General features: G+C 50.7%; 3 protein-coding genes across 5 annotated transcripts; 2 read left to right on the forward strand and 1 right to left on the reverse strand.

Moving 5' to 3' along the window:
• Window positions 1-2280: 2280 nt before the first annotated feature.
• LOC134343072 (tripartite motif-containing protein 46-like) lies at window positions 2281-83404 on the forward strand. Of its 3 annotated transcripts, none has more exons than XM_063041931.1 (11): window positions 2281-2411; window positions 23231-23486; window positions 44584-44927; window positions 49558-49704; window positions 52965-53060; window positions 55510-55763; window positions 63016-63137; window positions 67714-68016; window positions 68880-69177; window positions 71250-71629; window positions 73604-83404. In XM_063041931.1, exons 1-11 carry the CDS (start codon window positions 2343-2345, stop codon window positions 73696-73698), a joined length of 2364 nt encoding a protein of 787 aa, XP_062898001.1. In that variant the 5' UTR covers window positions 2281-2342; the 3' UTR covers window positions 73699-83404. The 3 variants fall into 3 exon arrangements, with proteins under 3 accessions (XP_062898001.1, XP_062898003.1, XP_062898002.1); XM_063041932.1 differs by lacking the exon at window positions 2281-2411 and adding an exon at window positions 3051-3140; XM_063041933.1 differs by lacking the exons at window positions 68880-69177; window positions 73604-83404 and having other exon boundaries at window positions 71250-71449.
• A 170-nt stretch (window positions 83405-83574) lies between these two features.
• Window positions 83575-94383, reverse strand: lix1l (limb and CNS expressed 1 like). Its single transcript, XM_063041935.1, has 6 exons — window positions 94122-94383; window positions 91573-91736; window positions 90140-90280; window positions 89286-89381; window positions 88728-88805; window positions 83575-86690 (listed from the first exon to the last, which is right to left on the reverse strand). The coding sequence occupies exons 1-6, from the start codon at window positions 94342-94344 to the stop codon at window positions 86448-86450; spliced, it is 945 nt and encodes a 314-aa protein (XP_062898005.1). The 5' UTR covers window positions 94345-94383; the 3' UTR covers window positions 83575-86447.
• Window positions 94384-94490: 107 nt separating this feature from the next.
• Window positions 94491-118104, forward strand: LOC134343075 (DNA-directed RNA polymerase III subunit RPC7-like). The gene is given in 9 exon segments (XM_063041936.1): window positions 94491-94872; window positions 94875-94996; window positions 100932-101069; window positions 102841-102970; window positions 105937-106005; window positions 108494-108550; window positions 109149-109222; window positions 114641-114751; window positions 117150-118104. Coding segments are annotated over 9 exon segments (891 nt in total). The 5' UTR covers window positions 94491-94769; the 3' UTR covers window positions 117237-118104.
• Window positions 118105-143745: the final 25641 nt, after the last annotated feature.

Raw genomic sequence — 143745 nt, forward strand, 5'->3', positions numbered from 1 at the left:
GTACTGAGGTGGTGATTAACGGAACAGTTGAAGGGAAGTCGCTGTTCCTGAACCTGGTGGTGTGGGACTTCAGGTGTCTGTACCTCCTGCCCGATGAGAGCTGTCAGAAGATGGTCTGGCCTGGATGGTGGACGTTGTTTCCTCGAGGCAGCCCCTCCTGTACTACCGCGGGCCGGGAGGACGCTGCCTGTGATGCGGAATTTCTTTAGCCAGAGTGTGGTGAGTCTGTGGGATCGTTGCCGCAGTCATCTGCAGAGGACAGGTCACTGGGTATACTTAAAGTGGAGGTTAGTAGGTTCTTGATCAGTCAGGACGTCAAAGATACAGGGAGAAGGTTGGAGAATGGGATTGAGAGGAATAATGAGTTAGCCACAGTGGAATGCTGGAGCAGACTTGATAGGCCGATTGGCCTAATTCTTCTTCTGTAAGCCCTTCCATTGTTGTGGATATTGCTTCCCAGCTGTCTACGTGATACACGTGCCAGGGCAGCATGATATGGAGAGTGAGCCAGTCTCCTCCCTCCATGCAACTGATGAGACCAATTTTGGCACCAGTGGCATTGCAAGAGTTGCCATTCCGCCTTGATCCCAATGTGGGACTGCTTTAGGGACTCCAGCTCTGAATTTTTCCTGAGTCCCTATGGGTGGGTACAGCCGCAAGGCAGTGGAGGTTTGAGATCAGTTTTCTTTCTCCTAGGTGAGATGCCAACCACAGCTGACAAGCCACATCTGCCCAAAGCACCAACAGGAGGAATTCTGCAGATGCTGGAAATTCAAGCAACACACATCAAAGTTGCTGGTGAACGCAGCGGGTCAGGCAGCATCTCTGGGAAGAGGTACAGTCGACGTTTCAGGCCGAGACCCCTAGACCTGACGAAAGGTCTCGGCCCGAAACTTCAACTGTACCTCTTCCTAGAGATGCTGCCTGGCCTGCTGCGTTCACCAGCAACTTTGATGTGTGTTCCTTTTATTCCTACTCTTTGCCTCCTGCCAATTAGCCAATGCTCTATCCATGCTAGTATCTTTCCTGTAATACTATGGGCTCTTAACTTGGGACACATACCCCCACTGTGTACGTCCCTGCAGTTCCTCACCTCCCTCTGGGTCCCTCTGCCTGGCATGGGGCCCTCAGAACAGCCCAGTGACCCTGGTCCTTCCTTGGGGGTGTCTCCAGGCTCCCAATCTGGATCAATATTCTCCGACAGCCCGGGAACGTCGTCAGATCGTCCTCCTGGCCTCTGGGTGCTCCTTGTCCGATACAGGATCCCATCGATCACCTTGTAATGCCTCTCTGGGTGCTGCGGGGGGTGGGGGAGATGGACATACCCTTTGTCATTGTCATGTATCGCTCCACCCTCTCCCCCAATCCAAAGCAATCCCAATCCCCCTCTGAGAGCCAGCTTCACCTTTCCCGCTCTCCCCAACACTCCCAGACAAGGAAGAGAATCCGTTACACACATCCGGCCCAACCCATCCAGGCCAACCAAGATCCAGTCCCATTTGCCGAGGTGTGGCCCATATTCTTCTAAACTTTTCCTATCCGACCACTTCTGGGTGAAGAAGTTTCCCCTCTGGTCCCTGTTAAGTTCATCCTTCTTCATTTTTACACACACTAAGTGCTGGAGGAACTCAGCAGGTCAGGAATTGAATTGACACACATCAAAGTCGCTGGTGAACGAGCAGGCCAGGCAGCATGTCTAGGAAGAGGTACAGTCAATGTTTCAGACCGAGACCTTTCGTCAGGATATCCTGAAGAAGGGTCTCGGCCTGAAACGTCGACTGTACCTCTTCCTGGAGATGCTGCCTGGCCTGCTGTGTTCACCAGCAACTTTTATCTGTCTGCCCAAAGCGACTGGTTTTAAGGAGCCAGTGACCCATCTTTGCCCCTCCTGATATCAACAGAAACGGTTCCGCCTGATTCAGTAGCTAAGCCACACGAAGGCCAGGAGCTGGACTTGGCTTGTCAGAGGCTGGTTGAGACGTACGCCATTTGGAGAACTCAATAGGTAATGGGAGCTCATCCCCACTACCTCCCCAGCTTCGACAACCTTTTCTTCGATGTCTAATGACTTTGCACGCCCAGACTGCCTCTGACCCCATTGCATCTTGCGATCCACCCAGCCCGTCTCTCGCACCCCACCCCCTAGCATCTTGCAGCAGCTCCGGGCGGGCCAGCGCGCAGGCGCGGCGACGGGGGATCCCGCCCCGCCTGCGCCTGCGCCGGACTTGCAGCTACCCACACCGAGCGCTCGTTCCCCAGCCGCAGCCTCCTCGCCGTGAGCGCGCACAGGTAGCCCATGTAGCATCTCAGTAGGGAGAGAGCATCGCACGTATCATTTTAGCATGGCAGAGCCGGCCTCCGGCGAAATATACCATTTAAACTCAATCATGGACACCCTATCCCGAATAAGTGTAAGTATCAGCATTTGCAGATTCTCTAACCCAGAAAGTAAAATATTGGGACAGTCCTTCCTGATTTATGTGCATTGCAACGTTTTGGCGATTAAAATAGGCACGTTAGAAGTTTAAATGCGACACAAGGCCATCTATTGCAGGTAAATATTGTTTTACTGGTACAGAGAGAGAGAGGGAGAGATTGCAGCATGTTTTTGGCGACTGGTTTGCATTGCAATACAGCGTTCTGGTTGCAATTTTTTACACGGAAGATGATGTATTTAAGACAAAATGGGGATTGAGAGAGGGTGAACACGAGTGTGCAAAGGGGGGGTGAGGAATGGCAATTAACGCGCACACACACACACACACACACTTGTAAGTGTTAATTTGGGGAATCTTGCAAAACGATTTCCTCATCGTCTCGTCTGGTCGCAGTTTCTATAGAAACTACAGATCCCTCTCCCCCCCCCCCGCTCTCTCTCTCCCTCCTGTTTTTTTAACAGTGCTTTTCAAGCCCTCCCCTTCCTTATTTTGACACCGGTAAGACTGCAGAGGCCACCGTGCGAGGGGAGTGTGAGTGTGTGCATGAGAGAGGGGGAAGCAGCGAATCGCTACAATCGGCGGAAATTTACACCACCCCCCCCAGTTTATTTGAAAAAAAAATCGCAGTTCCCCCCCCCCCGCCCTTCTGCTTTATGAAACATTTGCAATTCGGAGACAATGACATCAAAGAAGATTTTGAGAGTGAGTATATGACGGGAAGGAGGGACATTGCGGAGAATTTAAACCTGCTGCCTTCAAGTAAATTAGCAATAATTGCAAGGTCGCGGGCGCATTTTTAATTTTTGCATTTCGCATCGTGCATAATTAATTCGCCTGCTCACCCGGGATATTATTTTTCTCCTCTCTTGCCCCCCTCCCCTGTGAGAGTGCTCGCACGGAACGAGCTCTGCGGGTCGTTCGTCCTGGACAGATACATCTCTGCTATTAGTCTTTTGTTACTCGGCCCAGCGGATGTGATGGGAGGGCGGGCGGGCGGATCGGGGGAACTGCGCTGGTCTGAAATCTGCCTCGGAGGGTAGGGTGGCGTCAGAACGGGGCGACCCCCTCCCCAACCACTCCACCGCACCGGCCCTGCCTGTTGTGCTCGGAGTTTAGACCTCGTTCTGGGGCACCCAGACAGGTGAGAGCCATGTTTCACCACCGCGCTGATGATCTTTCGGCCCTCTCTGCTCATCCTATCCCAAGCCCCCCACTTTCCTGTTGTGTCTTTCATGACCTCACAAGGACCTTCGCAGCTAATGGAATTTCATTGTTTAGTGAAGGGTTTTAACGCGGGGAATCTCGACGGCAACTCCGTGCACAGCAGGATCCCAGAAACAGCAGACTGCTAATGGGTAGGTTCCCTGTAACATTGACCGAGAAACCACAGGGAGACCCCTCCTCGTCTTTCCAATGGAGGCTTTGGGACGGAGGGGTAGTTTTCCCTTCTGGTATTGGTTGTGGTGAGGGGGGAAATCTTTTATTTTTAAGAACAGATGGGACCTAAGATGGCTTTCCCCTTGGCGCTCCACCCGGGGACTGTCCTGGGACTTGCTCCAATGTGGTGGTTGTGGGACTTGAACCCTTGGCCCTCAGGTGAGAGAATGTGGGGCCCAGCTTGGGAAGGGTAGAGGCTGCCTCTTGAGACCTCCAAATCCTGGAGCTCAACCTGTTGCCAAAGTATGAGGCACAGAACACAGATAGAGGCCCTTCGGCCCAACCAGGCTGTACTAACCACTGCGCCCATCCCAGTTTTCTGAGTTTGGCCCGTATTCTTCCAAGCCCCACCCCCGTGCTTCTGTACCTGCCTCAACCACTCCCTGTGGCAGCTTGTTCCATACACTCACCACCCTCTGGATGGTAAAAGTTGCCCCTCGGGTCCCTTTTAAATCCCCCCCCAATCTAAAACATGTGCCACCTAGTATTGATCTCCCCAACCTGGGGAAAAGACTAAACACAGGAAATTCTGTAGATGCTGGAAATCCAGAGCAACACACGTACAAAAATGCAGGAGGTCAGGAGGCATCTGTGGAGGAGACGTTTTAACCTGAAACGTTGACTGTTCATTCCTCTCCATAGATGCTGCCTCACCTGCTGAGTTCCTCTGGCATATTGTGTGTGTTGCTGGGAAAAAGACTACTCTCTACCTTATCTATGCCTCTCGTAACTTTAAGCATTTGAGCTATGAGAATTTTGGCTTATTGTCCTATCGTTAACCAGAACAGCCCCCCCAACCAATTTCTTTCTCACACACCCTCCCCAGTTGCAAGGCTCTCCATCTCCCTAATAGGTTGGAGAAACTATTTCAATACTCAGCTTTAATGTCCTGATCCCCAACAACAGGACGAGCATTATCACCCTAGGCATCACCATCCCAAGGTCTCCATCTCCTTCCCATCCAGGCCCACTGAAGCCAACAGTTGCACCCCACCCTGTCAGTTGAGAAACCTCCTACCCCTCAACCCCAAAGTTCTTTATCCAATTCTCCAAACTCCCGGTGTCTTCACTAGCCAATAAGTCTCCAGATGGGCACCTGAATCACCAAGGCACAAAGGTGCTGGTAAATGGGACATGGGTGGATGGGACAGCAGCAGCACGATGGGCCTCAGGGCCTGCTTCTGCGGCACAGGAGTCTACAGAGAGTATTGTCAATCATAAGGGCAGGGCCAGCGGCGTCTGCAGTGAGAGAAGGTGTTAATGTTCCATGAGTAGGAGTGGCTGGAGACCATTCGGCCCCTCGTTCTACTCTTCCATTCAGTAAGAGCAGCAGCTCTTTCCTGAGCTGATTTCCATGTCTCCCTGTTTCCTTAGATATTGATAGATGTCTGTCTTCTGTCACTTGGCATCTTGCTTTGTTATGTTTTGAGATTTTTTTGTTTTTCTGTTTTGGGATTTTTGAGGATTTTTAAACAGTAAATTGTTCTATCTTAATGTAAGCTTGCCCTGGCTTTGGATTGTGTGATGGGACAATGTAGAGGGAGCTTCACTCTGTGTCTGACCCCAGGAGTGTGTGATGGGACAGTGTAGAGGGAGCTTCACTCTGTGTCTGACCCCGGGAGTGTGTGATGGGACAATGTAGAGGGAGCTTCACTCTGTGCCTGACCCCAGGAGTGTGTGATGGGACAGTGTAGAGGGAGTTTCACTCTGTGTCTGACCCCGGGAGTGTGTGATGGGACGGTGTAGAGGGAGTTTCACTCTGTGTCTGACCCCGGGAATGTGTGATGGGACAGTGTAGAGGGAGCTTCACTCTGCGTCTGACCCTGGGAGTGTGTGATGGGACGGTGTAGAAGGAGCTTCACTCTGTGTCTGACCCCGGGAGTGTGTGATGGGACAGTGTAGAGGGAGCTTCACTCTGTGTCTGACCCCGGGAGTGTGTGATGGGACGGTGTAGGGGAGCTTCACTCTGTGTCTGACCCCGGGTGTGTGTGATGGGACAGTGTTGAGGGAGTTTCACTCTGTGTCTGACCCCGGGAGTGTGTGATGGGATGGTGTGGAGGGAGTTTCACTCTGTGTCTGACCCCAGGGGTGTGTGATGGGATGGTGTAGGGGGAGCTTCACTCTGTGTCTGACCCTGGGAGTGTGTGATGGGACAGTGTAGAGGGAGTTTCACTCTGTGTCTGACCCTGGGAGTGTGTGATGGGATGGTGTAGGGGGAGCTTCACTCTGTGTCTGACCCCGGGAGTGTGTGATGGGACAGTGTAGAGGGAGCTTCACTCTGTGTCTGACCCCGGGAGTGTGTGATGGGATGGTGTAGGGGGAGCTTCACTCTGTGTCTGACCCTGGGAGATGGTATGGTGGGACAGTGTAGAACAGGGTTTCTCAGCTTGAGGTCCATGGACCTGTTGGTTAGTTGTAGGAGTCCATGGCATGAAAAATGTTGGGAACCCTGGAGCAAAAGAACCTCACTCTCAGTTTAAACCTGGCCGTGATCTGGGTGTGAAGCCCCACACCAACATCCTGAGGTTTGGTGGGATGCCAGTGTTTGGATCTGAAACCCTGTTTGGAGGTTTATACTGTGTCATGGTTGATGCCTAGCTGTGAAACAAATCCTCTACTGATGGCGCTCATCGGTGACTGGAGGGATTCAGCTGTGGAAAACTCTGAGATGATCTCATTAGGAATGCAGCGGAGTCACTGGAGTTAGAAACAGACCCTTCAGCCTATCGACTCTCTGCCAGCCATCAAGCAACAATTAACTGTAATCCTTTGTTAATCCCATTCAGTTTTGCTCATGTCACCATCCACTCCGTTGTGTGCGTGGACACACGTCATTGGGATGTGAGAGAAAATGGGATACCAGGGGGGAAACTGTGTCGATGTCTTGTAGTCATAGTCATACTTTATTGATCCGGGGGAAATTGGTTTTCGTTACAATTGCACCATAAATAATAAATAGTAATAGAACCATAAATAATTAAATAGTAATATGTAAATTATGCCAGGAAATTATGAAATAAGTCCAGGACCAGCCTATTGGCTCAGGGTGTCTGACCCTCCAAGGGAGGAGTTGTAAAGTTTGATGGCCACAGGCAGGAATGACTTCCTATGACGCTCTGTGTTGCATCTCGGTGGAATGAGTCTCTGGCTGAATGTACTCCTGTGCCCACCCAGTACATTATGTAGTGGATGGGAGACATTGTCCAAGATGGCATGCAACTTGGACAGCATCCTCTTTTCAGACACTACCGTCAGAGAGTCCAGTTCCATCCCCACAACATCACTGGCCTTACGAATGAGTTTGTTGATTCTTTTGGTGTCTGCTACCCTCAGCCTGCTGCCCCAGCACACAACAGCAAACATGATCGCACTGGCCACCACAGACTCGTAGAACATCCTGTGGGTGTCTCTCCTCTGGGTTGACCAGCTCCCCGTTGGGTTAATTGGTAATTAATTTATTATTGTCATTATGTACCGGGATATAGTGAAAAGCTTTTGTTTGCGTGTCATTCTACACATCAGTACACTGTGGCAGTACAAAGGGAAAGAGAATTCAGTGTAGAGTATCACAGTCACAGAGGAAGTTCAGCACAAGGGCCACAATGAGGGAGATTGGGGGATCAGGAACTCATCTTTATCGTCTGTTCAAGAGTCCAATAACAGCAGGGTGGAAGCTGTCCTTCTGCCTGGGGTTATGTACTTTTAGGCTTCTGTGTCTTCTGCCTAATGGGAGGGGGGGAGAGAAGAGAATGTCTGGGATGGGAGGGGTTCTTGATTATATTGGCTGCTTTCCTGAGGCATGTCTAGAGAGAGTCAGTGGAGGGGAGGCTGGTGGGTTGTGGGGGGGGGGAGGGGGAGGAGGGATAGATTTAAGGGGCAAATCCTTCAGGGTGATTGAGAGGCAATGGACAAGTGGGGGGAAAATGACCTGCCAGTAAGTTAGTGGAGGGGAAGCTAGCTGTGTCCACAACTCTCTGCTGTATTTTTGCGATCTCAGGCAGGGCATTTGCCACTCCGAGCCTGATGCATCCAGATAGGATGTTTCTTGTGGTGCGTCGGTAAAAGTTGGTGAGGGTCGTCGTGGACAGGCCAGTGCTATTCCTTTAAGAGATTTTCCCTGCGCTGTTGCTGTGCCAGCTTGTGTGACAGCAGTTACTGACAGTCAAGGTCCGTCTGAGAACAGATGGCACCCAGCCTCACGCTGCCCTCCGCTCGTTCCCTGGCGGAGTGTCGTGACTGTCCGCTGCCTTGGGTGTTTTTGTGCGGATGAGTTTGACTTCTGTGTGGATCCTATGATTGCCGCTGTCATCACTACTCCCATTGGCCTGCACCCGGACCATATCCCTCCATACCCCTACCATCCAAACTTCTCCTAGAAGTGTTGCAGTCGACCCCGCGTCCACCACTTCTGCTGGCAGCTCGTTCCACTCTCACCACCCTCTGAGTGAAGAAGTTCACTCTCAGGTTTCCCTTAAATATTTCACCCTTCACCCATGACCTCTAGTTGTAGTCTCACCCAAACTCAGTGCTTGCATACACCTTATCAATCCCCCTCACAGTTTTGTATACGTACCTCTATCAAATCTCCTGTCACTCTCACAAGCTCCAGGGATAAATTCCGAACCTATTCGACCTTTCCCTGTGACTCGGGTCCTGGCAACATTCTTGTAAATTTTCTCTGCACTCTTTCAATCCTGTAGGCAGGTGACCAGAACTGTACACGATACTCCAAATTAGGCCTCACCAGCTACAACATAACATCCCAACTCCTGTCCTCAGTACTTCGATTTATTAAGGCCAATATGGCAAAAGCTCTCTTTATGACCCTATCTACCTGGGATGCCATTAGACGGGCTGAAGGGCTCGTTTCTGTACTGTAGCACTCTGATTTGCTGTCACTGGGAGAAGGGGTGAGCTGCTCGGAAATAGGCTGAGATTTAGAGTGCGGCAAGCCCTTCAGCCCATTGGGTTTTGTGCTGTATCATCGAGACTAACCTCCTGGGCCAGCTTGCGCTGGTTTCATGATTCTGTTTGATCCAAAATGAGAGCGTGGGTTTTGGTTGAGAGGGAGGAGGGTTAAGGAGAGGGTGGTCTGAGTGGGTAGGATTTTTTCTAATGGCTGATACCTGGATGCAGAAAGATTGTTAAACTGGTTTGTACAGATGGCATGCAAAACGTTTCACCACGTTGAGATGGAGCAAGGGAAATCAATAACCAGAAAGCACAATAGAGTGTCACAGTTACAGAGAAAGTGCAGCACAGGCAGACAATAAGGTGCAAGGGCCATAATGAGGTGGATTTTGAGGCCAGGAATCCACGTTAGTGGATGAGGGAGCCATTTTGTGGTCTATAACAGCAGTGCACGCTTCCAGGCTTTTATATCTGTGCCTGATGGGAGGGGGGAGGGAGAAGGGAGAATGGCCTCGTGTGACAAGGAAAGATGGTGTAATCAGATGCGATCATTGTATTTAAGAGGCAAGAGACAGGTACTTAGTTGGCCGGTGGTGTAGTGCCATCTGCACCGGGCTTCGTAAGTGGTCTCGGGTTCGAATCTGGCCGGCTGCTTGCATGTTCTCCATCCGTGCTGAGCTGAGCCTGGAGCTGGCAACTCCACCTCGGTTTTAGAAAAAAACAGACAAAAAAATGTTTGCGCCTGATGCACCTCAAGATTCAAGATTCAAAGATTCAAAAAACTTTATTGTCATTCTAACCGTACATCAGCTCTGCAGGGCAGAATGAGACAGCGTTTCCCAGGAGCAGCGCAATCATAACATAACAAACGCAACACTAAATAATAAACATAACAATAAATAGTAAAACACAACAGCCACATGTCAGTTAAAATCAAGTTGTAAGTGCCCAGTGCGAGTTAAAAGTGTCCAAAGCAGAGTCAGGTGGAGCAGCTATTTAGCAGTCTGACTGCCTGTGTGAGGAAGCTTTTTAGTAGCCTTGTGGTTTTAGTTTTGATGCTCCTGTAACGTTTGCCTGATGGCAGAAGAACAAACAGTTCATGGAGAGGGTGTGAGGGGTCTCTAATGATGTACCGTGTCTTCTGGAGGCATCGACTCTGAAAGAGGTCTTGGACAGAAGGTAGGGAGACCCCAGTAACCTTCTCTGCTCCCCTAACCACCCTCTGCAAGGTGGAAAGGAACAATAAGAAGACAGGTACTTCGACAAGGAATGGAAGGATACAGTTATGATGCTGCCAGTGAGATTTATCATAGTCATACGGCGTGTAGATGTGGCTTGGTGCTTAGTGTAGCGCTATTTCTGGGCCAGTGACTTGGGTTCAGTCTTCGGTAAGGTGGCAATGTGCTCGGATGCAGCAGCTCCTACAGGGCCAACCGAAGGTATTATTGTCTCTTCTTAAACGTGTTCTTTTTACGATCGCAAGAGCCTGCTGGACATTAAGAACTGAAAGTACTGCAGGGCTACCCCACCAGCGAGGTTGTGGTGGAGCTGGACTTGGTGCGGGTCGTGCTGCTGCCTGCCTCGGAGAGTCTGAGTCAGTGCACGGAGGAGGCGTGCAGTCCAACGGCAAGTGATCGTCTTGGTCACTTTTCTTGTGATCGCAAGACCCCGTTGGTCGTTGTCAGTGTGGAATGCTGCAAGTCCGATTCACTGATTTATTGGCGGACGGCGTGGGAGCTGTGTGGCGTCAGTCGTGGCGGGGACTCGGCCTCAAGCCGCGGTGTTGCCTGTTTGCAGCCGCCCAGGAGGGGAAGCGTTGAAGTCACCGGAGCTCCGGAGGCGGTGTACAGTTTGGAGTTGGTGCTGCTCTCCAGTCTTTGATCAGCAGAAGAATTTTGGATCTCCCCCTCCCCCTCCAACTTTCAAATCCCTTACTCACTCTTCCTTCAGTTAGTCCTGACGAAGGGTCTCGGCCTGAAACGTCGACTGCGCCTCTTCCTACAGATGCTGCCTGGCCTGCTGCGTTCACCAGCAACTTTGATGTGTGTTGCTGAGCAGAAAAGGTGTGTTGCATTCGACTGCAGACTGCTGCAACGATCATGAACTTGGGGACTGGCACTATATTTTTTGCGTGATTATATTTTGTGGGCACGTGTCCAAGTGGTTAAGGCATTGGACTAGCGACCTGAAGGTCGTGAGTTCGAGCCCCAGCCGAGGCAACATGTTGTGTCCTTGAGCAAGGCACTCAACCACACATTGCTCTGCGATGACACCGGTGCCAGGCTGTATCGGCCCTAGTGCCCTTCCCTTGGACAACATCGATGTCGTGGAGAGGGGAGACTTGCAGCATGGACAACCGGTCTTCCATATAACCTTGCCCAGGCCTGTGCCCTGGAGAGTGAAGACTTTCCAGGCGCAGATCCATGGTCTCGCAAGACTAACGGATTATATTTTACTGCTGTCTTGTGTGTACTGTGTGTACCTTGTGCTGTGTACGACTGTTGGTACTGTGTTTTGCACCCTGGCCCTGGAGTAATGCTGTTTCATTTGGCTGTACTCACCTCGAGCTGAATGACAACTAAACGTGATCTTGAATTCCTGCCACTGCCTCGTTTATATGTTCTCCTCGTGACCATGTGGGTGTCCCCCTGCTAATCCAGTTTCCTCCCACATTCCAAAGGGGTACTAGTTAGTAGGTTAATTACTTACATGGGTGTAATTGGGCAGGGGGGAGCAGTTTTGAGCTTGTTGGAGCTGAAGGACCTGTTACCGTCCTATATCCCTAAATAAAAAAACACAGAAGCCAACCAAGATTCCCATCCGAGCCAGCCCCATTAGCTTGTATTTGGAATAGCTGCAATAGGATCTCTTAGATAGATAGACATACTTTATTGATCCTGAGGGAAATTGGGTTTCGTTACAGTTGCACCAACCAAGAATAGAGTATAAATATAGCAATATAAACCATAAATAATTAAATAATAATATGTAAATTATGCCAGATGGGAGTAAGTCCAGGACCAGCCTATTGGCTCAGGGTGTCTGACCCTCCAAGAGAGGAATTGTAAAGTTTGATGGCCACAGGCAGGAATGACTTCCTATGATGCTCTGTGCTGCATCTCGGGGGAATGAGTCTCTCATTCTCATAGGTACATAGTGCTTAGAAAAACAGAGGGCTATGCGGTGGGGAAATTCTAGGCAGCCTCTGCAGTAGGTTACATGGTCAGCACAATATTGTGGGCCGAAGGGCCTGTAATGTGCTGTAGATTTTCTGTGCTCTATGTACAAGGCAGTGGAGGTTTGAGATCAGAGTTTTCCTTCTGGATGAACTGCCAACCACGGCTGATGAGCCTCATCTGTCCAAAGCGACTGGTTTTAAGGCACCAATGGGCCGCCTTTTCCCTTTCGCCCATCAGTAGAATCGGTCCCACCAGGCTAAGCCACACGTGAAGGGCAGGGGCTGCAGTTGGCAGAGGGTATTTGAGACGTGTGCTATTTGGAGGATTTAATAAATAGTGGGAGCTTGTCCTCATTACCACCCCGACGACTACAACATGGAGGAGTCATCCCCCTCTATCTTCATGCCGAATGCCACATGCCTTTGACCGCACTGCTGAGGGGAAGATTCTCTCTGTAGCAGCCCTCCTTTCACTGGTTGTCATTGTCAGAGTCACACAACAGAGAATCGGGTCCTTTATGCCGTCCCCGGGATACAGGGTGCTGGTGAGGCCACCCGCACAGTTTCCGATTCGGATTTAATTATCCATGTACATCAAAACATCGTTTGCGTTAACAACCAACACTTCCAGTGATGTGCTGGGGGCAGCCCGCAAATGTTGCTGCACATTCCAGTGCCAACGCAGCAGATAACACAGAGCGCGGTAAAACAGATCACAGAGCCCGGTAAAACAGATCACAGAGCCCGGTAAAACAGATCACAGAGCCCGGTAAAGCAGATCACAGAGCGCGGTAAAGCAGATCACAGAGCCCGGTAAAGCAGATCACAGAGCCCGGTAAAACAGATCACAGAGCCCGGTAAAACAGATCACAGAGCCCGGTAAAACAGATCACAGAGCCCGGTAAAGCAGATCACAGAGCCCGGTAAAACAGATCACAGAGCCCGGTAAAGCAGATCACAGAGCCCGGTAAAGCAGATCACAGAGCCCGGTAAAGCAGATCACAGAGCGCGGTAAAGCAGATCACAGAGCCCGGTAAAGCAGATCACAGAGCGCGGTAAAGCAGATCACAGAGCGCGGTAAAGCAGATCACAGAGCCCGGTAAAACAGATCACAGAGCCCGGTAAAACAGATCACAGAGCCCGGTAAAGCAGATCACAGAGCCCGGTAAAGCAGATCACAGAGCCCGGTAAAGCAGATCACAGAGCGCGGTAAAACAGATCACAGAGCGCGGTAAAGCAGATCACAGAGCGCGGTAAAGCAGATCACAGAGCGCGGTAAAACAGATCACAGAGCGCGGTAAAGCAGATCACAGAGCGCAGTAAAGCAGATCACAGAGCGCGGTAAAGCAGATCACAGAGCGCGGTAAAACAGATCACAGAGCGCGGTAAAGCAGATCACAGAGCCCGGTAAAACAGATCACAGAGCGCGGTAAAACAGATCACAGAGCCCGGTAAAGCAGATCACAGAGCCCGGTAAAACAGATCACAGAGCGCGGTAAAGCAGATCACAGAGCGCGGTAAAGCAGATCACAGAACGCGGTAAAACAGATCACAGTCAACAACAGCGAGACGAGCTCCATTCCTCCCTCTGCCCCAAGACAGATTTTCCACTCTACCTCCATACACGTGGCAGCAATAAACCAATGTACCCCCTCACCCCCACATACAGTCCGTACCTCTCTGCACACTCAGGCCTGAGGCCTGAGTGAGTTCCTCCACCGTCCTGTAACTGTCAGTCCATCTTCGAAACTGGCTTTAGCGACTGGAGACTTGCTGCTGAGGGCATAGGAGAGCGTGAAAACAGCGAACCCCACAGGAAAACGATACTGACCTACGTTACACTAGCGTCTGACAGCGGAAGAATAGATACAGAACTGCAAAAACAGTTCGAGTCAGAGTGTGTCTACCGGCCCGACGTATTGAGAAGAGTGGTGGTGGTTGCGAGGTTTTTGGTCAAGAGGGGTCTGGCTATCCGAGGCTCCAGTGACATATCTGGCAGGCCTGATAATGGCAATGACAGGGGCATTCTAGAGGTAATAAGTGAGTTTGACCTGTTTTTGAAGGTGCACATACAGAAATTTGGAAATGCAGGATCAGGCACTCCTACATATATTTCACCTAAAACATGCGAGGAGTTTATTGAGCTCATGAACGATCGTGTTGTCAGAGATTGTCAGTGAAGTCAAAATGGCCAAATATCCTTAGAACCATAGAGCATTACAGCACAGAAACAGGCCTTTTGGCCCTTCTTGGTTGTGCCGAACCATTTTCCTGCCTAGTCCCACTGACCTGCACACGGACCATATCCCTCCATACACCTCCCATCCATGTATCTGTCCAAGTTTTTCTTAAATGTTAAAAGTGAGCCCACATTTACCACTTCATCTGGCAGCTCGTTCCACACTCCCACCACTCTCTGTGTGAAGAAGCCCCCCCCATTGTTCCCTTTAAACTTTTCCCCCTTTACCCTTAACCTATGTCCCCTGTTTTTTTCTCCCCTTGCCTCAGTGGAAAAAGCCTGCTTGCATTCACTCTATCTATACCCATCATAATTTTATATACCTCTATCAAATCTCCCCTCATTCTTCTACGCTCCAGTCCTAACCTATTCAACCTTTCTCTGTAACTGAGTTTCTCAAGTCCCGGCAACATCCTTGTAAACCTTCTCTGCACTCTTTCAACCTTATTAATATCCTTCCTGTAATTTGGTGGCCGAAACTGGACACAATACTCCAAATTCGGCCTCACCAATGCCTTATACAACCTCATCATAATATTCCAACTCTTATACTCAATACTTTGATTTACTAAAAGCTCTCTTTATGGCCCTATCTACCTGTGGCACCACTTTTTAGGGAATTTTGTATCTGTATTCCCAGATCCCTCTGTTCTACTGCGCTCCTCAGTGCCCTACCATTTACCTTGTATGTTCTACCTTGGTTTGTCCTTCCAAAGTGCAATACCTCACACTTGTCTATATTAATCTCCATCTGCCATTTTTCAGCCCATTTTTCCAACTGGTCCAAGTCCCTCTGCAGGCTCTGAAAACCTTCCTCACTGTCTACTACACCTCCAATCTTTGTATCATCAGCAAATTTGCTGATCCAACTTACCACATTATCATCCAGATCATTGATATAGATGACAAATAACAATGGACCCAGCACTGATTCCTGTGACCCACCACTAGTCACAGGCCTCCACTCAGAGAAGCAATCCTCCACTACCACTCTCTGGCTTCTTCCATTGAGCCAATGTTTAATCCAATTTACCACCTCTCCAAGTACACCTAGCAACTGAATCTTCCTAACTAACCTCCCATGTGGGACCTTGTCAAAGGCCTTACTGAAGTCCATGTAGACAACATCCACTGCCTTCGATTTCTATTAGCTTCGATTCAAGCACAGATGTTGCACATGTAGATCAGCTCACATTCATTTTATGTAATGTGTCAACTGATGGAAACATTTAGGAGCGATTCTTACGATTTCTACCCATTGAGAGCCACACAGGGGAGGCTTTATGTGAGTCCGTGCTCAGTGTTTTAAGAGAGATGAATATTGACTTAAGCAACTGCAGGGGGCCGTGCTATGACAATGCTGCAAATATATCCGGTGCATACAAAGACTTACAATCCCACATCAAGGAAGTCAGCGCACATATTGACTCTCGTTGGAATCAACAGTGTCAACTGTTGTGTTGAAACAGCTGATTTTTTTCAGCTTCGTGCAGAATGTGTTCAACTTCTGCTCCAAGTCAACTTCTAGGTGGAAGTTGGTGACTGCAGGACTTCAGCCTAATGTGAACAAGCACATTGAAACTCTGAGGTCTCTATCTAATACTAGATGGGCTGTGCACGCAGAAACCACACAGGCATTGTGTGGAAATTATGCCAATATTCAAGATTCGTTAAGGAGCATTGCACAGAATGTGGCAACTAGAAATGAAGCAAGGTCACTATACAAAAAAATGGACAAGCTTGAGATAGCTTTTCTGAGCAAATTGTGGCATTGCCTTTTTCAGCGCTTTGAAAGTGCAAGTGTTGCATTGCAAGCTGTAAATCTCGACCTGTGTGATGCTGTGGATTTGGTGAGATCACTACGGGGATACACAGCAAGCTTGCATGATCAATTTGATACTTTTGAGACCCAAGCTAAAGCTATGTCTCCAACAGTCTCAGAAATGTACAAAGAAGACACCCAATGACAAAGAAAACATAAAGCCTTTCTGGGTGAATCCACAACACCTGATGTTGGCTTGTCAGCCAGAGAAAAATTCTCAGCTACTGTGAAAATACTCAGAGATGGATAGATTATTTGCAGAAATTGATTGCAGATTTGCATCATATAATGACCTTAACACACATTTGGTATCCTAAACAATATCCCTTCTCTCTCTGTACAAGTTCGGTGCAAGAGAGCATCTGATCTTCAAAGCAGATACTCAGCTGACCTGGAGTTAGACTTTGTGGAGGAGATTGTCCATTTCAGGGAATTTGTAAGTGGCAAAGATATTTCATCCGTAACAGAGCTTTTATGCTTCCTCAGAGAAAAAAAAAACTTGCAGGTCATCTTCCCAAATGTAAGCATTGCTTTGAGGCTTTACCTGATTCTCCGTCACAAATGCAAGTGGTGAGCGATCTTTCTCCAAGCTCAAGCTAGTGAAGAGTAGGTTCAGATCCACAAAGGGACAGGACGGGCCAGGCCATATCATCTTACTCTGATGTCACTTGAAAGTGATCTTGTTCGGAAACTGGATTAAGGACTTTGGTGCGAAGGAATCCATGAGAACTAGGCTTTAATTTTGATAAAACAAGCATCTGACTTTGTAAATATCTAGGCTTGTGTGTCAGTGCTGTTCCTGTTTTTGTGGCAACAGGCTAATATTGACTGTTTACAAACGTAGTACGTAATAAGTGGTCTTTACTCTGCAAGCCACACAATACAGCAATAGGTTAGTATGCACTGGATCTCATTTTTCAAAAGGATTGATGGAGTATTGTCAAGTTTCCTAGTTTGCCAGAGTGCCGTCTCTCTTGGCCTTTTTGTCTCTCATTTCTATTTTATTTTCTCAGAACACACGGTTGAGAAAAATACCGAGATAAAAATGCTTTGGCACTGTTTGAGAAATATGTGCAGCAATAGCTAAACAAAGATTTAAGATTGGGTATATCATACTTCATCTCCCTCAGAACTTTACTAAGCCAACTAAGCCTAGGTCAATTTTTGACTACTCAAGATGCTGTCCTTCAAACTAAGAATTTGCATTACTTTCTGTCCTCCGTCTTAAGGCCTGTAAGTTTATAGCCTACGTATTGTACTAAACCAATGTCTTGGTCCACAGCTTTGATATTTAGACCAGTACGACTTTTGCTCTTGTTCTTGCCTTTTTTTTGCTTGATACAGCAGCATTTTACGATGTCAACGGGGGCCCTGGCCCCACTAAATCCGGCCCTGCCAACTACAGTCGTGTCATCTGTGAACTTCAGGATTTTAATAGATTTGTCTGTGGAAGTACATACTGTCATAATCAAACTTAAATGTAAACTAATGAGGAGATTTTTTTGAGAAGGACCACGATCAGAACAAAGAAATCCACTGTAGTATAAAGTGGTCATAGTGTCGGTAAACGGGTTTACTGTTGTCACGTGGACCAAGATACAGTGAAAGGCTTGTCTTGCACACTGTTCATACCGATCACACAGCACCGAGGTGGAGCAAGGTAAAACAGTTACAATGCAGAACGAAGGGTAACAGCTGGAGAGACAGTGCAGGCAGGCAATAAGGTGCATGGTCATAACAAGGTTGAGGTCAAGTGTCCACCTTATTGAAAAAGAGAACTAACCAATGGTCTTGAAATCATTGTGATGAAGGGTCTCGGCCCGAAATGTTCCTTTCCGTAGATGCTGCCTGGCCTGCTTGAGTTGCTCCAGCATTTGTGTGTGTTGCTCAATAGTGTTATATAGCCTGAAGAGACTGAGGTCCTTTAACATCTGCCGGATGATGCTGAGGATGTTCTACGAGTCTGTGGTGGCCAGTGCGATCATGTTTGCTGTTGTGTGCTGGGGCAGCAGGCTGAGGGTAGCAGACACCAACAGAATCAACAAACTCATTCGTAAGGCCAGTGATGTTGTGGGGATGGAACTGGACTCTCTCACGGTGGTGTCTGAAAAGAGGATGCTGTCCAAGTTGCATGCCATCTTGGACAATGTCTCCCATCCACTACATAATGTACTGGTTGGGCACAGGAGTACATTCAGCCAGAGACTCATTCCACCGAGATGCAACACAGAGCGTCATAGGAAGTCATTCCTGTCTGTGGCCATCAAACTTTACAACTCCTCCCTTGGAGGGTCAGACACCCTGAGCCAACAGGCTGGTCCTGGACTTATTTCCTGGCATAATTTACATATTACTATTTAACTATTTATGGTTTTATTATTACTATTTATTTATGGTGCAACTGTAACGCAAACCAATTTCCCCTGGGATCAATAAGGTATCACTATGACTATGGCTATTGGGTAGAGGCTATCCTTGAGCCTGATGGAATGAGTTTTCAGGCTTTTGCATCTTCTCGGGTGGTGGGGCGGGGTGGGGAAGAGAGGATGGCTTTGTTGGGTGGGCTCTTGGACTATGACAGTGAGGAGTGAGGCAGAGTCCACGGAGGGGAAGCTGGTTTCCATGATGTGTCCACAACTCTCTGCGGTTTCCTGTGGTCACGGACTGGTGTTGTCTCTTGGAAACCATAATGACCTTATGGGGTCGTTCCTTGACTTCTTATAAAAGTCAGGGTCATTTGATTTGAATGCCACAGTCCTGGACTTGAGTAGGAGTGGATCTCCCGGTTCATCCATGGACTCTGGTGTGTGAACACAGATTGAACACCTTTGGTACACAGTCCTCAACGCGCCTGTCGATGAACCGAGAACCTGTCTCCACCCCCCACCGAACAGCTGGGGGTTGATGTGTGCAGAGGAGCCAGTGACCGGGGTTCAGGTACATTCTCCCCGTGATCCGGTGGGTTTTGTCCGCCGCTGGTTTCTCCCCCGTTCCAGAGACGCAGGGATTAGTATGGAAATTGGTCACGTGGCTGGAATTGGGCTCGTTGGACTGGGAGGGCTGTTTACCATGCTGTGTTTGTAAATCAATAATAAAATCCCCCGGGGTGGGGGTTATGTCACCAAGGGCTGAATCCCTGGTGGGGGGGGGTGGGTGGTTTATGTTATTGAGGGCAGAATCCCTGGGGGGGGGTATGTTGCTGAGGGCAGAATCCCCTGGGGGTGGGCGGTGGTTATGTTACTGAGGGCAGAATCCCCGGGGGGGGGGGTTTATGTTACTGAGGGCAGAATCTCCAGGGGTGGGGGGCATATGTTACTGAGGGCAGAATCCCCTGGGGTGGGGGTTATGTTACTGAGGGCTGAATCCCCTGGGGGGGGGTTATGTTACTGAGGGCAGAATCCCCTGGGGTGGGGTTATGTTACTGAGGGCTGTAGGCAGTGAGTCCCTGGGACAAGGGGACTGCAGTGAAAGAGAGGTGGGGCAGGGCAGGCACTGTTTTCCCGAGGGGCTTGAGGGTCTGAATCTATAAAATGTCTTGATAGTGGTGGCAGTCTATGTCGGCAGAGGATGGGATGGTGGGTAGGGCATTTTGGGAGTGATCGTAGGAGGAAGTTGTGGTTGGAATCTGGAACACTCTCTGTGGGGTCAGGACTCAGGGCCCTTCGAGAGGGTGTTGGGGAAATGTACAGTGGGGTAAATGGTCTAGGGGTTGGAACTACTGGTACAGAGATAGTACAGACTGACTAGACCAATTGGCCTCTGTACTCCCCGAACCAAACTATTCCAATTAGTTAACCTTCCTTCACCAGAACCTTGTTGGAGGAAGTTAATTAATTGGAATAATTACTTGAGATTTACTGGTTCCGAATTTCACTAGTACACACAGATTACAGGGCACAGCAAGAGGCCATTCAGCCTCTAGCCTCTGCTAGCTATTTGAATAGGACCTTCAGTCAATACACCCCCCACCTCACCACCCCCCCCCGCCCCTCAGAACATACGGTCCAGAAACAGACCGTCCAGCCCAACTGGTCCACGCTGACCCAGGTTCCCATTCAGCCAGTTCCATTTGTTCAAGTTTGGCCCCTAGCCCTCTAAACCTTTCCTATCCCTGTACCTGTCCGTATCCCTCTAAACCTTTCCTATCCGTGTACCTGTCCGTATCCCTCTAAACCTTTCCTATCCGTGTACCTGTCCGTATCCCTCTAAACCTTTCCTGTCCGTGTACCTGTCCGTATCCCTCTAAACCTTTCCTATCAGTGTACCTGTCCGTATCCCTCTAAACCTTTCCTATCAGTGTACCTGTCCGTATCCCTCTAAACCTTTCCTATCCGTGTACCTCTCCAAGTATATTTAAATATTGTTAACATATCTGCCTCAACCACTTCCTCTGGCAGCTTGTTCCATAGACTGACCACCCTCTGGGTAGAATGTTGCCCCTCGGATTCGGATTAGATGGCTTCCCTCTCACCCAAACCCCGTTCAATATTCCAACCATTCTGCATCTTTATCTCTCCCCGCATTTCCTCCCTCCATCTTCCATGAGTCCAGGGTGGAATGTCCCAGATCCCAGTCACACCCAAGGGAGGAATGTTCTGTGCCAACTTCCCCCTCTGTGTCTCTCTGCTCACTTGCATCCTGTCCGTGGAATCAGCTTTTCTACGTTTATATTTGGATCTGAATTTTGATTTACTGGAATGACGAATGATTCCAGGAATGAGGATGCGGTGGTGGTTGAGGGGGAGGGGATGCCTGCTTCCCGGGAATTCTGGAGAAGCTGGGACTGTACTTCCCGGAGCTATGAAGCTTATGAGCAGATCCGTACAGTGAGCCGGCCACGGCTACATTACATGTGGCATTGTGTCCAAGATCAGATTTCCAAGTGAGAATGTCTCCCAACCCCCTTCTCTCCCCACTGTCCCCCTCCCGCCAGCTGTGCCTGCAATCCAGGACTGCCATTGCAAACAACTGGGGTTAATGAGACATTTTTTAGGATAAATATTCATCCATCAACCAGTATCAAAAAGTCACAGTAAATTCATGATCAGAGTACGTGTATGTTACGGTGTACTCCCCTCGCATCCTGTGTACTGCCCTCATACTCCTTGTGCAGGCATTCACAGGAAAATAAAGAAATGCAATAGAATTTATTGAAGACTGTACAGAATGGCTGTGCAACAGCCAGTGAGCAAAAGCAGACACATTGTGCAAATAAATAACGCTGAGGATCTTTCGGGCTCGTCAGGGCATCGATCGCAAGATGGCTACTGCATTTAGACAGGTCAAGTTCAACCCTTAAAGGGAAATTACAGGCTGCAGCGATGATGGGTCAGAAGTTGGATCTGAATAGTTTTTGTAAGTCAGCGCCATCTTGTCAATTGCTCATCCCATTAGATCATTCTGTGTACATTTCCTGCATCTGGGGCTCAGGGGGATGATCTCCGAGTCAGTAAGTTATTTCCATTGACCAGTGCATCTGCAGTCACCCCCAAGTATTTGCCCCTTAGATCTGATCTATTCCCCCATACCTACCCCTTCCTGCCTCCTCCCCGATGCCTCAGGAAAGCAGCTGGCACCACCCCGGACATTCTCTCTCCTCACCCTTCCATCGGGCAGAAGGTTGTGTTCATCCATCGTCAATGTCGACAAGGACCTTGACACCATTATGATGGTGTCGAGACTAGCGCGTGATTGGGATTTAAGTGAGGGAGAGTTGCGCAGCGTCAGCCTCACTCTCTCTTCCCAATTCCCATCTGGATCCAGTGGCAAGACAGAGTCTAGACGGCTGGAGATGGGACTAGGCGCAGTGGATGACCAGGACGTCTTCTGTGTCTTGTCCTGCTCTACACGTTCCACGACGCTTGCAGAGACCGCCTCCTTGACCGTTGGACCTTCCAGTGGTCTCGTCCGCTCAATCCGCCGGAGTCTGTCTTCACATGCTGGGATAGACAACTCCCTTTCGCACCGAGGGTTTGAGACCCGTCGGCTACCCTCACCTGGTTTAGCCGGCTTGTCGAAGCCGTTGCCCGGGGTGTGGCCGCTGTCGCATGCAAACAGCTACGGGGAGCCACAGGTGAGAGCTGAGTGCCAGGTGGGGACCAAAGGTGGACAAACTGCCCTGAAAAGGACGCGACATGTTCTCCCACCAGAGGTGCTACCCCTCCCTGACACCCCATACACCCCACAGGTAGAAGGTACAACAGTCTGAAATCACGTACCACCAGGCTCAAAGTTAGCTTCCACCCCGCCGTCATGACATGCTTGAGTGAATGTCTCCTACGCTAAGAAATGAATTCTTGATCTCCCAATCTACCTGGTCGTGGCCCTCGCACTTTGCCTGCCTGCACTGCACTCTCTGTAACTGTGGCACTCTATTCTGCATTCTGTTTTCCTGCCTCAGTGCACTTGTCAAATGATCTGTCTGGATGGCATGCAAGACAGGTTTTCCATTGTATCTCAGTACGTCTGATAATAATAAGCCAGTCTTTGGAGTTACAATTATTATTTGTTGCCGTCTTGCGGCAGTACTTTAATGCATGTCTCTGTTATATAACTTGTAAATTTATGATCTCTCTAATGTAACATTCCCATTGAACCCCATTACACAAAGACCAGACTAAAGCTTCTTTCTGGCATGGATGTGATTGGTCAATAGTTTCTCTTTAGACACATCCACCTGCATATATTATACACTGAATGTTACCGTTTGCAGGGCTGTTCGGAGATGGAGGTATCTGAAGGGATTTCTGGGGCCACGGAGTTGGGAAAAGTGTAGGGGTCTGAGACGGGGAGGCATGTAGGGGCCGGCAGGTTGGAGGGGGGTCACAAAGACGAGGGGGTAACAGAGGCCAGGATGGGGTGCAGGGGATCGCAGGGGTGGTGGAGTCACCCAGGGGCAGGAAGGACTTCATGGAGATGGGGAGGGCCGCAAGGACAGGAGTGGGGGGGTGGGGGACACAGATGGGAAGAGGTGAACAGACGGGGTGTGATACCATGGTGGGGTGGTCACAGTCAGGGTAGTTTTGATCGTTGAGCTGAGGAGGGGAAGGCTAAAGGGGATCATGGAGATGGGGATGGGTGCGGTGGGCCGGAGGGGTTTCAGAGCCGAGGGAGGGGCACAGGGGGCCAGAGGGAGAAGCGGGGACACATGGAGGAGATCACTCCCAGCAGGGTGCACCCCCTCTGACTCTCCTTCCTGTCTGCAGGCCGCCATGAAGAACATGGAGCGGGAGCTGATGTGCCCGGTGTGCAAAGAGATGTTCAAGCAGCCTGTCATCCTGCCCTGCGCGCACAACGTCTGCCTGATGTGCGCCACCGAGCTGCTGGTGCAGCAGGGCATCCTCTGTGCCGAGCCGACCTCCGAGCCCTCCTCGCCTGCCTCCACCCCCGTGATGCGCAGCCCCCGCCTCGGCCGCCGAGCTGGGGCCAAGGCTGACAGGTTGGACAGACTAATCCGGGCAGGTGAGACCACCCTCTCCCCACAGTCCCTGAGCAGATTATTGAGTGACAGCACAAGACATTTGCACGTTGTTCAGGTCTGGCTGTCCCTACTGGAGTAAAGCTGCCACTAAACTGGTGTGGAAGTTGCAGTAAGGCAAGGGTAGACAACGTCCAGGCAAGGATAGCCTGGGGCAGTAGTCGTCAACCCAGCTCTTCGAACTGAGATAGGCCGGGGTGACTGCAGTGGTGTGTAATGCGGCGAAGTGAACTGGCCTCTAAAGTGAGACCTTTGCTGGAAAGATCTTTGAGAATGTGGCTTCCCTTACACTGTAGGCGGTGCTGGAGACAAGCAAGATAGGAATAACGGAAGGATGTGAAATGCACTCAGCAACTCCTTTACTAACTTCAAAATGTCATCGGTTGTCAGCTTGTAATTTCTATCGATTTTTAATACCCGAATTGTGAATAGTGACTGATCTTGCAAGAAAGGAACACAAGCATACACAGTGGTCAATATCTGTAACTGCTAGTCAGTTCTGTATAAAAATGGCATTTCTCTGTTCAGACTTCAGAACAATGTGGTGACGGGGGCCACTTTGTTCTTCTTGTGCACAAGTAAAATGAAGAATGTTTGAAGAGTAAACGTCTGTGTGTTCTGAGTCCAGTTAGTGGCAATGACATTGGAAAGAGCACAGGGGACGTTTACAAGAACTTTGGCTTTGTGGTAACAGTGGGGGGTTGCTTCTGTGGTCTAATTAATATTACAGAACATAGCACAGTATAGCGAGTAGTGCCCTCACTCGAGTCGACTCCATTGGTGCTGCAGAGGTCGATCTGGTGCAGTGTGGACCAGAGTAGGTGGCGGCCGTGGTCAGCGGCTGGGGCTTTTCGTTGTTCAGTCTCTCCTTTCAGAGTGGCCGCTTGTTCTCCGCGGCACAGTGGAGGCCGCTCTCCCGTCACGCAGCTCACGTGAACAGATCTCCTCCAGGCGTATCTCTGAGTGCAGTGTCTTCCCGGTTTTTAGATGTAATGGTGGATTTCTTCAGGCATGGTACAGGATCTTCTGCCCGCGACGTTGTGCTGATTCCATGAGAGATCTACCCCTTCCTTCCTGCGTAACCCTCCATTTCTCTTAGATCCATGTGCCTATCTGAGAATCTTTTAAATGTCCGTGCGTCGGCTTTACCAACACTCGTGGCAGTGCGTTCCAGGCTGCCACCACTCTCGGTGTAAATACATCCACTGTACCTCTGACATCCTTTTCACTCACCTTAAACTGTCGTCCTGTTAAACAGTTGGCCACTGCCACCCTGGGGTAAAGATGCTGTCTGTGCCTCTCGTCATTTATACACCTCATCTCCTTCCGTCTTTCGTCGCTCCGAAGAGAGAAGCCCTAGCTCACTTGGCCTTTTCTCACAAGACATGCTATCTAATCCAGGCGACATTCTGGTAAACCTCCTCTGCAACCTCTCAAAGGCTTCCACCCCCATCCTATAATGAAGTGACCAGAGATGAATGCAGCATTCCAAGTGTGCTCTAACCAGGCGCATTACCTCACAACTCTTCAACGCAAGTCCTTTGACTAACGAAGGGCAACTTTCTTAACCAGCTTATGCCTCTATCAGAATGCAAGGCAACTTTGAGGGATCTATGGATGTGGGGCCTCAAGATCTCCCTGCTCATTGCTCCGCTAAGAATCTGGCCATTAACACTATAGTCTATACCCCGTACACTGCTAACAATCTGGCCATTAAGACCATACGGCATAGGTGCAGGATTAGGCCATTTGGCCCATCAAGTCTGCTCCGCCATGCAGTCGTGGCTGATCCTTTTTTCCCCCTGCTCAACCACGGTCTTCTCCCCGTAGCCCTTGATGCCGTATCCAATCAAGAACCTATCAATCTCTGCCTTAAATACATGCAATGATCTGGCCTCCATGGCTACATGTGACAACAAATTCCACAAATCCACCATCCTCTGGCTAAAGAAATTTCTCTGCATTTCTCTGTTTTAAATGGATATCCCTCTATCCTGAGGCTGTGCCCTCTTGTCCTAGACTCTCCCACCACGGGAAACAGCCTTTCCACGTCTACTCTGTCTAGGCCTTTCAACATTCGAATGGTTTCAGTGAGATCCCCCTCATCCTTCTAAATTCCAGCAAGTACAGACCCAGAGCCATCAAACGTTCCTCGTATGATAACCCTTTCAATCCTGGAATCATCCTTGTGAATCTCCTCTGGATCGTCTCCAATGCCAGCACGTATCTTCTAAGATGAGAAGCCCAAAACTGTTCACAATACTCAAGGTGAGGCCTCACCAGTGCCTTATAAAGCCTCAACATCACATCCCTGCTCTTGTATTCTAGACCTCTTGAAATGAATGCTAACATGGCATTTGCCTTCCTCACCACCGACTCAGTCTGTAAGTTAACCTTCAGGGTGTTCTGCCCAAGGACTCACAAGTCCCTTTGCATCTCCGATTTTTGGATTTTCTCCTCATTTAGAAAATAGTCCGCACATTTATTTCTACAACCAAACTGCTGACCATGCATTTTCTAACACTGTATTTCAATTGTCACTCTCACACCCATTCTCCTAACCTGTCTAAGTCCTCTGCAGCCTACCTATTTCCTCAACACTACATGCTCCTCCACCAATCTTCCATCATCTAAATCATTTCTATACATCATGAAAAGAAGTGGTCCCAACACCGACCCCTGTGGAACACCACTAGTCACTGGCAGCCAACCAGAAAGGGATCCTTTTATTCCCACTCACCCCCTCCGACCAATCAGCCAATGCTCTAACCATGTTAGGAACTTTCCTGTAATGCCATGCGCTCTTAACTTCATAAGCAGCCTCATGTGGCACCTTGTCAAAGGCCTTCTGCAAGTCCAAATGCACAACATCCCCTTTATCTATCCTATGTGTCATCTCCTCAAAGAATTCCATCATGTTTGCCAGGCAAGATTTTCCTTTAGGAAACCATGCTGACTTTGTACTATCTTGTCCTGTGTCACCAAGTACTCCATCACCTCGTCCTTGACAATTGACTCCAACATCTTCCCAACACTGAGGTCAGGCTAACTGGTCTATAATTTCCTTTCTGCTGCCTTCCTCCTTTCTTAAAGAGTGAAATAACATTTGCAATTATCCTGTCATCTGACACCATGCCAGAGTCCAATGATTTTTGAGAGATCATTACTAATGCCACCACAATCTTTCCCAACACTTTACACTGCTGAGACTCTGGCCGTTAACACTGTACACGGCTAGGAATCTGGCCGTTAACACTGTACACGGCTAGGAGTCTGGCCGGTAACACCGTACACTGCTAGGAATCTGGCCGTTAACACTGTACACTGTTGTCACGTACGCCGTGATGGGGATAATGAAACCAGCAGAAATAGAAACCACTTTGGAGTCTCGTATTGCTATAAACTACTAATATTTATTAGGAACTACGCAATACAGTAATATCAATGTAAATAAATCACAAAGGTTAGCAATGAATATATATGAGTACGTAAATCAGTAAGTGTGGAAATATATGTATGAAAATCAAGCTTCTTTAAGTCTAGGGGTAAAAAGATACAGTCTTACAATGTTGAGTAAAGTTCAGTTCAGTTTGTGGTATTTAGTTGAATAGCGATGGGGAGAGGGAGAGAGAGAGATTTGAGTCTTCAGGTGAGCTGATGCCGTTGATCTTCTCGTCGTCCTCCGAAATCCTTCACAAGTCACCGACTGTGACTTTAACCAGGGGGACCGGTTTTCCTGTGGTGGAGCTATCACCCCGGCAAGGGTGGACACATAGACAACTCCCCACCGGTCAACCCCTTCTTCACCGATGGAATAGCAATTTGGATCGATCCGCCTCCCCAAAGCCACTTTCTCTGCGGTCACAACAATGCTCATTCAGTGTCCAGATCATGTGTCTGAGGTCTGTATCATCTGACCTCTCATTTATCCCACCAGGCTGAACATCACCTGTCATTCAAAGAGTCCCTCCTTCCTTTGTGAAGAAATGCACAAGCAGGCAATAAGTCCTTGAAAGTAACGTCAGCAATCTGTCTTTGGTCACCATAGCAACTTTCGAGCTGCTCGGTGCTGTCTCCAACTCCAAACTCAGTAGAAATCCAAAGTTACTTCCAATGCCTTAAAGTGACAGTCCAACCGTTAATCTTCGTCTCTCTTTCTCTCTCTCTCTCTCTTTTTAAAAGCAACGTATCGGTGGTAAATAACTCTGTCTCTCTCTCCTTTACAAACAAACCATCAATGATAAATGTCTCTCTCTGTCTCTCTTCAGAGAGTTAATAGGGGTACTCCTGGATCCCCTCACACTGTTAAGGATCTGTCCATTAACACTGTACACTGCCTTCAAGTTCAGTCTTCCAACATGAATCACTTCACACTTTTCCAGAATGATTGTTGTCCTTTTTGGTTCCTTCCTTTCCAAGTGGGCAGTATTATTTTCCGATATTATACTCCCATTTGCCGGCTTACTTTGCCATTGATATTTGTGAAAAGTTGTCAGCTGACGTCAGTGGTGAGGAAGGCAAAGCGATGTTAGCATTCATTTCGAGAGGAGCAGAATATAAAGGAAACGATGTAATGCTGAGGCTTTATTAGACATTAGACAGACCAGATTTGGAGACAGTGAACGCAGAGAGGATGCTACCAGTAACGGTAGATTCTAGGACCAGAGGGCACAGCCTCTGGCTATCCCTTTAGAACACAGATGAGAAGAAATGACCTTAGCCAAACGGTGGTGACTCTGTGGAATTTATTGCTACAGACAGCTGTGGAAACCAAATCATTGGGTGTTTTTAGAGTAGAGGCTGATGGGTTCTTGATTAGTGAAGACATCAAAGGTTACTGAGTGAAGCAGGAGAATGGGATTGAGGGAAAATAATTTAGCCATCATCGAAGGGTGGAACAGAACTGATGGGCCGAATAGCCTAATTGTGCTCTTGAGTTTTATCATGGAACACACACAAGATGTTGGAAGAATTCATCAGGTCAGGCAGCATCTATGGAGAGGTATAAATAGTCAGAGTCTCGGCCAGAAACATGAACTATTTATTCCCCTTCCGTAGATGCTGCCTGATCTCCTCAGCTCTTCCAGCATTTAGTGTGCCTTGCTCTGGATTTCCAGCATCTGCAGGATCTTTCTTGTGTGGGTGATGGTGGAGGGTTGTTTCTGGAGGCCTGTGACCTGTGGCGTTCCCTGGCTTGTCTCTGGCCAGTTTCAAAAGCCTGAAAGCTCATACCAGCAGTCTCAAAGACGACTTCTACCCTGCTGTTATCAGATTATTGAAAGACCTCGTCCATGACAAGATGGATTCGTGGCCTGACGATTACCTCATTATGATCTTGTACTTTGTCTCCCAGCACTGCAGTTTCTCTGTCGCTGTGACACTTTGTTCTTGTTTTACCTCGTTCCACATCCATGCACTCTGTAATGATCTGATCGGTATGAACAGTGTGCAAGACCAGCTTTTCACCAGGGCTTGGTACATGTGATAATGTACTAATGCCAAATAACAGCAGGGTAGAAGTCCTCCTTCGGTGTGGAGGTGCGTGTTTTCAGGCTCCCGTGTCTGCCCGATGGAAGAAGGGAAACGAATCTGGGTGAGATCTTTGATGCTGGTGGTTTATCGGCGCAACAGGATGTGTAGGCAGAGTCCACGGAGGGGAGGCCGGTTTCCGTGATGTGCTGAGCTGATGCTTGCGGGGTCCATTTGCAGGTTTGAGTGATTTTGTTGGAAGGGTGGGGAGGAGGAGGGGTGAGAGTTCTTGGGGAGCTTTATATAGTGGGGGGGCTCTGGCAAGGTGAGGGGGGAGTAATGTGTCTGGGATGTTTCTCCCTCTCACTGCCTTCTGAAAGACGTATTTCTCCATAGTTCCTCCGTCGGGTGTGTGGGCAGCTGGTGCGTCAGGCTTAGTTAATGTCCTTCTGCGAGTTTCGTCACCCTGCCGTGGTGGAGAGGCTGGAGTTCCTGAGATGCCAAGGGGATGCCTCTGGGGCTCAGCTCTGTGTAGGGACACCCATGTTGGTAAGGTTATGAGGATGTTCCAAAGAAACATCCGACCAAGATGTCAGTGGAGCTGGTGGAAGGTGATGACACATCACAAGGGCAGTAAGGGGGAGGAAGGTGGCAGCAGTGAAGTGACCCAGTCAGCTGTTTGCTGTTGTGTGCTGGGGCAGCAGGCTGAGGGTAGCAGACACCAACAGAATCAACAAACTCATTCGTAAGGCCAGTGAAGTTGTGGGGATGGAACTGGACTTTCTGACGGTGGTGTCTGAAAAGAGGATGCTGTCCAAGTTGCATGCCATCTTGGACAATGTCTCCCATCCACTACATAATGTACTGGGTGGACACAGGAGTACATTCAGCCAGAGACTCATTCCACTGAGATGCAACACAGAGCGTCATAGGAAGTCATTCCTGCCTGTGGCCACCAAACTTTACAACTCCTCCCTTGGAGGGTCAGACACCCTGAGCCAATAGGCTGGTCCTGGACTTATTTCCTGGCATAATTTACATATTACTATTTGATTATTTATGGTTTTATTACTATTTAATTATTTATGGTGCAACTGTAACGAAAACCAATCTCCCCCAGGATCAATAAAGTATGACTATGACTGTCTGGTACTCTACGCCACTGGGCCCTGACCCCGATCTGTCCCCTCACGATGAACACGCACAAGTGTTTCCGTTTATACTGACCCTGTGTCGCCCTCTCCAGCCACCTGAGGCCTCACCGATGCACGACGGCTTAGGGGAACATCATGCCACACTCGAGCGCTCACACTACTGACGGGAACTAGTTGAACAGAGGTTGGTGGTGTCGTGGATTGTGTAGGTTGTAAAGTTTACCCAAGTGAAGATTATCCAGTGGGTATGGACCTGTTGCAGATGTGGCCGGAGTAATGTCAGATGGAATTTGACTCTGGTAAGCGTGAGGGATTGGAGACGGTGCACAATTAACGGTAGGAGGTACCGGCAGGTGATGGGTGAGACCACGTGAGGGGGAAGGTGGGCGGATAGGGGAGGGAGTTGAAGAGAGAAGCTGGGAGGTGATAGGTGGGAAAGGTAAAGTGAAGAAGAAGGAATCAGCTAGAAGAGGAGATTGGGAGAAAGGAAATGAGATGGGGCACCAGAGAGAGGTGATAGGCGGGTGAGGAGAAGAGAAGGGGTAAGAGGGGAGCCAGAATGGGAAGTAGATAAAGAGGGGAGGGGGGTAGAAATGACTGGAAATTAGGGATGTTCATGCTGTCAGGTCGGAGGCTATCCAGATGGAATATGAGATGTTGCTCCAATTAAAGGGGGGCCTCATGCTGGCATTAGAGGCCATGGACCAAGCTGAGGAGCACCTTACACCTCCTTTGGTAGACACATATCTCCACCCTGCCACCCAGGTTAGAATGGGAATTGAAATTAAAATGGTTGGCTGCTGGGAAATTGTGCTTGTTGCAGACGGAGCAAAGGTGCTCAACGGTGTTCACTTAAGGAACCTTTAAGAGTGCCGTGGGCGGCGGGGTGGAGATGCGTCTCTACCAAAGGAGGTGTGAGGTGCTCCTGACCTCTTCTAGTCTGCAGGTCCTCCTTGGGAGTAGGTGGTGGATGGTCATATGAGCAGCTGCTGCTCATCACAAGTCCTGGTTATGCAACCAATGAGGCCAGGGAGACGATCTCTGAAGAGTACTGATGATGGCTGGGGTCACCCATCTTGTAAAGACACTGCCCAGGCAATGGCAACCACTTCTGTAGAAAAATTTGCCAAGAATAATCACGGTCAAGACCATGATCTCATACAACATGATCTCATACAACATGATCTCATACAACATGATGGTGATGAGTAGAGGTCTTGTTAAGAGGTGTCTTGGGGTCCAAGTCAACATTGTGTCCAATTTATTTTTAACACAGCTGCATGGACCAACCATTGCCCTGTGCAGAAAATTATTACACTGCCTGAAAACTGTGCGAACTTTAAATGTTTTTTGTAATATGCATACTATGAATATTCAGAATGAAAATTGAAAACTCACATACTTTAGATTTTATTTATTGATCGAAGGGTATAATGAAATACAGAACAACAAAGAAAATCTTTAACATTGCATTCAGCAGGTTAGCCGTTTACTAACAGTGAGCTACTAACTTCCATTCTGTGTTTACTGTTACAATTTGTAACAGTGCTGCAATTTGAAACACTGACAATGTAAATACATTGAGCCTCAAAAATGTTTCAAAGTAAAGATTATGTATGTTATTTAGAAAATTTGTGGATAATATTCATTAACACATAATTACAGCGTGTTTCAAAGTTATATTAACATTACATAAAAGAAAATTCGAGCTGTGCAGCAATGAAGGCTATGTGCATGGTGGCATTTCAGTTACTGTGTGGCCGTGAAAGTGGCTCCACAAATCAGTTGGTTAAAAAAGGTGTATGCCATAGTTTACTTCATTAATGGAGGTTTTGTGTTCAAGTCAGGAGGTTGAGTTGCAGCTAACTGAAACTTTATATCATAACTTTCTTTACAGAGCACTTACAGACGATGTAGTTCAAAGTGCTTTAAATGCAATAAAAGTACAAGCATGAAAAAAATATATAAAAATAAGCATGTAATTGAAAGAGAAAATGATGTTAATTGAAAGCAAGGTTAAATGGCTTTGAGCAGGCATTTGAAAGTGTCACCTGAGTCTGCATCCCTAATACTTGAAGGAATTGTCTTCCACAGTTCAGGAGCATAGTTCAAAAAAGCTATTCAAAAAATGGATTCAGCAGTGGCTGGGTGGGAGATGCCAGAGAGTAGTGGTGGATAACTGTTCGTCAGATTGGAGGATGGTGTCTAGTGGTGTGCCTCAGGGATCTGTACTGGGTCCAATATTGTTTGTCATATACATTAATGATCTGGATGATGGGGTGGTAAATTGGATTAGTAAGTATGCAGATGATACTAAGATAGGTGGTGTTGTGGATGATGAGGCAGGTTTTCAAAACTTGCAGAGAGATTTAGGCCAGTTAGAAGAGTGGGCTGAAAGATGGCAGATGGAGTTTAATGCTGAAAAATGTGAGGTGCTACATTTTGGTAGAACTAATCAAAATAGGACATACATGGTAAATGGTAGGGCATTGAAGAATGCTGTAGAACAGAGGGATCTAGGAATAATGGTGCGTAGTTCCCTGAAGGTGGAATCTCATGTGGACAGGGTGGTGAAGAAAACTTTTGGTTTGCTGGCCTTTATTAATCAGAGCATTGAGTATAGGAGTTGGGATGTAATGTTGAATTTGTATAAGGCATTAGTAAGGCCAAATCTGGAGTATTGTGTACAGTTCTGGTCACCGAATTATAGGAAGGATGTCAATAAAATTGAGAAAGTACAGAGGACATTTACTAAAATGTTGCCTGGGTTTCATCTCCGAAGTTACAGAGAAAGGTTGAACAAGTTAGGTCTTTATTCTTTGGAGTGTAGAAGGTTGAGGGGAGACTTGATAGAGGTGTTTAAAATTATGATGGGGATTGATAGAGTTGACATGGTTAGACTCTTTCCATTGAGAGTGGGGAAGATTCAAACAAGAGGGCATAGGTTGAGAATTAAAGGACAAAAGTTTAGGGGTAACATGAGGGGGAACTTTACTCAGAGAGTGGTAGCTGTGTGGAAAGAGCTTCCAGCAGAAGTGGTAGAGGCAGGTTCTATGTTGTCGTTTAAAGTTAAATTGGATAGATATATGGACAGGAAAGGAATAGAGGTTTATGGGCTAAGTGCAGGTCGGTGAGAATAGGATAGGGTAAGAGTTCAGCATGGACGAGAAGGGCTGAGATGGCCTGTTTCCATGCTGTAATTGTTATATGGTTATAAGCTGACCTTTGAGGGAGATGGTTTAAGTTTCGGGGTCCAGCAGCAGAAGATCTATAAGTTTGAGCAGGATTACACAGTGAGAACGATTCGACAAAGTTTTCTGGTCCCAGGCTATTAAGAGCTTTAAGGTCGCATCTGGTGCACTGCATTCAATCTGGTCACCTCGTGTGGAGGCTTTGGGGAGGGTGCAGTAGAGGTTCGCCAGGATGCTGCCTGGATTAGAGGGTATGAACTACAAGAAGTTGGACAAACTTGGGTTGTTTTCTCGGGGGCAGTGGAGCCTGAGGGAAGATATGATAGAGATTTATAAAATTATGAGAGGCATAGACAGTTGTTACCTGTTATCTTTTATCCTGGAATTGTAATATTTAATACTAGAGGGCAGGGGTTCCCAACATACAATGAGGGTCTGTGGCCCCAGGGTGGGAACCCATGATGACAGGACAGGTTTAAAGAAGATGTGAAGGGCCAGTTTTAATTTGCATGGCGGGCTGAGTGCCTGGAGTATGCTGCCGGGGGGCGGGGGGAGGCAGATACGATAGAGGTCTTTAAGAGGCTCGTAGACAGGCCCATGCAGGGATATGGGAATTGTGTAGGCAGTTATAATTAATTTAATTAGACATTTAATTACTAGTTTAATGAGTTTGGCAGCATTGTGGGCCAAATAGACTGTCCTGTGCTCTTCTGTTGTATGTTTAGCAAGTGAGAGAGCCGCAGGTCACTGCATTCATCTGATACAGAAACATAGAAACATAGAAAACCTACAGCACAATACAGGCCCTTCAGCCCACAAAGCTGTGCCGAACATGTCCCTACCTTAGAACTACCTAGGCTTTACCCATAGCCCTCTATTTTTCTAAGCTCCATGTAGCCATCCAGGAGTCTCTTAAAAGACCCAATTGTATCCGCCTCCACCACCGTCACCGGCAGCCCATTCCACACACTCACCACTCTCTGCATAAAAAACGTACCCCTGACATCTCCTCTGTACCTATTTCCTAGCACCTTAAAACTATGCCCTCTCGTGCTAGCCATTTCAGCCCTGGGGAAAAGCCTCTGACTATCCACACGATCAATGCCTCTCATCATCTTATACACCTCTATCAGGTCACCTCTCAGCCTCCGTCGCTCCAAGGAGAAAAGGCCGAGTTCACTCAATCTATTCTCATAAGGCATGCTCCCCAACCCAGGCAACATCCTTGTAAATCTCCTCTGCACCCTTTCTATGGCTTCCACATCCTTCCTGTAGTGAGGCAACCAGAACTGAGCACACTACTCCAAGTGGGGTCTGACCAGGGTCCTATATAGCTGCAACATTACCTCTCGGCTCCTAAACTCAGTTCCATGATTGATGAAGGTCAATGTACCGTATGTCTTCTTAACCACAGTCAACCTGCGTAGCAGCTTTGAGTGTCCTATGGACTCGGACCCCAAGATCCCTCTGATCCTCCACACTGCCAAGAGTCTTACCATTAATATTATATTCTGCCATCATATTTGACCTACCAAAATGAACCACCTCACACTTATCTGGGTTGAACTCCATCTGCCACTTCTCAGCCCAGTTTTGCATCCTATCAATGTCCCGCTATAACCTCTGACAGCTCTCCACACTATCCACAACACCCCCAACCTTTGTGTCATCAGCAAATTTATTAACCCATCCCTCCACTTCCTCATCCAGGTAATTTATAAAAATCACAAAGAGTAAGGGTCCCAGAACAGATCCCTGAAGCACATCACTGGTCACCGACCTCCATGCAGAATATGACACGTCTACAACCACTTTTTGCTTTTTGTGGGCAAGCCAGTTCTGGATTCACAAAGCAATTTCCCCTTGGATCCCATGCCTCCTTTACTTTCTCAATAAGCCTTGCATGGGGTACGTTATCAAATGCCTTGCTGAAATCCATATACACTACATCTACTGCTCTACCTTCATCAGCATGTTTAATCACATCCTCAAAAAATCCAATCAGGCTCATAAGGTGAAAGACAAAGCCATGCTGACTATTACTCCTCATGCCACTCCAAATGTTCATAAATCCTGCTTCTCAGGATCTTCTCCATCAACTTACCAACCACTGAAGTAAGACTTACTGGCCTATAATTTCCTGGGCTATCCCTACTCCCTTTCTTGAATTAGGGAATAACAGCCGCATCCCTCCAATCCTCCGGAACCTTTCCCGTCCTCATTGATGACGCAAAGATCATTGCCAGAGGCTCAGCAATCTCCTCCCTCGCTTCCCACAGTAGCCTGGGGTATATCCCGTCCAGTCCCAGTGACTTATCCAACTTGATGCTTTCCAAAAGCTCCAGCACATCCTCTTTCTTAACATCTACATTCTCAAGCTTTTCAGTCAGCTGCAAGTCATCCCTACAATCGCCAAGATCCTTTTCCATAGTGAATACTGAAGCAAAGTATTCATTATTTCCACCGCTGTTTCCTCCGGTTCCATACACACTTTTCCATTGTCACACTTGATTGGTCCTATTCTGTCATATCTTATCCTCTTGCTCTTCACATACTTGTAGAATGCTTTGGGGTTTTCCTTAATCCTGTCTGCCAAGGCCTTCTCATGGCCCCTTCTGGCTCTCCTAATTTCATTCTTAAGCTCCTTCCTGCTAGTGTTATAATCTTCTAGATTCCTATCATTACCTAGTTTTTTTGAACCTTTCGTAAGCTCTTCTTCTTGACTAGATTTACAGCAGCCTTTGTACACCACTGTTCCTGTACCCTACCATCCTTTCCCTGTCTCATTGGAATGTACCTACTCAGAACCCCACACAAATATCCCCTGAACATTTGCCACATTTCTTTGGTATGTTTCCAATTTATGCTTCCAAGTTCCTGCCTGATAGCCTCATATTTCCCCTTACTCCAATTAAACGTTTCCCTCACTTGTCTGTTCCTATCCCTCTCCAATGCTATGACAACGGAGATAGAATTGTGATCACTATCTCCAAAATGCTCTCTTACTGAGAGACTTGACCCCTGACCAGGTTCATTTCCCAACACCAGATCAAGTACAGCCTCTCCTCTTGTAGGCTTATCTACATATTGCGTCAGGAAACCTTCCTGAACATATCTAACAAACTCCACCCTATCTAAACCCCTCACTTTAGGGAGATGCCAATCAATATTTGGGAAATTACAATCTCCCACCAGGACAACCCTGTTATTATTACACCTTTCCAGAATCTGTCTCCCTTTCGGCTCCTTGATGTCCTTGTTACTATTGTGTGATCTGTAAAAAAAAACACCCAGTAAAGTTATTGACCCCTTCCTATTCCTAACTTCCACCCACAGAGACTCTGTAGACAATCCCTCCATGACTTCCTCCTTTTCTGCAGCTGTGACACTATCTCTGATCAGCAGTGCCACTCCCCCACCTCTTTTGCCCCCCTCCCTGTCCTTTCTGAAACATCTAAAGCCTGGCACTTGAAGTAGCCATTCCTACCTCTGCATCTGTAATGGCCACAACATCACAGATCCAAGTACTGATCCACGCTCTAAGCTCATCCGCTTTATTCATAATACTTCTCGCATTAAAATAGACACATCTCAAACCATCGGTCTGAGCGCGACCCTTCTCTATCACCTGCCAATCCTCCCTTTCGCACTGTCTCCAAGCTTTGTCTGAATTAATGCTTGCTGGACCTCTCTCCCTCACGTTCACTCTGTTCGCACTGTCAACAGCCCCTACACTTTCCCATTCATTCCCACCATCTGCACTCCCAACAGACCCCATCCCTTCCCATTCACTCTGACCATCCACACTCCCAAAGGGACACCACCCCTTCCCATTCACTCCCACCATCCACACTCCCAAAGGGACACCACCCCTTCCCATTCACTCCCACCATCCACACTCCCAATGGGACCCCATCCCTTCCCATTCACTCCCACCCTCCACACTCCCAAAGGGACACCACCCCTTCCCATTCACTCCCACCATCCACACTCCCAATGGGACACCACCCCTTCCCATTCACTCCCACCATCCACACTCCCAATGGGACCCCATCCCTTCCCATTCACTCCCACCATCCACACTCCCAATGGACCACACCCCTTCCCATTCACTCCCACCCTCCACACTCCCAATGGGACACCACCCCTTCCCATTCACTCCCACCATCCACACTCCCAATGGGACACCACCCCTTCCCATTCATTCCCACCATCCACACTCCCAATGGGACACCACCCCTTCCCATTCACTCCCACCATCCACACTCCCAATGGGACACCACCCCTTCCCATTCACTCCCACCATCCACACTCCCAATGGGACCCCATCCCTTCCCATTCACTCCCACCATCCACACTCCCAATGGACCACACCCCTTCCCATTCACTCCCACCCTCCACACTCCCAATGGGACACCACCCCTTCCCATTCACTCCCACCATCCACACTCCCAATGGGACACCACCCCTTCCCATTCACTCCCACCATCCACACTCCCAATGGGACCCCATCCCTTCCCATTCACTCCCACCATCCACACTCCCAATGGACCACACCCCTTCCCATTCACTCCCACCCTCCACACTCCCAATGGACCACACCCCTTCCCATTCACTCTCACCCTCCACACTCCCAATGGGACAGCACCCCTTCCCATTCACTCCCAGCATCCACACTCCCAATGGGACACCACCCCTTCCCATTCACTCCCACTGTCCGCACTCCCAATGGGACACCACCCCTTCCCATTCACTCCCACCGTCCACACTCCCAATGGGACCCACCCCTTCCCATTCACTCCCACCGTCCGCACTCCCAATGGGACACCACCCCTTCCCATTCACTCCCACCATCCACACTCCCAATGGGACCCCACCCCTTCCCGTTCACTCCCAATGGATCCCACCGTCCACACTCCCAATGGACCCCACCCCTTCCCGTTCACTCCCAATTTCTCAATGCCTGTGAACCATAATTATTGAAATGTTTGTGTATACTGTATTGTCCTAATCTTTGACACATATTGTCTGTGTGCGCCTGCAGTGGGGAGACTCGAGTGTATCTGAACGTACAGATGTGTATTTGATCCTGTAGCTATTTACGTTCGGTTGAAGGCCCTAATTCCGGCGGGCTCTGCTAATTTGAAGCTGTTTCTGTGAATAGTGTGAACCGTGGAATATTGTGGTATTATAAGCTGATGTTGTCATGACTGAATAAAAGTTACGGTCAGTAGATAGGTAGATGTATTTTATTGATCCCGAGGGAAATTTGGTTTTGTTACAGCCGCACTAACCAAGAATAGAGTGTAAATATAGCAATACAAAAAACCCCAACAAACAAACAACAAAATGCAAACTATGCCAGATGGAAAATAAGTCCAGGACCAGTCTATTGGCTCAGGGTGTCTGACCCTCCACGGGAGGAGCTGCACGTTCGATGGCCACAGGCAGGAACGACCTCCCGTGCCGCCCAGTGTTGTATCTCGGTGGAATATGGCCGAAGTCCAACAGTAAAAAGTTCAATATCCAGTCTGCAAACACATTCCTCGATCATAATATACCCCGGATTGCACCATCCGTTGTTAACCAGAACAGTAAGCACCCAACTCCTTTACACTTACCGCTCTCAGTGCACTTCCGGTCAGCCGGAACGGTATTACCCACCGAACTCCTCTTCTCCAGCAGTGTGTGTCCATGTCGCAGTGCACCGTATCTTCAAAGTTCAAAGTAAATGTGTTATCGAATTGATTATTTTTATTTATATATATAAATATATATATATATATAAAAAATGTCACTGTATACTACGCTGAGGTTCATTGTCTTGCAGGCATTCACAGGAAAATAATGCCACAGAATTTATGGGAAAATATAAAGAATAACTGACAACCAAGTTGCAAAAGATGACAAATTATGCAATTAGTAAAAAGAAAATAAATAATACTGAGTTTAGAGTGTCGACTGGTTTAGTGAGTTCGGGTTGTGGAGTGAGTTGGAGTGGAGGTGAGTTTAGAGTGTCGAGTGGTGGAGTGAGTTGGAGGGGAGGTGAGTTTAGAGTCGAGTGGTGGAGTGAGTTGGAGTGGAGGTGAGTTTAGAGTGTCGAGTGGTGGAGTGAGTGCAGGTTGTGGAGTGAGTTGGAGTGGAGGTGAGTTTGGAGTGTCGAGTGGTGGAGTGAGTTGGAGTGGAGGTGAGTTTAGAGTGTCGAGTGGTGGAGTGAGTGCAGGTTGTGGAGTGAGTTGGAGTGGAGGTGAGTCTAGAGTGTCGAGTGGTGGAGTGAGTGCAGGTTGTGGAGTGAGTTGGAGTGGAGGTGAGTTTGGAGTGTCGAGTGGTGGAGTGAGTTGGAGGGGAGGTGAGTTTGTAGTGTCGAGTGGTGGAGTGAGTTGGAGGGGAGGTGAGTTTGGAGTGTCGAGTGGTGGAGTGAGTTGGAGGGGAGGTGAGTTTAGAGTGTCGAGTGGTGGAGTGAGTTGGAGTGGAGGTGAGTGTAGAGTGTCGAGTGGTGGAGTGAGTTGGAGTGGAGGTGAGTTTAGAGTGTCAAGTGGTGGAGTGAGTGCGGGTTGTGGAGTGAGTTCGAGTGGAGGTGAGTTTGGAGTGTCGAGTGGTGGAGTGAGTTGGAGGGGAGGTGAGTTTAGAGTGTCGAGTGGTGGAGTGAGTTGGAGGGGAGGTGAGTTTGGAGTGTCGAGTGGTGGAGTGAGTTGGAGTGGAGCTGAGTTGGAGTGGAGGTGAGTTTAGAGTGTCGAGTGGTGGAGTGAGTTGGAGGGGAGGTGAGTTTAGAGTCGAGTGGTGGAGTGAGTTGGAGTGGAGGTGAGTCTAGAGTGTCGAGTGGTGGAGTGAGTGCGGGTTGTGGAGTGAGTTCGAGTGGAGGTGAGTTTGGAGTGTCGAGTGGTGGAGTGAGTTGGAGGGGAGGTGAGTTTAGAGTCGAGTGGTGGAGTGAGTTGGAGGGGAGGTGAGTTTGGAGTGTCGAGTGGTGGAGTGAGTTGGAGGGGAGGTGAGTTTGGAGTGTCGAGTGGTGGAGTGAGTTGGAGTGGAGGTGAGTTTGGAGTGTCGAGTGGTGGAGTGAGTGCGGGTTGTGGAGTGAGTTGGAGTGGAGCTGAGTTGGAGTGGAGGTGAGTTTGGAGTGTCGAGTGGTGGAGTGAGTTGGAGGGGAGGTGAGTTTGGAGTGTCGAGTGGTGGAGTGAGTTGGAGGGGAGGTGAGTTTGGAGTGTCGAGTGGTGGAGTGAGTTGGAGTGGAGGTGAGTTTGGAGTGTCGAGTGGTGGAGTGAGTTGGAGGGGAGGTGAGTTTGGAGTGTCGAGTGGTGGAGTGAGTTGGAGGGGAGGTGAGTTTGGAGTGTCGAGTGGTGGAGTGAGTTGGAGGGGAGGTGAGTTTAGAGTGTCGAGTGGTGGAGTGAGTTGGAGTGGAGGTGAGTGTAGAGTGTCGAGTGGTGGAGTGAGTTGGAGTGGAGGTGAGTTTAGAGTGTCGAGTGGTGGAGTGAGTTGGAGGGGAGGTGAGTTTAGAGTGTCGAGTGGTTGAGTGAGTGCGGGTTGTGGAGTGAGTTGGAGTGGAGGTGAGTCTAGAGTGTCGAGTGGTGGAGTGAGTTGGAGTGGAGCTGAGTTGGAGGGGAGGTGAGTGTAGAGTGTCGAGTGGTGGAGTGAGTTGGAGGGGAGGTGAGTTTAGAGTCGAGTGGTGGAGTGAGTTGGAGTGGAGGTGAGTTTGGAGTGTCGAGTGGTGGAGTGAGTTGGAGGGGAGGTGAGTTTAGAGTCGAGTGGTGCAGTGAGTTGGAGGGGAGGTGAGTGTAGAGTGTCGAGTGGTGGAGTGAGTTGGAGGGGAGGTGAGTTTGGAGTGTCGAGTGGTGGAGTGAGTTGGAGGGGAGGTGAGTTTAGAGTGTCGAGTGGTTGAGTGAGTGCGGGTTGTGGAGTGAGTTCGAGTGGAGGTGAGTTTAGAGTGTCGAGTGGTGGAGTGAGTGCGGGTTGTGGAGTGAGTTGGAGTGGAGGTGAGTTTGGAGTGTCGAGTGGTGGAGTGAGTGCGGGTTGTGGAGTGAGTTGGAGTGGAGGTGAGTTTGGAGTGTCGAGTGGTGGAGTGAGTTGGAGGGGAGGTGAGTTTAGAGTGTCGAGTGGTGGAGTGAGTTGGAGGGGAGGTGAGTTTGGAGTGTCGAGTGGTGGAGTGAGTGCGGGTTGTGGAGTGAGTTGGAGTGGAGGTGAGTTTAGTGTCGAGTGGTGGAGTGAGTGCGGGTTGTGGAGTGAGTTGGAGTGGAGGTGAGTTTGGAGTGTCGAGTGGTGGAGTGAGTTGGAGGGGAGGTGAGTTTGGAGTGTCGAGTGGTGGAGTGAGTTGGAGGGGAGGTGAGTTTAGAGTGTCGAGTGGTGGAGTGAGTTGGAGGGGAGGTGAGTTTGGAGTGTCGAGTGGTGGAGTGAGTTGGATTGGAGGTGAGTTTGGAGTGTCGAGTGGTGGAGTGAGTTGGAGTGGAGGTGAGTTTGGAGTGTCGAGTGGTGGAGTGAGTTGGAGGGGAGGTGAGTTTAGAGTGTCGAGTGGTGGAGTGAGTTGGAGGGGGGGTGAGTTTGGAGTGTCGAGTGGTGGAGTGAGTTGGAGGGGAGGTGAGTTTAGAGTGTCGAGTGGTTGAGTGAGTGCGGGTTGTGGAGTGAGTTGGAGTGGAGGTGAGTTTAGAGTGTCGAGTGGTTGAGTGAGTGCGGGTTGTGGAGTGAGTTGGAGTGGAGGTGAGTCTAGAGTGTCGAGTGGTGGAGTGAGTTGGAGTGGAGGTGAGTTTAGAGTGTCGAGTGGTTGAGTGCGGGTTGTGGAGTGAGTTGGAGTGGAGGTGAGTCTAGAGTGTCGAGTGGTGGAGTGAGTTGGAGTGGAGGTGAGTTTAGAGTGTCGAGTGGTTGAGTGCGGGTTGTGGAGTGAGTTGGAGTGGAGGTGAGTCTAGAGTGTCGAGTGGTGGAGTGAGTTGGAGTGGAGGTGAGTTTAGAGTGTCGAGTGGTGGAGTGAGTTGGAGGGGAGGTGAGTTTAGAGTCGAGTGGTGGAGTGAGTTGGAGGGGAGGTGAGTTTAGAGTCGAGTGGTGGAGTGAGTTGGAGGGGAGGTGAGTTTGGAGTGTCGAGTGGTGGAGTGAGTTGGAGTGGAGGTGAGTTTGGAGTGTCGAGTGGTGGAGTGAGTTGGAGGGGAGGTGAGTTTAGAGTCGAGTGGTGGAGTGAGTTGGAGGGGAGGTGAGTTTAGTGTTGAGTGGTGGAGTGAGTGCAGGTTGTGTAGTGAGTTGGAGTGGAGGTGAGTTTGTAGTGTCGAGTGGTGCAGTGAGTTGGAGGGGAGGTGAGTGTAGAGTGTCGAGTGGTGGAGTGAGTTGGAGGGGAGGTGAGTTTGGAGTGTCGAGTGGTGGAGTGAGTTGGAGTGGAGGTGAGTTTGGAGTGTCGAGTGGTGGAGTGAGTTGGAGGGGAGGTGAGTTTAGAGTCGAGTGTTGGAGTGAGTGCAGGTTGTGTAGTGAGTTGGAGTGGAGGTGAGTTTGTAGTGTCGAGTGGTGGAGTGAGTTGGAGGGGAGGTGAGTTTGGAGTGTCGAGTGGTGGAGTGAGTTGGAGGGGAGGTGAGTTTAGAGTGTCGAGTGGTGGAGTGAGTTGGAGGGGAGGTGAGTGTAGAGTGTCGAGTGGTGGAGTGAGTTGGAGGGGAGGTGAGTTTAGAGTCGAGTGGTGGAGTGAGTTGGAGGGGAGGTGAGTTTGGAGTGTCGAGTGGTGGAGTGAGTTGGAGTGGAGGTGAGTTTGGAGTGTCGAGTGGTGGAGTGAGTTGGAGGGGAGGTGAGTTTAGTGTCGAGTGGTGGAGTGAGTGCAGGTTGTGCAGTGAGTTGGAGTGGAGGTGAGTTTGTAGTGTCGAGTGGTGGAGTGAGTTGGAGGGGAGGTGAGTGTAGAGTGTCGAGTGGTGGAGTGAGTTGGAGTGGAGGTGAGTTTGGAGTGGAGGTGAGTTTGGAGTGTCGAGTGGTGGAGTGAGTTGGAGGGGAGCTGAGTTTGGAGTGTCGAGTGGTGGAGTGAGTTGGAGTGGTGAGTTTGGAGTGTCGAGTGGTGGAGTGAGTTGGAGGGGAGGTGAGTTTGGAGTGTCGAGTGGTGGAGTGAGTTGGAGGGGAGGTGAGTTTGGAGTGTCGAGTGGTGGAGTGAGTTGGAGGGGAGGTGAGTTTGGAGTGTCGAGTGGTGGAGTGAGTTGGAGGGGAGGTGAGTTTGGAGTGTCGAGTGGTGGAGTGAGTTGGAGGGGAGGTGAGTTTGGAGTGTCGAGTGGTGGAGTGAGTTTGGAGGGGAGGTGAGTTTGGAGTGTCGAGTGGTGGAGTGAGTTGGAGGGGAGGTGAGTTTGGAGTGTCGAGTGGTGGAGTGAGTTGGAGGGGAGGTGAGTTTGGAGTGTCGAGTGGTGGAGTGAGTTGGAGGGGAGGTGAGTTTGGAGTGTCGAGTGGTGGAGTGAGTTGGAGGGGAGGTGAGTTTGGAGTGGAGGTGAGTTTGGAGTGTCGAGTGGTGGAGTGAGTTGGAGGGGAGGTGAGTTTGGAGTGGAGGTGAGTTTGGAGTGTCGAGTGGTGGAGTGAGTTGGAGGGGAGGTGAGTTTGGAGTGTCGAGTGGTGGAGTGAGTTGGAGGGGAGGTGAGTTTGGAGTGTCGAGTGGTGGAGTGAGTTGGAGGGGAGGTGAGTTTGGAGTGTCGAGTGGTGGAGTGAGTTGGAGGGGAGGTGAGTTTGGAGTGTCGAGTGGTGGAGTGAGTTGGAGTGGAGGTGAGTTTGGAGTGTCGAGTGGTGGAGTGAGTTGGAGGGGAGGTGAGTTTGGAGTGTCGAGTGGTGGAGTGAGTTGGAGGGGAGGTGAGTTTGGAGTGTCGAGTGGTGGAGTGAGTTGGAGGGGAGGTGAGTTTGGAGTGTCGAGTGGTGGAGTGAGTTGGAGTGGAGGTGAGTTTGGAGTGTCGAGTGGTGGAGTGAGTTGGAGGGGAGGTGAGTTTGGAGTGGAGGTGAGTTTAGTGTCGAGTGGTGGAGTGAGTTGGAGGGGAGGTGAGTTTGGAGTGTCGAGTGGTGGAGTGAGTTGGAGGGGAGGTGAGTTTGGAGTGGAGGTGAGTTTGGAGTGTCGAGTGGTGGAGTGAGTTGGAGTGGAGCTGAGTGAAGTTGCCCACTCCTGGTTGCTGAAGCTGCTGGTGTGGGACGTGGGGCCTCGGGGAGACTGGTTGCTCTGTAACAGCTGCCGCTGTGCATTTGCGTCACTGAACTTGGCCGTGACTTTCTGGAGCAAGTCTGGGTGCAGGAGATTGTGAGTCTGAGTGGTACTCACCCCACACTCGTTAACTACCTTGCTTCTCCCGCAGGTTACGGTACGTACCCGGGCCGCCGACGTGGCGCTGCCCACGCGCAGACCATCAGCATGCCCTGCCCGAGCTGCCAGCGGGACGTGGACCTGGGAGAGCGCGGTCTTTCCGACCTCTTCCGCAACCTGACGCTGGAGCGGATCGTGGAGCGCTACAAACACTCGGCGGAGCTGGGGGCGGCTGTGCCCTGCCAGGCGTGTAAGCCCCCTGCCCAGGAGGCTGCCAAGGGCTGCACCGACTGTCGGCTCAACTACTGCAAGGAGTGTTTCAAGCTCTATCACCCCTGGGGCACTCCGAAGGCCCAGCACGAGTCCATCGGGCCCACCCTCAGCTTCAGACCCAAGGTCAGTCTTGCTGCCCTTCTGGCTTGAGCGGGGAGGGAGGGAGCTTCCGCTGGCAGCGGAATCCGGATTGACAGAACACTGCTGGGGAACTGTACGACTGATGGCTGAATTAGGCCATTCAGCCCGTCGAGTCTGCTCTGCCGTTCGATCACGTGCGATGTATTTTCCTTCACAACTCCATTCGATGCCCTGACTAATGTATCCACCGCCGCTTTAACGGCAATGGATTCCACAGATTCTCCACCCCCCAGCTGAAGAAATTCTCCTCATCTCTGTTCTAAGGGATGTCCTGCTGTTCTGAGGCCCTGCTCTCTGGTGATGGATTCTCCCACCATAGGAAACCTCCTCTCTCGGGCCGGCTGGTGGCGCAACGACATCGGCACCGGACCCAGGAGCGGAGGTTCCCGGGTTCGAAACCAGTCGGGTCCGCTCCCGAGTACGCTTTCCATCCATGCCGGGTTGAGTGTCGAGATCGCAACTCGACCTCGTAAACTAAAGGGAAAAATACTGCGAAAATGTCTGTGTGGGGAGTGGCGCCACACAGTCTCTCTCTCGCTCCGCGCCTTGTAAAAAAGCCATGAAAAAGACATCATCACGGAGGCACACGCCAAAAAAAAAGGAAACATCCTCTTCACATCTTTTCTATCCAGGCCCTTCAATATGAAACAGGTTTCAATGAGATCCCCCCCTCCATTCCTCTCAACTCCAGCAGTTTGTGTGCAAACTTAAAGCACACAGTATCGGGGGTAAGGTATTGATGTGGGTGGAGAATTGGTTAGCAGACAGGAAGCAAAGAGTGGGAATAAACGGGACCTTTTCAGAATGGCAGGCGGTAACTAGTGGGGTACCGCAAGGCTCAGTGCTGGGACCCCAGTTGTTTACAATATATATTAATGACTTGGATGAGGGAATTAAATGCAGCATCTCCAAGTTTGCGGATGACACGAAGCTGGGCGGCAGTGTTAGCTGTGAGGAGGATGCTAAGAGGATGCAGGGTGACTTGGATAGGTTGGGTGAGTGGGCAAATTCATGGCAGATGCAATTTAATGTGGATAAATGTGAAGTTATCCACTTTGGTGGCAAAAATAGGAAAACAGATTATTATCTGAATGGTGGCCGATTAGGAAAAGGGGAGGTGCAACGAGACCTGGGTGGCATTATACACCAGTCATTGAAAGTGGGCATGCAGGTACAGCAGGCGGTGAAAAAGGCGAATGGTATGCTGGCATTTATAGCGAGAGGATTCGAGTACAGGAGCAGGGAGGTACTACTGCAGTTGTACAAGGCCTTGGTGAGACCACACCTGGAGTATTGTGTGCAGTTTTGGTCCCCTAATCTGAGGAAAGACATCTTTGCCATAGAGGGAGTACAAAGAAGGTTCACCAGATTAATTCCTGAGATGGCAAGACTTTCATATGAAGAAAGACTGGATGAACTGGGCTTGTACTCATTGGAATTTAGAAGATTGAGGGGGGATCTGATTGAAACGTATAAAATCCTAAAGGCGTTGGACAGGCTAGATGCAGGAAGATTGTTCCCGATGTTCGGGAAGTCCAGAACAAGGGTCAGAGTTTGAGGATAAAGGGGAAGCCTTTTAGGACCGAGATTAGGAAACACTTCTTCACACAGAGAGTGGTGAATTTGTGGAATTCTCTGCCACAGGAAACAGTTGAGGCCAGTTCATTGGCTATATTTAAGAGGGAGTTAGATATGGCCCTTGTGGCTAAAGGGATCGGGGGTATGGAGGGAAGGCTGGTACAGGGTTCTGAGTTGGATGATCAGCCATGATCATAATAAATGGCGGTGCAGGATTGAAGGGCCGAATGGCCTACTCCTGCACCTATTTTCTATGTTTTCTATGTTTCTAAGTACAGACCCAGAGCCATCAAATGCTCCTCATAAGATAACATTTTCTATCCTGGAATTATTTTCATGGTTCTTCCCTAATGTCAGCACATCCTTTCTTAGATGAGAGGCCCAAAACTGCTCACAATCACAGTACTACAAGTGAGTCCTCACCAGTGCCTTATAAAGCCTCAGCATTGCATCCCTGATTTTACATTCTCGTCCTCTTGAAATGAATGCTGACATTGCAGTCGCCTTACTCATCACTGACTCAGCCTGCAAATTAACTTTTAGGGAATCCTGCACCTCAGGTCTTTGATTTTTCTCTCTCTTTCGAAAACAGTCTAGTTTTTAAAATTTCTTCTACCAAACTGCATGAGCATGTACTTGCTGACATTGTATTCCATCTGCCAGTACTTTGCCCATTCTCCTAAACTGACTGTCCTTTTTTAGCCTCTATACTTCCTCAAAACCACTTGTTTGCACGTGGCCAAGTGGTTAAGGCGTTCATCTCGTTACCTCATGGTCGTTAGTTCGAGCCTCAGCTGTGGCAGCGTGTTTGTGTCCTTGAGCAAGGCACTTAATCACACATTGCTGTAGTGTTTGTGTGAGGAGTGGCGCCCCACACAGACTTCCAATCTGTGCCTTGCAAGGCATGAAAATGCCCGACGCAGGCCTCTCATGGTCTGAGTCGATGTTCCCTCCCCCTCCCTCAAAACCACCTGCCCTCTACCTATCTCCGTATTGTTTACAAACTTTGTTACAAAGCTATCAACTCCATGATCAAAATCATTGACAAACAGATGCGATCCCAACACAGACCCCTATGGAACATCACTAGTCACCAGCAGCCAACCAGAAAAGGCTCCTTTTATTCCCGCAAACACGAGGAATTGTGCAGATGCTGGAAATTCAAGCAACACACATCAAAGTTGCTGGTGAACGCAGCAGGCCAGGCAGCATCTCTAGGAAGAGGTACAGTCAACGTTTCGGGCCGAGATCCTTAGTCCTGACGAAAGGTCTCGGCCCGAAACGTCGACTGTACCTCTTCCTACAGATGCTGCCTGGCCTGCTGCGTTCACCAGCAACTTTGATGTGTGTTCCTTTTATTCCTACTCTTTGCCTCCTGCCAATTAGCCAATGCTCTATCCATGCTAGTATCTTTCCTGTAATACCATGGGCTCTTAACTTGTTAAGCAGCTGTACGTGTGGCACTTTGTCAAAGGCCTACTGAAAATCCAAGTACACAACATCCACCAATTCTCCTTTGTCAATCCTGCTTGTTATTTCTTCAAAGAATTCCAACAGATTTGTCAAATAAGATTTTCCCTTGACGAAACCATGCTGACTTCGGCCTATTTCATCATGTGCCTCCAAGTACCCCATACCACTTCCTCAACAATCAACTCCAATGTCTTCCCAAACAACGAGGTTAGACTATTTGGCCTATAACTTCCTTTCTTCTGTCTCTTCCTTCTTGAAATTGCAATTTTCCAGCCCTCTGGAACCATGCCAGAATCCATTGATTCTTGCAAGTTCATTACTGATGCTCCATAGTTTCTTCAGTCACCTATTAAAGAATCCTGGGGAGAATTCTGGTCCGGGTGATTTATCTGCCTTCAGACCTTTGTTTCCCAGTAATGGCAACTCCACTCGCTTCTACCCCCCGGCACTCTCAAACTTCCACCGTTCTGCTAGTGTCTTCAACAATGAAGACTGATGCAGTTCATCTGCCATTTCCTTGTCCCCCATTGCTATCTCTCCTGCATCATTTTCCAGCAGTCTGATATCTACCTCTTGCATCTCTTTTGCACTTTATATATCTGAAGGCACTCCTATATTTCTGGCTCAATGGGCTAGAAGAGTCTGTTTCTGTGCTGTAAGTATCTAAGTAAATGGATATACTGGCGGGAGGAGAGAGAGCAGCACACCGGGCGTGCGCAGCCCTCCGGTGAAAAATATTATCGTATCCGTTAAATAGGGGCCGTGGACAATTTCTGATTTGATGGAGACAGACGTGAAAGCACAGAGGAACATCTGGATAAATTTCTGAAACGCTCATTTGCTGCTGTCGTTACTGCGCGGTCAGGAATCTTCCGGAGGGAGGGCCTCAAAATCCCCGGCTTTGCCTGCTGTTGGCAACGGAGATTGAGGTCGAATCGTTCGGACAGAGATGGTGCTCAGTACTCGGTGTCGGAGAGCTGATCAGAGGCTCGAAGCTTTCAGATGACTCAGAATCGGACTGTGGTCGGGTATGGCAGGGAGAGTTTTTCTTCCTTCTCCCGTCTGCGTGAGATGTGGGACATTTGAGAGACTTTGAACTTTTATTGTGCTCATGGACTTCTTCATCAAGTTATGGTATTGTTACACTGTTGTAACTATATGTTATAATTATGTGGTTTTGTTAGTTTTTTCAGTCTTGGTCTGTCCTGTGTTTTGTGATATCACACCGGAGGAAATATTGTATCATTTTTTAATGCGTAAATTACTAAATGACAATAAAAGAGGACTGCGTGTCTTCATAATCTAAATATACCATTTGCCTTTTTAATATCCTGTTGGATCTGCAAGCCAACCTTTTGTGATTCATGCAAAAGCATTCCCAAGTCCCTCTGCATAACAGCCTGCACCACTGGAAAAATGATCTGATCTTCATTATGGGACCTTGCTTCGTGGGAATGGGAGCTCAGATCTGAGTCCGGGAAGCGAGAGATGGGATGGCGAGGGTTGTTTGATGGTTGCCGAGTTCCTTGTACTAACGGATTGCAGGTTCCTTCTGCTGCAGGTCCTGATGTGCCCCGAGCATGAGATGGAGAAGGTCAGCCTGTACTGCAAGACGTGTCAGCGCCTCATATGCCAGCTGTGTAAGCTACGGCGGGTCCACACCGCACACAAGATCACCCCCGTGGCCAGCGCCTACCAGGCACTGAAGGTAGGTGCCCTCCGATCCAACACGGGAGGCAGTTTCAAGGCCATTTATACCCCAGGGTAGAAGTGCCGTGGGGCTGGCACTGTCGTATAGTGGTTAGCATAACACTTATCACTGGTTCAAATCCACCGCTGTCCGGAAATTCAAGTTAATTTCCATTCAACCATTTACACGTATACTGCCAAACGAAGCAATGTTCCTTCTGACCAAGGTGCACAACACAGTACATATAACACAGACACACACACACACTCACTCACACTCACACTCTCACACTCACAACGTATAGAAACATAGAAAATAGGTGCAGGAGTAGGCCATTCGGCCCTTCGAGCCTGCACCGCCATTTATTATGATCATGGCTGATCATCCAACTCAGAACCCCGCCCCAGCCTTCCCTCCATACCCCCTGATCCCTTTAGCCACAAGGGCCATATCTAACTCCCTCTTAAATATAGCCAATGAACTGGCCTAAACTGTTTCCTGTGGCAGAGAATTCCACAGATTCACCACTCTCTGTGTGAAGATGTTTTTCCTAATCTCGGTCCTAAAAGGCTTCCCCTCTATCCTCAAACTGTGACCCCTCGTTCTGGATTTCCCCAACATCGGGAACAATCTTCCTGCATCTAGCCTATCCAATCCCTTTAGGATCTTATACGTTTCAATCAGATCCCCCCTCAATCTTCTAAATTCCAACGAGTACAAGCCCAATTCATCCAGTCTTTCTTCATATGAAAGTCCCGCCATCCCAGGAATCAATCTGGTGAACCTTCTTTGTACTCCCTCTATGGCAAAGATGTCTTTCCTCAGATTAGGGGACCAAAACTGCACACAATACTCCAGGTGTGGTCTCACCAAGGCCATGAAGGAGTATTGCCGCAAATAAATTAACAAATAATAACACATATTGATACTTGGTAAATTTACAACACAAGTTCAACAGTAAACAGTGAGACGCTACTGGTGCCCTCATGTGTGATGAGATCTGGGTGGTGGCAGGGAGTTTGTATGTTCTCCCTGTGACCGGGTGCTCTGGTTTCTTCCCAAATGCCGAAGTCATACAGGCTAGTAAGTTATTGGGTGTAATTGGATGGTGCAGGCTCATTGGGCTGGAAGTGCCTGTTACCGTGCTGGATCTATAAATGAATAAATAAAACTAGCTCTTTCTCAACAGCAGAGTCCGTTACAAACAGGACAAACAGTGCTGACTAACATAAAGTACAAGAGTATGTGTGCAAGCCACACCTTTGGTCATCCCGCTCTAGGAGAGCTGCATTGCGCTGTAGAGGAGATTTACGAGGATGTTGCTGGGACTTCGGAGACCGAGTTACAGAGAGATGTCGGGCCGTCTGGGACTTCGTTGCTGGGAGTGCAAGAGAGTAAGGTCGGAAGGAGCATAGATAGGGCGAATGTTGACGGTTTTTCTCCAACGTGGGGGAATAAAGAACCAGAGAGCATCGATTTAATGTGAGAGGGGAGAGAATTAATAGGAACCTGAGGGGCAACTTCTTCACCCAGAGGGTGGTCAGTCTATGGAACGAGCTGCAGAGGAAGTGGCTGAGGCAGGTACATTAACAACTTGCAAAAGGTACTTGGACAGGAAAAACTTAGAAATACAGACCAAATGCAAGCAGATGGGATTAGTTTAGATGGGGATCTTGGCTAGTATGAATGCATTGGTCTGGATGGCCTGTTTCCTTGCTGTATGACTCTGTGGCACTGGTGTATATTGAGGGCAAGAAATACAGTCGAAAGGTAGTGCTTGGGTTTTTCGAGTTGGTTCAAGACCCGATAGCTGTGGGGAAGAAGCTGGTGTTGAAGCTTGAGGTGTGAGCGTTGAGGCTCCTGGACCTCCTGCCTGATTGCAAGTACAGGGCGTGGCTAGGATGATGGTTTCTGACAGTAAAAAGTTGACAGTACAGCACTGGAACAGACCCTTTGGCCCAAGATGCGTGCTAAAGTAATTGAGATCACGATATTGCCTGCACATGGCTTCCTCCATTGTTTGAGCATTCATCTGCCTGGCTTCAAGATCCTCTTGACCACCTCTTTCATACCGGCTTCCCCCACCACCTCTGGCAGTGCAGTCACCACTCTGTTTTTCAAAACAAAAACTTACTCCACACATCTCCTTTAAACGTTTCCCCTCTCGCTCACTTTAGATGTATACCCTCTGGTATTAGAGAGTTCATCTCTGTGTAAAAGATTGTCTGTCCACGTCTCATAATTTTATGAACGTCTGTCGGGTCTCCCCCCAGCTCCCGGCCTGCTAGAGAAGACAACACGAGTTTGTCCAGCCTCTCCTTGTGCCCTCTAATCCAGGTAGCTTCCTGGTGAACCTCTCCTGCATCCCCAAAGCCTGAAGGCAAAACTCCAGATGTGCCTGACCAGTTTTATAAAGCTGCAACATAACTAACTGTCTACTCTGAACTCAGCTCAGTCGATGTTGCCTGCCTGAGACGTCGTGCTCTGCTGGGGAGAGCTGTAGCGTTTGGCCGCGGTGTTGGTCAAGTCTACCCCAGCGTTCTCCTCCTCCCACTCCCAGCCCACCCCTCCACCCCTCCCTCCCTCCCCCTCTCTCCCCCACAAGCAGAGTCTGCCTATAGGATTCCACCCAGCAGTAATTTTCCCCCAGCTTATTAGAGGTTGTTGCAATTGCTTACTTTACCTTTTCTAGTGAGCCAGTGAGTTTAAAGGCAGCAGGATGTGGATCACTCCGGATCCTGGAGCACGTTCCAGACTAATGGGAGTTGGATGCCGTGATTTCCGAACTGTCGGATGCCAGATTGTTGGAATTTTGCCATGCTTCACTCCTGCCTGTCCCTCCCCCTTCCCGGTCCGTGTACAACTCCCCTTGGGCTTGGTCCTGCAAGGAACCCTCAAAACCAGCTGTAAGCGCTGACCTTTGACCTATAACCCCAGTCCCCTCCCCTCCCCACCCACCCATTACCTCCATTCCCAAAACAGCATTCCCGCTCCTCGCACTTCCCAAATCCCAGTCTGGAGACGTGTCTCTTGGCGACGACTCGATGGCATTCCTCGCCAGTGAGAGCCATCGGGCTGATTCAGAACTCGGCGTTTTGGACTGGGGTTGGATGTGGACGGAAGAGATCCACACAAAGCGATGAGACCCTCTCAGATTATCCTTTCTTTTCCTTTCCTCCCCCCACCACCCCCACATCCCAACCTTTACGCCCCCCCCTCCCTCTTGTCCTCCCCACCCATTGTCCTGTTTGTTGTCTGCCATGCACCCCGTCATCCAGGACAAACTGACCAAGGCAATCACGTTCATTCTGACCAATCAGAATCTGGTGCAGACACAGATCCAAGTGTTAGATGAGCTGGTCCAGCAGACAGAGGTAGGTACTAAGATTGTGTGTGTGTGTGTGTGTGCGCGCGTTATTACAACTTGACCTCACAATCTACTTCGTTTGTGACCTCGCACCTTGTCTGCCTGTACTGTCCTTTCTCTGTAACTGTACTCTGCATTCTGTTACTGCTCTTCCCTTGTGCCTCCTCGATACCCCGTTGTAGAGAATTGATCTGTGTGGATGGCGTGCAGAAAATACTTCGTTATGTGTGACAGTAATAACCAATCTATCCCAGTTACTGACAGAGCAAATATACCTGTGACTAGGTGTCATGTGCCCGGTGACAAAGTCTGTCTGGTCTGGAAATTCCTCGCTCTCAGTCGCAATGGTGCAAACTAACTTGGACAGTCCTGACGAAGGGTCTCGGCCCGAAATGTCAACTGTACCTCTTCCTAGAGATGCTGCCTGGCCTGCTGCGTTCACCAGCAACTCCGATGTGTGTTGCTTGGACAGCCCTGCCTGGTTTGTAGGCCAGTTAATATGCCGCATTGTCACGTGTTTGGCTGATGCAGACAAGAAATCCTCACCGTCATAGTGCCTCGAAAACCACTTCTTTTCAGCAGTCAGGAGAGAGGAAAGCTGCCCTTTTAATTTCAAACTGATCACTGCTTACCATTTACATTCAGAGCTGAAGAGTAGGTTCTTGTTTCAATCAATGCTTGCTATTAAAACACAAATCCATAACTTCTGAATCCCTCAGGTGAGCCTGGGCGAGGCTTCGTGTTGAGTTTATTGTCAGATACACGTGTTCGCAGGTGCTGTGAAAAGCTTACTTGCAGCAGCATCACGGACACACAACATTCACGTGGAAAAGATAAATTATACAAGGAAGAGCACAATTAGAACACCATTGTAGTGCAAAGTGGGTGTATACTGAGGTGGTGATTGGGGTTGTGCCAGTTGGGTCAGGAACCGAATGGTTGAAGGGAAATCGCTGTTCCTGAACCTGGTGGTGTGGGACTTCAGGCTTCTGTACCTCCTGCCCGACGGGAGCTGTGAGAAGACGGCCTCGTTCCCCAGATAGTGGGGATCTTTGGACGACGTCTTGAGGCAGGCCCTGCTGTAGACACTACCGACTGCGGGGACAGATGTCGTCGACTTCACCCCGTCACTCCCACAGGGGCATAGGCCGCTGACAGCAGCTCACCAGAGTCAGTCCCGGGCCGAACGTCGGTCAGCCCTGCGGCTTCTGCTTTCGTACATCTTCGCGGCAAAGGTCCTTCCTCTCCCTGGGGTTCGGCCTTTGGGGCTTCTGCTGTCATTTCTGTAGCTCTGAGTTTTTATGGGATGGGGTTGCTAGCCCTCCTTTCACAGCCAGGTGTGGGACCATCCATGGTGGAGTTGGAGAGGGAATGTGAGGTGATGTGTGAGGGAAGCTTCTCGTGCTGCCACTGTACCAAATCAAGATGCAACCAGTCCGGGTACTTTCAAAAGTACATCTGGAGAAGGTTATTAGTGTTCGGTGACCAACCAAACCTCCTTAACTTTCTAAGAAGATAAAGCTGCTGACACACCCTCCTCAGGGTGGTAGCTATGTGCTGTGCCCGGGACAGGGCATCCGGTACGTTGACGGCCGGGAGTGTGAGGCTGCTGACTCTCTCCGGCACTGACCCACCAGTGCACGGGCACACTCCTCCCCCGTCCGGGGGGCAGCAGTCTGCCCTCAAGTCTGCCGATGCTGCGTGAAAGCCGGTTGCCGCGGCCGGCACGCTGAACCCGGTGTCCTGCCTCGCTCCTGGGCGCCGCGTGACAGCCGTGATGTCAGCTGCCAACTTGGTGAGCTGGTTCGCTACTGTCACGTGCACCGAGGTCCTCGATATTACCGAGGTAACAGGAAGTGTCCATGGGGGGTAGGGGGAGGCTGGTTTCTCTGATGTACTAAGCAGTGTCCACAACTCTCAGCAGATGCTGGCTGTCTGTTCTAATTAAATCCAGTTACACTCATGTAATTCTATAACTCCCAAATCCCTAACCATGGGTTGTGTGTTTAATGATGGGGCTGGGTGGGTGGGAGGGAGTTTTGGGAGTGGGGTAGGGCAGTGATTCAAGCAACAGGTTGCAGGGGGGGAGGGGGAGCAGTCTGCCGGGTGAGGGAAGGCAGCCTCGAGAGTGGCGGTAATTCGAGCACCGAGTTGTGTGGGGTGGGGTAACGGTTTTGTTGGGGGGAGGGTAAGATAGGTGGTCTCAGGCAGCTGCTCGAGGGTCAGGTCGTGTGGGGGGGGAGGATTTAGGTGGGGAATGGGAAGGTGGACTGTGTTTGGTTGAGTGGGGGGAGGATTCAGGTAGGAATGGGAAGATGGACTGTGTTTGGTTGAGTGGGGGGAGGATTTAGGTGGGAATGGGAAGGTGGACTGTGGGTTGAATGGGGGGAGGATTTAGGTGGGGTATGGGAGGGCAGACTCGAATGCTGACAGCCCTCTCGGTGTGACTCTCGAAGGCCAACAGCTCGCGTGCGCGGGAGGAGGTGGCGAGCTCGATCGGAGAGCTGTGCCAGGCACTGGAAGAGAAGCAGGGCTCCCTGCTGCTGGCCATCGATGAGAGTAAGCAGCACCGCCTGTACCGGCTGGCTGGCCAGATCTCCGAGCACCAGGGCATGCTGGAGCACTCCGGCATGGTGGGCTACACACAAGAGATCCTGAAGGAGACCGACCCCGCCTGCTTCATCCAGGCCGCGAGGCAGTTGCATACCAGGTACGATTCGTGGTCTACTCCCGACCCCTTCGGAAGGGTCGGCAGTTTCAAGATTTGGGGATGGCGGGGAGTCGCAGGTGGACAGGGCAGCAGAGAAGGCATTCAGCACGCTGGCCTTCATTGGGACAAAGTTCAGAATTTAGAACATTAGACATCTGTACCAAGACACAATGAAAAGCTGATCTTGCATACTGTTCCTACAAATCAGATCATTACACAGTGAATTGAGGTAGAACTAGGTAAAACAATAACAGAATGCAGAATAAAGTGTATCAGTTACAGAGAAAGTGCAGCAAAAGTGTGTATAGGAAAGGTTTAGAGGGATACGGACAGGTACACGGATAGGAAAGGTTTAGAGGGATATGGACAGGTACACGGATAGGAAAGGTTTAGAGGGATACGGACAGGTACACGGATAGGAAAGGTTTAGAGGGATACGGACGGGTACACGGATAGGAAAGGTTTAGAGGGATACGGACAGGTACACGGATAGGAGAGGTTTGGAGGGATATGGACAGGTACACAGATAGGAAAGGTTTAGAGGGATACGGACGGGTACACGGATAGGAAAGGTTTAGAGGGATATGGACAGGTACACGGATAGGAAAGGTTTAGAGGGATATGGACAGGTACACGGATAGGAGAGGTTTGGAGGGATATGGACAGGTACACGGATAGGAAAGGTCTGGAGGGATACGGACAGGTACACGGATAGGAAAGGTTTAGAGGGATAGGGACAGGTACACGGATAGGAAAGGTTTAGAGGGATACGGACGGGTACACGGATAGGAAAGGTTTAGAGGGAGATGGACAGGTACACGGATAGGAAAGGTTTAGAGGGATACGGACGGGTACACGGATAGGAAAGGTCTGGAGGGATACGGACAGGTACACGGATAGGAAAGGTTTAGAGGGATAGGGACAGGTACACGGATAGGAAAGGTTTAGAGGGATACGGACGGGTACACGGATAGGAAAGGTTTAGAGGGAGATGGACAGGTACACAGATAGGAAAGGTTTAGAGGGATATGGACAGGTACACGGATAGGAAAGGTTTAGAGGGATACGGACAGGTACACGGATAGGAAAGGTTTAGAGGGATATGGACAGGTACACGGATAGGAGAGGTTTGGAGGGATATGGACAGGTACACGGATAGGAAAGGTCTGGAGGGATACGGACAGGTACACGGATAGGAGAGGTTTGGAGGGATACGGACGGGTACACGGATAGGAAAGGTTTAGAGGGAGATGGACAGGTACACGGATAGGAAAGGTTTAGAGGGATACGGACAGGTACACGGATAGGAAAGGTTTAGAGGGATACGGACGGGTACACGGATAGGAAAGGTTTAGAGGGATACGGACAGGTACACAGATAGGAAAGGTTTAGAGGGATACGGACAGGTACACGGATAGGAAAGGTTTAGAGGGATATGGACAGGTACACGGATAGGAGAGGTTTGGAGGGATATGGACAGGTACACGGATAGGAAAGGTCTGGAGGGATACGGACAGGTACACGGATAGGAGAGGTTTGGAGGGATACGGACGGGTACACGGATAGGAAAGGTTTAGAGGGAGATGGACAGGTACACGGATAGGAAAGGTTTAGAGGGATACGGACGGGTACACGGATAGGAAAGGTTTAGAGGGATATGGACGGGTACATGGATAGGAGAGGTTTGGAGGGATATGGACAGGTACACGGATAGGAAAGATCTGGAGGGATACGGACAGGTACACGGGTAGGAAAAGTTTAGAGGGATACGGACAGGTACACGGATAGGAAAGGTTTAGAGGGATATGGACGGGTACACGGATAGGAGAGGTTTAGAGGGATATGGACGGGTACACGGATAGGAGAGGTTTGGAGGGATATGGACAGGTACACGGATAGGAAAGGTCTGGAGGGATACGGACAGGTACACGGGTAGGAAAGGTTTAGAGGGATATGGACAGGTACACGGATAGGAAAGGTTTAGAGGGATACGGACAGGTACACGGATAGGAAAGGTTTAGAGGGATATGGACAGGTACACGGATAGGAGAGGTTTGGAGGGATACGGACAGGTACACGGATAGGAAAGGTCTGGAGGGATACGGACAGGTACACGGATAGGAGAGGTTTGGAGGGATACGGACGGGTACACGGATAGGAAAGGTTTAGAGGGAGATGGACAGGTACACGGATAGGAAAGGTTTAGAGGGATACGGACAGGTACACGGATAGGAAAGGTTTAGAGGGATACGGACAGGTACACAGATAGGAAAGGTTTAGAGGGATACGGACAGGTACACGGATAGGAAAGGTTTAGAGGGATATGGACAGGTACACGGATAGGAGAGGTTTGGAGGGATATGGACAGGTACACGGATAGGAAAGGTCTGGAGGGATACGGACAGGTACACGGATAGGAGAGGTTTGGAGGGATACGGACAGGTACACGGATAGGAAAGGTTTAGAGGGATACGGACAGGTACACGGATAGGAAAGGTTTAGAGGGATATGGACAGGTAAGGGTACACGGATAGGAAAGGTTTAGAGGGATACGGACAGGTACACAGATAGGAAAGGTTTAGAGGGATACGGACAGGTACACGGATAGGAAAGGTTTAGAGGGATATGGACAGGTACACGGATAGGAGAGGTTTAGAGGGATATGGACGGGTACACGGATAGGAGAGGTTTGGAGGGATATGGACAGGTACACGGATAGGAAAGGTCTGGAGGGATACGGACAGGTACACGGGTAGGAAAAGTTTAGAGGGATACGGACGGGTACACGGGTAGGAAAAGTTTAGAGGGATACGGACAGGAAAGGTTTAGAGGGAGATGGACAGGTACACGGATAGGAAAGGTTTAGAGGGATACGGACAGGTACACGGATAGGAAAGGTTTAGAGGGATATGGACGGGTACACGGATAGGAGAGGTTTGGAGGGATATGGACAGGTACACGGATAGGAAAGATCTGGAGGGATACGGACAGGTACACGGGTAGGAAAAGTTTAGAGGGATACGGACAGGTACACGGATAGGAAAGGTTTAGAGGGATATGGACGGGTACACGGATAGGAGAGGTTTAGAGGGATATGGACGGGTACACGGATAGGAGAGGTTTGGAGGGATATGGACAGGTACACGGATAGGAAAGGTCTGGAGGGATACGGACAGGTACACGGGTAGGAAAGGTTTAGAGGGATATGGACGGGTACACGGATAGGAGAGGTTTAGAGGGATATGGACGGGTACACGGATAGGAGAGGTTTGGAGGGATATGGACAGGTACACGGATAGGAAAGGTCTGGAGGGATACGGACAGGTACACGGATAGGAAAGGTTTAGAGGGATACGGACGGGTACACGGGTAGGAAAAGTTTAGAGGGATACGGACAGGAAAGGTTTAGAGGGAGATGGACAGGTACACGGATAGGAAAGGTTTAGAGGGATACGGACAGGTACACAGATAGGAAAGGTTTAGAGGGATATGGACAGGTACACGGATAGGAAAGGTTTAGAGGGATAGGGACAGGTACACGGATAGGAAAGGTTTAGTGGGATACGGACAGGTACACGGATAGGAAAGGTTTAGAGGGATATGGACAGGTACACGGATAGGAAAGGTTTAGAGGGATATGGACAGGTACACGGATAGGAGAGGTTTGGAGGGATATGGACAGGTACACGGATAGGAAAGGTCTGGAGGGATACGGACAGGTACACGGATAGGAAAGGTTTAGAGGGATAGGGACAGGTACACGGATAGGAAAGGTTTAGAGGGATACGGACGGGTACACGGATAGGAAAGGTTTAGAGGGATATGGACAGGTACACGGATAGGAGAGGTTTGGAGGGATATGGACAGGTACACGGATAGGAAAGGTCTGGAGGGATATGGACAGGTACACGGATAGGAAAGGTCTGGAGGGATACGGACAGGTACACGGATAGGAAAGGTTTAGAGGGATATGGACAGGTACACGGATAGGAAAGGTTTAGAGGGATATGGACAGGTACACGGATAGGAAAGGTTTAGAGGGATATGGACAGGTACACGGATAGGAAAGGTTTAGAGGGATACGGACAGGTACACGGATAGGAAAGGTTTAGAGGGATATGGACAGGTACACGGATAGGAAAGGTTTAGAGGGATATGGACAGGTACACGGATAGGAGAGGTTTGGAGGGATATGGACAGGTACACGGATAGGAAAGGTCTGGAGGGATACGGACAGGTACACGGATAGGAAAGGTTTAGAGGGATAGGGACAGGTACACGGATAGGAAAGGTTTAGAGGGATAGGGACAGGTACACGGATAGGAAAGGTTTAGAGGGAGATGGACAGGTACACGGATAGGAAAGGTTTAGAGGGAGATGGACAGGTACACGGATAGGAAAGGTTTAGAGGGATACGGACAGGTACACGGATAGGAAAGGTTTAGAGGGAGATGGACAGGTACACGGATAGGAAAGGTTTAGAGGGATACGGACAGGTACACGGATAGGAGAGGTTTAGAGGGATATGGACAGGTACACGGATAGGAAAGGTTTAGAGGGATAGGGACAGGTACACGGATAGGAAAGGTTTAGAGGGATACGGACAGGTACACGGATAGGAAAGGTTTAGAGGGATATGGACAGGTACACGGATAGGAAAGGTTTAGAGGGATATGGACAGGTACACGGATAGGAAAGGTTTAGAGGGATAGGGACAGGTACACGGATAGGAAAGGTTTAGTGGGATACGGACAGGTACACGGATGGGAAAGGTTTAGAGGGATATGGACAGGTACACGGATAGGAAAGGTTTAGAGGGATATGGACAGGTACACGGATAGGAGAGGTTTGGAGGGATATGGACAGGTACACGGATAGGAAAGGTCTGGAGGGATACGGACAGGTACACGGATAGGAAAGGTTTAGAGGGATAGGGACAGGTACACGGATAGGAAAGGTTTAGAGGGATACGGACGGGTACACGGATAGGAAAGGTTTAGAGGGATATGGACAGGTACACGGATAGGAGAGGTTTGGAGGGATATGGACAGGTACACGGATAGGAAAGGTCTGGAGGGATATGGACAGGTACACGGATAGGAAAGGTCTGGAGGGATACGGACAGGTACACGGATAGGAAAGGTTTAGAGGGAGATGGACAGGTACACGGATAGGAAAGGTTTAGAGGGATACGGACGGGTACACGGATAGGAAAGGTTTAGAGGGAGATGGACAGGTACACGGATAGGAAAGGTTTAGAGGGATACGGACAGGTACACGGATAGGAAAGGTTTAGAGGGATACGGACAGGTACATGGATAGGAAAGGTTTAGAGGGATATGGACAGGTACACGGATAGGAAAGGTTTAGAGGGATATGGACAGGTACACGGATAGGAGAGGTTTGGAGGGATATGGACAGGTACACGGATAGGAAAGGTCTGGAGGGATACGGACAGGTACACGGATAGGAAAGGTTTAGAGGGATAGGGACAGGTACACGGATAGGAAAGGTTTAGAGGGAGATGGACAGGTACACGGATAGGAAAGGTTTAGAGGGAGATGGACAGGTACACGGATAGGAAAGGTTTAGAGGGATACGGACAGGTACACGGATAGGAAAGGTTTAGAGGGATATGGACAGGTACACGGATAGGAAAGGTCTGGAGGGATACGGACAGGTACACGGATAGGAGAGGTTTGGAGGGATACGGACGGGTACACGGATAGGAAAGGTTTAGAGGGAGATGGACAGGTACACGGATAGGAAAGGTTTAGAGGGATACGGATGGGTACACGGATAGGAAAGGTTTAGAGGGATATGGACGGGTACACGGATAGGAGAGGTTTGGAGGGATATGGACAGGTACACGGATAGGAAAGGTCTGGAGGGATACGGACAGGTACACGGGTAGGAAAGGTTTAGAGGGATATGGACGGGTACACGGATAGGAGAGGTTTAGAGGGATATGGACGGGTACAGGGATAGGAGAGGTTTGGAGGGATATGGACAGGTACACGGATAGGAAAGGTTTAGAGGGATACGGACAGGTACACGGATAGGAAAGGTTTAGAGGGATACGGACGGGTACACGGGTAGGAAAAGTTTAGAGGGATACGGACGGGTACACGGATAGGAAAGGTTTAGAGGGAGATGGACAGGTACACGGATAGCAAAGGTTTAGAGGGATACGGACAGGTACACGGATAGCAAAGGTTTAGAGGGATACGGACAGGTACACGGATAGGAAAGGTTTAGAGGGAGATGGACAGGTACACGGATAGCAAAGGTTTAGAGGGATACGGACGGGTACACGGATAGGAAAGGTTTAGAGGGATATGGACGGGTACACGGATAGGAGAGGTTTGAAGGGATATGGACAGGTACACGGATAGGAAAGGTCTGGAGGGATACGGACAGGTACACGGGTAGGAAAGGTTTAGAGGGATATGGACGGGTACACGGATAGGAGAGGTTTAGAGGGATATGGACGGGTACAGGGATAGGAGAGGTTTGGAGGGATATGGACAGGTACACGGATAGGAAAGGTTTAGAGGGATACGGACAGGTACACGGATAGGAAAGGTTTAGAGGGATACGGACGGGTACACGGGTAGGAAAAGTTTAGAGGGATACGGACGGGTACACGGATAGGAAAGGTTTAGAGGGAGATGGACAGGTACACGGATAGCAAAGGTTTAGAGGGATACGGACAGGTACACGGATAGCAAAGGTTTAGAGGGATACGGACAGGTACACGGATAGGAAAGGTTTAGAGGGAGATGGACAGGTACACGGATAGCAAAGGTTTAGAGGGATACGGACAGGGACACGGATAGGAAAGGTTTAGAGGGATATGGACAGGTACACAGATAGGAAAGGTTTAGGGATGTGGACAGGTACACGGATAGGAAAGGTTTAGAGGGATACGGACAGGTACACGGATAGGAAAGGTTTAGAGGGATATGGACAGGTACATGGACAGGAAAGGTTTAGAGGGATACGAACAGGTACATGGATAGGAAAGGTTTAGAGGGATATGGACAGGTACACGGATAGGAAAGGTTTAGAGGGATACGGACAGGTACATGGATAGGAAAGGTTTAGAGGGATAAGGGACAAATGAAGGCAAACAGGACCAGCTTAGAATGAATTTTGGTCAGCTGAAGGGTCTGTTTCTGTGCTGTGACTCCAAGGCTCCCTTTCAGTTTGCTGTGAACGGTCGTTAACAAAATGTCTTCTTCAATTTCAGGATTGTGAAGGCTACGGAATCCCTGCAGAACTTCATCCCGGCTGCGGAATCGTCCTTCACCCCCTTCCAGCTGGACATCAGCAGGGAGCTGAAACTCCTGAGTGACCTCCAGTTTGCCACAGGTCAGTCTGGCACCTCCCAGGCCACTGCTGACCTCCCTGAACCAGCTGCCTGCCCGGCCCTGCAGGCTGCTGGGGTGGGACGTGCAACATCACCAGTTGCACCTGAACCGATGGGGGCGGGGGGCTAATATCCGAGTGGGACGGTTTGTTAATGCTGCACAGGTGGGTTTACAGTAGAGTTACAGGGGGGTGGGAACCAGAGTGTCAGAACAGTTAGTGGAGAGGTTGTGGAGACAGATGTTACTTAAGTCCTCAGTCAGGGATCAAAGGGTTGTGCATGGTGTGACGTATATTTCAGTGCATGAAGTGTCGTGGGAAAGGCAGATGAGCTCAGGGCATGGATCAACACCTGGAATTATGATATTGTAGCTATTAGTGAGACTTGGGTGCAGGAGGGGCAGGACTGGCAGCTCAATATTCTGGCGTTCCGTTGTGACAGAGTGGGAGGGATTAGAGGAGGAGGGGAGGCGTTGCTCGTCAGGGTAAATGTCACAGCAGTGTTCCGTCAGCACAGACTGGAGAACTCACCTGGTGAGGCGATATGGGTGGAACTGAGAAATAACAAAGGTATAGTCAGCTTAAAGGGGCTATGTTACAGACCACCCAACAGTCTGAGCGTTTAGAGGAACAAATTTGCAAAGATCACGGACTGTTGCATGAAACAAAAGGTTGTTATAGTAGGTGATTTTTAACTTTCCACATATTGACTGGGACTCACTGTAAAAGGACCAGATGGGACAGAGTTTGTCAAATGTGTTCAGGAAAGTTTCATTAATCAGTACATGAAGTCCCAACAAGAGAGTGTGCGATAGGGACTGAGACAGGGCAGGTGACAGGAGTTTGTGTAGGGGAACACTTCGTATCCAGTGACCAGAATGTGTGCCGAACTTTTAACTTTAAAATCAATTTAACCCTTCCCTCCATTTTCCTATCATCCACGTGCCTATCGACAAGTCTCTTAAATGTCCTCAGGTGTAAGTGTCTCTACGACCACCACCACCCCTGGCAGAGCATTCCATGCTCCCCCCACTCTCTTTCAAAAAGACCTACCTCTGGCATTCCTCCTATACTTTCTCCAAACAAAATTATGTCCCTCACATTGGCCATTTCTGCATTGGGGAAAAGTCTCTGGCTGTCTACTCGATCTATGTCTAATCTTGTACACTTTCCACTCAAGTCACCTCTCATTCTCCTTCACCCCAGAGAGGAAAAGCCCCAGCTCACTCAGCCTTCCCTCAAAGATGTACTCTCGAATCCAGGCCATATCCTGGAAGATCTCTTTTTCACCCTCCTGAACCTTCCACCTCCTTCCTGTTAAAACTCCCAATGGGAATGTGGGCTGTGCTCCGTCCCCAGGACCGTGCCAGACAGGATAGCCCAGAATCCAGGCTGGTGCACGCAGTGCCAGTATCGAGGGAGTGCCGCACTGTCTGACATTCCATCCTCTGGATGTTGGAATGAGGCTCAATCTACTGCCTGCTGAGGGTGTTCGAGGATCCGTGATCACTGATGGTGGAACTGGAGGCCCCTCTATCATACCTTCTCTTTCCAGAGTCCCAGGGCATAGATTAGACACTGCTCTGTGAGTTTAACTCTTGTTCTACGCTATACTGCCCCATCACACACTCCCGGGGTCAGACACAGAGTGAAACTCCCTCTACACTGTCCCATCACACACTCCCGGGGTCAGACACAGAGTGAAGCTCCCTCTACACTGTCCCATCACACACTCCCGGGGTCAGACACAGAGTGAAACTCCCTCTACACTGTCCCATCACACTCTCCCGGGGTCAGACGCAGAGTGAAGCTCCCTCTACACCGTCCCATCACACACTCCCGGGGTCAGACACAGAGTGAAACTCCCTCTACACTGTCCCATCGCACACTCCCGGGGTCAGACACAGAGTGAAACTCCCTCTACACTGTCCCATCACACACTCCCGGGGTCAGACACAGAGTGAAACTCCCTCCACACCATCCCATCACACACTCCCGGGGTCAGACACGGAGTGAAACTCCCTCCACACCATCCCATCACACTCTCCCGGGGTCAGACACAGAGTGAAACTCCCTCTACACTGTCCCATCACACACTCCCGGGGTCAGACACAGAGTGAAACTCCCTCTACACTGTCCCATCACACACTCCCGGGGTCAGACACAGAGTGAAACTCCCTCTACACTGTCCCATCACACACTCCTGGGGTCAGACACAGAGTGAAACTCCCTCTACACTGTCCCATCACACACTCCCGGGGTCAGACACAGAGTGAAACTCCCTCCACACCATCCCATCACACACTCCCGGGGTCAGACACGGAGTGAAACTCCCTCTACACTGTCCCATCACACACTCCCGGGGTCAGACACAGAGTGAAACTCCCTCCACACTGTCCCATCACACACTCCCGGGGTCAGACACAGAGTGAATCTCTGGGGGAGAGGATTGCGTTGCTGGGACTCTCTGGTCGGGGTCTGAATCCAGGTGCTGCCTGTCCTCTGAGCTGGCATCACGGGACTGAGTTTGTGTCTGTGTGCGTGACTGTGTTCAGAACATCTGCAGCTGTGGTTTCAGAGAACATTCTAAATATAGCCCGGGCCAGAACTGTCTCACACTTGCATCAGCTCCTGGTTTAGGAGTTGAATTGTTCGGGTGGGATAAAGAAAGGTTCAACACATCTTCTAATCACAGCTTTTTTAAAAATTAGAGCTCTATAACACTTCAGGCCACATCGAGAGTAATGCGTTAGTTCTGGTCTCCACGTTACAGGAAGGATTTGGAAGCTTTAGGAAGGGATCAGCGGGATGCTGCCTGGATTAGAGGGTTTGAGCTACAAGGAGAGGCTGGACAAATCGATGTGACGGTGGAGGCTGAGGGGAGACCTGTTAGAAGTTTATCAGGTTGAAAAGCAAAGCCGAAAGTGTCAAATACTAGTTGGGTACAGCTTTAACGTCAGAGGGGCAAAGTTTAAGGGAGATACGCAGGGTAGGTTTTGTTGAAACAGAGTGCTGGGTGACTGCAACGTGCTGCTAAGAGGAATGGTCAAGAGTCTGATCACAGCAGGGGCTGAGCCTCAGTGGTACATGCTATCAGGCTTTTGTGTCTCCTGACCGATGGCAGAGGAGAGGAGAGAACATAAATCTGGTAGGTGAGAGGTCAAGGGGTTGGAGGTGGGGTGTTAGCATGAGTTGAATGTTGGTGTTGCATTGAGGATAGGACGGCAATAATTGGGTCCTCTTTGTGCGGTTACCAATGAATCCGTTCCTCGCCCACAGCTATCTTTGATTTGTATAGTATGTATAAATTGGAAGACACCCAGGTAAGTGGACACTGTCCTGTCACACTCCTGACCTGTGCCTTGTAGACGGGGGAGAGGTAATGTGGCGGATGTTGAGTTCATGGACTAACTCCACCCAGGGTAGTGGAGAGGGTCCTGTCACACTCCTGACCCGTGCCTTGTAGATGGAGGAGAGGTAATGTGGCGGATGTTGAGTGTATGGACTAACTCCACCCAGGGAGTTGGAGAGTGTCCCATCACACTCCTGACCTGTGCCTTATAGACAAGGGAGAGGTAATGTGGCGGATTTTGAGTGTATGGACTAACTCCACCCAGGGTAGTGGAGAGGGTCCTGTCACACACCTGACCTTTACCTTGTAGACGGGAGAGAGACTTTGGGATGTCGAGAGGTGAGTCACTCACTGCAAGACCCCCCAGTCTCGGACCCCTGGGCTGTTGATGCTGGGGGACTGAGTGTTGGGAATGCAAGGCCTTAACCAGCACCAAGCACACCCACAGTTCAGGCTTGGGTCTTGAGCCAAAAATCGGTGGCATCGGCAGCCCAGGGACGCAGCAGGCAGAGCTGCTGGCTCGTGCTCCGGACTGCTGGGTTCAATCCCCACCTCGGGTGGTGTGTGTGTGTGTGGAGCTTGCGTGTTCTCCCTGTGACCACACGGGTTTCCCCCGGCTGCTCCGGTTCCCTCCCACATCCCAACGACGTGCGGGGCCGCTGGGTCAACGGACCACTGTACATCACCCTCCTGGTGTGTGGGTGGGGCTAGAATCTGGAATGGGATAATGTGAGGCGAGTGGAGTGGGAGTAAATGGGGGTGGGGATGGATGGTGGCATGCTTTGGATGGGCCAAAGGGCCAGTTTTCCTGCTGTACAACACCCAAACTGCATCCCATCTTGTGACTGGATCTCACAGTAACGTCCCCACAAACTGGGAATATGTTCCCGGGTTTCTAAAGCTCCCTGACACTGAGACTGGAGGGAGGCGGGTTGGAGCAGGAGAGTGTGACGGAGGGAAGATCAGTGATGGAGGCGGGGATTAAGGAGCTGATTGATTCATTATGTTCCCAGTTTTTATTTTATGTCGAGGTAACGGGCCTTCCTGGCCCAGTGAAGCCTCCCCACACAATCATCCCCGTGTAAGTCGTGTCCCGTGGTCTGCGGATGAGGGGTGGAGTTTGTGTGGAGTTGTTGGGGATGTGAGGAGAACGGAATGAGTGGAACAGACTGAATGGCACGAAGGGCCTCGATCTCTCCCTGACCCCGCATGCCTTCTGTCCCACAGTGCCGGACGCGCCGGTGATCGACACGCAGCGCACCTACGCCTACGACCAGATCTACCTCTGCTGGCGGCTGCCACGAGACTCGGCGGCGGCCTGGCACTATGACGTGGAGTACCGCCAGGCCGACCTTCCGGCCAAGGATCCCCGGACCCGCTGGCAGCGCATTGAGGAGGTGCGGGGCACGGGGGCCGTGGTGGGGCACCTGGACACCGATCGCGTCTACGCCCTCAGGGTGCGCGGCTTCAACAAGGCCGGCCACGGAGAGTACAGCGAGGAGATCTACCTGCGCAGCCCGCCTGCACCAGGTGAGCCGACATTCAGTCTGAGGCTCCGGTCTCTGACACCGTCTGCACCGTCCCATCGCAAACCACAGGGTGAAGCTCTCTCCACACCATCCCAACGCAAATCACAGAGTGAAGCTCTCTCCACACCGTCTCATCGCAAACCACAGGGTGAAGCTCTCTCCACACCATCCCAATGCAAACCACAGGGTGAAGCTCTCTCCACGCCATCCCAACGCAAATCACAGAGTGAAGCTCTCTCCACACCGTCCCATCGCAAACCACAGAGTGAAGCTCTCTCCACACTGTCCCATCGCAAACCACAGAGTGAAGCTCTCTCCACATTGTCCCATCGCAAACCACAGGGTGAAGCTCTCTCCACACCGTCCCAATGCAAATCACAGGGTGAAGCTCTCTCCACACCGTCCCAATGCAAATCACAGGGTGAAGCTCTCTCCACACCGTCCCATCGCAAACCACAGAGTGAAGCTCTCTCCACACCGTCCCATCGCAAACGACAGGGTCAGACACAGAGTGAAGCTCCCTCTACACCGTCCCATCACATACTCCCAGGGTCAGACACAGAGTTTAACTCCCATTGCACCATCACGATGTAACGGAAGATGTAATCCCTCTTTCACTCTCTGCTTTTCTGACCCGAACTGCAGCTCCTTTGGATATCAGTCAGTTTTCTGATACTTCTCTGTTCTTTCTCTCTCTGTCTGTGTCTGTGTCTCGATGACATCTTTCACCTCCTCCTCCTCCTCCTCCTCCTCCTCCCCCTTCTCTCATTCTCACATTGTTCTCTGGTCTCACGATCTCTTGTTCCCCCACTGCCCTCGCCTCATCTCATTTCCCCGCCACCCTCCCCTCATCTCGGCCTCCAGTCCTCCACTTTCTACTGGAGAACAAGTGGGGCTTTACCCAGGACCGGGTGATTGTCAGCAAGGACCAGCGGGCTGTCCGCAGCGTTGCCGGCGTCCCCATGCTCTTTGCGGCCGAGCGCATCATGACCTCCTGCCACCTGCCCATTGACCTGGTCATCGGGGACGTGGCGCTGACCCAGGGCAAGCACTACTGGGCCTGCGCGGTTGACCCCGGCTCCTACCTGGCCAAGGTCGGCGTGGGGCTGGAGAGCAAGCTCCAGGAGTGGTTCCACGTCCCTCAGGACGTGGTCAGCCCCAGGTACTCGACCCGCGGTTCGTGCTGCCCACCAGAGACCCTCCATCTTAGCCCACTGGGTCCGAACGTGGGAGAGTCTGATGGAGTGTTATAGTTGTGGGATGAGACTGACGGGGAGGGTTATAGTTACGGGGAGAGACTGACGGGAAGGGTTATAGTTATGGGAGGGAGACTGACGGGGAGGGTTATAGTTACGGGAGGGAGACTGACGGGGAGGGTTATAGTTACAGGGGAGACTGACGGGGAGGTTTATAGTTACGGGGAGACTGACGGGGAGGGTTATAGTTACCGGGGACACTGATGGGGAGGGTTATAGTTACGGGGAGACTGAGAGGGAGGGTTATAGTTACAGGGGAGACTGATGGGGAGGTTTATAGTTACGGGGGAGACTGACGGGGAGGTTTATAGTGATGGGGAGACTGACGGGGAGGGTTATAGTTACGGGGAGAGACTGACGGGGAGAGTTATGGTTACAGGGGAGTTTGGGGAGGGTTATAGTTACGGGGAGACTGAAGGGAGGGTTATGGTTACAGAGAAGTTTGATGGGGAGGATTATGGTTACAGGGGAGTTTGATGGGGAGGTTTATAGTTACGGTGGAGACTGAGGCTAGGGACTGTGGGGAAGTTTAATGGGGGTTGCGAGGTGGTGAGTTGGGGATGTGAGAGGGATTTCAGCAGTAATCCGAGGATCCCAGGGCAGTGTCATGGGGCTGGGACAAGGGATCGCTTGTTGTGTTTACACCGTTCCTGGCTGAGCTGTCGAGGAGAGGGGCCAGGGCGTTCTGCTGATGTCTGTGCTCTGGACTCCACTGTCTGAGTCTTGAGGGTGACGACGATTGCCACAGGCTGCAGGTTCGCCCTCAGCCAGGGCTTCTCGGGAACCGACGGGTGCCCAGACTGGAGTGATGTTTTCCTGGGACATGTGGGCACCTCCTGGGATGTTGCTCAGTCTGCAGGAATCTGCTGGGAAATGTTACCACCCCCTCACCCCCGGGTGCACCAGGATCTGGATCTCAGAGCTGCTCTTCGGGACATCCCACACCTCTGGGCTGAACCAAAGGGGACACATTCCTCTCCTCCTTCCCTCCTCCCTCAGCCTTGCTCACTAAACCTGGTCTAATTCTGGTCAGGCTGCCCTTTACCCTCTGAAACCTTTGGGTTCCCACTGGGCTCCACCCCTCAGGTGTCTCCCTCCCTCTCGTGGACGGGAGCCCCACGTGTCGCCCCGACCTGCTCTCACCCAGCGGCTCAGCCAGTCAGCGCCTTCTCAGTCCAAGAATCGCCCGTTCACCCTCACGGGATTCCCAGCATGCTGACTGGCCACTTCCCCTCCCCCTGCACCTCATAGCCTCGTGCCAGACTCCATGACAGTCTGCTCTCTCTCATCGTAAGCGACGGCCACAAAGTCTTCAAGACCAGCTGTAATCTTCTTGCATTGAGAAACAACCAAAAGAAGGTCCCTTAATTACACAGTTGACTACGAAGGCGTTTATTTCTTTGGTACATCTGGCCAAACCGTCTATGGTACATTCCTGCCGAATACAATACAGTCTACAGAGTCTCTAAACAGAGCACAATGGCACAGTTTGAATCTAGCATACGCGGCACAAAACCGGCAGAATCTACTTGTACAACATGTGATAAATGTCGACGTACGAACTAAATAGTCTGTTTATTCTGCAAGCAAACCCCAGTAGCCTGCACGGCTCCGCAACCCCCTTGCCCCCGCAGTCCCCGGCCCCTGTGGTCTGTGGAGTCCGCACAGCGTTGCATTATCACCCCCCCCCCCGGTCTCCTTCGGTCTGTGGAGTCCGTGTGGCTTTGCTCCCCCCAGCCCCAGCAGTCTGCAGAGTCTACGCATTTCATTGCAAGATGATCTGTTTCCATCTTGCGTTGTATTTGAAACAACAGCAGAGTCTCCTGATAGGAGCGGGATAATTTCCCCAGCACAGCGGATGATCTCGGGTGGGGAGGTATGTGGACATTTTGCTGGGGGCAGTTCCTCCGTTTGCCTCCTCACCCTCATCGCTGCCGCGAGCTTTAACCGAGTGTCTCCCTCCCCCACCCCTCCGCAGGTACGATCCCGACAGCGGGCACGACAGTGGGGCCGAGGACGCCACGGTGGAGGCCTCGCCGCCGTACGCCTTCCTGACCGTCGGCATGGGCAAGGTGCTGCTGCCACAGGGCTCCCCCCCCTCGCCGCCCCCGCCCGCCCGCGACCCTGCCGGGGGCACGGTCCCCCTCCCCTCCCGGCTGGGCGTCTGCCTGGACTACGAGAGGGGCCGGGTGACCTTCTACGACGCGGTGTCGCTGCGAAGCCTGTGGGAATGCGCCGTGGACTGCAGCGGCCCCGTCTGCCCTGCCTTCTGCTTCGTTGGGGGAGGAGCCCTCCACCTCCAGGAGCTGGTGACAGCCAGGCCTGAGCAGAAGGCCCCGAACGGCGCCGTCCAAAAGGGTGAGTGAGGGGTGGGCAGGGGGGAGTGGTGGGGGCGGACAACCCCATGGACAAGCTTCTCCCTCTCCCCCCCCCACCCCAAAAGCCGGTCTAAAACCCTCACCTGCCATCCTCACCCTCACCCTCACCCATCCCTTGGGACGCAGCATGGCAGGCAGCACGGGGACCAGGGATCCTGCAGATGCTGGACATATTGGACAACCGTACACAGAATGCTGGAGAACCTCTGCAGATCAGGTAGCGTCTATGCAGGTGAACCTGATGGTATAGGCATTCATTTCTCTACATTCCAATAACTCCCTCCCCCTCCCCATCTTTCTCCATTTCCCCATTTTGGACTCCCTCTCACCCCTTCCCCTCATCTGCATATCACCATCCTCCGCTTCCCCTCCTCCCTCCCTTTTCCTTCGTGATCCAATGTCCCCTCTTCCTTCGGCCCTTTACCTCTTCCAACAGTCGCCTTCCAGCTTCTTACTTCAACCCCCCAGCCCCACCCAGTGCCTGGTCTCACCCATCACCCGCTGGCTCGTCCTCTCCCCTCCCCTCCAACCTTCTTACTCGGCATTTTCCCCCCTCCTTTTCCGGTCCTGGTGGGTGGCGTTGAAACGTGGACAGGTTATTCTCCTCGGTAGATGCTGCCTGACCTGCTGAGTTCCTCCAGCGTTTGGTGTGAGTTGCACATCAGGAGAACAGTCCTTCCAGCCCATCGTGTCTGTACTGACTTCCCTTGCTAGTCTGTCAGGTGCCGTGGCCAGTCGCTGCCAGAGACTCTACAACTCACATTCTGCATATTATCTATTTATTTTCATTTTATTTTGCATGTTTATCTTCTGTTGCCCGTTGGTTTGTCATTGACTCTGCCGTGTTTGTCTGTTTCACTGGGAGTACCCAGAGTGCAGGTTTGTGAAGGTGTGGCTGTGGCTTCAGGAGTTATAGAGAGAGGTCGAGAAGGCTGGGACTTGATTCCTTGGAGTGCAGCAGACTGATGGAGGAGCATAAAATCACGAGAGGCAGAGACAGGCCGAATGCACACAGCCTTTTCCCCAGGGTTCGGGAGTCGAGAACCAGAAGGCACCGGTCTAAGATGAAAGGGGGAGAGGAACCTGAGACGCAAATATTTTGGTGGTTCGTATACAGAGCGAGCTGTCAGAGGAAGTTTTATCAGGCAGGTACATTCACAACATTGAAAAGATGCTTGGACAGGTACACGGACGGAGAGGAAAGGTTTAGAGGGATATGGACAGGTACACGGATAGGAAAGGTTTAGAGGGATACGGACAGGTACACGGATAGGAACGGTTTAGAGGGATATGGACAGGTACACGAATAGGAAAGGTTTAGAGAGATATGGACAAATACACAGATAGGACACTTTAAATGTTATTAATGTACCATTCCCCCGGCTTCTCATTGATTTTATTTGAGATACAACACAGTAAAAGGCCCTTCTGGCTGAATGAGCTCACACAGCCCAATTACACCCGTGTGACCAATGAACCTGCGGACGCCTCCGTCTTTGGACTGTGGGAGGAAACGGGAGCAGTGGGAGGAGACCCACGTGGACCCAGGTCGCAGGGACTGCAGTCGCATTACGCTAAGCACTGCGCTCCCACACACTGATAGCTCAAAATGTTACTTACATCTCTGCCCTCTCACCTCAAACCTGTGTCCTCTTGTTCTTGACTCCTAACCATGGGGAAAGGTCTGTGGGAATTCACCCTGTCTCAGCCTCTCACCTCAGTCTCCTGCGCTCAAATGAATGAAGTCCCAACCTGCTCTACCTCTCCCCATTATTCAGTCCCTCGAGACCTGGCTACACCTTTGTAAACCTCCCGTGCACTCTTCCTTGTGAGGGGAGGCATTGGGACAGAATTATCCTGAGTACGAGGCTTGGCCTGTTGTTGTACCAGCCCAGTGTATTTCAGGTTGTGTTAACCTGTTTGTGATTTGTCCCCCACCCTCCTCCCCTTTTAGCTGTGAACAACTGCAGCCCCTTCGGAGGTTGGACCCCTGGATCCCTACCTTCTGCTGTTCTGTGCCCTCGTCCGGATTCTGGAACGCCGATATGAAGCTCAACGTCAATGCCCTCCCCCCCCCCCCAATTCCCCCTCCCCCCCCCCCGGCGTCCACAGCCAGGAGTTGCAAATACCCTGGTGCACAGAAGCCAAAGGGGTGGGAGCGGGGAGGGGAGGGAGGGTGGGGGGAAACAGGGAGGGGCGTACGTCAATGCTCGCCCTTGAATGGGGATTATCTGTGCTGTCTGTTGGAGTGATGGGCGCAGGAGGGAGGTGGGGACAGGGGGATGAATTGTTTGTTGATGGGGTTTCTTTGCTCCTTAGAGTTGGGTTGCATTTTGTTTCACCGGAGGGAAGAGTGATTGGATTTGCGATGTGATTCTACACAAGAGCTGGGGTCGGAGGCCCCTCCCCCCAGAAATGCAGCCACTGGCCACAAAAGCATCTGTCATTGCACCTCCAAATGCCCTCAGTGATCACTAGATCCCTTTTGCCTGAGTTTTGGATCACTCAGCAGACTCTAGACCAGGGGCTCCCAACCTTTTCGTTTAATGCCAGGGGTCCGTGGCCCCCAGGCTGGGGACCCCTGCTCTAGTTTGGTGCTGTGCATCCCAGGACTGCGCATGTGGACTCTGCAAGGCACCACAGGGTGGGCGCTGTAGTGCACCGCGCAACTAGATTCTGTAGTCTGGTTGCTGCAGTTTATTCGTCTCCTGCTGTCCTGTAGCACAGAGTCTCTGTAGTCTGGCTGCTGCAGTGCACCACACAACTAGATTCTGTGGACTGTTTGATGCAGTGCTCTGGAGTTTACTGTAAAGTAGATTCTGTAGGCTGATGCACTGTGCCACAGGAATGCATCCTGCTGTAGTGCAATCTATAAGTAGATTCTGCAGCCTGCTTGCTGCAGTGCATCACAGAAATAGACTTGCTGTGATTTGCCCCTTAAGTAGATTCTGTGGACCAAAGCAGTATACCACAGTGCTGGATTCTGCTGTGGTGTTACCCCGTAACTAGATTCTGCAGACCGTCTGGTGCAGTGCATTCCAGGAGTGGATTCTGCTGTAGTGCAGGACACCTAAATTCTATAGACTGGTGCAGTGCGCTGGACTGCTGCAGTGTACCACAAAAATAGAATTGACTCCGCTGCAGCAGGCCCCAAAAGTAGATTCTGTGGACTGATGCACCACGTCCCAGGAATAGATTCTGCACACAAGTAGATTCTGTAGACTGTTTGATTCAGCACATGTGTAGACTCCAAATGGTATCAATAAGGAAAGATGTTGAGTTGTGCCCAGAGTGCACAGGCAGGTCTCACACTGACCCACTGGAGCTGCCGGTTTCCTGCCGTGCTAGCCTCTGCCCCCACTGACCTCGACTGAGGATCGGTCAGTGGCGAAAGGAACCAGATCTGTGTCCTTTCTATGTGAGTTGGGGGCCCCACTGAATCAATGTCTGGGTATTCAGCTGGGCGTGTCTCTGCTGCCTTAAATCATCTCTTTTGACAGTGCATCTCCCCCTCATTCATGCCCTCACACCACTGAAGAATCTTCTCACTTCTCTCTTTTGCCAGTCACTTCCACTTACTGTGACCAACCAAGAACCAAGTGACTCGATTAAACCTCTTTGCCTTAAATGTCTCTGTTGAATCTCCCTGGCTCCTTCAGTCAGGGGCTGCGCTCCAACCAATCAGAGGGCCCGATACATGTCCAGGACAGAAGGCCCTTCTGTTTGCCTCTGCCGATTGGCTAGGTGGGGCCTCCTCCCCTCTTCCCCTCCGGACAGGTCTGCAGCTTGTGTCCTGTGCTCGGACAAGGTTATGAGAACACTACACCCCCCCCCGCCACCACCCCACCACCCCCGCTGATGGTGTTCATGGTTGTGCTCCGGTTAAACGGGAGGTTTGTTAAAAGGGAGACACGATCTCTGTTGCAGTTCACAATTGTGGGATCATTCACCAGCACGTGGAGATGTGGTTATTCTCCCGAGTTGGGATGGAGCTGACATGTCAAGCGACCTGGCCCTTTGGCCCACCCACTCCATACTAACCACCCATTACATTCTCCCCTTTTCCCACCACCCCCCACCAGAATGTACCCCTCACCCACCCACCAGGGGGGCAGTTTAATCCACTGACCCCGCCAGTGGTTGTCCTGTTGGAGGGGGGAACCCCAGAGAAGCCCACGGGGGTCACAGGGCGAACATGCCCACACAGAGACGCAGTGCTCAGGATTGAACCTGGGTCTCTGGAGGCCTGAGGCAGCAGTGCTAGTGAAGTATCACAGATGTTGGCTTTAGACCCAAGCCCAAGGTGTGTGTTTGATGATGGTGAAGGTCTCCTCACTCAAGAGACATTCCCATCACCCAGTCCCCCCATAATCAACATCTTGGGATTCACCATCAACAGTAATGGCTACAGAAAACCCAATGGCACAACAGCAGGAAGCCATGGTTGTTTGATAGGGTACAGGGTTTGAGGTTGAGGGGCAGGAGGTGGAGAGACATCTTCTCAACCACCCGATCAATCTCTGGTCACCACAGCCAATAACATCCACGACCTACTGGCCTCTCGACCTCTGACGGGAAAAGCCAAGGCTTTCGGGCCAGATCAGGTTGAGGGGAAATTCAGTGGAGACATTGGGGGAAAGAGTTTCAGTGGAATGACTGAAGTTTCTGATGGTTCAGAGAAAATGGTCACTTGTACCAACATGCATTGGAATGTAACCCCTGTTTCTTTCTGGATTATTCTAAATAGCAAAAGAGAAACTTAATAAGTACACAGTTTAATTTTTACAGTAAAGTGTTGCAGGAGAATCGAGCCCTCTGCCAGTTGGGTGGAAAACGTGTTGTGGGTGGCTATGACACTGGTAACATGGTTGCCCTTCATCCCTCTGTTCTCTGTTGGATTGCCAGCCCTTTGAGATCGGGGAATGGGAAGGGAGTTGGTTGGGTGAAGGGGATCAGAGGCCAGGAGTTGACAGGTCCCTGCCCAGATCTCCAGATCAGGCCCTACCCCTTCAGCATCGTGGCCACACTAAAACTTCCAATGTTCTGGCACCCTCTGGACTATTGGATGTGATTCTCCAACACATTTTGCTTCCAAAGCTGTTACATGGCGTAACTGTGCATCTTCTCTTGAAGTTTAAAAGGAGCAAAAAGTAGAATGACGGTTTGGAGGGTGTAGGAGAAGCAGGGTCACAGAAACGTAGAAAATAGGTGCAGGAGTAGGCCATTCGGCCCTTCGAGCCTGCAGCGCCATTCAGTATGATCATGGCTGATCATCCAACTCAGAACCCTGTACCAGCCTTCCCTCCATACCCCCTGATCCCTTTAGCCACAAGGGCCATATCTAACTCCCTCTTAAATATAGCCAATGAACTGGCCTTAACTGTTTCCTGTGGCAGAGAATTCCACAGATTCACCACTCTCTGTGTGAGGAAGTTTTTCCTAATCTCGGTCCTAAAAGGCTTCCCCTTTATCCTCAAACTGTGACCCCTCGTTCTGGACTTCCCCAACATCGGGAACAATCTTCCTGCATCTAGCCTGTCCAATCACTTTAGGATTTTATACGTTCAGTAAGATCCCCCCTCAATCTTCTAAATTCCAGTGAGTATAAGCTTAGTCGATCCAGTCTTTCATCATATGGAAGTCCTGCCATCCCAGGAAGGGCACAGAAACAGGCCCTTCAGCCCAACTCTGTTATGCATTTGACATGATAGCCTTCATCAGTCAGACCATTGAGTACCGAATTTGAGAGATTACACGATAGATGTTGGAGAGGCTGCATTTGGGATATTGTCCACAGTTTTGTTTACCCTGTTCAAGGAAAGGTGCTGGGGCTTGAGGGATTGAGTTATTGGGAGAGACTGGGTCTTTATTCCTTGGAGTAGAAGAATCTTACAGAGGTGCATAAAAACACAAGGGGTGTAGATAGGGTGAGCGCACACAGTCTTTACCCCAGGGCTGGTGAATCAAGGACTAGAGGGCACAGGTTCAAGATGAGAGGGGAGAGATTTAATAGGAACCTGAGGGCAAGTTCTTCACCCAGAGGGGGTCAGTAAATAGAACGAGCTACCAGGGGAAGTGGTTGAGGCAGGTACATTACTGACATTTAAAAGATACTTGGACAGGTACACAAATAGGAAAGGTTTAGACGGATATAGACAGGTACATGGATAGGAAAGGTTTAGAGGGATATGGACAGGTACACGGATAGGAAAGGTTTAGAGGGATATGGACAGGTATACGGATAGGAAAGGTTTAGACGGATATAGACAGGTACATGGATAGGAAAGGTTTAGAGGGATATGGACAGGTATACGGATAGGAAAGGTTTAGAGGGATACGGACAGGGACACGGATAGGAAAGGTTTAGAGGGATACGGACAGGTACATGGATAGGAAAGGTTTAGAGGGATACGGACAGCTACATGGATAGGAAAGGTTTAGAAGGACATAGGCAAATGAGACTAGCTGAGATAGGAATCTTAGTCAGCATGGGCCAGTTGAGCCAAATAGCCTGTTTCTATGTAAGGACCATGATGCTTATTTATGCTACTCCCACTTGTTTTAAATTCAGAAAGCTAACGGGGAATTTATTCAAACCTACTGAATACTGAGAGGTCTAGTGAAGAGAGTGTTTCCATCAGTGGGAGACTCTGGGATCCTCAGAATAAAGGGATGAGAGGAAGAGGGTTTCTTTAGCCAGACGGTAGTAAATCTGTGGAATATGTTGCCAAAGAAGGGTATGGAGGTCAAGCCACAGGGTGTATTTAAGGCAGAGGTGGATAGATTCTTGGTAAAGGGGGTGGGATGGTGGTTAAGGGTTATGGGGAGAAGGTAAGAGCATGGGGTTATAAAGAAAATTGGCCAAGATTGAATGTAGAGCAGACTTAATGGACTGAATGGCCTAATTCTGCTCTTGTATTTTATGGTGTTATGATTGGGCCCATATCCCCTTTCTCTTTTATAAAACACAGAGCAGGGCCTTGGGATCCTGCATTTGATCTGTACCCCTCTTAAACCTTTCATATCCATTTAATTACACAAATATCTCTTAAATTGAACCAGCCTGAACTTCAATCTCTGGCAGCTCCTTCCAAATATTTCACCACCCTCTGTGTGTGTGTCTGTGGGGGGGGGGAGACTTGACTTTGACTTTAAAATCTTTTAAATTCATCCCCCCTCACCTCAAATCGAAGCCCTCTTGTTCTAGGCTCCCCTGTCATGGGGATGAAACACTATTCTCTCCATAACATTAGAAACCGCTGAGGTCACACTTCAGCGGTGATAAAGACCCATCCTGTCAGCCTCTCCATTTCACTCCTGCCCTTCTCTCCTGGCAACACCTTGGCGAATCTCATTCACAAGACCCTAAGTCTTGGTGCGCAATTAGGCCATTCGGCCCATCGAGTTTGCTCCGCCATTCAATCACGGCAGATTTATTTTCTCTCTCAACCCCATTCTCCTGCCTTCTCACCATAAGTGTTGACACCCTTCCTAATCAAGAACCTACCAACTTCTGCTTTAAATATACCCAGCGGCCTGCCTTCCACGGCTGTCTGGCAATAAATTCCACAGATTCACCACCCTCCAGCTGAAATTCCTCCTCATCTCTATTCTGAGGGAACGTCCTTCTGTCCTGAGGCTGTGCCCTCTGGTCCGAGACTCGCACGCTATAGGAAACAACCTCTACGTGTCTAGGCAGTTCAATAGTCAATAGGTTTCAATGAGCTCCCTGCCCTGATTCTTCTAAACTAGGTGAGTACAGGCCCAAAGCCATCAAACACAGGCCTTTCATTGTTAACCCTTTCATTCCCAGGATTATTCGCACCCTCTCTCTATTGCTACCACATCCTTCCTGCATTGTGGTGGCCAGAACTGAACTGCTGAGTGTGGTCTAACTGACGGCTTGTACAGCTGTGATGCGGTGTCAGACGATCAGGATGTCCAGATTGATAGATTATCGTAGTTTTACTGTGTGATGTCGGTGTTAAACTGATTTCCCTGAGCCCATGGCATCAAAGTCAGTGAAGCAATCTGCCAGTTGTTTTAACTGTGCCACAGCAGGTTAAAGGGACAGAGACACTTTGGACATGTAACTGTTACGGCTACAGTAGGAAATAGATGGGTACTTAATATCTGAATCAGGTTGTTTATTATGTTGTATAACCTGTTTTTTTTGTGGCAGCAGTGGGGTGCAAGATATAAAGAGCACCACAGCACGGATTGAAGCCCTTTGCCCTTCTAGTCTGTGCCAAACTATTATTCTGCAAAGCCCACTATAACCCCTCCCATCCATGATAGTCTTACAGTGCTACAGCACAGACATAAAAGTTTATTGTAAGTTACAGTAAAATAGCACAAAAGAGGACTGGTGAGGTGGTGGTCAGAAATCTGAAGGCGGAGGGGAAGGAGGTGTTCCTGAGTCACTGAATGTGGATCTTCAGGCTCCTGTACCTCCTCCCTGATGGCAGTAAGAGAGGGGGGCATGCTCTGGATACTGAGGGTCCTCAGTGATGGATGCCGTGTTCCTGAGGCACTCGATGGTGAGGAGGCTAGTGCCCGTGATGGAGTTGGCTGCGTCTGTGACCCTCTCTGGCGTTCTCCTGGTCCTGTGTGTTGGGAGTGTATATTCACAAAAAAAGTTGTTTTTGGGTTCTGAGTGGGTTTGTTTCTGTGACTGATGAGGGTATTCGGTGTACTGGTTGGCCAATATATATTCTCCATGTATTTGATTTGAAAATGAATGTAATTCTTGATAATTCATGTTAAAATAGGTGACAACATCTAATGTTAAGACAGCAAAGGGTCAAGTGTCACTGGGTGGTGCAAGGTCTCTTGTGTCAAATAGCATTTCATCGATGTAAAGGGGAGGGTGTGGGTGCTTTTAAAGAGATATAAAGTGTTGGGGGGGGGGGGAAGATCCATGCCTATATTGGCAAATGGCTGTGGACGTCTTGACTAGCCCAGTACAATTAATGGTGGTAGTTTCAATGACCCAACACCCTAACTACCATTTATAGAGTGCCTTTGTCTGGAGAATTTTGCAACTGTGCCATTAACAATTTTACCTTCAATCAGTGAGATAATTTTAAGGGGAGGGAGTGTGGTCAAGGGTTAAAAGTCAAAGGCGAGGAGCAAGAAATTTAAGCATCTCTGAGCCTGGCGGGAGGGTGAAGCATTTTTTTACAGGGCGGTTGAAAAACCCAAGTCATATGTCTCAGAGGAGCGCATGGCCACTTTGAGGCCTACCCTCTTGGTTTTGTTGTGGAATCTCCGGACAAAGTTTTTAAATGAGATGAACTGTTTGTACTTTGAGGTTTGTGTGGAGTCAAGGTGACAGTTTTTGTAACAAAACAAAAATGACGAAGCCAAGCAAAAAAATGTAGAGGCCACAAAAAGGCCTTGTCATTTTAAGGCTGGAATTCGAACTGGATTCTCTTTAGAGGGGTAGGTCAAATGTTTTTTTTGCAAAAGATGTTGGCTCCCTCCTTTCCCCTCTGGATCTGTCCCATGGTGGGAAGGAAGGGACAGTGCCAGGGTCGGGAGTTTGAATCCTGTTATAACACATTGGGTAATTTGAATGTTGAAATAAAATTCTCAGTTTGGAAATAAGAATGTCTCGGTGACGGTGTCCATGAAGCTGCGAGACTGTCTTTAAAGAAAATCGTTCCTTGGTTCATCGTCTGGTTTCCTCCTCCTGAGGTCAGTAATCATTTCTTTGGTCTTGCTAACATTGAGTGAGAGATTGTTGTTGTGGTACCACTCGGCCAAATTTTCAACCTCCCTCCTATGTTTGTCACCTCCTTTGGTTCAGCCTACAAGTGGTGTTGCCAGTAAATTTAAATATGGTTTTGGAGCCTTTAGCCTCACAGTCATAGCATAAGGCGAGTAGAGCAGGGGACTGAGCACCCAGCCCTGTGGTGCACTTGTGTTGATGGAGATGATGTCAACAGTCCATGTTTCGTGCAAAAGGTCCACTCAGCAGTCTGATAACAGTGGAACAGAAGCTGTTCTTGAGCCTTTGAACATTGGAATCATCTAAACACCAAGGTGAAAGCTGCTTGGGTCAAGTGTGAAGCTTAGAAAGTGGGGTTGTTACAGTGCAGATCAGCATGGAAACAGGCCATCTCAGCCCTTCTAGTCCATGCCGAACGCTTACTCTTACCTAGTCCCACCGACCTGCACTCAGCCCATAACCCTCCATTCCTTTCCTGTCCATATATCTATCCAATTTAAATTTAAAGGACAACATCGAACCTGCCTCTACCACTTCTGCTGGAAGCTCGTTCCACACAGCTACCACTCTCTGAGTAAAGAAGTTCCCCCTCATGTTACCCCTAAACTTTTGCCCTTTAACTCTCAACTCATGTCCTCTTGTTTGAATCTCCCTCACTCTCAATGGTAAAAGCCTATCCATGTCAACTCTATCTATCCCTTTCATAATTTTAAATACCTCTATCAAGTGCCCCCTCAACCTTCTACGTTCCAAAGAATAAAGACCCAACTTTGTTCGACCTTTCTCTGTAACTTAGGAGATGAAACACAGGTAACATTCTAGTAAATCTTTTCTGTACTCTCTATTTTATTGACATCTTTCCTATAATTCGGTGAGCAAAACTGTACACAATATTCCAAATTTGGCCTCACCAATGCCTTGTACAATTTCAACATTACATCCCAACTCCAATACTCAATGCTCTGATTTATAAAGGCCAGCAAACCAAAAGCCAAATGTAAAAAACCTGGCTCCATAGACTGAGTTTGATTCCCACCTCTGGCATAGAGTGAGAGAGTGAGTGAGTGTGTGTTAGCAGAGCTCTCGGCCACTTTCCAGAGGCACCACAGTCCCTGTGACCCCCTCATCCCTCCCAAGATTTTCTTCTGTAACCATAGGTGTAACACCTGTCCCGGTACCTTCTCCAATCTGGTACACCAGTGAGACCAAGCGTAGGCCATTCTCTCTCAGTCCACTCCCATTCCCATACCAACCTGACTGTCCTCAGCCTATAGGGTGATGAGAAAGGCAAAGTGGAATTAGCAGCTTCTTATATTCTGCCTGGGTAATCTACAACCTGTCTGTGTGAACAATGGTATTTCCACATTCAGGTACCACTCCCACCCTTGCCCCTGCCTCCCCAGGGTCTCTCTCTCCCTCTCCTTGTTCACCTTTTCCTATCCCTTCACTCCCCCTCCCAACTCATCGTTACCCAGACTCATCCCTGTCTCCCATCATTCCCCTCCCTCACATGGTTCCACCGATCGCCTCCCAGCCATTTTCCCTTGTACTTTCAGTGCACTGCTGTGACAAATTGATCTGTGTGAGTAGTATGCCTTCAGTCAGGTTTGTTTATCACACGTGCATTGAAACGTACAGTGAAATGTGTTGTTTGAACTAACAACCATCACGCCCAAGTACTGCCGCACGTTCTGCCGCCAACATCATGCTCAGCAGAGCAACACAGGCAACAACAGCGAGACGAGCTCCGTTCCTCCCTGTGTCCCGAGACAGGTTTTCCATTCTCCCTCCATACACATGGCAATAATAAACCAAGTTACCCCCTCACCCCCACATACAGTCTGTACCTCTCTGCACACTCAGGTCCTCGACCACCCCTCTTCCTCCTCGGACCCGCTGAGTTCCTCCAGCAGTTTATCTTGCGTTAGGTTGATCAGCCACTGTGCACTGCTTCCCGATTGCTGTGGGTGAGCAGTAAACTCTGGGCGGGGGTGAGGGTGGGGGGGAGTTGGTGTCAGTGGGTTGGAATGGACTGGGTAAGCTGAAGGCCTGTTTCCCTGCTCTCTATGCTCTCTACATTCCCATGGCAGGGCATTCCCAGATCTGGGAAAGCCTGAACTGGAGGAACTGGAGTTACTGGATTGACTGGAAGGCAAAGCAAGGACTCAAATGCAAGTGACCAATAGGATATTCGTGAGGAGAACTTTATTGGCAAGAATACACAAGTGAGGAGAACTTTTGGCAAAAAATACAAGGCTGTGATCGTTTACATCCCCACGTATTAAATATATAATACTGCTGTTTATGTAAAATGCAGCAATTGTTGACAATTTGTAATGAATATAAAACAGAGTATAAAAGTTACCCCTTAGATCAGAGACAGAGAGAGACCAGAACTTGTCCTTGTTCTTTGATTTATCCAGTATGCTATTTCTGGACACACATCTTGAGTATAAATCAATCAGAATTCATTGTTTCAATGGATTCCTTAAGATGGAACTGGGCAAGGGTTTGTACTTGGGAATCATACCCTAAAGAGCAATAAATAAGGTGATAGCAATGATTGCAAATTGTCTCCAGGTCAGGAGTGTAATGGAATACTGGCCACTCGCCTGGATGAGTGCAGCTCCATTAACCCTTAAGAAGCTCGACACCATCCAGTACAAGGCAGCCCACTTGATTGGTACCCCTTCCACCAGCATCCAGTCCTTCCTCCATCGACAGACAGTTGCAGCAGTGTGTACTATCTGCAAGATGCACTGCAACAACACACCATAGTTCCTAAGGCAGCACCTTCCAGACCCACGACCACTACCATCTAGAAGGACGAGAATAGCAGATACCTGGAAACATCCCCACTTGAAAATCCCCCTCCAAGACACTCACCATCCTGACTTGGAAACATACCACCATTCCTTCATTGTCACTAGGTCAAAATCATGGAATCCCGCCCAACACCTCAGGATGGTCAATAAATGCTGGCTTAGCTGGCGATGCCCACATCCTGTAAATGAATAAAAACATTTTTTTACAAATATACCTAGAAAGCATCTTAACAGTATCTATAGAGAGAAGGAAACAGTTGACTTATTGGGCTAAGACCTGACAAAAGGTCTTGACCCAAAATGTCAACTCTTTATTTCTTGCCATAGATGGTACTTGGCCTACTGAATTCCTCCAACGTGTAGTGTTTTACTTTGCCCTTGACTGCAAGAAACAACAGTGTTGTGGACGCAGCTCAGGCTCCCCTCTATGGACTCTGTCTACACTTCCTGATGCCCCAGAGAAGCAGCCAACGTAATAGGAACTGGTTTATTATTGTCACGTGTACTGAGACACAGTGAAAACCTTGTCTTGCACACTGTTCACACAGATCAGATCATCACACAGAGCACTGGTGTAGAACAAACCGAAACGGTAACAGAATGCAGAATAAAGTGTAACAGCTACGGAGAAAGTGCAGGCAGACTGTAAAATTCAAAATCACTTCCCTGTCTTTCCCCTCCTGCCAAGCAGAAGATACAATAGCTCGAGAGCACACACCACTAGATTCAAGGACAACTTCTATCCTGCTCTTGTACACTGAACCATTTCCCAATCTAGCTCATCGTGGCCCTTGCAATTTATTTGTCTGATGGCACTGCACTTTCTCTGCAACTGTAACACTAATTTGCACTGTCTGTTCCTTGTACTTCTCGATCTGTTCACGTGTGGAATGATCTGTCATGCAAACAAGAGCTTTTCTCTTCAATGGTGTTACATTTTTCTTTCATCCATATGTGGAAGGGAAAGGTTAGTCTGATCTTGGAGTGGGTTAAAAGCTCGGCACAACATCGTGGGCCGGAGGGCCCGTACTGTGTTTTCACCGCACCCTGCCTTCATTAAAGTTTTTGCAGCCAGGGTTGGTAATGGGGATACACTCCCACTACCTATTAAATGCTGCCAATGGCGTGCATCTCAAATAACCTCCGATAACCAAGTCCAGTAGCTAAACCACACAAGCCTGGCAGAGCTGTTTCTGCTGGTAAGAGAAGAGGCAGAGGTGGGTTAATGGTACCTTAAAAGCAGTCGATTTGGCCAGATGAGGCTCATCAGCAATAGCTGGCAGCCCATCTAGAAGGAAAACTCTGATCTCAAACCTCCACTGCCTTATGGCTATACCCACTCTTGGGGAAGGCTTGGTGAGTAAACCGCCACCCCCCCCCCAGAAAAATCCAAGCTGGAGTCCGTAATGCAGTTCAACGCTGACTGGTAACTCCACTGGTGCCAAACTGTATCAGTCCCTGCTATTCCTCTGGATTCATCGGCTGTGAGGAGCAGTTTGCTCTCCATATCATTCTGCTCTGGACTGTGGATGACAGTGAGGACGCAACATCCACAGTCGACCTCTCCTCCGTATATGCGATGATGATAAATGAACTTTGAGCAATTTGCCAAGTCAGGTAGTCTCTAAGGAGGGGAAATGAAAAGTCGATGTTTCAGGCGGAGGAGACCCCACCACAGATACCGCCTGACCGCCGAGTCCCTCCAACATCTTGTGCATGTTGCTGAAGATTACCAGCATCTGCAGAATGGACACGCCACAATGAAGGAGAGCCTGAGCGGCCCACAGTCGCCGACCACCGCGGTCAGGTGAACCCGTCTGCACATTACTATACCGGTAGTGGCGAACTGCGGGTACAGTTGGCTGGGGGAGGAAACGTAAGCACCACATGATCGATGTCCCCCTACATCTGGTCTCTCTCTCTCTCTCTCTCTCTCCCTCCTGAACATTAGTAGCTTCGAAAACTTTAAGTGATACTGAATGCAGTAAATGTAGGCAGCTGTGCACGCCAGGAAGCTACAGACCCCGGTGGGAGCAGCAGCCTCCCATTGCGCAGGTCATCTGGGGGTGGGGGAGGAGACTGGGGGGCAAGAGGGGAAGCAGGAATGACATACGGTGTGGGGCGGTGAGCTTGGCACCTGCAGGGGGTGGAGGAGGCGTCTGGCACAGTTCCATCCTCCACACTTCCCCCACAGTGGGATAAACTGAGCGTGAGGGGCCTGACGGAGGTCCGGGGATCCCTTAGCAGCTCGTGTTGGGCTTGGAGACCAGCTGGCTCATGGCCAGCACCAGGATGTCCTTCTTCTCCTTGTAGAAGCGCAGCTCCTTGCCGGCCAGCCGCGCCTCCTCCAGCTCCCGCTCAGCCGACCCCAGCTCACGGCCCAGCAGCCCTGGCATCTCCTGCTCGCGGCTCGCCCAGTCCATCGCCATCTGGGTCCGCATGTCGTCATCCAGTGCCCGGTGGGAATAGTGAGCCAGCACTTCCTGCGGGACGGGAAGGTGAGGGAGAGAGTGAGAATCGGGTTGGAGCTCAATCTGGAGACAAGCAGAAGAGGTTCACAAGAATGATCCGGGGATGTAAGGTATGAGGAGTGTTTGATGTCTCTGGGCCTGTACTCTGTGGAGTTTGGAAGGATGAGGGGGATCTCATTGAAACCTCAAAGGCCTGGATAGAGGCCACGTGGAGAGACTGTCTCCATCAGTTGAAGACTGTGGGATCTAAGGGCACAGCCTCAGAATAAAGAGACCGCTTTAAAACTGGCTGTAGAAATCGTAAACACAAAATAGTCTGCAGTTGCTGGGGTCAAAGCAACACTCACAACACGCTGGAGGAACTCAGCAGGTCGGGCAGCATCCGTGGAAACAATGAGTCGATGTTTCAGGCCGGAACTTCATCAGGACTGTAGGGGGAAGGGGCAGTGGCCCTGTAAAGAAGGTGGGGGGAGAGTGGGAAGGAGAAGGCTGGTAGATTGCAGGTGAAAAACCAGTAAGGGGAAAGATAAAGGGGTGGGGGGGGGGAAGCAGGGAGGTGATAGGCAGGAAAGGTGAAGAAGGAATAGGGGAAAATACTATGGGTAGTAGAAGGAGGTGGAACCAAGAGGGAGGTGGTAAGCAGCTGGGGGAGGGGGCAGAGTGACATAGGGATAGGGGAGCGAATTACCAGAAGTTGGAGAATTCTATGTTCATACCAAGGGGCTGGAGACTACCTAGACGGTATATGAGGTGTTGCTCCTCCAACCTGAGTTTAGCCTCGTCATGGCAGTAGAGGAGGCTGTAGAAATTCCTCCTCTCAGAGGGTGGTGAATCTGTTGCCATCGAGGGCTGTGGAGGCCAAGTCATTGGGTGTACTTAAGGCAGAGAATGATGGATTCTTGCCTAGTGAGAGGTTTAAGGGTTATGGCAAGAAGGTGGGAGAATGGAATTGAGGAAGAAAAAAAAACAGCTGATCGAATGGCAGAGCAGATTCGATGGACCAAATGGCTTAATTCTGCTCCTGTCTTATGGTCTTAAGATGCTAGAGGAATTCAATGGATTAGGCAGCTTCTATGGTTGGAAACATAGACACTGGGTTCAAAACATAAACTGTTTATTCCCCTCGTTCGATGCTGCCTGAATGGCTGATACAGCATCTGCAGAATCTCTGGTTGCTCCAGCAGATGGTATGATGGTCAGCCTTCAGCCTCCTATGCTCCCGTGGAATAAAGTCCCAGCCTTTCTTGTCCCTCCAGTTTCAGTAACATTCCGGTGAATCTTCCCTGCATCTTTTTCACTGAGGCTTTGTAAGACATTGGTCAGACCACATTTAAGGATATCGGGAGCATTTCTGGGTCCTTTGTTGAAGAAGGGATGTGCTGGCTTTGAGGAGGTTCACGACAATGATCCCAGGAATGAAAGGGCATATCAGCAGCGTTTGATGGCTCCTCTGTAATCACCGGCGTTTAGGAGAACGAGGGAGGATCTCATCGAAACCTATTAAATATCGAATGGATGTGGAGAGGATGCTCCCTATAGTGGGGGAGTCTAGGCACAGCCTCAGAATAAAAGGGCGTCCCTTTAGAACAGATGAGAAGGAATTTCTTTAGCCACAGGATGGTGAATCTGTATAGACCAGGTCATTGAGTGTATTTAAAATGGAGGTTGATGGGTGTTTGATTTGTAAGGGTGTAAAGGTTATGGGTAGAAGGCAGGAAAATGGGGTTGAAGGATAATAAATCAGACAGGATGGAACAGACTCGAAGGGTCGAATGGCCTAACTCCACTCCTGTGTCTAATGGTTTTATGGTGGGACTGCTCTTCCTGCAGCTGGGAGACCAGAGAAGAGTTTGGAGTGGGTGCAGTGAAGTGGGCTCAGTTCAGATGGGTACTGGAGTGGTCGGCAGAGACTGTTTGTGCCTGGATTATCAGGTACGTGGGAACTGCCACCCTATCCCCACCGCCATGCCAGCCTTCAGTGTGGACATCATCTGCTGCCTACACGACACCCAGCCCTGCGGACACGGCATTACCCGCACGGGCACCTACCTGCCGGGAACACTGCCGCTCTCTCATAGCCTTCAGGCTCCCGTTCCAGTGCAGTAATTGGAAGACTGTCATCAGCTCCTGTAAAGGGTACACAGAGGATGGATAGGGTGGGGGTATATGGTGTGGAGAGGTGAGATACAGCCAGTTACGTACAGGCCCCATCACTGTCACCGGTTGCCTGGGCTTCCCAAGTCACCAAGTTCCACCTACCTTCTTAGACTTTGTAAGCCTCTCCAACCCCACCCTCACACCCTTCCCCTCCCGGAATGGTTCCCCTATCCCCTCCTTCCCATGACCCAGTTCCCCTTCTCCTTTTGCCATCACTGTCCTCCCCAGTTCCTCCGCCCATACCATCCCCTCTTGTCACCAAGCCCCTCCTGCCTCCAGTAGTTTCCCTCTGGTTCCCCACTCACTCTTCCTCTATGTCCCATCTCCCCCTCTTTCCCAAGTTCACCCTCCAGTCACCACCTCGACTCCAGTTCCCCCTTGTCCCCAGAACCCTGTCCCCTCTCCCCAGCTGTTCACTGCCCCCCCGCCCCCCTCGCCCTCTGGACTGACCTGGAACTCCAGCATGGACTTCCCCCTGTTGGATTCCAGCATGAAGCGGAAGGCTCCAATGCCAGTGTTGGGAATGTCTGCTTCATCCTGGTCACCCTGAAGGGGATCCAGAGACAGAAATAAGACAGAAGCCCTGTCCTACCCAACCCACCATCCCACACGGGACTCAGATTGGGTGAGGTGGGTCCCCCCCCCCCCGATCCGCTCTCCCATTCGGGACTCAGTTGGGTGAGGTGGGATAACACACCCTCTGCCCCCATGGAACTCAGGTTGGGTGAGGTGGGACCACCCCCCCCCCCCATGATCTGCTGTCCCACTCGGGACTCAGGCACCCCTCACCCCGTGATCCGCTGTCCCACATGGGACTCAGGTTGGGTGAGGTGGGATAACACACCCTCTGCCCCCATGATCCGCTGTGCCCCATGGGACTTGGGTTGGGTGAGATGGGACCACCCCTCCCCCCCCCCGATCTGCTGTGCCACTCGGGACTCAGGCCAGACAATGTAGGGCACCACCCTGGTGGTCTGCTGTCCCAGAGGGAAGGAACACAGGCTCGATGGGCCAAATGGCCTGCTGAAATTGGCAGGTGGGGGTGGCTGTTGAATGCTCAGTGCTTCAGGGGTAAACAGAGTTAACCTTGACCTCTCCCATTCAAAGGTCAAGAGTGGACAAGGTGGAGTGTACCCTGGCTTTACACTGCCAAAGGTCAAGAATGGTACAAGGTCATGAACCCTGACCTTGAGTTCAAGAGTCAGGAGAGAGCAATGCAGGGTAAAATCCTCATTTCGGAGTGGAGAGGAGGAGGAGGGAGCAAGGGCTTTGGGAGATTGGAGTGACCCCCCCACTCCACTCACACTGAAGGAAGCCAGGGCCTCGGCCACACTCTTCTCAATAAAGCTCTCGTTGATCCGGCGGGAAGGGTGCTCGTTGAAGACAGAGTTCATCAGGGCTATCTTGGCTGCACTGCGCCTCGCCTCCGCCTTGGTGGGGCAGAGCTGTGGACAAAGCAATGCACACCTTAGGAGGCAGGAAACGGCTGCCGCCCACACAGGTGACTCCTGTTCCAACCCCCCACAATCACAGACTCAATTCACAACTCCTGACCTGAGCACAGCATGTGATCCCTGATGCTTGATCCCAGATGAAGTTCATGGCCCCTGACCCCATTCATAGCTCCCGACACCTGACTCCTCTCAGAGCCCTGCCAGACCCAGCTTCATCCAGAATGAAACGGGGATGGGTGTAAAGGGGTGGCTGGAGGTCGGTGCGATCACCACAGTTCCAGAGCGCACCTAACTCCCACTTTGTCGAGGGACAACTAGGGATGAGTGGTAAATGCTGGCCTGACCTCCACCAAAAACTGGAAGAGGAGGTCCTGATATCGTCAGTGATCTCATCCCTTATCAACCCCAAATGATTCGTACAGCAGGAAAACAGGCCCTTCAGCCCATCTACTCTGTGCCGACCATTTAAACACATCCTGGTGCCCTCTTCCCATATTTTTGCAACCATGTCCCCAGATTCTAGTCTACACGCGCACACCCCCACTCACCCACCAGGGGGTGATTTACAGCAGGTGATTTACCCACCAATCCCACACATTAGGATGTGGGGGAGAACCAGAGCATCCCCATCTATAAAGTAAGGCCAGGATTGTGACGGGACACTTCCCAACTGCCTGGCTGGAGTTAGTCCATACACTCAACATCCGCCACATTACCTCTCCTTGCTCTACAAGGCACAGGTCAGGATTGTGACGGGTCACTCTCTAATTCCCTGGGTGGGGTTAGTCCATACACTCAACATCCGCCACGTTACTGCTCCCTGCTCTACAAGGCACAGGTCAGGATTGTGACGGGTCACTCTCTAATTCCCTGGGTGGGGTTAGTCCATACACTCAACATCTGCCACGTTACCGCTCCCTGCTCTACAAGGCACAGGTCAGGATTGTGACGGGTCACTCTCTAATTCCCTGGGTGGGGTTAGTCCATACACTCAACATCCGCCACGTTACCGCTCCCTGCTCTACAAGGCACAGGTCAGGATTGTGAGGGGACACTTGCTAACTCCGAGGATGAGTGCAGCTCCAACAACTCTCGGGAGGCTCAGCACCACCTGGGACCCAGGCCACCTCAGCCTCTCTCCGCAGCGTTGAGGTGGAACCGGAACATCGAGGGGAAGCTCATGGGGAGAGTATGCAAACTGCACACACACACACTTAACAGAGCTGGGGATCCAGCCTGGGTTTCTACCCACTGCGCCACTGGGGGTGGTTGAAGCATAGTACCTGGAAACTGCCGAAGCAACTGCCCCCTGGCAGGGTGACGAAGCAGACGTAAGGGGGGCTGCTGGAAGGGACCATCTCGTAGACCACCAGGGCGCCGTTACGCAGGTCCGCCCCTCGGCTCTGTTTCATCTGCCAGAACTCCTGCAGGGCCTCCACCACGTTCACTGGGAAGAGGCCGGAAAGCACAAGTCACTTACACCCAGAACTCACCTCACCAGCGGCAAAGAGACGGTCAACATGCAGTGCCCAGATGGAACGGTCTATAGAGACCGGGGCTCGGAGGGAGGAGAGCGTGGGGAGGGACAGGCAAGGTTACAAACGGGGTGGACAGATGATGACTTGGACGAGAGACCCCCAGACGGGGAAGGGGATGGATGCAGACAGTTAGGGCAACGGAGCTGGGTTAATGGAGATGCAGGGAGGGGGTGGGGATGACAGATAAGATAAAGGGGGTGGAGGAAGGGTTGGACAGGGAGAGGGACAGACATGGGGGGGAGAGAGAGGGAGAAGACAGATGGTCTGGGGGGGGACAGATATGGGGGATGAGAGGGGGTGGGACCGAGACGGGGGAAGGATGGGGATGCAGGCAGGACATGGCTATAGATGGATGGAGACAGAGACTGGGTTTGGGGGTGGGGGGAAGGAGATGGGGGACAAGACGAGGGTGGGGGGAGGACGGAGACAGAGAGGGGGAGGAGATGGCTATAGACAGATGGAGACAGAGACTGGGTTTGGGGGTGGGGGAAAGGAGATGGGGGACGAGACGGGGGACGGGATGGAGGGGTGGGGGAGGAGGGAGACGCGGGCAGGACATGGCTATAGACGGATGGAGACAGACACTGGGTTTGGGGGTGGGGGGTCGGAGATGGGGGACGAGACGGAGGGGTGGGGGAGGAGGGAGACGGCGGGACGGGGGAGAGGACTGAGGGGTGGGGGAGGAGGGGGACGGGGGAGAGGACGGAGATGGGGGGTCGGGACGGAGGAGTGGGGGTGGAGGGAGATGTGGGCAGGACATGGCTATAGACGGATGGAGACAGACTGGGTTTGGGGGTCGGGGGTCGGAGATGGGGGACGAGACGGAGGGGTGGGGGAGGAGGGAGATGGGGGTACGGGACGGGGGGGAGAGGACAGAGGGGTGGGGGAGGAGGGAGACGGGGGGAGAGGATGGAGATGGGGGGGGTCGGGACGGAGTGGGGGTGGGGGGAGACGTGGGCAGGACCTGGCTATAGACGGATGGAGACAGACTGGGTTTGGGGGTGGGGGGTCGGAGATGGGGGACGAGACGGAGGGGTGGGGGAGGAGGGAAACGGGGGTACGGGACGGAGGGGTGGGGGAGGAGGGAGACGCGGGCAGGACATGGCTATAGACGGATGGAGACAGAGACTGGGTTTGGGGGTGGGGGGTCGGAGATGGGGGATGAGATGGAGGGGTGGGGGAGGAGGGAGACGGCGGGACGGGGGAGAGGACTGAGGTGTGGGGGAGGAGGGAGACGGGGGAGAGGACGGAGATGAGGGGTCGGGACGGAGGAGTGGGGGTGGAGGGAGATGTGGGCAGGACATGGCTATAGACGGATGGAGACAGACTGGGTTTGGGGGTGGGGGGTCGGAGATGGGGAGGAGGGAGACGGGGGGGAGAGGACAGAGGGGTGGGGGAGGAGGGAGACGGGGGGAGAGGATGGAGTGGGGGTGGAGGGAGACGTGGGCAGGACCTGGCTATAGACGGATGGAGACAGACTGGGTTTGGGGGTGGGGGGTCGGAGATGGGGGACGAGACGGAGGGGTGGGGGAGGAGGGAGACGGGGGTACGGGACGGGGGGTCGGGACGGAGGGGTGGGGGAGGAGGGAGACGCGGGCAGGACATGGCTATAGACAGATGGAGACAGAGACTAGATTTGGGGGTGGGGGGGTCGGAGATGGGGGACGAGACGGAGGGGTGGGGGGAGGGAGACGGGGGGGAGAGGACGGAGCAGTGGGGGAGGAGGGAGACGGGGGTACGGGACGGGGGGGAGAGGACGGAGGGGTGGGGGAGGAGGGAGACGGGGGTACGGGACGGGGGGTCGGGACGGGGGGTGGGGGAGGAGGGAGACGGGGGGTCGGGACGGAGGGGTGGGGGAGGAAGGAGACGGGGGTACGGGACGGGGGGTCGGGACGGGGGGGTGGGGGAGGAGGGAGACGGGGGGTCGGGACGGAGGGGTGGGGGAGGAAGGAGACGGGAGTACGGGACGGGGGGTCGGGACGGAGGGGTGGGGGGAGGGAGACGGGGGGGAGAGGACGGAGGAGTGGGGGAGGAGGGAGACGGGGGTACGGGACGGGGGGGAGAGGACGGAGGGGTGGGGGAGGAGGGAGACGGGAGTACGGGACGGGGGGTCGGGACGGGGGGGTGGGGGAGGAGGGAGACGGGGGTACGGGACGGGGGGGTGGGGGAGGAGGGAGACGCGGGCAGGACATGGCTATAGACAGATGGAGACAAGCGGTGAGGGATGGGGGTAGACATAGAGACGGAGACTGGGATTGGGGATGGGGGGGGGAGGAGAGCCGCCCCTCCCTCACCTCGGCCGTAGCCCTGTGTGTGTTTGGCGAAACTCTTCACCACCGCTTCGACCGCCTCCCGCAGCACCGCCCGACTCCGCTCGTCCGCCGGGCCCGCCCCGCCGCCAGGCCCGGGATTGGGATTGGCGATCGGCCCCAACACTGGCGCCGAGCTCGGGGCCCCGGGCATCAGGCCGCGGAAAGCCCCACCGGGCGCGGACTGCTGAGGCCGCACCGACTCCATCGTCGCCCGTTACCCGGACCCGGCCCACCGGCTGTCAGTCAGTCATAGATCCCGCCCAACGACTGTCAATTAATGATGAACCCCTCCGCCTATTGGCTGTTAGTCAGCCGGGGACCCGCCCTCTGATTGTCATTGGAAATCACTCAATAGCAGCCCCAATCACGGAACGGGACGTACCTAAGACCCACCCACAAGCTGTCCGTTAGTCAGGCGACACCAGATGCCGGAGGAACGCAGCAGGCCCGGTAGATCCACGGAAAAGAGTCGCCGTTTCTGGCCGAGACCCTTCCGTAGATGCTGCCTGGCCTGCTGAGTTGTGTTGTGTTGCCTGGATATCCAGATTCTGCATATTTTCTCGTGTTTGTGCTGCCTGTCTTCACTCATTCTGAACCCCAGCGGCCGCAGAAACCGATCCCGCCCACTGTATGTCGATCACGACCCTCTCGCGCCCATTGGCTGTAATTCGTCAGGATCCCGCCCATCACATGTCGGTCACCCATCGATGTCACGCCTTCCGCCTGTCAGTCAACTCTCATGCCCCGCCCATTGTCTGCCGAAGCGCCGGTGCCGGCTCGATCCCGGAACCTTTGTGCGTGATGGTTGCGGCGCCGGGCGGTATTTGCCGCGGGACCGAGCACGGTGGGGGCATGAGGTACGGAGGGCCTCCGAGGGAGAGAGGGATGGGGTGAGCGGGAGGGAGAGAGAGGGAGGGGCGGGATAGATTGAAGGAGTGGAGGGAGTAGGTGCAGCATCCATAATCAAGGACCTATGCTCTCTTCTCTCTGCTGCCATCAGGAAAGGGGTACAGGAGCCTCAGGACCCACACCACCAGGTCCAAGAACAATTATTACCCCTCAACCATCAGGAAAGGGATACAGGAGCCTCAGGTCCCATACCACCAGGTTCAGGAACAATTATTACCCCTCAACCATCAGGCTCCTGAACCAGTGTGAATAACTTCACTCACCCCAACGCTGAACTGACTCCACAATCTAAGGATCAATTTCAAAGACTCCACATCTCATGTTCTCAATATTATTTACTATTTATTTATTATTATTGTTGTCATTTGTAGAGTTTGTCTTTTTTTCACAGTAAGTCTTTATGTGTCGTTTTTCATTCATCTGCATTTGTTTGTATCTTCTGTGAATGCCCACAAAAAACGAATCTCAGGTAGAATCTACGTACTTTGATAATAAATTTATTTTGAACTTTGATGGAGGAAGACAAAAATAAGTGTCAGTTCAGGCTACTGCAGGTCCTCCAACTGTATTAGGATGAGATAGTGCAAAGGGATTCATGACAGCTTATAGTTATGGAGCAAACTGGGGAGGGTGAAACTTATGGGGGTGGCTGACCTGGTGGGTTACGGTTACAGAGGGGGTGGGAGACTAGTGGGGAGGGTTATATTTATGGGGGAGACTAACGGGGAGGGTTATAGTTATGGGGGAGACTGACCAGGAGTGTTATAGTTACGGGGAGACTGACGGGGAGGCTTATAGTTACAGGGGGAGACTGACGGGGAGGGTTATAGTTACAGGGGAGACTGACAGGGAGGGTTATAGTTACAGGGGAGACTGACGGGGAGGGGTGTAGTTACGGGGGAGACTGACGGGGAGGTTTATAGTTACAGGCGGGGGGGGGAGACTGACGGGGAGGGTTACAATTCCAGGAGACTGACGGGGAGGGTTATAGTTATGGGGAGACTGACGGGGAGGGTTACAGTTCCAGGAGACTGACGGGGAGGGTAATAGTTACAGGGGAGACTGACGGGGAGGGTTATAGTTACGGCGGGGGGAGACTGACGGGGAGAGTTATAGTTACGGGGAGACTGACGGGGAGGGTTATAGTTACGGGGGAGACTGACGGGGAGGGTTATAGTTATGGAGAGACTGACGTGGAGGGATATAGTTATGGGGGAGACTGACGGGGAGGGTTATAGTTACGGGGGGAGACTGACGGGGAGGGTTATAGTTACAGGGGAGACTGACGGGGAGGGTTATAGTTACGGGGAGACTGACGGAGAGGGTTATATTTATGGGGGAGACTGATGGGGAGGGGTGTTACGGGGGAGACTGACGGGGAGGTTTATAGTTACGGGCGGGGGGGGAGACTGACGGGGAGGGTTACAGTTCCAGGAGACTGACGGGGAGGGTTATAGTTATGGGGAGACTGATGGGGAGGGTTTTAGTTCCAGGAGACTGACGTGGAGGGTTATAGTTACGGAGAGACTGATGTGGAGGGATATAGTTATGGGGGAGACTGACGGGGAGGGTTATAGTTACAGGGGGAGACTGACAGGGAGGGTTATAGTTACAGGGGAGACTGACGGGGAGGGTTATAGTTACGGGGGAGACTGACGGGGAGGGGTGTAGTTACGGGGGAGACTGACGGGGAGGTTTATAGTTACGGGCGGGGGGGGGGGAGACTGACGGGGAGGGTTAAAGTTCCAGGAGACTGACGGGGAGGGTTATAGTTATGGGGAGACTGACGGGGAGGGTTTTAGTTCCAGGAGACTGACGGAGAGGGTAATAGTTACAGGGGAGACTGACGGGGAGGGTTATAGTTACGGGGGGGGAGACTGACGGGGAGAGTTATAGTTACCGGGAGACTGATGGGGAGGGTTATAGTTACGGGGGAGACTGACGGGGAGGGTTATAGTTACGGGGGAGACTGACGGGGAGGGTTATAGTTACGGAGAGACTGACGTGGAGGGATATAGTTATGGGGGAGACTGACGGGGAGGGTTATAGTTACAGGGGGAGACTGACGGGGAGGGTTATAGTTACGGGGGGAGACTGACGGGGAGGGTTATAGTTACAGGGGAGACTGACGGGGAGGGTTATAGTTACGGGGGAGACTGACGGGGAGGGGTGTAGTTACGGGGGAGACTGACGGGGAGGTTTATAGTTACGGGCGGGGGGGGAGACTGACGGGGAGGGTTACAGTTCCAGGAGACTGACGGGGAGGGTTATAGTTATGGGGAGACTGACGGGGAGGGTTTTAGTTCCAGGAGACTGACGGAGAGGGTAATAGTTACAGGGGAGACTGACGGGGAGGGTTATAGTTACGGGGGGGGAGACTGACGGGGAGGGTTACAGTTCCAGGAGACTGACGGGGAGGGTTATAGTTATGGGGAGACTGACGGGGAGGGTTTTAGTTCCAGGAGACTGACGGAGAGGGTAATAGTTACAGGGGAGACTGACGGGGAGGGTTATAGTTACGGGGGGGGAGACTGACGGGGAGAGTTATAGTTACCGGGAGACTGATGGGGAGGGTTATAGTTACGGGGGAGACTGACGGGGAGGGTTATAGTTACGGGGGAGACTGACGGGGAGGGTTATAGTTACGGAGAGACTGACGTGGAGGGATATAGTTATGGGGGAGACTGACGGGGAGGGTTATAGTTACAGGGGGAGACTGACGGGGAGGGTTATAGTTACGGGGGGAGACTGACGGGGAGGGTTATAGTTACAGGGGAGACTGACGGGGAGGGTTATAGTTACGGGGGAGACTGATGGGGAGGGGTGTAGTTACGGGGGAGACTGACGGGGAGGTTTATAGTTACGGGGGGGGGAGACTGACGGGGAGGGTTACAGTTCCAGGAGACTGACGGGGAGGGTTATAGTTATGGGGGAGACTGACGGGGAGGGTTATAGTTACGGAGAGACTGACGTGGAGGGATATAGTTATGGGGGAGACTGACGGGGAGGGTTATAGTTACAGGGGGAGACTGACGGGGAGGGTTATAGTTACGGGGGGAGACTGACGGGGAGGGTTATAGTTACAGGGGAGACTGACGGGGAGGGTTATAGTTACGGGGGAGACTGACGGGGAGGGGTGTAGTTACGGGGGAGACTGACGGGGAGGTTTATAGTTACGGGCGGGGGGGGGAGACTGACGGGGAGGGTTACAGTTCCAGGAGACTGACGGGGAGGGTTATAGTTATGGGGAGACTGACGGGGAGGGTTTTAGTTCCAGGAGACTGACGGAGAGGGTAATAGTTACAGGGGAGACTGACGGGGAGGGTTATAGTTACGGGGGGGGAGACTGACGGGGAGAGTTATAGTTACCGGGAGACTGATGGGGAGGGTTATAGTTACGGGGGAGACTGACGGGGAGGGTTATAGTTACGGGGGAGACTGACGGGGAGGGTTATAGTTACGGAGAGACTGACGTGGAGGGATATAGTTATGGGGGAGACTGACGGGGAGGGTTATAGTTACAGGGGGAGACTGACGGGGAGGGTTATAGTTACGGGGGGAGACTGACGGGGAGGGTTATAGTTACAGGGGAGACTGACGGGGAGGGTTATAGTTACGGGGGAGACTGATGGGGAGGGGTGTAGTTACGGGGGAGACTGACGGGGAGGTTTATAGTTACGGGGGGGGGAGACTGACGGGGAGGGTTACAGTTCCAGGAGACTGACGGGGAGGGTTATAGTTATGGGGAGACTGACGGGGAGGGTTTTAGTTCCAGGAGACTGACGGGGAGGGTAATAGTTACAGGGGAGACTGACGGGTAGGGTTATAGTTACAGGGGGGGAGACTGACGGGGAGAGTTATAGTTACGGGGAGACTGACGGGGAGGGTTATAGTTATGGGGGAGACTGACGGGGAGGGTTGTAGTTACGGGGGAGACTGACGGGGAGGGTTATAGTTACGGAGAGACTGACGTGGAGGGATATAGTTATGGGGGAAACTGACGGGGAGGGTTATAGTTACGGGGGGAGACTGACGGGGAGGGTTATAGTTACGGGGGGAGACTGACGGGAAGGGTTATAGTTACGGGGGGAGACTGACGGGGAGGGTTATAGTTACAGGGGAGACTGACGGGGAGGGTTATATTTACGGGGGAGACTGACGGGGAGGGGTGTAGTTACGGGGGAGACTGACGGGGAGGTTTATAGTTACGGGCAGCAGGGGGGGAGACTGACGGGGAGGGTTACAGTTCCAGGAGACTGATGGGGAGGGTTATAGTTATGGGGAGACTGACGGGGAGGGTTTTAGTTACAGGAGACTGACGGGGAGGGTAATAGTTACAGGGGAGACTGACGGGGAGGGTTATAGTTACAGGGGAGACTGACGGGGAGGGTTATAGTCACGGGGGAGACTGACAGGGAGGGTAATAGTTACGGGGGAGACTGATGGGGAGGGTTATAGTTACGGGGGAGACTGACGGGGAGGGTTACAGTTACAGGGAGACTGACGGGGAGGATCATAGTTACGGGGGGAGACTGACGGGGAGGGTTATAGTTACGGGGGAGACTGACGGGGAGGGTTATAGTTACAGGGGAGACTGACGGGGAGGGTTATAGTTATGGGGGAAGACTGATGGGGAGGGTTATAGTTACAGGGGAGACTGATGGGGAGGGTTATAGTTACGGGGAGACTGACAGGGAGGGTTATAGTTACGGGGAGACTGACGGGGAGGGTTATAGTTCCAGGAGACTGACGGGGAGGGTAATAGTTACAGGGGAGACTGACGGGGAGGGTTATAGTTACGGGGAGACTGGCGGGGAGGGTTATAGTTACAGGAGACTGACGGGCAGCTTAGGAGACAGACTGTTGGAGAGGGTGAGACAGACAAGGATGGTTACTGGGGGGTGAGAGTGATTTCAGAAAAAGAGAGGGATTTAATTGAGTATGACTGGCTGAAGAGGTTCACCAGGATGATGCTGGGATTGGAGAATTCGGACAAGGAGAGGAAAGGTCGGACAAATTTGGATTATTTGCTTTGTCGTGTCCAAGGCTGAGGGGAGAACTGGGGGAAATTTATCAGATTTAACGAGGTATGGACAGCGTAGGTTGTGAGGATCTTCTTCCCAGGGGAGAAGTTTCATGTACCAGACGCATAATTTTAGGTGAGAGGGGAAGAATTCAAAAGATGCGCGGAACATATTTTATTGACCCGCACAGAAAGTTTTGGAGGTTTGGAATGTGTTGCCGTGAGTAATGGTAGCAACAGATAGGACAGTGTTTAGATACACATTGAATTTGCAGGGAACAAAGGGAATTGGATTAAAGATTTCAGTATTAGCGGTATTTGTTACCTGTACATCGAAAGATTGATACACACATTGAAATGCATCGTTTGCTTCAACAACCAACACCGACTTGGGATGTGTTGGGAGCAGCCCACAAGAGTGACCAGTGTCAGCACAGCACGCCCACAACTTACCCACACGTCTGGGGTGTGGGACGACTTGGAGGAAGGCCATGCAGCGGTCGGGGAGAACGAAACTCCTTACAGGCGGCGGGAAATTGAACCGAGGTTGATGACGCTGTAAAGCATTGTGCAGACTACTGCACAACCATGCGGGGACCCAAGCAGGCAAAAGCTGTTAGTTAAATATGGCAGAGCCACTGCTGTGCTATGCTGTTCTGAGTTCGGGGGGTGGGGGGGGAGCGTTACTGCTGTACTCTGTTCTGAGGGGAAGAAAGGGGAGTATTGCTCAGAGTGGGAGGTACGGAGGTTGGGTGATAAATGGGGTCGGGGTGGTGACCTTGACGGAGGATGGAAACGGGGGTGTCGCAGGAAGCTGTGAGCCTCCTGATGATCTCATTCCGCCTCACACTCTCTTCTAGGGGCAGTGCGACGAGACGCTGAGGATGAGCGGCCGAGGACGGGGCCGGGGTCAAATGACCTTCAGCGTAGAAGTGGTGGGCATCAGCAAGGGGGAGATGCTGCCCCCACCCACCCTCCAGCCCCCACCACTGTACCCCGTGAGTGCCCAGAGGACTGATCCCTCTCCCTTCCACCCTCCTCACAATTCCCCCTCTTCTTCGTCCCCATCACAATTCCCCCTCTTCTTCGTCCCCATCACCTTACCCCTCCTCACCCCTTCCCCCTCACCCCTTCCTCCTCACCCCTTCCCCCTCACCCCTTCCTCCTCACCCCTTCCTCCTCCCATTTCACCCTCATTCCCCTCACCCCTTCCTCCTCCCATTCCACCCTCATTCCCCTCACCCCTTCCTCCTCCCATTCCACCCTCATTCCCCTCACCCTCACCCCTTCCCCCTACCATTCCACCCTCACCTTCACCCCTTCCCCCTTCCATTCCACCCTCTTCCCCCCACCCCTTCCCCTCACCCCTTCCCCTATCATTCCACCCTCATTCCCCTCCTCACCCCCTCACCCCTTCCCCCTATCATTCCACCCTCTTCCCCCTCACCCCTTCCCCCACCATTCCACCCTCACCCACCATTCCACCCTCACCCCCCTCCTCACCCCTTCCTCTACCATTCCACCCTCACCCCTTCCCCCTACCATTCCACCCTCATCCCCCTCACCCTCACCCCTTCCCCTACCATTCCACCCTCATCCCCCTCACCCTCACCCCTTCCCCTACCATTCCACCCTCATCCCCCTCACCCTCACCCCTTCCCCCTACCATTCCACCCTCATGCCCCTCACCCTCACCCCTTCCCCCTACCATTCCACCCTCATCCCCCTCACCCTCACCCCTTCCCCCTACCATTCCACCCTCATCCCCCTCACCCTCACCCCTTCCCCCTACCATTCCACCCTCATCCCCCTCACCCTCACCCCTTCCCCCTACCATTCCACCCTCAGCCCCTCCCCCTACCATTCCACCCTCACCCCCTCACCCCTTCCTCCTACCATTCCACCCTCATCCCCCTCACCCTCACCCCTTCCCCCTACCATTCCACCCTCATCCCCCTCCTCACCCCTTCCCCCTACCATTCCACCCTCATCCCCCTCCTCACCCCTTCCCCCTACCATTCCACCCTCATCCCCCTCACCCTCACCCCTTCCCCCTACCATTCCACCCTCACCCCCTCACCCCTTCCCCCACCATTTCACCCTCACCTCCTCCCCTCCCTCTCACCTCCTCCCCTCCTCCCTCACCTCCTCCCCTCTCCTCCTCCCCTCTCCTCATCTCCCTCCCCCTCCCCATCCCCGTCCCCTTGCCCTCATCCCCCTCCCCATATCCCCCCTTCCTCCTCCCCCTTCCTTCTCCCCCTTCCTCCTCCCCATATCCCCTCCCCTTCCTCCTTCCCATATCCCCTCCCCTTTCCTCCTCCCCCTCCCCCTATATCCCCCTTCCTCCTCCCCTTCCCCTCTCCCTCCTCCTCCCCCTCTCCCTCCTCCTCCCCCTCTCCCTCCTCCTCCCCCCTCTCCCTCCTCCTCCCCACTCCCCTCACTGCTCCCTCCCCTCTTCCCCTTCTTCCCCATTCCCGCTCCCTCTCTTTCTCTCTCCACCACCTCTCCCTCTTTCCATCTCTTCTCCCTGTCAAATCTCTCTCCCTCTCTATCTTCTCTCTTCACCAACTCCCCTCTTTCCACCCCGTCACCTCCACCTTCCCATCTCCCCTGCCCTTCCACCCCTCAATCCCCCCTCCATCTGCCCCTATCCCTCTGCCTCTTCCCACCTCCTCCTCACCCCTACTGTCCCTCACCCTCACCCCTGCCCCTCCCTCCTCTCCCCCCAGCCCATTGCTGGCCATCTGTATAACCTTCCATCTGCCTCAGTCCCTAGAGTTCAAGGCGGTGCCCCTGCAGACGGGCGAGGAGGCGGAGTACATGCTGGCGCTGAAGCAGGAACTGCGGGGAGCGATGAAGAACCTGCCCTATTATGTCAAACCGGCCGCCCCCAAGAAAGGTACCCTGGGTGTCTGTGTCTGCTCTCAGTTGGCCACTGAGTCCATTTGAAGTTACAGTAATCTTGGAAAACATCTTAAGGATGGGGTGGTGACTCTTTTTTGAGAGCGTGTGTCCAATTTAGTGATAAACTTATAAAAAATTCTCTCGCGTCATGGTGATTTTGAGCAGAGAAAATTGGGGGCCCTCCGTTGATCAGGGTCAAGCATGGATGTTGCATCCTAGCTGTCTACGTGACACACAAGCCAGGGCAGTACGATACGGAGAGCAAGCTGCTCCCCCTCTCCATGCAGCTGAAGAATCTAAATGAACGGCAGGGACCGATACAGTTTGGCACCAGCAGCATCACAAAGTTGCCAGTCAGCATTGAACTCAGTGTAGGACTGCCTTAGGGACTCCAACTTTGGATTTTACCTTGGGGTTTATTCCCAAAGCCTTCCCCGTGACTGGGTACAGCCACAAGGCAGCGGAGTGTTTGCCTCCCAGATGAGCTGCCAACCATAGCTGACGAGCCCAATTTACTCGAAGCGACTGATTTTAAGGCACCAGTAACCTGTCTTTGCCTATTCTTCTGTCAGTCGAAACGTTTCCTCTGGGCTAAGCCACACACGAAGGCCAGGCGGTGGACTTGGTTTCCAGAGGTTTTTTGTGACACATGCCACTGGGGGCATTTAATAGGTAGTGGGAGTTTATCCCCATTACTCCCCACACCCCCTCCCCCAGCTAGGACAAACTTAAGGAGCCATTATCAGTAATTATGGATGTTTTTTTAAGGGAAAATGATGAGTCCTGTTGTTTACTTAGATGTATTCATTGATTTACTATTCATATGTATATTTTTCTGTAAATTATATTTTATTTCTTTATTTTCGTGCGAGCAAATGAATCTCAAGGTAGTATATGGCAATATTTACATAGCGTTTACTACATAATAAATTTTACTTTGAAGTATAACAGCCATAAACTGAAATAAATGAATCACTTTACAAAAACTTCAATATAATTCATATTAATCTTTTTAAAAACCAAGTGAAAAATAACACAATTTAGAAATGTCTCACTGATAAACCTAGCTAACATAACATAGTTTTTATGCTTACCTGAAAAATACTCATAGACAGGCTAAACTACATGTTATATTTACTGTTTTTAAAAAGGCAAACAACAGGAATTCTGCAGATGCTGGAAATTCAAGCAGCACACAGAAAAGTTGGTGAACGCAGCGGGTCAGGCAGCATCATCATTTTAGAGATGCTGCCTGGCCTGCTGCGTTCACCAGCAACTTTTCTGTGTGTTGTTATATTTACTGTTATTTTCACTGTCACTCACAAATGACAGAAGAGAAAAATAACAGAGCACAGCCAATGCCAACTGGCCCAGCCGTTTGCTATGCAAATAGTAACAGTGCGCAAAATCTGAGCGGTATCGTCCAATGTCATGGGCTCTTGTAAACATCTAGCTGGTGCCAAGTGTCTGAGACATTTGGTGAAAACATCTCACTGCCCTTGGCTTGTAGAAAGTCATTTGCTGCTTCATTCTGCATTGAAGATAATCACTACGTATCTTTTTATTATGGGTGGGGTGTAAAAAATCGAGGGGGTGGCACTGGATACCGTGTGCCAACAAAAATTTTGCACGTGCCACTTTCTATACCGCGTGCCACAGGCTCGCCACCCCTGTACAGGCAGTTGAGGGGTAGTGGTTTCATACCATGGAGTGATCTGCTAATGAGGGGAACGTTCCCACTGGAAGCAACCACATCCAGGCTACAAGAAGGTCCTGGTAAAAGAAATGCCACCCGTCTGGGGTATCTGAGCTTGAGGGAGGTGCCTCTGCGCACGTGGGCACCATCAGTTGAGTGTGCCCGTCTGCATGGGTTCGGGCAGGCGGGTGACGAAGATCGCTGCCTTTCCCTGGGGATTAAAACAACGGTACGTCCTAATCTTATAAGCCCCTGGTGATGTTATACACCTCTATAAGGGCACCCCTCAGTTTTAGTTTTCTTTCTCTGGCTGACTGAACTCCTGTTCAGAAGTTGCTGTTTATACACCAGCTTAACTGCCAGCATGAGAAACATTCAGATCTTTCTTACTCTGCTCAGATTTGAGAAGAAATTGATCTCTTTATCCAATTCCCTCAAAATCCCAAAACTTGATCAAAAGAAATCACTCAAAAAAAACCCAGTGTTTTATTTACGTTCACTGGCCACGTTATGAAGTAGAGCAGTGAAACCCGGTGCGCTCTTCAGCGTATTTGAGTTACTGTCAGCTTGAACCAGTTTGGCCATTGTCCTTGGACCTCTCTCATTAGCAAGGAACTGCCACTCACTGGATGTTTTTATTGTTTTTGCATAATTCTCTGTAACCTTTAGAGCAGGGGTTCCAACCTTTTTTATGCCATGGACCAACACCGTTAAGCAAGGGGTCCGTGGGCCCCTGCTCTACAGACTGCTGCGTGTGAAAATCCAAAAGAGATCAGCAGTTTCTGAGATACTAAAACCACCCCATTGGGCACCAACAATCCTTCCACAGTCAGAGTCAATTAAATCACCCTCTTCTCCACTCTGATGTTTGGTCTGAACAACTGAACCTCTTGACCACATCTGCGTGCTTTTATGCATTGAGTTGCTGCCACACGAGTGGCTGATTAGATTAACGAGCAGGTGTACAGGTGTACCTAATAAAGTGGCCACTGAGTGTTTATTTTCTTAGATTGGTAGCCTGTCCCCAATTTCAGATTTAACCCCAAGGCTAGTTTCTTCCAGCAGGGAGATGGAGCTTCTCGATCGCCCAGGTCACCAACTCCCAAGCTTCTCACAGGCACCTCCCTGCTGTGATCAGCAGCGGTTGTGGTAACTGTGAGAAAAAGCACAAAGTACCCAGTGCAGAATGGTCATGGATCAAGCTTCATGTGGTACAACTTCGGGGTTTCCTCTTGCCCCCCTCACCCACTGTGCTGTTTCAACAGATATCGAGCGTTACTCTGACAAGTACCAGTCGTCCGGCCCAACAGACAACACCATTGAGTGGAACCCAGGTATGTGAGCAGCCTTTCGCCCGTCTCGTCCTGTCTCACTCCGTAGCTGAATGGTCTGCTGCTCTGGGTGTGTAACCCAAGCATCAGGGTGACATAGACAAAATTCACTCCTCCGAAGCTACCATCCCTCTCTCGATGCTGCCCGTCTCCATCAAGCACCAGAGACCCAGGTTTGGTCCTGACCTCTGACCTTCTCTGTGTGGAGTTTGAACATCTTCCCAATTAGCGGAGTGTTCTGCATATTCCCAGAGATGTGTGGGGGTGCTGAGTTAGTCGGTTGCTGTGTCAACAACCAACCAAGGATGTGCTGGGGGCAGCTCACAAGTGTTACCACACGTTCAGTAGAACAATACAGAACATGAGCATGAAAACAATAACAGCCAAAAGAAGTCCCATTCCTAACACACACACACACACCTCACTCTCTCATACACACACACATACATACCTCACACTCACACACACAGCTCTCTCTCTCTCACACACACACACACCCCCACTCACCACCCACCACCCCCCCCACCTCTCACTGCAGGACAGGCCCTTTCCAGTCTTAAATCACTTTATGATTTAAAGACACAAGATCCTAAGAGATCTGACAAAGTGGGTGAGGAGAGGATGTTTTCTCTACTAGGTGGATTTAGAAGCAGATCACTTTTTTTTAAACAAATGGGTCACTCCTTTCCGATGGAGAAGAGGAGGTGTTGCAATTGGTTTATCATTGTCACAGTGAAAAGCTTGTCTTACATACATTTCAGATCATTACAGTGCATTGAGGTAGAACAGGGTAAATCAGTAACAGAATCCAGAAGAATGCTACAGTTACAGAGAGAGTGCAGTTCAGGCAGACAACGAGGTGCGAGGACCACGATGAGCTAGATTGGGAGGTCAAGCATCCAGCTCATTCTGCGCAGGGACCATTCAATAATCTGATAACAGCGGATAGAATCTGTCCTTGAGCTACATGTTCTCGAGCTTTTGCATCTTCTTCCTGAAGGGAGAGGGGAGAAGAGAGAGTGTGGGGTTTTTGATTATACTGACTGCTTGCTGAGAAGAGCAAATGGAGTCAGTGGAGAGGAGGCTGCAGTGTCTCTGGTGCAGACAAATATAGGAAATGTGAACTCAGCTCCATGGAATCTGGCAAAGTTTTCTGTGTCCTGGACCGTGTTGTAGAACAGAGAGGCCCAGAGGTAATAGTGTTAATTTGTTGTCACACATACAGTGAAGAGCTTGTCTTGCACACTGTTCATACAGATCAAATCATTACACAGTGCTTTGTGTTGGGAACGTGGCCAAGTGGTTAAGGCGTTCGTCTAGTGATTTGAAGGTCGCTAGTTTGAGCCTCAGCTGTGGCAGCGTGTTTGTGTCCGTGAGCAAGGCACTTAACCACACATTGCTCTAGTGTCTGTGTGAGGAGTGGCGACCCACACAGACTTCCAATCTGCGCCTTGTAAGGCATGAAAATGCCTGACGCAGGGCCTCTCACGGTCTGAGTCGATGTTCCCCTCCCCTTCAGTAGAACAAGGTAAAACAAGATCAGAATGCAGAATAAAGTATAACAGTTACAGAGAAAGTGCAGTGCAGGCAGACAATAAGGTGCAGGATCATAACGAGGAAGATTGTGAGGTTTTATCGTAGTTTTATAGCAGTCGAGTAGATGTTCATGAGGAATTCTCTTCCTCAATGGGGGTGTAAACAGTCTTTAGTATTTTTAAGGCAGAAAGGTCAACTCTCGATCATCATGGGACTGTAAGTTTGAGGAAAGGCTATGGTCAGATCGGCTGGGATTTTATAGAATGGGGAGCAGAATTGGAGGGGCTGAATGTCCTCCCTGTTCAAACTGTCAGCCATTGGTGTGGGACCTCACCTGTCTACCAGGCTGCTGTGTGTTACAATGAGACAGGCTTGGAGCTGGACACCTCCTGTCGGGCTCCCGCTGAACCCCACCAAACCAATCATAGAACATACAGGATCTTCATAGATCATAGAACATAGAACATACAGGATCTTCATAGATCATAGAACATAGAACATACAGGATCTTCATAGATCATAGAACATGGAACATACAGGAACTTCAGCCCACAGTGTGTGCTGCTCTTTTACAAGCTCAGTCTAACTCTAACTCTTCCCTTCCACATAGACCTCTAATTTTTTTAATCCATGTGCCCATCTGAGAGTCTCTCATGACCCTCTACCACCACTCTGGCAGAGAGTTCCACACACCCACCACTCTCTGTGTGACAAGAAATCTCATTCTGACACCCCCCTAAACTTTCCTCCAATCACATTAATCACATTAGCCATATCCTCCCTGGGGAAAGTCTCTATCCACCTGGCTTATGCCTCTTATCTTGTACATCTCTATCAAGCCACATTTCATCCTCCTTCTCTCCAAAGAGAAAATACCCTACCTTCATAAGACATGCTGGTAAATCTCCTCTGGGCCTTCTCTAAAGCTTTCCTCTGCCGACCTGTGTCATTTCAGACTGGCGCCGGTTACCACGGGAGCTGAAGATCCGGATCCGGAAGCCGATGAAGGACAGTGAGTGTGGAGGAGTTGGGGAGGCTGAGATACGTGTGGGCAGCCCGGCGGCAGGGTCCGCGAGAACTGACCAGTGGGTCTGAGGGAACAGCTTTGAACAGCCAGACCATCATCACCACCAGGATCCCCGCCACCTCCAAACCACCCGTCAATCAGCAGGACCCTGGCCATTCCCTGCCTTCTTTCCATCACCAGAGCCCCTCTCCGTCCCATGAACTTATCTGTCCATTACCGTGGCCCCTCCCAGTCCGAGTCTATCTGTCCATCATCATAGTCCCTTCCACACCTGGGGACCAGTTGTCCATCCACGAGGGCCCCAACTGCTCTTGGCCACTGAGATCTCCCACTCCGAAACAATAAGGACCCACCCCCCCAGAGACAATCTGTCTGTCTGTCTGTCAGTCTTTTGGGCCCTGCCCGCTCCCTTGGACCTCCTGTCTTATCAGAAGCTCGCCTCCTGATAGTTTTTGTCAGGGCGTGTGCATGCCAAGTGGGGTGTGCGGGTGGGTGTGACGGAGGTGTCAGTGGGAGGAGGGTGTGAACCTATCCCTGCAGCTCACTGTGCACGTACCCACTCTATTCCTTTAACCCTCTGCAGAGATGGCAGTTCCCAGTCGGAAGTTGAAACCCCGGACCAGCGTGGAGAAAGAGGAAATCTTCAAAAAGCTGGAGGTAGGGTGGTGCGGGGTGCTTGTGTTGAGTGGGGCGGGGGGGGGGCTTGTCAGCAGTGTTGGTGAGGGAGGAGGGCAGCATTAGAAGACGGCAGAAGTCAGCCTCACAGCCTCCCTGGCTTGATCTTCCATTCAGTAAGATCACATCTGATGTGTCCCAGGCCGCGTTTCCCCTCCTGCGTCAGCTCTCCGTCACCCTCAGTTCCCTGATCATCCGAAAGGCCACCATCGAGGGCGTCTTCACGAGGCAGTGCCTTAGGGGGCTGGCATCCATCACCTGGAACATGCCTTCTCATTATTAAGCTACGGGAGGATCAGAAGCAAGTTTATAATCACTGACGTCCTTCGGGAGGTTTTGTTGTTTTTGTGCAGTGTAAAACAGTAGAACTGTACCAGCCCAGGAACAGGCCCTTCAGCCTACCACATTGTAAATCAAAAACTAATGTCCTCACATCTATGTAAACATCGCTTAAAAGCCCCTATCAGGCCCTGGGGACTTATCCACCTTAATACTCCTCAGGAGGCCAAACAAACACCTCCTCCTTGACCTTTAAACACCCTAATGGATTCATGCACTCAGCTCTGATCTCCTGGTCCTCCGTGTCCTTTTCCGTGGTAGATACTGAAACAAAGTACTCATTAGGTGCCTCACTCACATCCAGGCAAATGGTCCCCCCTATATCCCTGCGTGGTCCTACCCACTCCCTGGTTATTCTCTTGAATCTGTTCGTGAAACGTTGTGAGGGACTGGAGGCTCCTGCACCTTGTCACCGATTGCGATAATGAGAAGTGGGCATCTCCCGGATGGTGAGCGTCCTCAATGATTAATGATGTGTCACAGCTGCTTGAGGCTCTCCACCTCGAAGCTGTCCTCGATGGTGGGGAGGTTTGTGTCCGTAATGGAGCTGGCTGATTCTACCATCCTCTGCAACTGCAGTGTTGCCGATTGTGTGCGTTGGAAGCTCCGCACCCAGTCAGAGTGTACGACCATAGACGTCTGCTCTAAACTCTTCGTAGCCTGAAGACCCGCACTGAGGACCATAGTCATAGTCATACTTTATTGATCTCGGGGGAAATTGGTTTTCGTTACAGTTGCACCAGTAATAAAACTGTAATAGTTAATTGTAATACCATTAATAGTAAATAGTAATAAAACCATAAATAGTTAAATAGTAATATGTAAATTATGCCAGGAAATAAGTCCAGGACCAGCCTATTGGCTCAGGGTGTCTGACCCTCCAAGGGAGGAGTTGTAAAGTTTGATGGCCACAGGCAGGAATGACTTCCTATGACGCTCTGTGCTGCATCTCGGTGGAATGAGTCTCTGGCTGAATGTACTCCTGTGCCCACCCAGTACATTATGTAGTGGATGGGAGACATTGTCCAAGATGGCATTGTCCAACTTGGACAGCATCCTCTTTTCAGACACCACCGTCAGAGAGTCCAGTTCCATCCCCACAACATCACTGGCCTTACGAATGAGTTTGTTGATTCTGTTGGTGTCTGCTACCCTCAGCCTGCTGCCCCAGCACACAACAGCAAACATGATTGCACTGGCCATCACAGACTTGTAGAACATCCTCAGCATCGTCTGGCAGATGTTAAAGGACCTCAGTCTCCTCAGGAAATAGAGACGGCTCTGACCCTTCTCGTAGACAGCCTCAGTGTTCTTTGACCAGTCCAGTTTATTGTCAATTCGTATCCCCAGGTATTTGTAATCCTCCACCATGTCCACACTGACCCCCTGGATGGAAACAGGGGTCACCGGTACCTTAGCTCTCCTCAGGTCTACCACCAGCTCCTTAGTCTTTTTCACATTAAGCTGCAGATAATTCTGCTCACACCATGTGACAAAGTTTCCTACCGTAGCCCTGTACTCAACCTCATCTCCCTTGCTGATGCTTCTTCCCCTCCTCTGTCAGATCCGGGAACACTATCTCAGAACACCCTATCCTCGTTATATGCAGAGGATACGTTCCTCGCAGTCGACACATAGTCTGGAAAATGCATAAGTGAATAATTATTTAAATGGAGAAAATAGGGATGCGTTCTGGAGGGCTTCCTAAATATGTTTTATTTGCAATTTATTCACATTTTCAATACGACACAAAAGCAGTACCACAAGGCAACATTCATATCATATTTCATCAATTTAAATCATAGTAAATCATAGAAAGTATTTCCCCGGGATCAATAAAGTATGACTATGACTATACAGTACTCACCAACAGTGGCAGATGTGTCCGCTCCGGGAGGTGAGTGGTTGTTGTGGTGTTGGGCAGCTTTACAGGGATGAGGTGGATGGTTGTGTGTCGTCAGGATCATCAAGGACAGCAAGGGGTGAAGGAAGACTCACAGAACTCTCAGAACTGCCGGCAGCAGGAGATGACACCGGTTTGAAGAAAGTGGTGAGGGTAGTTTGCTTGGCAGCATTTTGTTTTTCAGCATAAATTTGCTTGCAGAGAAGAAGGATTAATTGCAGGGAACGACTGAAATGCTGACTCTGTTCTAAACGTGGGTCCATGTCTGATGTTGAAGGACTTCCACCATTCCCTCACCGTTGGTAAACTCCTGGGATTTTCAAAATCGTCCGTGGCTTGCAGCATCTGAGAGATAGTTTGCCGTAAAAAATACACCTTGAATGTGGATATCACACCTTGGTCGAGTGGTGTGATGCCCAACTCAGCTATCATAGCCCACAACTGCAAAGGGTAGCGTTCAGCAGCTTCGTGGTCAGCACGAGCTTGCTCACCACACACAGCTAAGTTGTGAAGACCGTGACGATTAACAAACTTAGAAAACCATCCCCTACTTGCATTAAAGCTAACAATATCACTTGACACTTCCTCACTAGCCTCTGAACAAAGGTGACCATAAATTTCCAAAGTTTTCACACGAAGATGATCGGAACTGAGTGTCATTTATTTCTTTGTTTCATGCTCGATGTACAAACTCAACATTTTCTCTATTTTGTCATAATCGGGTTACGCACTTTGGTAACAATCTTTGAAGACACTGCGATGAATCAATCACTGCACTTTTTATTTTCTCAGCATTTTTCTTCATGTTTCTGATCGTGGACTCACCCAGTCTGAAGTAGCGCCCCGGGGCTGTGTTACCTTCACCTGAAACAGCCCTGTTTATAATTTCCAACTTTTTTTCAAGAGTTAAAGCGATTCTCTGCCGCTTGGCTGATGGCCCAGGACTCGACATAGGACGCTTAGGAGGCATAGTTAAATATTTCAAGCACAAAATCAGTGCACTGTAGGTAATAAGAACAGAAGTTTAAGAGTGCAAGATCGCACATCCACACGCTGCCAAAACCAATGCGAGACTGGCAGGAGTGAGACTGTGAGGCGTGTGCACGTGACTTGTACTGGCAGGAAAGTGGCGCTTCTCGTCCCAACATCCTCGCATAACTGAGTTTTGGACGCATATAAAGAGCAGTTGGGAGAAATAGGTTCGACGCATAACTGTGAATTTGCATTGTCTGAAGACGCATAGAACGAGAATAGGGTTACTCTTTCTCTGGGATTTTACTCATTGATTTATTTGGGGATACAGCATGGAACAGGCCACACCACCCACCAACCCAACAACTTAACTCCAACAGTGTCACACTAACTGTTACACCACCATTTATTTGTAATGTTATGTCTTTGTCTTGTACAGTTCCCACAAAACAACAAACGTTGCATGGTGTAAATCTGATTCTGAGTCTGTCTACCTCCTCTTGAAACCCCCTCTTTCTCCCCGCCCCAGTGATCCAGCCTCCACCATCACCTGCAGCTGAGAATTCCAGAGATCACTCGCTCTTGGCCCAGCACCACCATAACTATCTCTCCTCTGAAGCAGGTACAGGGGAGATCTCAGGAGTACGTTTTTTACGCAGAGAGTGGTGAGTGCGTGGAATGGGCTGCCGGCAACGGTGGTGGAGGCGGATACGATAGGGTCTTTTAAGAGACTCCTGGATAGGTACATGGAGCTTAGAAAAATAGAGGGCTATGGGAAACCCTAGGTAATTTCTAAGGTAAGGACATGTTCGGCAAAACATTGTGGGCCAAAGGGCCTGTATTGTGCTGTAGGTTTTCTATGTTTCTAATCAAGATTCTCTCATTGGTGGAAACTTCACGCCGTCTAGGTTCTTGGATGTTTTAATGAGGAATCCTCCCCTCCATTCTCCAAACAGAATCTAAATCTAATTAAGGTAGTTGTTTGTGATTGGAGGACCCTCTGATCGCTGCTGAATCACAAGTGGACTGCCTAGTCAAGTGGAATTCATTGTCCTGTGCACCTGTATGGTGAGGCTCAGGTAGGGTGAAAAACAGCTCCAGAGGTACAGGATACACACTGAATGTAAAATAAACATCAATTCTACAGACAGAGATACAATAGAGGAAAAAAGACACAGCCTGAGACAAGTCCGCAGTTGTCCGTGGTATTCCCTCGCTCAGGTAGTAATTCGGGTTCTGCAGGACCCTGATGGATGTCAGAAGGTAGCTGTTCCTGAGTCTGGTCGAGTTTGACTTCAGGTTTACGTGGCTTCTGTACCTCCTGCCGACTGGGAGCCGTGAGGAGGTGGCCTGGCTCGGATGGTGGGGTTCCCTGATGATGGACGTTGCTTCCTTGAGGCAGTGGTGGGAAGGTCTGTGTTCAGTTCTCTGCTGCAGCCTCTTGTGTTCCTGTGCACTGGAACCGCGGCAGTGTGACTCGTCTGGAAACTTCCAACAGTGCATCCGTCGAGGTTTGTTGGTGTGTTCGGTAACAAGCTGAACCTCGCTAAGCTCCTAAGAAAGCAAAGACACTGGCGTGTCTTCTTTGTGATTGCATCTGTGTGTGGGGCCCAGGACAGCTCATCCGAGATGGTAATGCCCAGGAATTCAAGCAGCTGACCCACCAATGAACTGGAATTGGCTTATCGTTGTTCGGGGCTGAAGAGAGAGCTTGGAATTAGAATTGGTTTACTATTGTCACACGTACTGAGGTACAGTGAAAAGCTCGTCTGGCATACGGTTCTGTCTAAGATTACCTTTATTTGTCAGATGTACATCAAAACATACAGCGTGATGTGTTTGCGTCAACAACACAGTCCAAGGATGCGCTGGGACCATCCACAAGTGTCACCAGACCTCCAGCACCAACAGAGCGTGCCCATAACTCACTACTGGTACATCCTTGGAAAGTCTGTGGGACGAATCACAGGGAGAACATACAAACTCCGGACAGGCAGTGACAGATCTCTGGCTTGGTAAAGTGTTACACTAACCACAATCGTACTGTGCGCCCCGTTCGTACAGATAGACAAATGTGAACTGCAGTATAGTCTCCCAGCTATACACGTCGACACTGCAGGGAAACGGGGAGAGAAGGGTGCTTCCGTCAAACTGCTCAGTGTTCTAACCTGACAAACTTTTCCCAGACTTTGGAGAAGAAGGAGGAAGCTCACAGCTCCGAGGAGGAAGGCGAGCAGGAGAAGGAGGAGGAAGAGAAAGAAAACGAGGAGGAGTATGACGAGGAGGAGTTCGAGGAGGTGAGTGGCCGCGCCCGCCTTTCCCCACACGGCACAGAGGGAGGGGACCTGGCCCTCATCACTGAAGTGGTTCTTTTGGTCAGAGGCATGTTAGGGTGCAAGTACGTAACTCTCAGAAACTGTCCAAGCAAGTGGATAGAAATGTAAATAAAGTAAATGCTTGTCTTTATAGGTCAGGGTGTGGAGTGCAAAGATAAGGAAATTGTTTTGTGACTTGGAGTATTGTATTGGAATTGGTTTACTATCGTGATATGCTCCACCATACAGTGAAAAGCTTGTCTTGTACATGGTCCATTTAGATCAAAGTATTGCACAGTGTATTGAGGTAAAATAATAACAAAATGCAGAATGAAGTGTAACAGCTACAGAGAACCTGCAGTGCAGGCAGATAATAAGGTGCAAGATCACAGTGTGTTAGATTGGAAGGTTAAGAGCCCACCTTGCCATACTAGGTAGGTCAGAGGATGTTATCAACATGGGTGGTGATAAGGCAGATATTACGGTGGTGTGTAAGAGGCTGTTCAATATTACGCTGGTGTGTAAGAGGCTGTTCGATATTACGCTGGTGTGTAAGAGGCTGTTTGATATTACGCTGGTGTGTAAGAGGCTGTTCGATATTACGCTGGTGTGTAAGAGACTGTTCGATGTTACGCTGGTGTGTTAAGAGGCTGTTAGATGTTACGCTGGTGTGTAAGAGGCTGTTCGATATTACGCTGGTGTGTAAGAGGCTGTTCGATATTACGCTGGTGTGTAAGAGGCTGTTCGATATTACGCTGGTGTGTAAGAGGCTGTTCGATATTACGATGGTGTGTAAGAGGCTGTTCGATATTACGGTGGTGTGTAAGAGGCTGTTCGATATTACGCTGGTGTGTAAGAGGCTGTTCGATGTTACGCTGGTGTGTTAAGAGGCTGTTAGATGTTACGCTGGTGTGTAAGAGGCTGTTCGATATTACGCTGGTGTGTAAGAGGCTGTTCGATATTACGCTGGTGTGTAAGAGGCTGTTCGATATTACGCTGGTGTGTAAGAGGCTGTTCGATATTACGATGGTGTGTAAGAGGCTGTTCGATATTACGGTGGTGTGTAAGAGGCTGTTCAATATTACGCTGGTGTGTAAGAGGCTGTTTGATATTACGCTGGTGTGTAAGAGGCTGTTCGATATTACACTGGTGTGTAAGAGGCTGTTCGATATTACGATGGTGTGTAAGAGGCTGTTCGATATTACGCTGGTGTGTAAGAGACTGTTCGATGTTACGCTGGTGTGTTAAGAGGCTGTTAGATGTTACGCTGGTGTGTAAGAGGCTGTTAGATGTTACGCTGGTGTGTAAGAGGCTGTTCGATATTACGCTGGTGTGTAAGAGGCTGTTCGATATTACGATGGTGTGTAAGAGGCTGTTCGATATTACGCTGGTGTGTAAGAGACTGTTCGATGTTACGCTGGTGTGTTAAGAGGCTGTTAGATGTTACGCTGGTGTGTAAGAGGCTGTTAGATGTTACGCTGGTGTGTAAGAGGCTGTTCGATATTACGCTGGTGTGTAAGAGGCTGTTCGATATTACGCTGGTGTGTAAGAGGCTGTTCGATATTACGCTGGTGTGTAAGAGGCTGTTCGATATTACGATGGTGTGTAAGAGGCTGTTCGATATTACGCTGGTGTGTAAGAGACTGTTCGATGTTACGCTGGTGTGTTAAGAGGCTGTTAGATGTTACGCTGGTGTGTAAGAGGCTGTTAGATGTTACGCTGGTGTGTAAGAGGCTGTTAGATGTTACGGTGGTGTGTAAGAGGCTGTTAGATGTTACGCTGGTGTGTAAGAGGCTGTTCGATGTTACGGTGGTGTGTAAGAGGCTGTTCGATATTACGGTGGTGTGTAAGAGGCTGTTCGATGTTACGCTGGTGTGTAAGAGGCTGTTCGATGTTACGCTGGTGTGTAAGAGGCTGTTAGATGTTACGCTGGTGTGTAAGAGGCTGTTAGATGTTACAGTGGTGTGTAAGAGGCTGTTCGATATTACGCTGGTGTGTAAGAGGCTGTTCGATGTTACGCTGGTGTGTAAGAGGCTGTTCGATGTTACGGTGGTGTGTAAGAGGCTGTTAGATATTGCGATGGTGTGTAAGAGCCACATGAATGAAGGGATGTCAGTCAGGTGCAGGCAGGAGAGATTTGGAACGGATGTGTTCCTGTGCTGTGTTGTTCAGTGTTCACAATGTCTGCAGGTGACAGTTCTTCAAATACACAAGTGTAAATGTGGAAAGGGGTTTTTAGGTCCTGTGATGCTGCAGGGAGCTGCCAGTCCCGATCCTCCCCTCCACCCCCGCTCTCCTCCAGCTCCCTGCCACCTTGAGCTGCCTTCCCCACCCCCTCTCTCCCCTCGCCCTGATGTCCTTCCTCTCTGTCCCCCTGCAGGAAACGGACTACGTTATGTCCTACTTTGACAATGGCGAGGAGTTTGGTGGTGACAGTGATGATAACATGGACGAGGCTATCTACTGAGTGGTCCAGAATGGCAGCTACTGGCCTCTCCATGAACTTCCCCTCCCTTCCACACGGAACGTTTCCCCAGGATAATCCACAACGGTTTCTCTGCTGCAAATTCGGCCAACCCCAGAATTGCCTGTCCTCTGTGGGTGAGTTATAGAATCTGGGGGGTAGTTCTTGGGAAACTCAGTGTCATACAGGACAGGACAGCCGGCCCATTGGCCTGTGAGTCCCTGCAGGCTATCGACCACTCACTCGCCAATCGTCCAATTGTTTATTCTTTTCACTTTCTCCCGAACTAATTCGGAAAACTGGGGAACTGCTCTGTGAGCCATCATAGACTGGATGGGCCAACTGGCCACCTTATTTATAAACAAACCAGGAGGGGCTTCCGTCCTGTGGATGCTCGGTGGTGTCGTGGGTAGAGCTGCATCCTCGTGGCCCCAGAGACCCAGGTTGATCTGAAATGTTTGTCCATGTGTGTGGAGTGGTAAGGAGCTGTTATATATTATCTCCCCTTTTCAGGCTCTGTGTTGTGTACGTGTGGAGATCACAGGTTCTCCCTGTGACCACATTGGTGTCCCCGGTTCCCGTCCACATCCCAACCACGCGTGGGGTCGGTTGGTGTGTGGGTGAGGGTGCTGGGTTGAGGAGCGTTCTGTGGAAATTGGGGGTAGGGGGAGGGGTTGGTGACGACACAGACACCATGGACAGCAGCAGTTCGAGAACGCAGTTCCAGTGACCTGTCGAGGGGCCGTCTGGGGATGAGGAATAAACACTGGCCCAGACTCCATCACAAGAAGGAGAGGAGTGGGTTGTGGTTGGGGCCGGGATTTCGGAGGGAGAGACTGATTTGTTATCTGATGTAGACTTTTCAGCATTTGTAATAAAGTGAATTTTTCTGTACACAAAGTTTCGACGGAGTGAGTATTTCAAGCGGGATTGTGTCAAGTGAGGTTCATTGACACCCGTGCTCAGTGGGGTGGGTGTTCTCCAAGCAATCTCTGATTGTTATCTCTCCATCTCAGTGTCATAGAGAGAAACAGCACAAAAACAGGCCCTTTGGTCCATCTAGTCCATGTTGAACTATCGTTCTCCCTCGTCCCAACCACCTGCACCTGGACAATATCCCTCCATACGCCTCCCATCCATGTACCTATCCAAATTCCCTTAGACGTTGAAATCGAACCCGCGTCATCCACTTCCACTGGCAGCTGATTCCACACTCTCACCACTCTCTGAGTGAAGCAGTTCTCACTCATGTTCTCCTTAAATATTTCACCTTTCATCCCCAACCTATGACCTCGAGTTCTAGTCTCACCCAACTTCAGTGCAAAAAGCCTGCTTTCATTTACCCTATCTCCCCTCAACTGCATCATCTCTCACTCCCGAGAGCCAGCGGACACCACATCATCCCTCTCCACACACATTTGGGAGCCTCTTCCAATGATACGTCTGTGCTCGGGTGTCCCTGAGAGACCACACGGTGTCTGCGGGCTCTCTAAAGACCTCTTGGCACCAGAGGACACTATGGGGACAAGGGTAATCATGTTTTAACTTGACAGGATCACTCAGCAAAGAAACAGGCCCTTCAGCCCAACTGATCCATGTTGGTCAAGATGCCTAGCTAAGCTAGTCCCATTTGGTCCATATCCCTCTAAACCTTTCCTATCCGTGTACCTGTCCGTATCCCTCTAAACCTTTCCTATCCGTGTACCTGTCCATATCCCTCTAAACCTTTCCTATCCGTGTACCTGTCCGTATCCCTCTAAACCTTTCCTATCCGTGTACCCGTCCATATCCCTCTAAACCTTTCCTATCCGTGTACCTGTCCAAGTGCTTTTTAAACGGTGTTAATGTACCTGCCGCAACCATTTCCTCTGGCAGGTAAAATAACAGCATTTTAAAGGTGTAAACACGAGGAATTCTGCAGATGCTGGAAATTCAAACAACACACATCAAAGTTGCTGGTGAACGCAGCAGGTCAGGCAGCATCTCTAGGAAGAGGTGCAGTCGACGTTTCGGGCTGAGACCCTTGGTCAGGACTCTCCTTATAACTCAGCTCTCCAGTCCGTGTGACATCCTGGTGAATCTTTCCTATCCCCCTCTCCAGTTTCATGATAGCCGTCCTCTGCCTCTGTATAGCTGTAAAATGACATCCCAGCCCCTGTCCGCCGCCCCCATCCGGCGAAGGCCAGGGTACCAGACGCTCTCTCCTTGGACCTGAAGTTTGTCAGCGCTTCAGCTCATGGTCAGCAGAGGGCGCTCTGGGCAAATGTCTGCCGATGTACAATGGCGAGTGCCGAATGTACTGTATTCTAACTGGCGTCACCCCGCCGCTGTGATGGACAGGACTGCAAGGGGATGCAGAGGGTAGAGGGTTATAGAGGCAGCCAGTTCCATCTTGGGCACTAGCCGGCCCACCATCGAGAACATCCAGAGGTTCCACCTTTTGAGGCCAGCGGCCATTATTCCATCAACACTACCTCACTATTTCTGAATGGACAATGAACCCACAGCACTATCTCAGTTTTTTTCTCTCTTTTTGAACTCCTTATTTAATTTAATCTTTTTATATATGCTTATTGTAATTTATAGCTTTTATTATCATGTATGCATAATACTGCTGCCACAAAACAAATTTCAGGACCTCTGCCAGTGATAATAAATCTGATTCTGATAAAGACCCTCACCATTCAAGAACTGCCCCCTTCTCCTTGCTACCATCAGGACCCTGAAGACCCACACTCAACATTTTAGGAGAAGTTTCTTCCCCTTCTGCCATCAGATATCTGAATGGTCCGTGCTCACCACCTCACTATCTTAGACCACAGACCATGCTGTCTTTTTGCATTATTGATTTGTATAAGCTTCTTGCTGTAACTTGGAGTAGGGTTCTGGTATACTGCACCAAATTTGCCACGAATCAACAAATTTCACAGCCTGATTCTGCTATCTCCCAAGGAAGTCGGCCCCACAGGCTCCAGATAGGTGGCACGGGGCAGCACTTAGCTGATGCCAAGTCCATTCTCAGAACCTGTAACCCTGCAGGTCAGTCAAGGTGGGGGTGGGGGTTGCAAACGGACCCTTGTAACTTGCCCCAAGCATCTGGGACGAAATGGTGGGAATGTAAAATGGAATTGGTACGGCCTCGATGACCATACCCTAACCCCAGCCCTCCTGAACCCCGAGAGAGACCCCCTCCTGAACCCTGAGAGAGAAACCCCCTCCTGAACCCCGAGAAACCCCCTCCTGAACCCCGAGAGACCCCCTGAACCCCAAGAGAGAAACCCCCTCCTGAACCCCGAGAGAAAAACGCGCTCCTGAACCTTGAGAGACCCCCTCCTGAACCCCGAGAGAGAAACCCCCTCCTGAACCCCGAGAGAGACCCCCTCCTGAACCCTGAGAGACCCCTCCTGCACCCCGAGAAAGACCCCCTCCTGAACTCCAAGAGAGAGACCCCCTCCTGAACCCCGAGAGAGAGACCCCTCCTGAACCCCGAGACCTCTCTTGAACCCCGAGAGACCCCCTCCTGAACCCCGAGAGAGAGAGAGACCCCCTCCTGAACCCCGAGAGAGAAACCCCCTCCTGAACCCCGAGAGAGAGACCCCCTCCTGAACCCTGAGAGACCCCTCCTGCACCCCGAGAAAGACCCCCTCCTGAACCCCAAGAGAGAGACCCCCTCCTGAACCCCGAGAGAGAGACCCCTCCTGAAACCCGAGACCTCTCTTGAACCCCGAGAGACCCCCTCCTGAACCCCGAGAGAGAGACCCCCTCCTGAACCCCGAGAGAGAGACCCCCTCCTGAACCTCGAGAGACCCCCCTCCTGAACCCCGAGCGAGAGAGACCCCCCTCCTGAACCCCGAGAGAGAGACACCCCTCCTGAACCCCGAGAGAGATACCCCTCCTGAACCCCGAGAGACCCCCCTCCTGAACCCCGAGAGAGAGACATCCCTCCTGAACCCCGAGAGAGATACCCCTCCTGAACCCCGAGAGACCCCCCTCCTGAACCCCGAGAGAGAGACATCCCTCCTGAACCCCGAGAGACCCCCCACCTGAACCGCGAGAGACAGACCCCCTCGCAGATACTGAGACCTCACTCCCCCCGCGCTTGAGTATTGAGAGGAACGCCCTCCCTGCCGAACCCCAGAAACTTATGAACGCCGTGACAACCCGACCTCAGAACCTCCGCTCTCCCCGCCCGCACGGAACGTCCCTGGCGCTGTTCCGTGCGCAGGACTCTGTTTTTTCCATCTCGTTCCCTCGTCCCACCCGCGCTGTTGTTATTGTTCTCTGTGTGACACATTCTGACATGTACCCTGTATGTGGTGTACCGCGCACCGAGGACTGCGTACTGTACTGTACTGTGTTTCCTGTGCCTCATGCTGTACAGTCTGGCCCCGGGAGTGTGTGATGGGACGGTGTAGAGGGAGTTTCACTCTGGCTGTGCGGTCAGTGTACTGAGGTACAGCACTCACTATTGCAGTCCCCTGCACTCTGGGCAGCGATATTGAAAGTCTGCCTTGTTTGTGCACAACCAGCTCTACATTCCAGACATCTCCTTTCCCTGCCCCCTCCCCTGACTGCTCGGATTCCCAGTGCTCCGGGCTGTTGTTACCATTTATTGCAAAGCGATGTGCCCGGTCGCTGGCTACGTGCTGCGGCTCCACTCATTCCTGTTCTATAAATCAGGGAGGCACGGCAGTGACACGCCCAGCCAGCACTGATCACGCCGGGGGGAGCCAGAATATTCCGATTCAGCACTAAAAGCAGTCAACCGAAGTTACTGTAAATACTGCCTCGACACCACACACTCCCGGGGTCAGACACAGAGTGAAACTCCCTCTACACCGTCCCATCACTCCCAATGTCAGACACAGAGTGAAACTCCCTCTACACTGTCCCATCACACACTCCCAGGGCCAGACACAGAGTGAAACTCCCTCTACACTGTCCCATCACTCCCAGGGCCAGACACAGAGTGAAACTCCCTCTACACCGTCCCATCACTCCCAGGGCCAGACACAGGGCTAGGGCGCTGGTCAGGCCTTCTCAGGGTGCTTTCCTATCGAGGCAGGGTGGTGGTCATAAACCAGCTGGTGGCCTCCATGTTGTGGTACCGGATGGTCACCTTGGCCCCCCCTGCCCCTTTTGTTGCGAGAATGCAGAGGAAGCTGGTGGACTTCTTCTGGGGAAACAGGAAACACTGGGTCTCTGCAGCGGTTCTGAGTCTCCTAGTAGGAGAGGGCGGACAGTCGCTGGTGTGTGTACGCACACGACTGGCGGCTCTCCGCCTCAGGACTCTGCAGAGATTCCTGTACGCCGAGCGCCCTCCCAGGTGGCACGTGTTGGCGACTTTCTTCCTCCGGAGGGGCTGCTGCCTTCACGAAGATATGCAGCTACCACCGGCAGGCGTCAGCCGTGCTGCTTGGCAGAGGCTGCCCGGCTTCTATCAGGACCTACTGAGAGTCTGGAACATGGTTGCCTCAGGCCGGGAATCCCCTCCTCTGGCAGAGGGCGGGGTCCTGGCCGACCCTTGCCCTGCCTCAGCGGATGTCGGTGCGGCTCAGGTGTGTGGATCGACTCAAGCTGAGCTGCTCGTCGGGCCCAGGCCCCGCAGCCTTACCCGAGAGACGAATCCACACAACTTGAGCCGTCTTTCATCGACACCCACAATCCCATTCAGGGATGCAGGCAGGAGGTACCTTTATGGGCTGCTGCTCCACACCCTCCACTTCCTAGCCTTTGTCCACCGTCCCGACACGCCATGGCGGTCGGTCTTTCCACCTGGAGGTGAGGGGGGTCCCCAATGGAAGTCCCTTTACAAGGGAGTCCTCCCCATGCACCTTGGGGATCTCGGCTGGAGGGTGCTGCATAAAGCGGTGCCCTGCAATAAGTTCTTTAGTCTGTACACGGATCTCCCAGCCGCGTGTCACTTCTGCGGGCTGGAGGAGACCGTGTACCAAATGTACCTGGAGTGTGTGAGGCTGCAGCCCCTTTTCGCGTTTTTGCGTGGGCTGCTTCTCGCCTTCTGGTTGCATTTCAGTCCCACCCTATTCATATATGGTCATCCAGTAAGGAGGGGGGCACAGAGGGATGAGGATGTCCTTGTCAACTTGCTCCTGGGGCTGGCGAAAATTGCCATCCGTGGCTCCTGGAAAAGGGTGGCAGGAGGTTCTCCCCGGGCGGACTGCCTGGCTATGTTTAGGGGGTATGTTCGTGCCCGGGTGAACATTGAAAAGGAATACGCACAGTCCACGGCGACCGTAGAGGTGTTCCGGGACCGTTGGGCTCCGCGGGGTGTAAATGCCATCATTGATGAGGATGGCAATATATTGGTTTAAGATGTATTGTCTGTTTGTAGTGTAGTAAATATGTTAGTCACTGGGTTTGTAAATATTGTATAGCACCGACATGTGTAATAAAGAATTTTGTAAAAAAAAAGGGGTCAGACACAGAGTGAAGCTCCCTCTACACCGTCCCATCACACACTCCCAGGGTCAGACACAGAGTGAAACTCCCTCTACACCGTCCCATCACACACTCCCGGGGTCAGACACAGAGTGAAACTCCCTCTACACTGTCCCATCACACACTCCCAGGGCCAGACACAGAGTGAAACTCCCTCCACATCGTCCCATCACACACTCCCGGGGTCAGACACAGAGTGAAACTCCCTCCACACCGTCCCATCACACACTCCCGGGGTCAGACACATAGAGTGAAACTCCCTCCACACGGTCCCATCACACACTCCCGGGATCAGACACAGAGTGAAACTCCCTCTACACAGTCCCATCACTCCCAATGTCAGACACATAGAGTGAAACTCCCTCAACACGGTCCCATCACACACTCCCAGGGTCAGACACAGAGTGAAACTCCCTCTACACCGTCCCATCACACACTCCCAGGGTCAGACACAGAGTGAAACTCCCCCTACACTGTCCCATCACACACTCCCGGGATCAGACACAGAGTGAAGCTCCCTCTACACTGTCCCATCACTCCCAATGTCAGACACATAGAGTGAAACTCCCTCTACACAGTCCCATCACTCCCGGGGTCAGACACATAGAGTGAAACTCCCTCTACACAGTCCCATCACTCCCGGGGTCAGACACATAGAGTGAAACTCCCTCCACACAGTCCCATCACACACTCCCGGGATCAGACACAGAGTGAAACTCCCTCCACACTGTCCCATCACACACTCCCGGGGTCAGACACAGAGTGAAGCTCCCTCTACACTGTCCCATTACACACTCCCGGGGTCAGACACAGAGTGAAGCTCCCTCCCCACTGTCCCATCACACACTCCCGGGGTCAGACACAGAGTGAAGCTCCCTCCGCACCGTCCCATCACACACTCCCGGGGTCAGACACAGAGTGAAGCTCCCTCCGCACCGTCCCTTCACACACTCCCGGGGTCAGACACAGAGTGAAGCTCCCTCCGCACCGTCCCTTCACATACTTCCGGGGTCAGACACAGACTGACTCCCTCTACACCGTCCCATCACACACTCCCGGGGTCAGACACAGAGTGAAACTCCCTCTACATTGTCCCATCACACATTCCCGGGGTCAGACACAGAGTGAAACTCCCTCTACACCGTCCCATCAAAGACTCCCGGGGTCAGACACAGAGTGAAACTCCCTCTACACCGTCCCATCACACACTCCCGGGGTCAGACACAGAGTGGAACTCCCTCCACACCGTCCCATCACACACTCCCGGGGTCAGACACAGAGTGAAGCTCCCTCTACACCGTCCCATCACACACTCCCGGGGTCAGACAGAGTGAGGTTCCCTCTGCATTTTTCTGTCAATCCCTTGTATGATAGCTATCTGTCTATCTTGCTTCCTCTCTCTCTCTCTCTTTCTCTTTCTCCCTCTCTTTCTCATAACAAGACCACCTCGAACAATCAGTGACCCTCTCTCTCCATTTATTGGTCTTTGACATTACCAATGGTCCCAGTGCTGTCTGTCTCCTGTGACCCTGAGGTTACCCAGACCCCATGTCCCCACTTGCATCGTAGCTTATTTGGGAACCCCGGTGATCCATCTGTTAAAATCACAGAGTTGGACAGAATGGGCCACATGCTGGCGAACAGTCTGATGGTCTGGGGTCTCCATGGGATGGGACAGTCTGATGAAACAGGGAAGATATCTGTTGGAGTAGTCTGATAGGATGGGGTAGTCAGGGTGGGACAGTCTGGGATACGGTAGTCAGGGTAGGGCAGTCTGTAGGGATGGGTAGTCTGATGGGATGGGACAGTCTGATGGGATGGGGTGGTCTGGTGGGATAATCTGATAGGATGGGGTATTCAGGATGGGACAGTCTCTAGGGATGGGTAGTCAGATGGGATGGTGTAGTCAGGATGGGGCAGTCTATTGGGATGGGAGTAGTCTGGTGGGAGGGGAGTCTATTGGGGAGGGAACAGTCTGCTGGGGCGAGGTAGTCTGATGGGTTTTAAGTGATGGATGCTGCCTTCTTGAGGCATCTCCTTTAAAAGGTGTCCCCAGTGGTGGGGAGGGTTGTGCCATGAAGGAGTTATCTGAGTCTCCAACCCTCGGCAGTTTTTTGTGATCCTGTGCTTTGGGACCTGTGATAGAACCAGGCAGAATGCTCTGCACCGTGCATCTGGAGAAATTTGTCAGAGTGTTCAGTGGTGAGCCAAATTTCTTCAAACTCCCAGAGAAGTCCAGCCGCTGGTGCCTGTTCCATGTGAGTCACCCTTCCTCTGCCTCCTCCTGCCCAAACGAGAGGGTGACTCACGCTCTCTGTAGTTGTTTATCACCAGGACACCACATTAATCACAGTTCCCCAAGCTTCAGCGAGACACCACTCCCATGGTTAAAGTTTTTTTTGTCATGTATAGACATGTATATAACGTATATAACCATATAGAAACGAGGGTGTAAAGCACAGTAATACACATAACACACAATAACTTAGGAAGGTAAGAATCTACGGATGAATCACACATAAATAACAAACTAATATTAAACACAAACATGAGGAATTCTGCAGATGCTGGAAATTCAAGCAGTACACCCAAAATGCTGGTGAACGCAGCAGGCCAGGCAGCATCTGTAGGAAGAGGTACAGTCGACGTTTCAGGCCGAGACCCTTCGTCAGGACTAACTGAAGGAAGAGGTAGTAAGAGATTTGAGAGGGGGAGGGGGAGATCCAAAATGATCGGAGAAGACAGGAGGGGGAGGGATGGAGCCAAGAGCTGGACAGGTGATTGGCAAAAGGGGATACGAGAGGATCATGGGACAGGAGGCCCAGGGAGAAAGAAAAGGGGGAGAGGGGGGAAAACCAGAGGATGGACAAGGGGTATAGTCAGAGGAACAGAGGGAGAAAAAGAAGAGAGAGAGAAAGAATGTGTGTATATAAATAAATAGCGGATGGGGTACGAGGGGGAGGTGGGGCATTAGCGGAAGTTTGAGAAGTCTACAAGGGGGAGGTGAAAAATATTGTAGAGTACGGAACAGATTAACCAGTGTCATTTCAAATACAATGCATCCAAGAGTTCAGAAGCCTAATTGCCTGGGGGGAGAAATTTACTCATTTTAACCATTTTTGTTTTTATGCATTGCAGTCTCCTGCCTGATGGTGGAAAGTCAGAGGATGCTGGATGGATGGGTGGGATCCTCAGTAACACCAAGGGCTCTGCATATGCAGTGCTCCTGTTAAATGTTCCACTTGAATGGTAAGGAGGGCTCTCACCACCCAGGACATACCCCCTTTTCATTGCTACCATCAGGGAGGAGGTACAGGAGCCTGAAGACACACACTCAATGATTCAGGAACAGCTTCTTCCCCTCCACCATCAGATTTCTGAACGGTCCAGGAAACAATTAACAGTACCTCATTATTTTGTTTTCTCTTTTAATTATTTATTTTTGTAACGTAATTACCTGTGTGCACAGGTAGAATAAAAAGGTACTTGCAACAGTGTCACAGGTGCAGAAAGACATAACATCTGGAATCCGAATCAAGTTTATTAGCTCTGACGTACACCGTGAAATTTTGTGGTTCTGTCTGTAAGGAGTTTGTATGTTCTCCCCGTGACCACAAGGGTTTCCTCCGGGTACTCTGGTTCCCTCCCACAGCCCAAAGATGTGCCGGTTGGTAGGCTGGTTGGTCACTGTAAATTGTCCTGTGATTAGACTAGGATTAAATTAGTTATTAATTGGTCACTGTAAATTGTCCTGTGATTAGACTAGAATTAAATTGGTCACTGTAAATTATCCTGTGATTAGAGTAGGATTAAATTGATCACTGTAAATTATCCTGTGATTAGACTAGGATTAAATTAGTCACTAATTGGTCACTGTAAATTGTCCTGTGATTAGAATAGGATTAATTTAGTCGCTAATTGGTCACTGTAAATTGTCCTGTGATTAGAATAGGATTAATTTAGTCACTAATTGGTCACTGTAAATTGTCCTGTGATTAGACTAGGATTAAATTGAGGGATTATTGGGCGCTGTGGCTCAAAAAGGTGGAGGGCCGATTCCATGCTGTACAGGTATCTCAATAAATAAATGAAGTGTGATAATATTCATGGATTCATGGGCCAACGATGGAGGGGAAGAAACGGTTCCTAAAGTGTTGAGTGTAGGTCTTCAGGCTCCTGTCCCTCCTCCCTGAAGTAGTAATGAGAAGAGGGCATGTCTCAGGTGGTGAGGGTCCTTCGTGATGGATGCAGGTATGGTCACGTGTACAGAGAGTTGTGGACACGGATCAGCACATCATTGAAACCAGCCTCCCCTCCATGGACACTGTCTACTCTTGTCACTGCCTCAGAAAAGGAGCCAGCAGAATCCAGGACCCCACCCACCCCAGGCATTTCCCCCTTCCTCTCCCATCAGGCAGAAGATACAAAAGCCTGAAAGCTCGGACCACCAGGCTCACGGACTAATTCAGGTTCAAACTCATTTATTTAGCAGATGGGCATCGAAACGTACAGTAAAATGTGTCGTTTGCATCAACAACCAAAAGGGGTAAGATGTGCTGGGGCTGCTGTAACCGTTTGTAACTCACTGTCATCAGATTCTTGACTGGGCTTGTAGAACGATAAAGGTGAATTCTTCAGCAAACAAACACAAGAAATTCCACAAACGCTGTAAATCCAGAGCAACACACACAGAGTGCTGGGGGAACTCAGCAGGTCAGGCAGCGTCTATGGAAATGAATGAACAGTTGACAATTTGGGATGAGACCCTTCATCAGGACTGGAAAGGAAGGGGAAGAGGACAAAATAAAAAGGTGTGGTGGGGGGGAGAGAGGACCACCAGCTGGAAGGTGATAGGTGAAGCCAGGTGGGTAGTCATAGTCATACTTTATTGATCCTGGGGGAAATTGGTTTTCGTTACAGTTGCACCATAAATAGTTAAATAGTAATATGTAAATTACGCCAGGAAATAAGTCCAGGACCAGCCTATTGGCTGGAGAGAAAGGAATCTGAAAGGAGAGGAGAGTGGACCTTGGGAAAAAGGGAAGGAGGAGGGGACCCGGGGGGTGGGGGGGTGATAAACAGGTGAAAAGAGGTAGAGGCCAGAGTGGGGAATAGAATAGAGGGGAGGGGAAGGGATGTTTTTTTACCAGTAGGAGAAATCAATGTTCATGCCATCAGGTTGGAGGCTACCCAGACGGAATATAAGGTGTTGTTCCTCCACCCTCATCGTGGCACAAGAAGGAGTCATGGACCGACCTCACGATCTATCTGCAAGAGGCCTTTGCACTTCATTGTCCATCTGCTTTGCACTTTCCCTCCGACTGTAACCTCTAATGCGGGACTCTGTTATTGCTTTTCCCTCAGTATGGTCAAATGGTTTGTTTGGATGGCATACAAAGCAAAGTTTTTCACTGTCTTATCTAGATGTAACAATAATAAACAGATTTGCCGGTATTGAAAAGACAGACACATGGATTGGAAAGACTTGTACCAAATACAGGCAAACAGGGCCAGTTTGGACAAGTTGGGCTGAAGGGCCTATTTCTGCACTTCATAACGAACAAGCAAAGAACAGGAACAGACCCTTTTGGCCCACGACATTGCGACAAACTAATTAAACTAGTAATTAAATACCTAACTAATCCCTTCTTCTTATAGAATGTCCACATCCCTCCTTTCTCCGCATATCCACGTGCCTCGCTGAGCCTCTTAAATGCCCCTATCATATCTACCTCCTCCTCCACCAGCCCTGTCAGCACATTCCAGGCACCCAGCACTCTTTACGTGAAGACTTAGCCCACATGTCTTCTTTCCACACCCCCTCTCACTTTATATGCTTGCCCTCTTGTATTAGACATTTCACCCCCCCAGGGAGGTGATGCTGTCGACTCTGTCTCTGCCCCTCATATTGTTATGACCCTCCATCAGATCTTCCACAGGCTCTGACGCTCCAGAGAAGACAACCCAATTTGACCAAACGCTCCTTACAGCTCATGCCCTCCAACTCAGTCAGCATCCTGGTGAGCCTCATCACAATCAGGTTTACTATCACCGGCATGTGTCGTGAATTTTGTTAACTTACCAGTGGCAGTACATTATTGAGGATCTCTCCCACCCATCCCACAACCTCTCCAACCCACCACCATCGGGAAGGAGGTTCAGGAGCATATTGACAATAAACTGGACTGGTCAAAGAACACTGAAGCTGTCTACAAGAAGGGTCAGAGCCGTCTCTATTTCCTGAGGAGACTGAGGTCCTTTAACATCTGCCGGACGATGCTGAAGATGTTCTATGAGTCTGTGGTGGCCAGTGCTATCACGTTTGCTGTTGTGTGCTGGGGCAGCAGGCTGAGGGTAGCAGACACCAACAGAGTCAACAAACTCATTCGTAAGGCCAATGATGTTGTGGGGATGGAACTGGACGCTCTGACGGTGGTGTCTGAAAAGAGGATGCTGTCCAAGTTGCATGCCATCTTGGACAATGTCTCCCATCCACTACATAATGGACTGGGTGGGCACAGGAGTACATTCAGCCAGAGACTCATTCCACCGAGATGCAGCACAGAGCGTCATAGGAAGTCATTCCTGCCTGTGGCCATCAAACTTTACAACTCCTCCCTTGGAGGGTCAGACACCCTGAGCCAATAGGCTGGTCCTGGACATTTCATAATTTACTGGCATAATTTACATATTACTATTTAACTATTTATGGTTCTATTACTATTTATTATTTATGGAGCAACTAACGAAAACTAATTTCCCCCGGGATTAATAAAGTATGACTACTACTAATACTATAAGGACTCCGACTACCAGACTGAGTAACAGGCTCTTGCCTCGGGGTGTGAGACTAATGATACCCGGCCACCACCGAGGACAGTGAGCTGTTTACTGTTTACCTGTGCACTACATCCACTTTCAATTATTAACTTATTTGTGGTAATATTTTACTCCCTCTCACGTTTAATACACGGCCTGTAGTATTAGACATTTCAACCCTGGGGTACAGATACCAGATATCTGTTCTGTCTATAAGGCATCCGTTAGTCTTGCGAGACCATGGACCTGCGCCTGGAAAGTCTTCACTCTCCAGGGTGCAGGCCTGGGCAAGGTTGTATGGAAGACCAGCAATTGCCCATGCTGCAAGTCTCCCCTCTCCACGACACTGGTGTGGTCCGAGGGAAGGGCATTAGGACCCATACAGCTTGGCACCAGAGCAATGTGTGGTTAAGTGCCTTGCTCAAAGACACAACACGCTACCTCGGCTGGGGCTCGAACTCACGACCTTCAGATCGTTAGTCGAATGCCTTAACCATTTGGTCACGTGCCCACACTGTCTATGACCCTCATAATCTTATAACCTTCTATCAGGTGTGTCAGCGTCCACCACTCCAGACAAAACACTTTGACCTCTATAGCTCAGTCTCCAATCCAGGCAGCGTCCTGGAGAATCTCCTCTGCCCTCTCTCTAAAGCCTCCACACCCTTCCTGTAAAGGTGTGACCAGGACTGAATACAACACTCTGGATGCGGCCTGACCAGAGTTTTATAAAGTTGTAACATAACTTCCTGAAACTTGCGCTCAGCGCCCTGACGACTAAGGGCACACATGAAGTGAACCTTCTTTACCAACGGGTGGACCAACAGTGTGCTGTATGTTGGGGGTCAGACTCAGCCACTTATCCGACTAATGGCATTAAATGAACAAGTGTCCACAGACGTACTGTGCTGTCAAAAGTATTCTGGCTGGTTGTGTCATGGCCTGGGACAGCCATTCCAATGCACAGGGATGTAAGAAGCTGCATAGAGAGAGGTAGATTCGGCCCAATACATCACAGGTACAAGTACATCCCACCCCACCATCGGTCGTATCCACAGGAGACGCTGTCTCAACAAGGCAACATCCATCATCAGAGATCCCCACCATCCGGGCCAGGCCATCTTCTCTCAGCTCCCATGGGGCAGGAGGTACAGAAGCCTGAAGTCCCACACCACCAGGTTCAGGAACAGCCACTTCCCTTCAACAATTCGGTTCCTGAACCGACCGGCACAACCCCAATCACCACCTCAGTACAGAAATACTGACTGCTTTGCAGTACAATTATGTAGAATTTGTGATTGCTTTATGATTTGCTTGTGAATGCTGTGAGCCGGTGATATAAGTCTTGCATTGCAGCTGCACACACGGACTTTTGCTGATGACAATAAACTCGATTTAGACTTCTGACACATTCTGATCGGCCGACGTGTGTGTGCACTAGCAAGCTATACAAGATGTTCTTTTGACCTGAGAGTGCAGACGCGTGTGCTGTGTGTGAGCTGGGAACAAGAACAGAGTGTACTTCCTGTTTATACACTGCACGTTGGTGAGATCACGTTACAGGCCAGGGACACACACACACAAACACACCAGATACCTGTTTTGTTCAGCCAGCAGTGGGTGTTTGTATTTCCTGCGATCTGCCCCAGGACATAATGACCTACAAATAATCCTGCGGTCTGACGCTGACACACACACAGGAGAGATGACATCCCACACACTTACAGCAGATAATACACATGAAATGCACACATTGAGGGTGGCGTATGTGTGAGAGAGACTGTCCCCGCCCCCGCTGAGGGTCAGTGTGTGTGTGTGGGACTGTTCCCCCCCGAGGGTCTGTTTATGTGTGTGTGTGTGTATGTGTGTCTGTGGGACTCAACCCCCGCCCCCAGTGAGGGTCAGTGAGTATGTGTGTGTGTGTGTGTGGAACCATTTCCCCCCCACAAGGGTCAGTGTGTGTATCTGTGTGTGTGTGTGTGACTGTTCCCCCCCAGAGGGTCAGTGTGTGTGTGACTACCTCTCCCTGCGTGAGCCGCTGGTGTGGAAAGGAGAGCCGAGGTATTGGAGCTCCTTGTCACCGTTTGCAGTTGTGTTAGGTCTGCTGGAGGATCGGCTCCCATTCTGCACTCAGTAACCACAGCCACTCCCCCCACGCAGCCTGGAAAGCATCCGGTGACTGGTTACATTACCAGTGCCCGACACGTCATCGACGCTTCGAAATCGAATGTCAGATGACGAAAGCCACAGAATTAAAAATAGAAAATGCCAAAAATACCCAGCAAGTTGGGCAGCGTGTGTGGAGATGGAGATCAGTTCAACAAACAGTTATCAGCGTCGTAGAACACTGCAGCACATAAGCAGGCTCTTCGGCCCATCTGGCCCATGCTGGACTGTTATTCTGCCCAGTCTTATTAACCTACGCCTCCCATATCCAAATCTCCCTCAAATATTGAAATCGGACCCGCACGCTCTCACCCTCTGAGTAAAGAGGTTCCTCTTAAGTATTTCACCTTTCACCCTTAACCCATGAACTTTAGTTCCAGTCTCACCCAACCTCGGTGAAAAAACCTGCTTGCATTTACCCTCTCTACACCCCTCATAATCTTGAATACCTCTATCAATCTCCCCTCACTCTCCCTCGCTCCAGGGAATGAATTGTGAACCTATCCAACCCTTCCCTGTAACTTGGGTCCCAGCAACATCCTTGTAAATTTTCCCTGCACGCTTTAAATCTGATTGACATTGAGTGTTCGTCCATCGTTGACGTCGATGAGGACCTTGACACATAATGATGGTGTCGAGACTAGCGCGTGATTTGGATTTAAGTGAGGGAGAGTTGTGCAGCGTCAGCCTCACTCTCTCTTCCCAATTCCCTTCTGGATCCAGTGGCAAGACAGAGTCTAGACAGCTGGAGATGGGACTAGGCGCAGTGGATGACCAGGACGTCTTCTGTGTCCTGTCCTGCTCTACACGTTCCACGACGCTTGCAGAGACCGCCTTCTTGACCGTTGGACCTTCCGTTGGTCTCGTCCGCTCAATCCGCCGGAGTCTGTCTTCACATGCTGGGATAGACAACCGAGGGAGATAGGTAGCTCCCTATCTCGGCTACCCTCACCTGGTTTAGCCAGCTTGTCGAAGCCGTTGCCTGAGATGTGGCCGCTGTCACATGCAAACAGCTACGAGGAGCCCCAGGTGAGAGCTGAGTGCCAGGTGGGGACCAAAGGTGGACTAACCACCTTGAAAAGGACGCGACATGTTCCCCCACCAGAGGTGCTACCCCTCCCTGACATCCCATACACCCCATTGACATTAGAGCCAGTCTACAGCTGAACAAGACATTGATGAGACTGGGGGTATTGTACACCGTTCTGATCTCCACGCTATAGGAAGGAAGTTATCAAGCTCGACAGGATACAGAAATTCATCAGGGTGTAACTGGGACTGGTTTCAGTCACAAGGAGAGACTGGACAGGCTGTGACCATTATCCCAAAAGCAGAGGAGGCTGACGGGTGACCTTAGTGAGATTCAGATATCCTGAGCGCCACAGTAACGTAGCGGCCAGCAAGGGCGTCCGAGTTCCAACTTCGATCCTGGCATCCTCCGTAAGGGGTCAGTCTGTCCTCCCTGTGCCCACGTGGGTTTCCTCCGGGTGATCCGGTTTCCTCCCACAGTCCACAGACGGACCGGTCGGTAGGGTAATTGGTCTTGTGGATTGTCCCGTGATTAGGCTGAGGTTGCAAGGGCCTGTTCTCCACTGTATCTCTAAATAAATAAAAATAAATAAAACAAATAACATTCTCACCCCAAGGGTGGACAGTCTCAGCAACAAGCTGGAGAGGAAGTGATTGAGACGGGTACATTATCAACATTTAAAATGCACCTGGATAGGGAAGGTTTAGAGGGATACGGACAGGTACACGGACAGGAAAGGTTTAGAGGGATATGGACAGGTACACTGATAGGGAAGGTTTAGAGGGATACGGACAGGTACACGGATAGGAAAGGTTTAGAGGGATACGGACAGGTACACTGATAGGGAAGGTTTAGAGGGATACGGACAGGTACACGGATAGGAAAGGTTTAGAGGGATACGGACAGGTACACGGATAGGAAAGGTTTAGAGGGATATGGACAGGTACACCGATAGGAAAGGTTTAGAGGGATACGGACACATACACGGATAGGAAAGATTTAGAGGGATACGGACAGGTACACGGAATGAGTTGGACTGAAGGGTCTTTTTCCATGCTATATGACTCTGTGACTCCAAGGCCAATATCACCCAAGACATTCTGTTGGACTTCTAGATAACGGGAAGGGATGCCTTCTGATTTTTTTAAAGATTGGTAGGCGTTTAGAATGTAAACCATAAAACATAGGGTCAAAATAGGCCATTTGGCCCATTTAGTCTGTTCTGCAATTCCATCATGGCTGATAAGTAAATCGCCCCTCTGAACCCCATTCCCCTGCCTCCACCCCCCATAACCTTTGATGTCCTTACTAATCAAGAACCTGCTGGGTGACAAGATAGCAAAGCAAATGGCGTAGCACTGTTACAGCAGTAGTGACCCACATTCCAAAGGCGTACCTGGTAGGTTAGTTGGTCATTGTAAGTTATCCCGTGGTTTGGGCAGGGTCAGTCAGGTTTGTAGAGTTGCAGCAATACTCACAACACGCTGGAGGAACTCAGCACGTCGGGCAGTATCGGTGGAAATGATCAGTCGACGTTTCGGGCTGGAACCCTTCGTCAGGACTGAAGAGGGAGGGAGCAGAGGCCCTATAAAGAAGGTGGGGGGAGGGTGGGAAGGAGAAGGCTGGTAGGTTCCAGGTGAAAAACCAGTAAGGGGAAAGATAAAGGGGTGGGGGAGGGGAAGCAGGGAGGGGATGGGCAGGAAAGGTGAAGAAGGAATAGGGGAAAAACACAATGGGTAGTAGAAGGAGGCGGAACCGTGACGGAGGTGATAGGGAGCTGGGGGAGGGGGCAGAGCGAAATAGGGATAGGGGAAGGGAGGGGGAGGAAATTACTGGAAGTTGGAGAATTCTATGTTCATACCAAGGGGCTAGAGACTACCCAGACGGTATATGAGGTGTTGCTCCTCCAACCTGAGTTTAGCCTCATCATGGCAGTAGAGGAGGCCATGTATGGACCTATCTGAATGGGAGTGGGAAGCAGAGTTGAAGTGGGTGGAAACCAGGAGATCCTGTCTGTTGTGGCGGACGGAGCGGAGGTGCTCGAAGAAGCGGTCCCCCAATATGCGTCGGGTTTCACCGATGTAGAGGAGGCCGCACCAGGAGCACCGGATGCAATAGATGACCCCAACAGACTCTCAAGTGAAGTGTTGCCTCACCTGGAAGGACTGTTTGGGGCCCTGAATGGTGGCAAGAGAGGAGGTGTAGGGACAGGTGTAGCACTTGCGCTTACAGGGATAAGTGCCGGGTGGGAGATCCGTGGGGAGGGACGTGTGGACCAGGGAGTCGCGGAGGGACCAATCCCTGCGGAAAGTGGAGATGGGTAGAGAGGGAAAGATGTGCTTAGTCATGGGGTCCTGTTGAAGGTGGTGGAAGTTGCGGAGGATAATGTGCTGGATCTGGAGGCTGGTGGGGTGGTAGGTGAAGACAGGGGGAACTCTGTCCCTGTTGTGGTGGCGGGAGGATGGGGTGAGGGCGGAAGTGCGGGAAATGGAGGCGATGCGGGTGAGGGCATCATTGATGATGGCACTAAACCACGATCCTTAAAGAAAGAGGACATTTGAGATGTCCTGGAATGGAAAGCCTCATCCTGAGAGCAGATGTGGTGGAGACGGAGGAACTGGGAATAGGGAATGGCATTTTTGCATGTGGCCCGGTGGGAAGAGGTATAGTCAAGATAGTTATGAGAGTCAGTTTAAATTCACTGCGAAGCCTCTTCCGTGATGTCTACACTGAAGAAGTTTAAATCTTCTCTTCGACGGGAGTTCAGTGAAACCATCTCTCACTGCTCCCCATCTGTAATTTCTTCGGCTTTTCAACTTTTCGACCACATTTTGACTCAGACTCTCTATCACAGCCATATATCCGTTCTTGGAACGTGCCAGCTCTTGGCTCCATCCCTCCCCCTCCTGTCTTCTCCTATCATTTTGGATCTCCCCCACCCCCTCCCACTTTCAAATCTCTAACTAGCTCTTCTTTCAGTTAGTCCTGATGAAGGGTCTCGGCCTGAAATGTCGACTGTACCTCTTCCTAGAGATGCTGCCTGGCCTGCTGCGTTCACCAGCAACTTTGATGTGTGTTGCTTGAATTTCCAGCATCTGCAGAATTCCTCCTGTTGGTGCTTGTAGAAGATGTCAATGGACAGCCTGTCTCCAGAGATGGAGACCGAGAGATTGAGAAAGGGGAGAGAAGTGTCCGAGATAGACCAAGTGAATTTGAGGGCTGGGTGGAAGTTTGAAGTAAAGTCGATGAAATTGACGAGCTCAGCATGGGTGCAGGAAGCAGCACCAATGTAGTTGTCAATGTAGCGAAGGAAAAGTTGGGGAGCAGTACCAGAATAGGTTTGGAGCACAGACTGTTCCATATAACCAACGAAGAGGCAGGCATGGCTGGGGCCCATGCAAGTGCCCATAGCTACACCCTTAGTCTGAAGAAAGTAGGAAGAGACAAAAGGGAAGTTATTAAGTGTGAGTACCAATTCCGCCAACCAGAGGAGGGTGGTGGTGGTGGGGAACTGGGGAGGTCTATTATCCAGAAAGTAGCGGAGGGCTTTGAGGCCTTCTTGATGGGGAATGGAAGTGTATAAAGATTGGACATCCATAGTGAAAATGAAGCGGTCGGGACCTGGGAACTGGAAGTTATTGAAGAGGTGTAGAGCATGGGATGTATCCCGGATGTAGGTGGGGAGGGACTGAACTATGGGTGACAAAATGGAGTCCAGGTAGGCAGATACAAGTTCGGTGGGACAGGAGCAGGCAGAAACTCTGGGTCTACCAGGACAGTCAGGCTTGTGGATCTTGGGGAGGAGGTAAAACCGAGCGGTACGGGGTGTGGGAATAATGAGCTTAGTGGCTGAGGATGGAAGGTCTCCGGAGTTGATAAGGGCAGTGATGGTGCGGGAGACAATGGTTCGATGTTTTTTGGTGGGGTCCTGTTCCAGGGGTAAGTAAGAGGGGGTGTCAGAGAGCTGCTGTTTGGCCTCAGTGAGGTAGAGGTCCGTCCGCCAGACTACTACGGCACCACCTTTGTCAGCGGGTTTGATGGTGAGGTTTGGATTAGTGTGGAGAGAGTGGAGGGCAGTGCGTTCAGAGGGAGTGAGGTTGGAACAGGAGATAGTAGTGGTGAAGTTGAGACGGTTGATGTCTCGGTGACAGTTAGAGATGAAGAGATCGAGTGCAGGTAGAAGGCCCGGGCGGGGTGTCCAGGAGGAGGAGGGTTGAAGACAGGAGAAGGGGTCATCAATAGGGGGAGGGGAATTTCTGCCAAAGAAGTAGGCTCGGAGACATAGGCGACGGAAGAAGAGTTCAGTGTCATGGCGGGCACGGAACTCACTGAGGTGTGGACGGAGGGGGACAAAGGTGAGGCCCTTGTGAAGGACAGAACGTTCTGCCTCAGAGAGGGGAAGGTCAGAGGGGATGGTGAAGACACGGCAAGGGTTGGGGCTGGGGTCAGAGGAGGGTAAAGAGTGGGAGGTCTCAGGAGGGAGGGGGGGTTTGGATGTTCAGTAAGAGCAGGGTGAGGGGAGGATGAGGGATCAGAGGAATGGAGGGGCGATGAGGGGTAGAGGGAAGATTGGGAGTCGCGGGGAGGAACGAGGGTAGAGGGGGAATCAGACCCAGCGGCAGTAAGAGCGGTCCTGGTCTGGAGAGGGTCGGTCTAGGTAGTCTCCAGCCCCTTGGTATGAACATACAATTCTCCTACTTCCGCTAATTTCCTCCCCCTCCCTTCCCCCATTCCTATGTCACTCTGCCCCCTCCCCCAGCTGCCTACCTCCTCCCTCATGGTCCCGCCTCCTTCCACTACCCATTGTGTTTTCCCCTATCCCTCCTTCACCTTTCCTGCCTATCCCCTCCCTGCCTCCCCTCCGCCACCCCTTTATCTTTCCCCTTACTGGTTTTTCACCTGGAACCTACCCTCCCCCCACCTTCTTTACAGGGCCTCTGCTCCCTCCCTCTACAGTCCTGACGAAGGGTTCCGGCCCGAAACATTGACTCATTGTTTCCACGGATGCTGCCTGACCTGCTGAGTTCCCCCAGTGTGTTGTGAGTGTTGCTTTGACCCCAGCATCTGCAGAGTATTTTGTGCTGTAGAGTTGCAGGAAGAGCTGGAAGGGTACTCTGTAAACAAACAAACTCCCGCCACCGTCTGTAAGGAGTTTGTACGTTCTCCCTCTGACTACGTATGTTTCCTCCTGCGTACAGGTTAGTAGGTTAGTGGGTCACGTTGGGCCTGGAGGGCCTGTTGCCATGCTCCGTCTGTAAAGAAATTATATTAATGACTCGGTATCCACAGCCACCTGCGGCGAGGAATTCCACAGACTCTCCACCCTCTGGCCACAGAAATTCCTCCTCAATTCCTTAAAGGGACTGATTCTGTTGCGATGCTGTGCCCTCCGCTTGTAGAATCTCCTGCGATTTTGGAGCTGAAGTTTACAATCCTCTGTCGCACTTCCACTGAGCAACGGGAGCCGGGGCGTCATGTTACAGCTGCACAAGTTGTGGCACTTGGAGCATCGTCAGCAGTTCTGGTCACCCAGCTACAGGAAGCTGAATCAGAACCAGAATCACTTCACTGTCAGTACAGTATGTGAATCACACCAGGATTGATGGTGGTTCTGAGCCAAGCACAGAACACAGGGCAATACCGCAACAGACAACACAGCAGCAACCAACAGCTTACAGGATGATTGAGCAAAGCAGCAATTAGCAGAACGGTCACACGTGCAAACGTCATTAATCAAACTTACATAAATGTGAACATATGAACAGACACAATAACTCTCAACAGAGCAGGACAGGGAAGAATCTCAGGAGTATTGCCGTGACTGGGCAGCTTGTGTTATCAGGAGAGACTGGACCGGCCAGGACTGTTTTCCCCAGAGACGGAGGCCGACGGGTAAAATTATTGTAAAATCATGAGCAGTGTAGATGGACAGATAGATGGATAGATAGATAGGTAGTCGTTAGATCAATACTTTATTGATCCCAAAGGAAATGACAGTGTCAGATAGAGGAGCAGGCCAAGAGAGAGTGTGTGAACGGGGTTCTCACAGGAAACGATTTCACACGGAGACCTGGGATGAGCTGCCAGAGCAGGAGCTGGAGGCAGGAACAGTTACAATATTTAACTGGCATCTGGACAGGCAGTTTGATGGATTCTGATCAGGCTTATTTATTCCGTGTACATTGAAACATACAGTGAAGGGCGTCGTTTTCATCAAGTCAAATCAAGCGACACAGATCGGTTGGGGGCAGTGTGTCTTCGGTTCGGTCTGGATCCCGCCGCCCTTTTTATCGGTTGTAGGGGTGATTTCACGAGTCTTGGGCTGGTGAGGTCCATCCCTCTCCAGGCCAGACCATAGTCGTTCCTGCCTGTGGCCATCAAACTTTACAACTCCTCCCTTGGAGGGTCAGACACCCTGAGCCAATAGGCTGGTCCTGGACTTATTTCCTGGCATAATTTACATATTACTATTTAAGTATTTATGGTTCTATTACTATTTATTATTTATGGTGCAACTGTAACGAAAACCAATTTCCCCCGGGATCAATAAAGTATGACTATGACTACTACTATGTCCTCCAGCTGGGTGGCTCGCCTGGTCTCGAACACGTGGCCATTGTAGCTCTTCGCCCTGGCCGGTGTGACTTCATTGACGAGGTCCTTCGCCCAGGGGTGCCGTGTTAACACCACCCCCTCATGTCACTGAGCCTGCCAGCTGAAGTGGTGTACTGGGGTGTGCCACTAGGAGGCAGGCGTGAGAGATTTAGGAGAGGGATGAGGACCAGAGATGTCCGTCCACCCTGTGAAGTAGAGTGCAGCTGCCAGACATTACAGGTCCAACCTCTACCCAGAGCCCCCTACGCCATTCGGGGCATTAGTATGGATGGGCATCACGGTCAACATAGCAACAATGAGCCGAACGGTCTGTTTCAATGCTGGACAACTCTGTGACTCTACAAAACATTAAGAGCATGAAAACAAATTGGTAAATAGGTGGAAATCGTTGTTTTGCATGCCATCCGTTTCAATATAGCAGTACAATCAATAACAGAATGCAGAATAAAATGTCACAGTTACAGAGAAAGTGCAGCATTGGCAGACAGGAAGGTGCAAGGGCCATTACAAAGCAGATTGTGAGGCCAAGAGTCTATCTTATCTAAACCTAAAAGCACGTCGCCAAAATTTAACGTTTATACTCTGGGGAAAAGAGTGAGAAGAATCAGAATTAAGTTTATTATCACTGAGGATATGTTCCTGGTCTTCAGCTCCTATATCCCAACCACTTCAAGGTTCAACATGTTATGTGTTCAGAGATGCTCTTCTGCACACCTCTGTTGTAACACATAGTTAGTTGAATTACTTTTGCTCTCCTGCTGGCTTGAATCAACCTGGTCATTCTCCTCTGACCACTCTCATTAACAAGGCATTTTCATCCACAAAACTCCCACTCACTGGTTTTCACTCCATTCTCAGTAAATTCTAGAGACTGCATGAAAATCCTAGGAGATCAACAGTTCTTGAGATACTCAAATCACCCCATCTGGCACCAATGATTATTGCATGGCCAAAATCACTGAGATCACATTTGTTCCCCATTCTGATGTTTTCTCTGAACAACAACCGAACCTCTTGACCATGTCTGCATGCTTTGATACATTGAGTAGCTGCCACATGATTGGCTGATCTGGTACTTGCATTACATACAGGTGTACCAGATAAAGTGGCCACTGAGTTTATGTCGTGGAAGTTCTTGCTTTGCTGCAGCAGTACAGATCAGGATATAAAAAGTATCATAAGTTACAAAGACACATAGTCCAAAAGAGGGATAGTGAGGTGTTGTTCATGGGTTTATGGACCGGTCAGGAATCTGATGACAGAGGGATAGTGAGGTGCTGTTCATGGGTTTATGGACCGGTCAGAAATCTGATGACAGAGGGATAGTGAGGTGCTGTTCATGGGTTTATGGACCGGTCAGAAATCTGATGACAGAGGGATAGTGAGGTGTTGTTCCCGGGTTTATGGACCAGTCAGAAATCTGATGACAGAGGGATAGTGAGGTGTTGTTCATTGGTTTATGGACTGGTCAGAAATCTGATGACAGAGGGATAGTGAGGTGTTGTTCATGGGTTTATGGACCGGTCAGGAATCTGATGACAGAGGGATAGTGAGGTGGTGTTTATGGGTTTATGGACCAGTCAGAAATCTGATGGCAGAGGGATAGTGAGGTGTTGTTCATGAGTTTATGGACCAGTCAGAAATCTGATGGCAGAGGGGTAGTGAGGTGTTGTTCATGGACCGGTCAGAAATCTGATGGCAGAGGGGTAGTGAGGTGTTGTTCATGGACCGGTCAGAAATCTGATGGCAGAGGGATAGTGAGGTGGTGATCACGGGTTTATGGACCAGTCAGAAATCTGATGGCAGAGAGATAGTGAGGTGGTGTTCTTGGGCTGGTCAGAAATCTGATGGTGGAGGGGAAGAGGCTGTTCCTAAGACATCGAGTGTGGGTCCTCAGGCTCCTGTACCTCCTGCCTGATGGTAGTCATGAGAAGAGGGCACATCCCGGAAGGTGAGAGCCCTGAATGATGGATGCTACCTTCCTGAGGTACCACTTCTCAAAGATGTCGTTGATGATGAGGGTTCTGCCCGTGGTGGAGCTGATTAAGTCTACGTCCCTCTGCAGCCTCTTGCAATCCGGCACATTGGAGCCTCCACACCAGGGATTGATGCAGTCGGTCAGAATGCGGACCTGCGTACATCTGTAGAAATGTACAGATTTGGAACATCTCAGGTCAGAGGCTCCTGCTCAGTCTCGCAGGTTGCACAAGGCATTTGTTTTGGCCTTGTGCATGAAGGACATGAGGTCCTTCTCATACCAAATCTCCTCAAACTCCTGATGGACGTGAGGAACCTTCTCATACCAAATCTCCTCAAACTCCTGATGGACGTGAGGACCTTCTCATACCAAATCTCCTCAAACTCCTGATGGACGTGAGGAACCTTCTCATACCAAATCTCCTCAAACTCCTGATGGACGTGAGGACCTTCTCATACCATATCTCCTCAAACTCCTGATGGACGTGAGGAACCTTCTCATACCAAATCTCCTCAAACTCCTGATGGACGTGAGGACATTCCCATACCAAATCTCCTCAAACTCCTGATGGACGTGAGGACATTCCCATACCAAATCTCCTCAAACTCCTGATGGATGTGAGGAACCTTCTCATACCAAATCTCCTCAAACTCCTGATGGACGTGAGGACATTCCCATACCAAATCTCCTCAAACTCCTGATGGACGTGAGGACATTCCCATACCAAATCTCCTCAAACTCCTGATGGATGTGAGGAACCTTCTCATACCAAATCTCCTCAAACTCCTGATGGACGTGAGGACATTCCCATACCAAATCTCCTCAAACTCCTGATGAGCTACAGCTGCAGATGAGCCTGCTTGCTGACCCTTCAATAAGGATAGAATGTGTTCTCCCAACTTTCTGGAGCCCAGAATCAATTCCTTGGTCTTGTTGACATTGAGTGCGAGATTGTTGTGGGACATCACTGGTCTCAATTCCTCTTCTGCAGTAGTTTCCCCAAACTCTCAGTTCCTCAAACTTGCTCCCAGTCTATTCTTGATTTGTCGATACAAGCAAATCACTGCTTGCTTCTCCTTCCTCTGCGGTCCTTCGCTCCCGATGGCCTCTTGCCTCCATCGTCCACAGTCGATGGTATAGTTGAAGTTCATCAATGTTTCTGTAATCCACACTCTCTGCTAGCTTCCACTAATATACAGACCCTCCTCAGTCTACAACAACCACAGCAGGCTGAGGGTAGCAGACACCAACAGAATCAACAAACTCATTGGAAAGGCCAGTGATGTTGTGGGGATGGAATTGGACTCTCTGACGGTGGTTTCTGAAAAGAGGATGCTGTCTAAGTTGCATGCCATCTTGGACAATGTCTCCCATCCACTACATAATGTACTGGGTGGGCACAGGAGTACATTCAGCCAGAGACTCATTCCACCGAGATGCAGCAC

This window comes from Mobula hypostoma, chromosome 2, assembly GCF_963921235.1.
Source record: "Mobula hypostoma chromosome 2, sMobHyp1.1, whole genome shotgun sequence".
NCBI classification, from domain to species: domain Eukaryota; kingdom Metazoa; phylum Chordata; class Chondrichthyes; order Myliobatiformes; family Myliobatidae; genus Mobula; species Mobula hypostoma.

Bases quoted from the DNA above. Each gene is read 5' to 3' on its own strand.
- LOC134343072 (XM_063041931.1), top strand. From the start codon at position 2,343: ATGGCAGAGCCGGCCTCCGGCGAAATATACCATTTAAACTCAATCATG. The intron at 68,017-68,879 runs GTGAGCCGACAT...CTCGGCCTCCAG, and splicing joins GCGCAGCCCGCCTGCACCAG to TCCTCCACTTTCTACTGGAG. The intron at 71,630-73,603 runs GTGAGTGAGGGG...CTCCCCTTTTAG, and splicing joins GAACGGCGCCGTCCAAAAGG to CTGTGAACAACTGCAGCCCC.
- lix1l (XM_063041935.1), bottom strand. From the start codon at position 94,344: ATGGAGTCGGTGCGGCCTCAGCAGTCCGCGCCCGGTGGGGCTTTCCGC. The intron at 89,382-90,139 runs GTGAGTGGAGTG...GATCCCCTTCAG, and splicing joins AGGCCCTGGCTTCCTTCAGT to GGTGACCAGGATGAAGCAGA. The intron at 86,691-88,727 runs GTAGGTGCCCGT...CCCGTCCCGCAG, and splicing joins AGCGGCAGTGTTCCCGGCAG to GAAGTGCTGGCTCACTATTC.